This window comes from Vitis vinifera, chromosome 18 (assembly GCF_030704535.1).
Source record: "Vitis vinifera cultivar Pinot Noir 40024 chromosome 18, ASM3070453v1".
Classification (NCBI taxonomy): domain Eukaryota; kingdom Viridiplantae; phylum Streptophyta; class Magnoliopsida; order Vitales; family Vitaceae; genus Vitis; species Vitis vinifera.
In genome coordinates, this window is record NC_081822.1 from 3,418,823 (window position 1) to 3,562,202 (window position 143,380).

The 143,380-nt window shown below is 36.1% G+C and overlaps 8 protein-coding genes and 2 non-coding genes across 23 annotated transcripts; 6 read left to right on the top strand and 4 right to left on the bottom strand.

Moving 5' to 3' along the window:
• Nucleotides 1-2,291: 2,291 nt before the first annotated feature.
• LOC100242116 (O-fucosyltransferase 10) lies at nucleotides 2,292-11,884 on the top strand. The gene is made up of 10 exons (XM_002284363.4): nucleotides 2,292-2,993; nucleotides 4,239-4,329; nucleotides 4,508-4,575; nucleotides 5,342-5,430; nucleotides 6,273-6,470; nucleotides 6,719-6,923; nucleotides 7,040-7,207; nucleotides 9,659-9,826; nucleotides 10,857-11,047; nucleotides 11,391-11,884. The coding sequence occupies exons 1-10, from the start codon at nucleotides 2,628-2,630 to the stop codon at nucleotides 11,602-11,604; spliced, it is 1,758 nt and encodes a 585-aa protein (XP_002284399.1). The 5' UTR covers nucleotides 2,292-2,627; the 3' UTR covers nucleotides 11,605-11,884.
• An 812-nt stretch (nucleotides 11,885-12,696) lies between these two features.
• On the top strand, nucleotides 12,697-16,714 carry LOC100247249 (pentatricopeptide repeat-containing protein At4g08210). The gene is made up of 4 exons (XM_010665945.3): nucleotides 12,697-15,686; nucleotides 15,837-15,891; nucleotides 16,064-16,131; nucleotides 16,239-16,714. Exon 1 carries the CDS (start codon nucleotides 13,080-13,082, stop codon nucleotides 15,150-15,152), a length of 2,073 nt encoding a protein of 690 aa, XP_010664247.1. The 5' UTR covers nucleotides 12,697-13,079; the 3' UTR covers nucleotides 15,153-15,686; nucleotides 15,837-15,891; nucleotides 16,064-16,131; nucleotides 16,239-16,714.
• A 1,646-nt stretch (nucleotides 16,715-18,360) lies between these two features.
• On the bottom strand, nucleotides 18,361-18,556 carry LOC132253318 (small nucleolar RNA U3). Its single transcript, XR_009465193.1, has one exon. It is a non-coding gene; the product is annotated as a small nucleolar RNA U3 (small nucleolar RNA).
• A 1,148-nt stretch (nucleotides 18,557-19,704) lies between these two features.
• LOC132253317 (small nucleolar RNA U3) lies at nucleotides 19,705-19,916 on the bottom strand. Its single transcript, XR_009465192.1, has one exon. It is a non-coding gene; the product is annotated as a small nucleolar RNA U3 (small nucleolar RNA).
• A 3,100-nt stretch (nucleotides 19,917-23,016) lies between these two features.
• On the bottom strand, nucleotides 23,017-25,061 carry LOC100257501 (uncharacterized). Its single transcript, XM_002284358.5, has 2 exons — nucleotides 24,115-25,061; nucleotides 23,017-23,788 (listed from the first exon to the last, which is right to left on the bottom strand). The coding sequence occupies exons 1-2, from the start codon at nucleotides 24,947-24,949 to the stop codon at nucleotides 23,154-23,156; spliced, it is 1,470 nt and encodes a 489-aa protein (XP_002284394.3). The 5' UTR covers nucleotides 24,950-25,061; the 3' UTR covers nucleotides 23,017-23,153.
• Nucleotides 25,062-33,632: 8,571 nt separating this feature from the next.
• LOC100262634 (serine/threonine-protein kinase MPS1) lies at nucleotides 33,633-46,088 on the top strand. Of its 5 annotated transcripts, none has more exons than XM_010665948.3 (7): nucleotides 33,636-34,034; nucleotides 34,463-34,699; nucleotides 34,799-34,873; nucleotides 35,098-36,152; nucleotides 36,790-36,990; nucleotides 37,285-37,446; nucleotides 45,239-46,088. In XM_010665948.3, exons 1-7 carry the CDS (start codon nucleotides 33,836-33,838, stop codon nucleotides 45,815-45,817), a joined length of 2,508 nt encoding a protein of 835 aa, XP_010664250.1. In that variant the 5' UTR covers nucleotides 33,636-33,835; the 3' UTR covers nucleotides 45,818-46,088. The 5 variants fall into 5 exon arrangements, with proteins under 5 accessions (XP_019072104.1, XP_010664250.1, XP_010664251.1 ...); XM_010665949.3 differs by having other exon boundaries at nucleotides 35,167-36,152; XM_019216559.2 differs by having other exon boundaries at nucleotides 33,633-34,034; nucleotides 34,463-34,873; nucleotides 37,285-37,457.
• Nucleotides 46,089-46,539: 451 nt separating this feature from the next.
• Nucleotides 46,540-87,177, bottom strand: LOC100267791 (histone-lysine N-methyltransferase ASHR1). 7 transcript variants are annotated; one of them, XM_019216561.2, is made up of 14 exons: nucleotides 87,025-87,177; nucleotides 85,142-85,287; nucleotides 84,546-84,680; nucleotides 77,405-77,459; nucleotides 77,173-77,291; nucleotides 75,633-75,721; nucleotides 75,471-75,552; nucleotides 68,085-68,189; nucleotides 67,867-67,957; nucleotides 67,668-67,784; nucleotides 67,346-67,452; nucleotides 60,107-60,227; nucleotides 48,808-48,871; nucleotides 46,540-47,170 (listed from the first exon to the last, which is right to left on the bottom strand). In XM_019216561.2, exons 1-14 carry the CDS (start codon nucleotides 87,086-87,088, stop codon nucleotides 47,008-47,010), a joined length of 1,458 nt encoding a protein of 485 aa, XP_019072106.1. In that variant the 5' UTR covers nucleotides 87,089-87,177; the 3' UTR covers nucleotides 46,540-47,007. The 7 variants fall into 7 exon arrangements, with proteins under 7 accessions (XP_019072106.1, XP_059590962.1, XP_019072105.1 ...); XM_059734979.1 differs by having other exon boundaries at nucleotides 60,158-60,227; nucleotides 87,025-87,176; XM_019216560.2 differs by having other exon boundaries at nucleotides 86,989-87,176.
• A 1,507-nt stretch (nucleotides 87,178-88,684) lies between these two features.
• Nucleotides 88,685-101,490, top strand: LOC100248922 (biotin--protein ligase 1, chloroplastic). 4 transcript variants are annotated; one of them, XM_010665953.3, is made up of 10 exons: nucleotides 88,685-89,128; nucleotides 89,274-89,622; nucleotides 89,711-89,772; nucleotides 89,849-89,997; nucleotides 92,127-92,247; nucleotides 92,527-92,682; nucleotides 92,854-92,899; nucleotides 94,341-94,407; nucleotides 94,866-94,942; nucleotides 101,142-101,490. In XM_010665953.3, exons 1-10 carry the CDS (start codon nucleotides 89,005-89,007, stop codon nucleotides 101,182-101,184), a joined length of 1,194 nt encoding a protein of 397 aa, XP_010664255.1. In that variant the 5' UTR covers nucleotides 88,685-89,004; the 3' UTR covers nucleotides 101,185-101,490. The 4 variants fall into 4 exon arrangements, with proteins under 4 accessions (XP_010664255.1, XP_059590611.1, XP_059590612.1 ...); XM_059734628.1 differs by lacking the exon at nucleotides 101,142-101,490 and adding an exon at nucleotides 94,712-94,786 and having other exon boundaries at nucleotides 88,798-89,128; XM_002285798.5 differs by having other exon boundaries at nucleotides 89,019-89,128; nucleotides 89,261-89,622.
• A 9,411-nt stretch (nucleotides 101,491-110,901) lies between these two features.
• On the top strand, nucleotides 110,902-126,381 carry LOC100245477 (oxysterol-binding protein-related protein 1C). Its single transcript, XM_002284347.4, has 10 exons — nucleotides 110,902-112,053; nucleotides 112,320-112,676; nucleotides 117,274-117,373; nucleotides 119,066-119,514; nucleotides 119,755-119,910; nucleotides 122,366-122,533; nucleotides 122,607-122,747; nucleotides 124,802-125,032; nucleotides 125,248-125,361; nucleotides 126,031-126,381. Exons 1-10 carry the CDS (start codon nucleotides 111,544-111,546, stop codon nucleotides 126,196-126,198), a joined length of 2,394 nt encoding a protein of 797 aa, XP_002284383.1. The 5' UTR covers nucleotides 110,902-111,543; the 3' UTR covers nucleotides 126,199-126,381.
• A 6,851-nt stretch (nucleotides 126,382-133,232) lies between these two features.
• LOC100250604 (phosphatidylinositol 4-phosphate 5-kinase 1) lies at nucleotides 133,233-138,322 on the top strand. The gene is made up of 8 exons (XM_002284343.5): nucleotides 133,233-134,768; nucleotides 134,968-135,132; nucleotides 135,320-135,485; nucleotides 135,674-135,784; nucleotides 135,893-136,086; nucleotides 136,191-136,321; nucleotides 136,415-136,508; nucleotides 137,383-138,322. The coding sequence occupies exons 1-8, from the start codon at nucleotides 133,627-133,629 to the stop codon at nucleotides 137,690-137,692; spliced, it is 2,313 nt and encodes a 770-aa protein (XP_002284379.1). The 5' UTR covers nucleotides 133,233-133,626; the 3' UTR covers nucleotides 137,693-138,322.
• The last annotated feature ends 5,058 nt before the right edge of the window (nucleotides 138,323-143,380 follow it).

The following is a 143,380-nucleotide window of genomic DNA, read 5'->3' on the forward strand; positions in this document are numbered from 1 at the left end:
TACAATCGTCAACCTCAAAGTAGTTCCATGATTTCACCACATGGGGTATAAGATGAAGACAAAGCGAAGTTGTGAAGGGTATAAATGTCCAAAAGGAAAATTAAATGCTGGTCCACTGGGTGGGAATGATGTGGTCCAAATGTCTGAGTAGAAGCAACAAAACCAAAGGCTCTGCAACCGCTGCTTGCTTCTTCTTTATTACATGCACATATTTATGAGGGTCCCTCACTCTCTTTACTGACCTTCAGAATACTCCTTTATGGATACACCGGCTCCTCTCTGTTTTAGCGCACGCTGTCATTAATGGGCACGTCCAAATTATATTTTATCTTCTCTCAAATCATACTACCACGACATGATTTTAAAAACCCTACTTCAAATTCTACTCTTATTTGACCAAACTATAGATCCAAAAGGTCAGTTGGAGAAGTTCACCCACTCCTGTAACGGGATTACGGTTTTGATATCATTTTTCCAATTGTTGATGCCTTAGATGTAAGTAATACAATTAATACCAATTGTTTTAAAAAAATCGATCTTACGGTTAAAGTACTACCCTTTAGATTTTGATATTTCAAAACCTCAAAATTTAATTATTGAAAACAATCTTAAAGTTGTTGAAAGTCTCGTGAACTCATAATATTCTATCCAATAACTCAACCTTATTTTTGACCCACTTTCGATGGAAAGAGAAAATGATAATAAAAACTATGGTTTTCTCTCTTCCTATATAGTGGAATACAAAAGTTATGAAAACTCTAACATTTCCTAATTGGACTTAAGTGACTTGAACCAATATAAGCTTAAGTTACTTAATCTAACATAAAATAAGTCATAATTAATTAACAATTTACATCCAATCATATAGTATTGTCCATTTTGAGTCAAAATATGATATCGTGATTTTAAAATTCGTTTATAATATTAAAATAAATTCATACTTATATAATATCACAAAGCTTCTCCCTATCCCATATCATAATTGATGACATAGAAAAATTAATATTCCTGTTGCTAAGCTTTTTAATGTTTATTTATTTATAAGTTTTTTAAATGAACTATATTAAATTAAAATATCAATTCAAATATAAAACAACGATGGATAATTATATTTCAATAAATGTATTTAAAAAATAACATGAATCACTGTACAGAAACGAAAAACCAAGTTACAATATTATCAAAATTATTTGATTAATTATTTTATAAATATAAATTTATATTTTTTTAAACTCAAAAAAAGTCACCACACACATCTACTTGTTGATTGAGATGTATACTGAAAAATTTATGACTTAACATCAATTATTTAATTATCATTTTTTTTTATCAAAATAAATTTAATGATTATTTTTAATTTTTATCAACCCTCTAATAAAATAATTTTTTTTTGTAGATTTATTATATTAAAAATTAGTTTTGTAAATTTATTAGATTAAATAACTAAAATCATTGGATTTTATTTTGAAAGAAATTTATTCGCAATATAAATCAATTAAAAAAAGTTTTATTTAATATAATTATCATAAACTATATATTTTTATTTTATTAGATTAAACAATTAATAATAAAAAGTTTGATTTAAAAGAAATACAATATAGTATAGTTTTTTTAATAAAAAAATTGAGTGTTTAATTAAATTTAATACTTAATGACTTATATTGACTTTAATTTAAATCATATTTAAATTATTGAATTTAAACTTATCATTTAATTTTTACTTTAAATATTAAAATTGTTTGATAAAATTAACTTAAAATTTGTTATAAATCATCGTATTAACATATTTATCCACATAAATTATATCCGAAGAAAGTCAATTAATAATGGAAGTTGTAAAGTAACAAAAGATATCATGGAGGTAATTAAAACAAATAATGATAAATTATTTTTGTTTATTATTTAAAGTTATTTTTTATTTTAAGTCGTATTATTAATTTTTTTTATCAAATATACTTAATTTGTTTATTAAGTCATTTTAGATTAACTTAAATTATATAATTAATTTATTTTATTAAATATATTTAATTTATATAATGAATTAAATTAAATTAAATTATTAAGTCATTTAAAATCTATTTGATAGTGATTTTATAAAATATTTTTAATATTTTTAATTTTTTATTATTTAAATATTAAAAATACTAAAACGTTTTCTAAAATTGCACTCTTTAAGTTATCTTAAATGGTTAAACTAACCGCAAAGTTACCAACCATTTTCTTCCGTTACGAATGGGGTAGCTCTTTTTGTGAAATAAAAAAGACGATCGGAGAAGGTCAATACCTAACGAAATTACCTAATGAAATATTCGCACCGCCAAGCCGACTCTCACCACTCGGCGCTACAGTCCCTCCTCCTATCGTACTTGTCTCTGCAACTCTATCTCTCTCTCCTACTTTTTCTCTGAAGAAGGAAAAAGAAAAGGATAAAGAAGTAAAGAACAATTCCATGAAAACAAAAACAGAGATACTTACCTCATACACCCATAAAAATCAAAACCCAACTTTATCAGTTATCACTCTCCCACCGAAATATCTCTAACAAATTCTTCACTGTCTCTGTTTTCTTTCTCTAAGATCTTTCTTCACCTTCTCTCTTGCATGGCTTCAACCGTTCTACTTCAGCCATGAAATCCAAGAACCATCATCAGCCAACCCCCGTCTGCAATGGCAACACTAGCGAAAGCAGCTCACCGAGTCCGCCACCCTCGCCTCGCCGGCACTCTGCTGTGCCCCATTGCCGCCGGCTGCTCCGCTCCAAGACTTTTTCTCAGTCCCGCCGTGAGAGCTCCGTCGCCGGCATTATTATTCGGCGTGGTCTTCGGTACTTCCTGCTTCTGCCTCTGTTCTACATCTCTGGACTGCTCATGTGCGTGGGTCCCTTCTCTGGTCTTGTGTGGCAGGCTCCTCTCCCTGGTTCAGTCTACCGTAGCCACGAGATCTTTGAGAAGCTTTGGCACGAAATTGAATCCGATAATTCCTCAGCTATTGAGGTTGGGATAATGGGTTTCTTTCTTTTCCTTCTGGATCGTCATTTTCTTGTGTTTTTCTGTTAACTCGTGGGGATGGGGGGTGTGGTGGGGCGGAGAGAGAAACAAGATGAAAGTAAAATTCGGGACTCGAGAAAACCAAGGGAAAAGAAAACAAAAGGAAAAAGATCTTCACAAAGCATAGCTCAACGCTTGGGAAAAAAACATGGTTCAAAATGCTATTTTCAATTCTTGCCCTCTGTTTTCTCAGAAACCAAACAGATGGTTCATCTTCTAAGAAAAGTGTTCGTTCGTTTTTGCATATGGGGCTAGGGAGAGTTCAATGAATTGCATGTTTATGATCATAATGTTTGAATCTTGCTATCAGTTCCTAACGTGCAGCTCAATAAAAATACCTGTAGAAATGCCCTGCTAATTTACCGATTCTGTATTAAAATTAACATTTGCATACTTTTCCTAACCACGTCTGGTTTGGTAGCTTAGAGTCAGTGTGAAAAGGACTAGAACGCAAAGACTTGAAAACATCCACTTCACCGTATCCCGATAAAATACATTAATTATTTCATTTTCCCTGATAATTTATTTGTAATCAAATCAGGCACTCTGGGTTGTATTTGTTTTAATTGAAAACAACAGATATTGAAAAACGAAAGTTATGATGTTGTTGGATGAGGTTTATATTAGCATAACTGTGTCCTTATTAGAACATGTTATATCATTAAATGGAATATGCTTTTTTGCTCTTATGTTCGAAAAATCGCCCAAATAATATATTGTGTGTGGCTACAATTAGCCTATTTCCTAGAATGGTAAAGTCACAAAATAAAGGCAGGCAGGCTAGGAAGCCATTTTTTGTGGCACCAAGTGCTGGGTTTTTGGATCCATTACAGAACTTTCCACTGGTACCAGTGGGGAGCCTAAGGAATTTAGATTATACACTGAGAAGACAACATAAGAGGAAAAGTTCTGGTTGTTCTGATAGTTTGATTGATAACTAGACATAATTGACTCTAATCCCAAAGGGAGATTTTGTATTTGAGATACTTCTATCTAGCCAGGAAGATGGCGGTGGTAAAATTATCATGGATTTTTGAAAGTAAGGTTTGATACCAAAAAGAGAGAATTCTCTCTGATGGGGGTGTTTTGTTTCTTTGTACTCATTTTAGTTGTATGACATATTTTATTGATTGTGTATGATGTGTGATATCTCTATGATAGCTTGTGATGATAAGCTGTTTCTTGTTGCAGTTGTCTTCTGTATGGAGATACAATAGGAGGCTGAAAGAGCAGAAACCTTGTCCAAACACAAGCTATAGACACCATTTTGCTACAAAACGTGGTATATAACTAATTGTGACAGATATTGTAGTTTGATCACACAATTCTCCAAGTTTTCTTATATGAGATTATAGATTTGGGTTCTGGGAAGTGCTATTACACATCTTTTTATGTTAATGCACTAGAAGGAAAATAGCTTGGTCTTGTATGATGAATTGACATTTCCCACTGAATCTCAGAGTCGCCTGACCCTAGTGGCTACTTGATTGTTGAGGCTAATGGCGGCCTTAATCAACAGCGCTCATCGGTATGCATTTCTTTTAGGACTTGTAACAGCTTGTTCAAACTTGTTATTCTAATGCATCTGAGCATGATATGTTTGTTCATTTTTAGTCCATGTTTTCCTTAAAATGCTTCATCATCTCTGTTTTTATTCTTCCTCATTTTGAATCACCAGATCTGAATTTCTGGGAAGTGGTGCTATGTTGCTAAATAGCTATGCACACTGTTGCATTCTTATGAATAAGGGGAATCTTTCCAGAATGGCAGACTCTCAAAATGGCGTTGCAACATTTTCATACAGTTGATGAGACAGATTTTAAATGTCAATCAAACTTCCATCACTAGGGAACGTATGTCACTCATGGAGGCTTGTGGCCATCTAAGACCACAGATTAGACATTTGAATTATTCCTTAATTGTCAAAATCTTAAATATAAACAAAATACATTGACAGTAGAAAAAAGCAATACAGGAAATAATACAAATGATGGTTCATTAGTCCTATTAAAGTACTAAGAGCATCTCCATATAATCCCTTCCCTAAACTGTTTTGTGCAACTGTACTTGCAAATTTGTAACCTTAGTTATTTTTTTTTCTTTTTGCCTCACTATGTTTAAACTGAGAGATGATGGAAAAAAAATGAGGAATTTTATGACTATATGTGTTTTCTTTCTATTATCTGTATACTTCGAAACTAAACAGAGCAATAATGCCTGCCTGAATGATACCCACCTTTATTTTCAATACGTGAATATAGAACTTAATCTTAATGCTCAACAATTTTTTGCAGATCTGCAATGCAGTGGCTGTAGCTGGGCTTTTGAATGCAATACTAGTCATTCCTCACCTTGATTTTCACAGTGTTTGGGTGGATCCAAGGCAAGTTACTAAACTATTTTTCTCAGGTCCTAATTTTATTTCTCAACTCCAGTAGAAAGGTAATCTACTGATGACTAGTTTTAAGAGTCATGCTTATCTACAAAGGTATATTCAACATAAATAAATCATCTTCTTGCACTTAAGAAACTTTTAAACAGGTGAAGCCAGGAAATATCCTAGATTATCTCAAGAACTGTAGATGAGGGCTTATACAGTATGTTTCTAGTTTATATTTGTATTTTTATGAATGTTTTTGTTGTTTTTTCAATTGTTTATGATTGGGAAGATCCATCTGCAATGATAACGGTTACCCACTCATTTTGATTTATCAGAGACATGGCTGAACTTTCATAGTACATTTGCAGTTGTACTACATGATTTGAGAAGGCTATTATGAGAGGCTCAAAGCTGATTTGTACTACATGATCTCTTTTTTAGCTTATGTTTTTTATTTTATGGTTAAGGAGGACCAAATGCTGGTCCTGCTGCCAAATTTACAGAGCCAAATGTGATAACATTTGCATACTCGTGAATCAAAAAGTTTATATTCTCTCTGTCCTTGTTATTTGCCTAACCTGCCTTAAAGTTTGGCCTGAAATAGAACAAAATATTATTGTGTTTGGAGCTAAAGCAAGGGTGGTTGGTAGATGTGTAGTCCCAGATAAAATGGCCTAGCCTAGCACATCTATCCAAAAGATGCCAGAATGAACTGATGAAAGAAGTATTCATGGCAAGCATAATAAATTTGATTCCTTTATCTCCTTACTCTGTATGATTTTATTTTTAAGTATACCTGTGTACTTTTCGCTCTCTAACTTCAACTATATTCATTTGTTTTACAGTGAGTTTGGGGATATTTATGATGAGGACCATTTCATAACCACCCTCAAAGGGTTTGTAGAAGTGGTCCAGGAGCTACCGGAGGTAGTGATGGAAAGATATGATTACAACATTACTAATATACCAAACATTCGAATTGAAGCTTGGGCTCCTGTAAGTTATTACTTGGAAGAAGTTTATCCAGTCTTACGCAAGCAAGGGTACATACTGAATCACGGTTTCTTCACTTACTTTATAACCTATCTTGTTCTCAATTGAATGGATATTGTGGAATACTTATATTGCCATAACCAATGATGTCAACAAAACGAAAAAAATAAAAATAAAAATTGTTTATTAGTGACCAAGTAATCCCCTTTGTTTCAGTTGTTCATCCATGTTTCTATAGCTTAAAATTTGTTCAAGCCCTGCATTGGGCTGTTTCTGATTGGTTACTTAATTGATGCAGAGTTATTCGCATAGCCCCATTTGCTAATAGATTGGCAATGAATGTTCCTCCTCGTGTTCAATTCCTGAGATGCTTAGCCAACAACGTAGCATTGAGGTTCTCTTTTCCTGTTTCAACTCTTGCTAGGAAATTAGTTAAACGAATGATTGAGAAGAGCTCAAGAACTGGTGGAAAGTATGTTTCTGTCCACCTTCGTTTTGAGGAGGTATTAATGGTTGTTTTCAATTTTTGTTCTTGGCAAGCTCTTGATATTTCTAATATTTTTTTTATTATAGTTTTAATGAATGGAAATTTTTTTGAGCATCTCTCTTCAACTTGTAGGACATGGTGGCCTTCTCATGCTGTCTATATGATGGAGGAAAAGCTGAAAATTTTGAAATGGACTTAGTTCGAGAAAAAGGGTGGAGGGGAAAGTTTAGGCGTAAAGACCGTTTAATTCAACCTGGTCTCAATCGAATTAATGGAAAATGCCCTCTAACTCCTTTGGAGGTATCCTAAATATCTACCTCTCATTGATTTTATATCTTTAAAATCTCAATTTTGTAGTATTTTTATGAATATTTTAGTTCTTCCATTTAACTCTTCTTCCTCAGTTCAATGTAGTGCAGTTTCTTCCATTAAGCCATAGGCCATACTCTATCTCTTGTGCAGCCTCAACCCTAGTTCTTGCTAGCTTTCCCCTTATGGAGTGCCTTTAAAGGGGATTTAGTTCAAGTTTAAGGTGCTATGAGGGCAAGAGGGGCCTCAACAAATTTGGTTTAAGGCCCACCAGGAAAGAAATTATGGACTATCTTTTGCCAAAAGATATTGCCATAAATTGGCTAAATAGTGGAAAAGGATTCTGCAGCTGACACAAGCAGTTCAATAAGGCTTTATTGGGTTAATTTTTCATATTTATTTATAGTTTTTTTTCCTTTGGAATAAGCTCATGGTGTTGGTAGTTTTCCCTTGGATATTTTCCCTATTATGCAAGCCTATACCATGGGGCTATCTGCTTTTGGTTTCAATTCTTTTATTGTGCATTATTTGTCCAAAATGTTTGCATGTTAAAAACAAATGTGCTTGGGTTCCAAGCTTCCATCTTCCCAGACCCTCACTTTGTTTTCTTTTAATTCTTTTCATGTCCCAAGTACAACAGACTCAACTGAATTGGGTAGTAACCTGGGAATTTCAGTTATCTAGGTTTTGGATTGTGTTAAACTGTTAGTATTGCATTTATATTTGCGCCTTTTGTTTTGTTCCAATGGGAGATATTTCCTTGCAGAAGACCCTACCTCTGTAATTAAGCTAATGTTTGATTTTGGTAGTTTAGAGCTTTGTTTATTTAATTAATAACTATTGAAGAATTTGTTGTTTTTGATTTTGAGTTCAGTTATAAAGTTTCTTCTGTGTTGGGAACCTTGGATTGCTACATTCCCATGTCCTAGATCATAGGGAGCATGCAAATCTATCATAGGCTCTCTAAATCTATCACAGCGGATAATAGGTATTAAAAAACAATATGGATACCATAGAAAACATGGATCTAGAGAATAAATCCACATACCTTTGATCCGAATGTCCCCGGATCAATTCCAATCGATGTAGATAACTCCATAGTCATAATGGATCTCATAAACACCATGATATTATGCCCGATGACTCTTGCTTGTGTCTAGGCATTGAGATGGTGGAGATCTCAAGGGTGGAGGCTAGAGTTCTCTCTCTAGACTGGATGGGAAAATGACAAGACTTGGAAAACCTAACCCCTAAAGGGGTATTTATAGGTTTCTTATTGGGCTTAAGTGATTTAAGCCCACCATGGGTTTGGGTCACTTAATCTAGCCCCATAAGGTTGCTAATGGATTAATTAATCATACAAGGTCTTAATTAATCAATTAACCCAGTCTAGACATACCATTCACTTATTCTTGTGCAACTTTGCATAATTACCAAAATACCCTTATGCACAAAAGTGAACTAATAACTCATCTAACCCTCGTAAACCATGCCATCAAGGAATATGAGCGGGACCACTGGGACCCATAAGTGTACTGGTTCCCTCATAATCAAATTCTGAAATTGACTCAACATTCTACTATAGAGAGTCAACTGCACATTAGTACCCTATGTATATTACAACGAGACACCAAGTTCTCGAGTTCGTGACCTACTATCTACTGCATACAGATTCTTTATGAATTGATATCCGTAATTTAATAAGGTAGTACTATCATCTATCAAGATTATCTCTCCAATCCTTAAGTTACAAATTTCACTCATTATGTGATCAATTGACATACTCTAACTCCAAGAAGCATATGTCAAATTAAAATAAAGGAATTAGCGTGGCCATAGATTTCATAATCATATCTTTTGGATCACCTAAGGGAATACATTGTTTCAATCCTATGAGTTGAATGCTCAAATTAATGTCAATACACCAAAATGATAGTAAGGGGATAGTTAAGTCCAACTTTGTTACATCATGTCTTACTTTAAGGGGCTCAATCCCAACATTTTGAACCTAGTAGAAGTTGTTTCAGCCATTTTTTCTTGCATGAGGAGAAATACATGCATCAGAATTATCTTTTATCTTTTTAACTCAATATTGCTGTCACTTTTCCTGTCATCATGGCAATAAAGGCTTTTAGGAAATTGGTTTCTGTTTTGTAGATTGATGTAACTACCAATTATCATTACTTTAAAATCTCAAACTAAGTTGAAGATAAATAATAGAATTTGACAATTAAAATTATGCATTTCTATGGTGTAGTAAGAATGTGATGCACCTTAATAGTCAATATTTGTTTACTTTTCTGGATGCAATTGGTTTCTTTGGATGTTTTTGTTCCAATTATGTCATGTGACTGTTCATATATTTTTGGAGTCCTTGCACTTACTCATTTGTCAAGGCAAATGATAACTCTTTGTTGTATATGTTTTTTTCTGTCAGCATAGGTAGGAATGATGCTACGGGGTATGGGATTTGATAACAACACTTCAATTTATTTGGCCTCTGGGAAAATATACCAGGCGGAGCGACATTTGGATCCTCTACTAAAGATGTTTCCCCTTCTCTATACCAAGGAGTCCCTTGCAACCTCAGATGAGCTTGCACCTTTTAAGGTAAATACTGTTTCTGGCTCTCTTGGAAAATGTCTGTTAGTGCGTATGTTGGATGGAGTTGACTCCATGAGCTGCCAAAGCAACTCATGTGACAAGAAACTAATCGTCATGATTGTTATGCCATATCCCCATTATTTGGGTCAGAAATATTAGTCAGTTTACTGTTCGTGTTGATAAAGAGCCTTTGTTTAAGCATAAGCCTGAAATCTTATAAATTTTCTTATTAATGCATCCACACCCTTCTCAACTATATGGCTCCTTCCCCTCTTAGAGCCTTTAACTTGCACTCATCCCTCACCACAACGTTCTTCGTTAGATGCAGGAGTGAACTTTGTTAAGTTGGCAAATCGTTCCACTGAATGCTATCCACCCTGGGCTTGGTCAAACCAGAATTTCATCCATTGCTCACCTACCTTTTGAACCTGGACTGGACAACGTTGCCCATTTTTCAAATTAGAAGTTCTGAAGTGTCCCTGCCATTGTCTTCTTTTGGCCAGACCTGTTCTTGGACTGTCTGACTAGAAGAATAAGTTTCACAAATTTGCCAGAGATTTATATGTGGACTTGGGGCAATGGTTGTCAGGAGCAGATAACAAATCAACCTGAAATCTTGGATTTTTGTGGGAGTTAACCTGGCTATAATTTTGATTAATTTTCTTTGGCATATAACAGCTTAATCCTTAAGCAACACAGGCATTTTGAAATTAGTATTTTAACTATCTTATGGCTTTTTTAAAAAAATAAAAAATAAAAAATCTCTATTTCTTTAACCTTTCATTTTTACAGAATCAGTAGAGCAATAGCATGTTACTTTAATCAGGAAAAACATGGTTTTTTTGTTGAACCAGGTTGAGGCAAATCTGGTCAGGCTGGTCTGCTCAATCATGTTTCTATTGCAATTATTTGATTTTCCTAGTTACTCTTCTGAGTGAACAGGTCAAATAATTATCAGAAAACAAGCAGAATCAAATTAGACTAAAACATTTAATCTAATCCCTTGCTTTAACTCCTATGTCCCTTTGGTTAATAGGGCTATTCTTCAAGGTTGGCTGCATTGGACTACACAGTATGTCTGTTTAGTGAAGTTTTTGTGACAACTCAGGGTGGAAACTTCCCCCATTTCCTGATGGGTCACAGGAGATTCCTCTTTGGTGGACATGCTAAGACCATTCAACCTGACAAGCGGAAGCTCGTTATTCTGCTGCAGGACATGGATATTAGGTAGTTTCCTTTCTCTCTGTCTTCACTCTAAATTATCTGCCCACAGGCATGCATGATTGTGTCTGTTAGGACAATGCTATTTCTAGAATTGTTTTCGTCCAAATGATACATAAGACACCATGTCTTAACACTTCAACAGAACATCTTGAAAGCAAAACTAAAACTAAAGTCAGAGAACCTTGAATAGAAGTCCATACTTTTTCCTATATCCATGACAGTAAATAAAAAATAAGCACTTGTATCGGTGAAAGCCTCAAGGAAGTGTGAAAAGGTCCTCGTTACATGCTACGAAACTAAAGAAGTTTGATTCTAAAATCCCTACTTATGCTCTATCCTCCTGCAGTTGGAAAGCTTTCAAGAATGAGATGGAATCAATGCTTATCGAGAGTGATCGGAAGGGGATGAATGTACCCAGAATTAAAAAGTCCAGAAGAAAGTCTTCCATCTATACCTACCCTTTGCCAGAATGCAGGTGTCTCCTGGAATCACAAAACTCAACAATCAAATTTACTCATACTACCCACATGCTTGATGATGAGGCTGAATCCGTGGTATAAAGAACACACAGCATGCTTCAGCAGCTTTCTTCTGTGCAGAACCATAGACATTGTACTTTATCTGGCCTTGATCCCTCTTTGATTTTTCTTAAGCCCCTGTTAAGTGTGGAACCTGTGATGCAAAGGCAGGTAAGTCATTGCAGTTGTACAGGTGAGAGATGCGGGTTTCCAATTTTGGCCTAATGGGGAATTCTTGGGTTGCTGCCCTTGTGAAGGTTATGAAACTATTTTTCTACACCTACATATATGTATATATAAATGGTTTAAGTCATTAATCTAAGTATCTGCTAGAGAATGAACACATTCAAAAAAATACTTAATGTAATGTCATTTGCACTCTAACCTCTTTTAACAGGAAAATAAGATTAAAATAAAATAAATTCAAAAAATCAAATTCCAGTTTTCAAAATAATAAGGGCATGATTGCCATTGTACTTGAAATATATATATATATATATATTATAAATTTGTTCTTAAAACATGCTTTTAGAACAAATTTGAGGTATTTTTAGAGAGATTTAAATAATAATAAAAGGATGGAGAATATTTTTAAAAATGCTATATTATATATAAATATGCACCAATTGAATGGAGAATAAATCAAGAAAATTATTATTTTTTATTCGGAGCACCATACTGAGTATAACAAACCATAAGGTAGCCGTCTTAGGGCAGTAATATGAGTTAATCTTATCGAGGCCGTGCTCTTGAGAACATGCTCATATGGCCGTATTTACAAAAGCACGACTACATGACCATGCTCTCGATAACATGATTATATGACTCTGCTCTGGATAACATGACAAGACAATTTCAAAGAATATTCTTATATTAGGTACAGTTATCTTCTTAAGTAATCACCCAGTAGAGAATAAAAATCAAGTAATGTTTTAGAAACAACTAAGTTAAAATTCAGAGTGAGAATACTAAATGAAATTTTATTCCTTAAAATAATCAAAAAGTGCTTTTAAGAATTATCTTAAAAAATTATTTATTGTTTTCCAAATTTTAATTGATTTAGGTCATGGTTAAAAGAAGGTTTTCTCACTTGGAAGAATAAATTAATGTGGGTTTTTTACTTTTTCCTTCTTTTTTTTTTTTTTTTTTTTTTTTGAGGTTTAAAGAAATTTTATCAAATATTATTTTTACTTTTTTTATTTATTATTTCCGTTCATTTTCCCTCTCATTTAACTTTAAAATAAAGGAGGCATATAGATCAATAAAATTAAGCCGATTATGCTTATTGAAGGGACAAGGATGTTTTATTCAAGAGAAGTGAAGCTGAAGCTGAAGCTTTGCCTTGAAGGAGAAATACGAGAGCCAGTGCGGATTAGCAGACATTAAAATCTTGCGTTTCAGGCTTATGCAGTTGGTGTCTTTCCATCTCAAGGCTTCGAGTTTTGAAGCCTTGAAAATTGTCATGCCGTTGAAGGTCTTGTACAGATCGATTTACTAGCTCGCCTCCATGGGCAATCATGGACTTGCATCGAATAGTGAGTGTTATACGCCAGTGTGGCCGATTCCGAGCTTTTCGACATGGAAGATCACTTCATGCTCACATAATCAAACTCGGGGTTTTCAATGACGTGTTTTTTGCCAATAATTTGTTGGCCATGTACGTTGATATCTCTCTTTTGAAAGATGCTCGAAGACTGTTTGATGAAACGCTAGAAAGAAATGTTGCTACATGGACCACAATGATCTCTGCATATTCCAGTAGTGGGAGGCCCGATACTGCTCTCAAATTCTATGTGCAGATGTTAGAGTCCAAATCAGAGACACCAAATGGGTTCCTGTACTCTGCAGTTCTAAAAGCGTGTGGTCTCGTGGGTGATCTTGAATCGGGTAAATTGATCCATGGAAGAGTTTTTAGAGCTAATTTAGGGTTTGATACTGTTTTGATGAACACCCTTTTGGATATGTATGTGAAATGTGGGAGTTTGAGTAGTGCCCGGAAAGTTTTTGATGATATTTTGTGTCCTAGTTCAACTTCGTGGAATACTATGATTTCAGGGTATGGTAAAGAAGGTTTGATGGAGGAGGCTGTGAATTTATTTTATCAAATGCCAGAACCAGATACTGTGTCTTGGAATAGCATTATTGCTGGTTTTGGGTGTAAAGAAAGTTTGGGTGCTTTGAGATTTGTGTGTATGATGCACCGGAAAGGGCTTAAGTTGGATGGATTTACATTTTCTTGTGCTCTTAAGACCTGTGGTTGTTTCCAGTTGTTAGTTATGGTGAAACAGATTCATTGTTACGTCAATAAATCAGGTTTTGGATCCTGCTGTTTTACTGCATCTGCTCTGGTGGATTCATATTCCAACTGCAATGAATTGGATGAAGCAATAAAAATGTTTGATGAATATTCATGCTGCAGTGCCTCTATTCTTGATTGTTTGCCACTTTGGAATTCTATGCTTTCTGGGTATGTTGTTAATGAACAAAATAGCGCTGCTATCAATCTGGTCTCACAAATTCATAGCTTGGGTGCACATGTTGACTCATTCACTTTTGGCAGTGCTTTAAAGGTCTGTATCAACTTGCAGAACTTTAGACTTGGGCTCCAAGTCCAAGGATTGGCTGTCACTAGTGGGTATGAGTTAGACTATGTTGTTGGAAGCATTCTTATTGATCTCTATGCAAACGATGGGAAAATTAAAGATGCATTAAGATTGTTTTACAGGCTTCCAGAGAAAGATATTGTGGTTTGGTCCAGTTTAATCTCTTGGTGCACTAAGATGGGACTAAACTCATTGGTTTTTTCACTGTTCAGGGATATGGTTAATTTGGATATTGAAGTTGATCAGTTTATTATCTCAAGTGTTCTGAAGGCTTGTTCAAGCCTAGTAGGGCTTGGGAGTGGTAAACAGGTCCATTCCTTTTGTGTAAAGAGCGGGTATGAATCAGAGAGGATAACAGTAACATCTCTAATTGACCTGTATGCAAAATGTGGTGAAATTGAGGATGGATTAGCTTTGTTTTATTGTACTTCAGAAAGAGATACTGTGTGTTATACAGGGATCATTATGGGATGTGGGCAAAATGGGAGAGCAATGGAAGCAGTTGGGTTTTTCCAAGAGATGATAGAGTTGGGGCTAAAACCAAATGAAATAACTTTTCTAGGTGTTCTTTCTGCCTGTAGACATGCTGGTTTAGTGGAAGAAGCATGGACTATTTTTAAGTACATGAAAACTGAATATAAAATGGAACCCCACATAGAGCATTACTATTGCATAGTTGAGCTTCTGAGTCAAGCTGGATGTTTCAAAGAGGCTGAAGAATTGATTGCTGAAATGCCTTTTGAGCCTGATCAGACCATATGGAACTCCTTGCTTGGGGCCTGTGGAACTCACAAGAAGACTGAACTGGTTAATTTTATTGCTGAACGTCTTCTAACAACCTTACCTGAAGACCCGTCAATTCTCGTTACACTTTCGAATGTTTATGCTACTTTGGAAATGTGGGATGATTCAAGAAAAATGAGAGAAGTAATCAAGAAAGTGGGCATGAAAGAAGCTGGGAAAAGCTGGATTCAGATAAAAAGTTAAGAAATCCTTTCGTTGCATGGTACAATTGAAGATTCCATAAACTAAAGTTCAAATTACATAATTCAAGCAAACAGAGAGGAATGATAAAGGAAGTGGGCATGAAAGAAGCTGGGAAATGCTGGATTCAGATCAAAAGTTGAAAAATCTTTCTTCATTGCATTTCATGGCACAATTGGATATTGTATAAACTAAAGTTCAACAGTTGCATAGTGTCTTGAGACATGTAAGTAACTGTTGTACTTGTGAAGCTAAGGCTCCACACATTATAAGGGACTGGACCATCTAATTTCCATGCCTGAGATGCCAAAACATCATCATATATTTGGCAATCAGAGGGATCTCGAGAGGGATGTAGTCCTTGATGACAATGTTTGGAGCCATGTTGCTTTTACTTTATGGGGTTTCCAGAAAACTTCCTTTCTTTGGTTGAGCCTACTGCTCTATCTAATGCTGCGTTTGATTGCTGCCTCAAGGTTGAAGTTTGGATCCCAGCCAATATCACCAATCATCTTTTTTTTAAGAGACAGAAAAGAGGTGAAAGAAAAAAAGTGCCTTCCGACCCTACTCTTACTTTACCACTCAATGATTTCTTATATTTTTCTTCATTTTTCCCCTTCAGGGATGTACTTGAACCAATAATTTTCTGTCCTCTTTTGTTACATGTTATTCTCATTTATTTTGCAGGTCACTGATACTATTTCTACATTGTTTGCAAAGATGGATGCTTTTGATGGTCCAGGTTTGTGAAATTTCTTCAACCAGTTGGAACATCTTTGTGCCCAAACATGTTTTCCTGTAAAAACATTATGATTTTGGCTTGCTGACAATTATGGCTTTTGTTAATACAAAAACAACTTGAAGTTCCTTCATAGAACCTTGAATTACAACTGAGAAGCTCTCATATTTTCCAGAGGAATGAAAATTTACCTCATCAATAAGAAGAAGATAGAAAGCGCAGGCCACTGCATTGACAACTTAGGTATTCTACAGCTCCTCTTACGTAGAACCATTGGTAAACCCATTATTTTTGTGTAAAGTCAGAAATCTTATGATGATATAACTGACAAATATATACATAATATTCAGCACTGTACAGAGTTTATATGGACTTTTGGTGGGACAGAGATGGAGTCAACATCTGGTGCTATGGTAAATAGTTTGGTGCTGTCAAGTGTGAAATGCAGAAGTTTGAGTCTCAAGGATTGCTAAGCAGGGTGAAGGCTAGGACCATATCCAGCTCAGCTCAACCCTTCCAGGACCTTATATTGCCAGAACCTGCCCTGGTTAATAGTATTTTGATAAGGGGAGTAGAGGTTATTGGGTTTTCCTAAAGCATGATGAAATTGGGATTGAATCTGAGTGAAACAGCCTATCTAATTATTCTTTCTGCCTGAATTCATGCTGGTTGGTCAAAAAAGCATGGACCATGTTAAGTCCTTGAAAAATCAGCATGGGCCAAAACCTTGGCGAAAGTTGTTATTTAATGATGGTATTCTTGGTCGAAACTGAAAGTTCATAGAGAAAAATAAGATTTTAGACCACACAAATGTCTTAATGTTAAACTGATGAGGCATGTTATTAGACAATGGAAGAGAGTGATTGAGTAGTAATAAGACATGAAGCAAGGATATCAAACAACCAGTATCCTTATGAAAGCTATTTTACTTCTTGGCAATTGGTGAAAAGGTTTAGAGATAAGTAAGACCTTCATGTAGTAACTATTGTTTCATGATTAGACAACATTAGAGGGTGCTTAAAATAGTAATCTAGTGGCTTTTCATAAGGGAAAAAATGTTATCAGATTAATTGATTTCGATGAAGAACATAAATGATGATGCAGTAATTTATGTGATTAAGAACACTTAGGTGGTGTTTGTTTTTTTACTTAATTCTAAATAGAACCTTAATGTTTAATAGCGTTAATAATTAGGTTGTTTGTTTTTGTAGTATTTTATTTTTATTAAGTATTAAAAAGTAAAAAAAAAATCAATATATTATTTTTTCTATTTAGAAAAAACTATATATTTTGGTTTTTTTATTTAGTAATGGAAGAGAGTGATTGAATAGTAATAATCACTCTCTAATATTTTTTTTTTTATTTAGAAAATACAATCACTCTCTAATAAGACACAATTATCTTATTCTCTAATATTCGTTCGATCAAACTAGCTCGCATAGAAGTAAGCAAATCTCAATAGTAAGATGAAGTGAATGGAATTCAGCTTTTGTAAAACTAGAAAAGTAGAAAGAGAAACAAAGAAATACCGAAAATTGAAGTGTAAAGATACGCAAAAGTAAACTTTTTTATTGCCTTGTATTAATTACGTGAAGAAGGCTCAACCATGACAGGTAAAGATGATCTTTTTCTAATATTTTCTGAATTGATCATAGTCAAATTTGTTAAGGATTTTATAGAGGTCTCTGGTGTGTTGATTGATAATATTACCTAGTTCAGAAGCCCGATAATTTCAGGACTAAGTGTATTTAATATTCGGAAAACTAGGAAGAGAAATGAAGACATTAAAAGAGATGTTGAAATAATAATAGTTGAAGTATGAAGATATGTAAAAATTCCTTTTTCTCAAACAGGCAAAGCTGGCTGGGAACGATCCTCTGCCATTTTAAGATCCAAGGACCACCAAACTGTTCATTATTCTCTAATCACATGGTTATAATTCACCCAAACTGGGATGAGAAATGGAGAAATGATGACAATTGAAGTATGAAGAATGCAGAAGTATGTTTGCCTCAAGTGGAAAAAGGGAAGCATTGGGGGTCTGTCAGGTAACCATGTGACCATCCCATTCAGACAGAGCTGGCTGGGAACGATCCTCTACCATTGTAGTGACCCAAGGACCACCAAACTGTTCATTATACTCTAATCACATGGTTATAATTCATCCAAACTGGGAAGAGAAATGGAGAAATGATGACAATTGAAGTATGAAGAACGCAAAAGTATGTTTGCCTCAAGTGGAAAAAGGGAAGCATTGGGGTCTGTCAGATAACCATGTGACCATCCCATTCAGACAGAGCTGGCCGGGAACGATCCTCTACAGTTGTAGTGACCCCCAAGGACCACCGAACTGTTCATTATACTCTAATCACATGGTTATAATTCATCCAAACTGGGAAGAGAAATGGAGAAATGATGACAATTGAAGTATGAAGAACGCAAAAGTATGTTTGCCTCAAGTGGAAAAAGGGAGGTCTGTCAGACAACCATGTGACCATCCCATTCAGACACAGCTGGCCGGGAACGATCCTCAAGGACCACCGAACTGTTAATCACGCTCTGATCACATGGTCACAATTCATCCACCAGACGTAGGTTCCTGTCTCCTTAGAACTCAAGGATACAGAGGTACGAGCCTATAGAACAGATCCTGTTCAAGTAAGGTCGTGCTTTCTAACCGTAACTCAGTGTTCTAAAATACCTCTACTTTCTTTTGTACGCTCTCGATGTGGGATTGTATCTATTCAGAAGCTTGTGCAGACTACAGAAGTAAGCTAGATATAAAGATGTTTTCTTATGTTTTTTTCTGTCATTTTATATATTCAAAACCAGACCAGAATGTTCTGAAAAGTCTGGCATACTTTAATTAATGTGTGGGTGGATGACAGACTAGTTGCATGGGCTTCCTTATTTTCTAAAATATTGCAAGTGGTGTTATAAAGTCGGGATATTTAATTACAAGTTGATAGAGAGACTGGATCATCTAACACGATACCTGAGATGAAAAACTTTGACAATGCGAAGGATCTCGAGGGGTTAATTCTTGATGATAGTATTTGGAGCAGCGTTACATTTACTGAATAGGTTTGCCAGAACACTTCCTTTCCTTCGGTTGAAACTTGGAACCCAGCCAATACAACCAATCAATTTGAATTTCAGAGATGGAAAAGGTGAAAGACATTAGAGTCCCTTCCAAGTCTACCTTTACTACTCAAATGATTTCTTCTTTTATCTTGTAACCGGAAGAGGTACCAACAGAAGTGGTGCATGCATTAGAAGAAGATGAATTAAGGGTTAATGCTTCTGATGAAATTTTGCTGAATTCCAATACCGAAACAGGGATTGCAGCGTATCTAAGCATTCAGGAGGAGGGCTTTGATTTGAATGAGAGTTCCGGCAATTTCGGGTTCTTATGATGTTAAAGATCAGAATATTGCATCAGATAATGTGGAAGAAACTGCTTTCAATTCTACATTGTTGGATGCTGCAAATTCTGCTGATGAGGATGAAAAGGTCAGGGAGGATTTGACAATTTTGAGATTGAAAACACAGGATCTTGAGCCAGTTGAGCCACCATCCACTAATGAGTGAAGTGAATATTGCCGGTGATGATTGGAGTCCAAAAAGTGATGTTGCTGAGCTTGTGGAAGAGAAATTGAGTCAGATGGAGAGCAAGATGGGTCGTAAAAGGACGGAGAAGAAACATCCGGGACTAAGACATGGAATAGGGATGTCAGAAAACCGGTATCCTTTCGTAAGGAAGATGAACTACGAAAGCTATTTCGTTGCTTGGGCGAAGTTGCAAAGTGTTTTTGTAGTCTGTCAGACAACCGCCTGATCATCCCAACCAGGGAAAGCTTGTTGGGAACGATCCTCTGCCGTTGCATGATCCGTGGACCATCTAACTGCTAATCACGCTCTGATCAAACGGTCTTAGTTCATCCACCAGACTGAAGTTCCTGTCTCCTTTGAACTCAAGGATACAGAGGTACGAGCCTATAGAACAGATCCTGTTCAAGTAAGGTCGTGCCCTTTGACACTATCCAACGCATCAAAATAACCGTTCCATTTTTTGTGAAGTCCCGATGTGGGACGGTGTGATGCTTGTCAGCGTGGTATAATATATAAACGTGACCTCCACCTTTAAACAGGATCACTCCGAACCGAGGTTGGTTTATAAATGCAGTCTTTATGGCGTGTTTGATAATTATTTTTAATAATAATTTTCTATTTTTTAAAATAAAAAAAATTAGAAAACATATTTAATTATCAAAAGCTGTTTTTATTTTCATAAAACAGAAAAAAAAATGTTTTCATATAACATTTTTTTTAGTTATTTTCACTTATTTTTTAGAGCTAATTTAAAGAATAATTATACAAACATATATAAAGATTGAAAATAAAATTATGAATATAACAATTATTTTTAAAATATACTTAAAAATATTAAAAATAATTTTATATTTACTTTTATTTTATAAAATATTATAAAACAGTTTTTAAAAATTATTCTTTAAAATTATTTTTTTATAATTATTTTCAAAAATAGTTATGACATATATTAATTTGGTTTCCTAAACATGTGGGTGATGATATCAACAGCAATGAGAGCTGTTCTACCTGTTGATCTTCTGTTTTATAAGTATGGTAGTCAATACTTATGCCCGGTTAATATTCCATGTGTAGAACCAGATTTAAATTTACTGGCAAAATTTAAAATAATATAACTACAAAAGTAATATGACGAAGATATTTTATCAGACAAATAAAATAATAATATATTTCTCATTTTATTTTTTATTTTTTTAATTAATATTTTTATAACCTTATTATAATAAGCTAAAATTTAATATTTTGGAAAAGTTTCTTTTTACCATGCCTAATCCCAAAAGAATAAATAAATAAAAAATAGAAAATCTTTACAAATTTGAAAATATTTAGAAGTTTATCCATTTCCTGTGTAGTTCTCAAAATGCTCTCTTTAGCCTGTCATTCATTTGTTTAATATCCACCTAAGATTATAATTCTATGTTACAGAATTATCAAAGCTCTTCTTGCTTTTATTCATTAGTTGAAATACCAAATGGCCAAAGTCAAGATGCTGCCTTTTATAGGCCCAACCACCAAAGCCCGTTATAAAATGGGCTCCACTGTCAATCCAATGGAGCCTTTGATTCATGTTCTGAAGGCCAATAGTCAGATGTTATGGAGTTTAGCACTTTGAGCCTTCTATTCAATTTACTCGGAATTAATTGTTGCTAAAAAAATGGGTTCTACTTTCATAGTTTCCATCACAGTTAGACGAGAGAAATTTAAACTTCATTATCTAGGTTTCATTTCCTCTTCCTTTTCAGAGAAATACATAGTCCCGGCAACCATCCATGTTCCCAGCGAATTGACCCTGACCCTGACCCTGACCCAACAGAGTGCACAAACATGGGTGGGTCCAACCAACTCTACTCATTGTCCCTGTTAATTGCAGCGCAAGACCACACCCATGCTTCTGCCAGTTCGCTGCTCTCAAGCTACGTTGCTTTCTCCTGCATCCGCCATTTTCTTCCTCCATAGTCCACATTATCGACTGTGTATTGACCTTCTTTTTGAGCCCATGGTCCATGGCTCCACCCCCCTTTCCCTCCTTTCTATGGCTTCAAGTAAAGGTACTGCAGAAAAGCTATATAGTCAGATCAGATGAAACAAGTTGTTTTGGCCCCATTTATTTGGCGCCAAACTCAACTCCCTTCCCCAACCGACCGGGTCATGATTACATATGCACGTCTGTCCCCGCCATTTTTAACTCAGGTAAGCTACTAGGGTAAAAGAAATTGTTGCGTACTTGTCATGAAAGGGTTCAACATGCTTTTGACGAGATGAATTTTTAGAATGATTTCAGAATGTTTAAAATTAAATTTGGAATCCTGACTCAAATTATTGGGCAATCAGTATCAAGACCTAATTCTATGGAGGAGAGATTTCATCCTGACTCAAACCAGAATGCAGATTGCCCTGCAACATTGTGAAAAGTATTTCTTATTCAAATTAAAAACACTTACCAACCCACACGGGAAATGAATATGGACCGCATAAGCTTCTTGAAATGTGAGATATAAAGCCCATCCTGTAAGATAGGCTGAGAGCGTACAAGCCAATGGAACGGATTTGGAATGTCGAGGTATAAACATGGGCTGGGGAGTCATTATAGGGAAATGATGATGATGATTTATATTTATACATTTTACATGGTTAATGAAAGAACCGATATTACAACCAGCTGGTGAAGCACTTGGAGCATTAATGGGGGTATTGGAGGATGGGAACTTTATATATTTTATATTACACAGTCTCCTTGGTGCGTTAACGCCATGCTGCATTGCTTAACTTTTGTAAACGCATCAGAAAGCAGAAATGATAAGACAATGAGTACAAAATAAGAGTCAGACACATCGTAAAACAAGGATGTAAGTTTAATGCAACATACCCACACATCAACAACACGCGCGACTGTAAGTCCAGGCTACAGTACAAACAACATCAGAGAACAGTTGTTACCACACCCCGTATGGAAGGAATATACTGTTCTTCTCCCCGGTTCCCACTGCCCAGACCAGTCTCAGAATGCAGTATTGATCAGTTTAATCACTTCAGTAGAGACCGCCCACTCTGCCAAACCTGAACCAATCCCTGCTTTCCCTCTAAATCATCATGTCCTCATAACATTAGGATCCAAAACATGCTGCTAAGAACATATCTTGATTTCATTATCCGATTCTTTTGTCCATCAAAATTAATCCTAATATGTCCTTTTGGTCCGTTGAGTACAGGACAGAGTGGGTACAACAGTAGGTTATTTAACTGCCAGTCGGCATTCATAGCCATATATATATGCTCATCAACCTAACTAAATTGAGGTAAAGGCAGGCAGGGCAGGGACTGCCATGCCATGTCAGATTTTGCATGACAACGAGAGGAAGTATCCTAATCATTATTTTAGTTTGAGAGACAAATGTTGGATGCGGATGATATGACTAAATCCATTCAAATGATCGAGTTGATTTCTTTTTGTGGTTTAAACTAGGAACTTCGAGAAAGAAGAAATTCAGGCCAGGAGAATTCACGCGCCCCACGTTGCGAATGTGGCTATCGCCCTCCACAAAAGATTACACAATCAACAACAAAATCGAAGGTTTTCGTTTCTTGGTCAATGAAAATGTAAAGCTAACCAAACAAAAGCAAGAGTCTGATAGTTGGGTCAAGGGTCAAACCCACTAAGACTCTGTGTAGATAACAACAAAGCAAGGCAAAATAGCCTTAGGATTAGACACATATAGCTCATCCAAATTAGAGTAGACCCCACCAACCCCAGCCACTGAGTCAAACTCCTCCGTACAGACTCCTCCCTCCAACTGAGTTGCACTCTTCTTCACCCTCCCAGCTATCACTCGGCAAACCAGCATGGCCCTCTTCTCATTATCATCCGGCAACGACATTCTAGAACTGTCATGGGCTTTTCCGCTGGTGGCTGTGGTCAGAATCCCTTTTCCGGGAACCCCTCCGGCCACCTTGAAACCGTTCTTGATGATACTGCAGATACTGCAGCTTGGAATTGAGTTGCAGAGATTGGAGGAACCGTTGAGGCCGATGGAGCAGACGAAAGTGGTGCAGTGGAAGCGGAGGAGTTCATTGCCGTCTGCCACGCAGCGTGGGTGTTTCTTTTGGAGCTTGGTGGCTTTGGTTTTAATGGAGTCTCTGTATTCTTCGAATTTGGATATAGTTTTGGGGGTGTTGTGGACTTTGAGAATGCGGTCGATTTTGCAGACTGGCGCTTGTTTCTTTAGCCAGCTCGATTGGAATATGATTTCCACTATGTTCTTGCTTGTGTCTTCTGGGCCCAGTTCGGACACTGTGAATTTTGACAGACCAAGAACAATGAGTGTAGTAACTAGGAAAAGCTAATTGAAATTGGCAAGATAAAGGATTACCCATAAGATTACGTTCGGTCACTGAGTAAATAAAGCAAAAGAAATTAAAAAAAAATTACGAGTCCTGTTTTTTCATCATTGAGATTCCAGACCCTCCCTTCCATCGACTATAAATACAATGGTGGTCCTGTATTGTTTTCTTTTACTCTATTTATCAGCCACCAAACTAAGGGTAAATGAGTAAAGATTTCTTTGGTAAAAAAAAAAAAAACTCATCATTGCCTGAAACCTGGAAGTAGTTACTTACCGGCGTGTCTGACGGCCTGATGAAGCTCCAAATTTTCAGCTTTCATGAAGATTTCACCACAATCAGGACAAGAACAGATGGTGGTTCTCAATGAAGGGTCTCTAGTGATTCCAAGAACAGGGTCAACCACCATTCTGCACTCATAGCACCCAGATAGTCTCCTGAAAGGCATTCCTCTAAAGGACCCACCAACAGAAGAGTTAGAAGACGCAGAAATAGACAATGAGGAAGAAGTGGAAGAAACAACCCCATTGAGTTCACTTAGAGGAGCTTTCATGGATCTGCTGGAACCGTCATTGTTGGATGAAGCCATCGAAGGCCTTTTCTTGTGGTCTTCAGGGGAAGACATTTCAGGCCTGTGCATGACCTTTGTGTTGCTACACAGTGAACCAGAACACTTCATTTTCTTGCACTTTTTGCCGCTTCCCTCCACGGTTTGTTCTCGCCGTTGCTTCTGTTGTTGCCCTTCTTCTTGCTTTTGCTGCTGTGGCTGAGTCTGGAGATGTTTGCAGGTCAAAAGGCTTCTCACAACCGCCCAAGAAGGAGGTTTCTCTGATTTTTGGGGTACCTGGTCTTGCTTTGTACGGATTTCCTTAATGACTTCTCTCGGGTTTCTGGTTTTAGCCATTGGAGGAGAGATCTGAAAATGAGGTTTCAGCTCAAACAAACAAACAGGGAGTGTGGCTCTAAAGAGTTTTCGTTTCAGAATCCCATATGCGTTGCCACTTGAGAAAACCAAGAAGAAGAGGGAGGGGAGGGTTGCAGAGGAACTTCCTTGTGTTTGAAGTGATCTTGATTTGGAAATAGTGCGCTTCCCTGATTCATCTATACGCATATCCTAAAAAACTTCATATTTTACTCCCGATTTCTCAATGATGGCAATCTGACCGTTCAATTATGCATTGGGCCCCTGATCCACCATGTTTTAATATAGCAACGGACCGTTTTTATGGCCCGTTACATTGTATCCAAAGAAATGGGGTTTCTGGAAAAAGGCATACACAAGGGTCCAGGCTTCCTACATTAATGCAAATGAATAATGGATAGAAGAAGAAGGGACCGTGCTCTCTCGTGTGGACACGTGGGAAAATTATTACTCATCTACCTGTTCATATGATTCTTCATTTAAACAACCCACCGACTCACCCGAAACCCACCAGGGCGTTTCGGGTGACCCGATTATTTGGGGCGTTATCATCCCAAGGTGGATTTTTGGGGCTAAGTGATGTGCACCAACAACGAAGCACCACACTAATTACACCATAATGGTTCCCCTTATCGGGAAAAGCTGATCCATTGATTCCTTTTGCCTCAGAATCATGCCAGAGCATATGGGATGGAATAAAGCTCTCTACTTTAATTTTCAGATAAACTCACATCAAACCTATGCCACGATGCTGGGTTTTTCAAATTTCTGACGTCGTCGGGGGCAGGAACATTCGTGTGTGGTTTTTGCCGGTTTCCAAGTAAATCACAGCAAAAGGGGAGCTGATTCCAGTAACTGCTGTTAAAGCGTGATTAAGCATGGAATTCAAATACTAAAGATAACTAATTAAGTCATTGTTTCAATGTCTTAATTGGTAGAGTTCCGCAAAAACTTTTTCTCCCAGTCCAATCCGTACAAGTTACTCATTCACATCTTTATCCAAAAAGAGTTTTTAAATTCAAAACATCTTGTTGAGATATTAGGAATGTTTTCCGTACATCATTCTTTCCTTGTATCATTCCTTTCCAATCTTAGAATGGTAATTACCCTTTATATATACTCTGTACATGAATGAATGAAAGCATGAATGAAAAAAATTATCATTTATCAATTTGAAGACGTCTTACACCTTAAAAATATTTTATTCTGTCGTGGGTTTAAGTGTCAAATTTTATCTTATGTCTTAATATTCTGAAGTAAGTCATTGTAACTCTCGAGTTTATTGAATTTATTCTTCTTCGTGATATATAGATACACTGAGGGGGATAAAGAAAAAAGTCGTAAATAATAAATCATAGCTTGAATACTTCTCGGCTACGAGCCTAAAATGTTACTTTAATGGGTCAGTGCAGTCGGGTCAGTCAGGATTCGGAAAACTGGAACTCGACTTTAGTGCGAGGACGAGGACGACCTACCCCACTTGAATTTGGGCCTGTCCCGGCAATATGGGCCTTGAACCGCTCGCCAACGTAGTTTAGGGAGAGGCTAGAGTGGGTCACCCTTGGCCCGCTCCATGTGCAGTCCGTCTGTTAGCCAGCAGACCACCAGACCAAGGCGAACGGCCCAATGTCCAATCCAAAGACCCACAGTTGTTGGTTGTTGCATTGTGGGAAGACTAGCCCAGGATATCATGATTGTTACCATTTTTCTTTTCAAATGAGGAAGTCACGTTATAGTTGGAATTATAATTTACTGTTTGGGACTATGTTTTAAAACAGTTTTATGTTGTTTGGAACAAAAAAAAAACATAGGAAATGCAAGCAAAAACTCTTTTCTATTTTTTGTTTTTTAAGTATAAAAATAGAATATATTCATAAAACATATTTTAATTATTTTTTTTCTTAAGTATAGAAAATAATGTGTTTTTATATAATATCTTTTATTTATTTTCTATTGTTTTCCCTTATTGTCTTATGGTCATTTTAAGAAATAATTATATAAACATGTAAAATGATTAAAAAAATAAAATAATATATATATAAATTATTTTTAAAATTTATATAAAAATATTAAAAATATTTTAGGTTTTCAAACAGATTTTTATTCTATAAAAATCAAATAACAAATTTCAAAAATACAAAAATTATTTTGTAAAGTTGTTTTCAAAAATAATTACCAAATAAATCTTAAGTTTCTCTTTCAGTTTCGAAATTTAGAGCTTCAAGGAAAGTTTTGCCCATATCTCCACGAGGAAGCTTTATACACACCACCATTTTCATTACTATTGCTAACAGATATGGTATGCCATAAGAATAAAAAAATAGGATGGTTTTATTAAATGTTTTTTTTATAAAAAAAATTTGTAACATATAATCCTTCCATATTACATATATAATAATGAATTGAAATTGTTGGTATTTAATGTTTCTATTCCTCGATAATGTCTTATGTGAAATTTGAGATTAAAAAAATGTTACGATATATTCAAATTTATTGTTTGAGTATAACAATTAACCTATCACCATTCAATATTATATGTATTAAAATTTCAATTTTGTAATTTAAACATTAAGAATCTAAAAATAAAATAATTATATTGACATATTATCTTCGATTATAATAGTACCATGATTTTCATTAAATCATGCCTCATTTTTTCTATTACATTCATTTAAAAAAACTAATTAAACAATACTAAAGGAGTAAAAAAAAAATTACTTTTTTTTTAGGGATTTTCTTTGCTTTTAAGGAACGGTGATGTAGGATGAAAATTCCTTGAGCTTAAGGGTATGTGGGCTCGAAGTCACATGTGGAGCGGCACAATCAGAATTTGGATTAGACAAGTAAAATTTTGGAAGAAATGCAAATTATGAAAAGATGGCTCGAACATAACCTCCCGTGCTAATTGAGTTCTCATGCCATGTTAAACTACCAATTTTTTTAAAAGTTCAAACTTGTAAGATTTAAGTTTAATATGCATATTATGCTCCTTAACAAAATGTCTCAAAATAAATTATTAATTTTACTCAACTTGTCTCATGATTTGGCTAAATACACTTTACCTTCATTTCTTCCATTGATTAGAAGATATGAAAATTGCTCTCAAATTTATCAATCCAAACAAGAATCAATATACCTTGATGTTATTGACCATTTTTTTATTTTATTTAAAGAATTATCTTATCTCGATTTAAAAAGGCAAATACTTTTTTAGGAATAAATTGAGTTTTGCTACGATGTGATTCTTGAATTGTTTCAAAATTTGATTTCGTACATTTGATCCAAGATCCACTTGTCATATAAATCTTATTTTGTATTGATTCCATTTTTTTTTTCTACCTTCACTAAGTGAAAATAACAAATGAAAATGATAAAGAATGTTTTTAATGAAATTTCAAACTAACCGGGTAAGGTGTTTAGTAAAAAAGAATGAAATTAACCTTAAATAAATAACTATTTCAAAATTAAAATTTTTGGACTAATTTTATTAAATGAATTTCAAAACTTATAAGTAATATAAACTACTTCTAAAGTTAAAAAATAATAATAATAAATTATTTTTTATTAAATTCAATAGAAATATATAATTTCAAGTTAGCATTCAATCATTATAAACAACAAAATAAGAACAAAAAATGCATATAATAAAAAAAAACTACAATATTGGATTTGAAAAACAATTATGAATTTTCAAAATTTAAATAGAAAATCATGTGATATATTAGGAATTATAAATTATTATAACCTTCGGACAAGATAAATAGGTTTGTAATTAATATTTTATCATCTATTATTTATTTTCTATGATATATAATGTTAAAATTGTGTGAAAATCAACCCAAATTGATTAGGTTTGAATCAAAGGTAGGAATGCCAAAAACTAAAGTTAGATCAAATGATGAAAACATTGGTACTTCGATTTTACGAATATATAAGATATATAAAAGACATATTGATTGATATTTTGACACAAAATGTTGATGGATAAAAAAATGATCAAAACTCATGGAAATATAAGAAAAAAACCTTTATAAATGAAATTAAAAGTACAATAAACATTTTAAAGTTTTTTTTGTTAGCCCAAGGGTTCTCATAATCAAGTTTTGATGATAACAAATCATGATTTAGTTACTAATTTATTTGAATTATAAAGAATTCCAGGTATTAATTTGGAATTTCATCAAATGACCTAATTGATGCAAAATCAAGACTTTTGGAAGACCGTTAATCATAGGAAACATATGTAAGATGAATGCATGAGTGCACTTAGAATTTACATATCATTTCATGCATATTTGAAAAACTCGATTTATTATTTAAAGTTACAGTTTCATCAAAACCCAAGTTTTATCAAATGAACCTTAGACGAATCACTTCAAAATTGGCATATTAAATTACCTAAAGACCTTGCCTAAGTGTTAGAAGAGAAAATAACATAAAAATATAGGTTTTCCGGCAAAAAATGGTGAATCGGTCAAGGCATTGTCCAAACCGACTCAACCAGCTAGGGTACTGATGACCAATTCCCTTTTCTCAGGCGAGGTCCGGTCAAAATGAGCAAAAATACTATTTCTCTTCAAGTAGTCTTTCCTTCCCAGTCGAGGTATTTGTTTTCCCGGTCGAGGGTAACAGTCACCTACCAAGTATTAAATGTTCCAATGGCTAGTAAATCGATCAACCCCCAACTTGATTGGTTGAGTCTAATTTTTGGTTTTCTTGGCTCTCGAGGTTAGAAACCTATAAATAGAGAACTCCACTTTATTTATGAGAAAGAGAACACCTACATTTATTTGTCTACCCACTTGTTCTTACCTAAAAAACTCTCATTCTTTTCTTGGTGTATTAAATCTCAATTTGCATACTTTTTAGTGCACCTTTGTGATTCATCTTAGTTTTGAGTTATATTTGAGCCTTTGTTGAGCTAGGTTGAGAGATTCATACTTGTTAATTGTGTGTTAAAGCCTTCAAGTGAATTGAAACTTGAAAAGATTATATAAGAGCCCATTGGAGTTGGAATCAAAGTGTAAAGGTGATTAGAAGCCTGGTTGAAACTTCAACTTAGTGGAATCCTCACTCGATTATAAGCTTGAAGATAGTGGACGTAGGTAAGGAAGTGTTAAACCACTATGAAATCTAAGTTTGATTTCTCTAACCTTATCTCTTTATTTTTGCTTCTTTTGCGTTTAAATTTGTTGTGTTAAAAAAATAATAATTAAAAACCCAATTCCTCTCCCCCCCCCCCCTCTATTGGGTGTTTTTCTCTTTTAAGATTAACCTTTATTTTCTCAGTTTTGTTTAATAAATTAATATATGTATGATATGATTTGCGATATTAAATTTAATTATATTATGTTGGTCAATAAAAAATGTGAATTGTGTAAGTGTACACTCATTATGAAGTCATTAAATATCAATAATTTGTACATATTGCATTGTAATGACCCTTTAATTAAAAAATGATGATTGATGTTGTTCGATGGAATTGGTAGATGAAAGAATCTCATCTTGTTGTTAGAGACAATATTGGTACCAACCTATTAAGTCTCTATAATATTGATTAAAAATCCGAACATGTCATGCATAAATCTCTTAAATCCTGCCTACTGTCTTTATATGGATGAAAGACTTAAGGTTCACCCATGTACTTGTGTCAAATCCTCCTTGCATCTGATATGGAACATGGTATGACATCTGTGTAGAAAGAGAATAGTTCAACATACCATATTTTTCATTAGTTGAACTCGAGTTAATCGCATAATTTTAAAAAGGTTGTCCATGACCCATCACATAAGAGATGATGAACGTTAGTCTCATTTGATGAGTCACTAAATTGAGTCTCAATACTCATTGACTCAAAATTAGTTGAAAACAACTCTTCGTTAGATGGTGTCATAGTCCGTTCTTTTCCTTTTTACAACTTCCCAATGGCTTTTATGCCTTGATTAGCTTTTCTAGAGTCATGGTCTTCATCCTGTGTGTAGTGTGTGAAATCATCTTCACAAATAGATAGACTAATTGGATATTGACTTTGCTACCCAATATTTTATCTAACATTTTTCGTATTATCATCTCTATCATCAGTTCTACCTCTTAAACCATCGTAATAAAAAATAGGAGTACTAGTAGTGCTAGGTCTACTACTTTACCTAGTACTTATGGATTCAACCAAATGTTATAAATATCATTAGGACGTGACGACTTCCTATGCTTACTTCCCAAAAATGTTTCATGTTGTTATCGATCATTTTTATTGTTTTTGAGGCATAAACTATAGCTCAACAAGCATCCCGCTCATTGGGGTGCATATCTGTGGGATACATGCACACATCTTCATCATCATCATCGTCCTCGTTTATCACATGTGTATAATTGCTCCCCATTGTGCCACACAAGTGAGCACTAATCTCTTTAATATTTGTAGTTTTATTTGCTTTTGCTTTGATTTTTTGATGCAACATTTCTCATGTCTTTTCTTTCACTTCAAAAGACACTTTATGACACTTTTTGGTGTTGTTGTAATGGTCTACGTGGGTTAAATGAAACTTAAATCAAATGATGCCTTCACTTTTCATCAATAGTCTACAATAGTTACAAATTGTCCCATTTTTGTTCTCCTTGACCGATGAACAATGCTTCCAAGGTGGATCTCGCCTTGGCAAGCCACTCCCACTACCTCCACTTCCACTTCCACCGGCCATTATCTTCAACTTAAACCATGCATAACGTGAAATTGAAGTAATTTAAGTTCAATGCCCATTAATGATATAAAACACTAAAAATTAAATCATTAATTTTATTCACTTACTGCAAATGTATTAATTATGTGATTCAAATGTATAACTATTCTAAGTTAATTTACTTAAGTCCATTGAAAATATATTAATTAATTGAAGAAATGTACTAATTTAAATTAATTGATATACTGATTTAAAAGTGTGCTAAGTTAATTTATTCTCAATAGACTATTATGTGATTTAATTTAAAATCAACTTATTGCAAATCCACTAATGATGTGAATCAAATATATAACTATGCTAAGTTAATTTACTTAAATATATTGAAAATATATTAATTAATTACATTTGAATATCAAAATAAAATTAAATCATTAATTTAAAATTAACTTATTACAAATCTACTAATTATGTGAATCGAATATATAACTATGCTAAGTTAATTTACTTAAATCTATTGAAAATATACTAATTAATTACAAATTTACTAATCAATTACATTTGAATATCAAAATAAAATTAAATCATTAATTTAAAATTAACTTATTACAAATCTACTAATGATGTGAATCAAATATATAACTATGCTAAGTTAATTTAATTAAATCTATTGAAAATATATTAATCGGTTGCAAATCTACTAATTAATAACACTTGAATATCAAAATAAAATTAAATCATTAATTTAAAATTAACTTATTGCAAATCTACTAATTATATGAATCAAATATATAATTATCCTAAGTTAATTTGGTTAAATCTATTGAAAATATGCCAATTAATTGCAAATCTACTAATTAATTACAATTGAATATCAAAATAAAATTAAATCATTAATTTAAAATTATCTTATTGCAAATCTACTAATTATGTGAATTAAATATATAACTATGTTAAGTTAATTTACTTGCATCTATTAAAAATATACTAATTAATCACAAATCTACTAACTAATTACAATTGAATATCAAAATAAAATAAAATCATTAATTTAAAATTAAATTATTGCAAATCTATTAATTATGTGAATCAAAATATTAAATGTATAACTATACTAAGTTAATTTACTTACATCTATTGAAAATGTACTAATTTATTGAAAATTAACAATAAACTATTATTAAACTTAAACAAATAGCTTAAATTATATTGATTTGATAAATTAATTTTAATACAAAAATAATTAAAATTTAAAACAAACATACCTTGCAATAATTGAGCAACTTTGGTTTGGAGTTAATTCACAAACTTGACTTATAAATTCCAAAATTTATAAAATTTTGAGAATAATAACAAAAATATATATGAGCAATAGGAGATCAATACACTTTGGAATGAAATGTGGATGAAATGAATTGAGAATAAATTATTTATAGAAAAAAATTGGGCCAAAATAGGCGTTGGAAAGTGATTTTAATGTTGAAATCATTTATGGGTATTAGATCAAAATCTAGGTGAAATATAACCGTTAGATCATCTAGTAGTTGTTGGGATCACTTTCCAATCATTGGATCATCTCTCGGATTAAATTTGAGCCCTTGGATCACCCTTATGATCATTACATCATCTTTAAAGATGCGGACATGATTTGGGTTATTGGATTAAAGTGTACGTGATCTAGGGCATCATATCAAGTCAATAGTAGACCATTTCATATTTGCATACACAAGTGTGATCTAGACCATCTAATCAATGCAGGTGTGATATGGACTGTTAGATCATGCACAATGGGAGAAGATATTTATGTAAAAAAAATCAATGATTTATTGCTGATATATCATCGAAAAATCAATGATTTTTTATTGCCATAACAATTTATTACGTACGCCATCGATTTATCTCGTCAATATATCGACAATTTTTGATGATTTTTGCGATATTTTCATGCCTTGATATATTACACTTATATATTATTTCCATGCCCATCGATATGGGACATATTGGTGATATATAGCGATATTTTCCTCCTTAGATCCCGAGTCTTGGGCCTAAATTCCTAGAGTGGTCAGTCCACGAAGTATGTAAGAAGTGGGTTATCTTAGAGCCCAATTTCCAAATGAATATTTAAAGTTAAGTCTGGCCCATTCGGGGCCTTAATTTCAAGCCGAATCAAAAGGGGCAATAACAAAACAGTAACCGGGGCGTTAGCAGCAAAATATGGAGCGCACGTAGCATTTTTCTATTCAAAAGCGCCAACGAGCCTTTTCAAAATTCACTCTCTCGTGCTCTCCCTCCCACCCCAGTGGGCAACGCATGGCCAAGACCAAACCCTAGTCTCCGGAATTTGGATTGGTTCCGATTTTTATTTTTTCATTGTACGAAATGCCGTTGACGTCCGGCCATGGACGGGGAGGCTAACCTTCCGGCCCCATCTGCGTCTGCCAATAATCTCAGCCGTCCGATCCTGCCTGACTCCTATCAGAACCGTTCGATCACCTCGTCGTCATCGTCATCATCATCGTCATCATCGTTCTATTCATCTTCTCCGCCGGACTTTCTCCGGCATGTCCAGGCTGCCTTCAAGCGCCACCGTCCACTCGGTATCTCCCTCACTGGGTTTCGTTTCTATTCCTAGAGTGTGCTGTACCGTATCGGATGTAATTATAATAAAAAAAGCTAGGGTTTTGTTGGTCCTTTGGTATTTTCTCAAAATTTTCCGTCTTTGACGTTTTAACTACTTCTGTACAGATCTCTTTATTCTTGAGTGAAAGTAGAAAATATAATAACTCAAATTCATGTTCCCTTCAAATTTTGATATGTCAAGACTAATTTTTTTTGGTTGGACTAACCAGTCAAACTTGAGTTCCCTCAATTTTACTATTTTTGTTCTCTCCATTTCCATTTGCTCAGGCTTCCCTTCTCTTTCCTGGCCGCATATATGATTCGGGGATACTGGTTTTTTCAGTGGATTAACACCTCAATTTTGGGTTATTTTGACTTTTGTCATGTCTATTATGGTATTTTTCAGGTACAATGCAGTCTAATAGTATTATGCCAAGGCGTATATTGGTTCCCCGGCGAGAAACCTCAAAGATCACTGCATCAAATGTGGTTCCCACAATAGATGCCAAAAAATCTCAGGATGTGCGTCCTTCAATGCATCAGGGTAACACAGGGAAAGAGTTGGTTGTGGAGATAAGGAACAAGGTATCTGTTGTTGGGGAAACTGAAGAAGATGCACCAATTACTCCACCTTCAATTTCAGGCAGTATCACTAATGAAGATCTATATGATGTGCAACGAGTGCAATGCAAACCCGTTGCTGGATGCAAAAATACTGATGGGGTTTCATTTTCACATGTAGAATCTCAGCATGTTCCAGTTGTTGATGGTCAGAAGAAGGTCCAGTTTTTGTTGGGGAAAAATGCTAGCTCACAGGGTAATAAGTTGCTTTGTCTTTCCTCTGAATTGTTAGTTTAGAAATTATGTTACTGGTTTTGGTGCAAGTTTATATCACAGCGACACTGTGAAAAAAACACTCTGTTGTTCTAAAGATTGATAGTTTCATGAAATCACAAATATTGCAACTTATATGTGAGTTCTGCCACTATGTGATTGTCATTATGTTCTTCCATATACATTGCATTCTCTGTCCATATGCAGGGGCCGATGATCGAATGGCCACTGGAACAGACGACCTATCATCTCATATGAGTTCACTTGCATTGACAGAAATGGAATGGGATGTGAGCAATCAAGTAGAGGCACCAACTGATGTCAATCATGACTTGAAGCATGGGTATTTTCAGAACCTGGAATCAGATGTTACTTCGAGGTCTGATGGTGGGATTTCTTCTTTATTGGCAAAGAAACCTGTACTTGCTCAGGATCAGCTGCACCGATTCAGAAACTTCTTGCAGAGTGACATAAACCACCCCATGACTCAAGCTTCAGTGGCTGGATCATCATGTGCTACTACAATATCTGTTCATGCAACTTCTGCACCAGTGATCAATTCAACAACCTACTGCTCCTCTTCACATCAAGATATTAGTCCTCACCTGGCAGTAGAAACTCTGGGAGATGTTAATCTTAATTCTCAACCTATAAGTAAAGGAGATGTTATGCAGCCATCGCATCCTCCATCTAAGTCCACCAGTGGAGTCATAGTTGACCGCACAGCAATTGCAGCCCAAGCTTCATCTTCTTCCATAGATACCCAGTCGAAAGTTAAGGAATATGGCTTTAGTGAGCAACAAGACAGAGTGCCAAATGAAAGGGACATTCCAAAGAATCCTTCTCCTCTTGATGATAATTCAACTAAAGGAAAAGGATTCACTGGTGATGTTACTGATTTACAATCTCAGGTGCCCTTATCCAAAAGTTCATCATCAGATGTGAAATTGGAGACCTCTAAATCTGAAAAACAAGAAAAGGTTGTAAGTGGTAAAGGGTCATCAGTGCCTCGCAAAAAGAATTATGATCCTGACATGTTTTTGAAAGTTAATGGTAAGCTCTATCAAAGGCTTGGTAAGATAGGTAGTGGAGGAAGCAGTGAAGTCCACAAAGTTATATCATCAGATTGTTCTATCTATGCCCTTAAAAAAATCAGGCTTAAAGGTCGTGATTATGCTACTGCATATGGGTTCTGTCAAGAGATTCAATATTTAAACAAGTTGAAAGGGAAGAGCAACATCATACAACTTATTGACTATGAGGTACTCACCTCCAACCTAAAATCAATTATTTAGTAATATTTTATTCTTATTTCTTCTGATAGTTATTGGTTTTACATGTGTTTTTCGTGCTGCATTCATTTTTTTTGGGAACCAAATCATGCTAAATTGTCTGCGCCATAGTTAAGAAATTGAAATCACTTTGACTATCATAACATTGTAGCAACGTCTAGTTGGAAAACAAGGTGTGAATTCTATATGCTGTCAACCAGATTTGGATGGCTAGGCTTCCTACTAAATGTTAGCTTTCCAAATAAGTGGTCTATATCAGCTGATCAAGTGGCTTTAAAGACCTGAATCTACTCCAATTAGAGGATTTGATGGGCATGTGGTGCCTGTGGAATAGCCCAAGCAAACTGACCAACGAGAGGGGAATAGAACGACTATGCAGTAACTGAATAATGACCAGTTAGGCCAATTAAATTATCTGAGGATGGGCCTTAAATGATGCAATCATGGTTGTAGGGTCGCCAGGTTGCTGATTGGATTTAACCCACTTTGGTGACAGATAATTTGTCCTTCATTTATTCTAAATTTGTGCAGACATTTATCTAATTAATTAGTTAGAAAGAGGAAGAAATTTGTCCTTAATTTATGTAGAATTCACCTTTGTTCGTAGGTGACAGATAAGACATTGCTCCAAGAAGTCATGAATGGCTCCATGAGTAATAAAGATAGCAGAGTCAAGGATGATGGATGCATATACATGGTGCTTGAATATGGGGAAATTGATTTGGCTAACATGCTGTCCCAGAAATGGAAGGAAATGGATAGCTCTGATCGGACCATAGATGAGAATTGGCTTCGATTTTACTGGCAGGTACTCAAGCAAAACTTTACCTTGATCAGTTTTCGATATTTGTAGTGCTCTCTATTTTTGTTTTAGGTTCTTAATTTTGTTAAGGTTTCCTTCTAAAACATATGGTCTAACAGTTTAATAGTCATATTTGCATTTAACTGGTAGGATGAACAAAAGTTGTAAGGATTATGGGCTCCTCAATAACAATTTTTTTTTTTTTTTGCATAAATGTTAGTAGAAGGGTTTATTCAAAGTTAATCTTGATTAATCTGAACAAATAAAAATCAAAATGAATACTGTTGAAATGCTTGTCAGCAAATACTTCAAGCTGTCAATACCATACATGAAGAGCGTATAGTGCATTCAGACTTGAAGCCAGCGAATTTTCTTCTTGTCAAAGGTTCCTTGAAGCTGATCGATTTTGGAATTGCTAAAGCTATAATGAGTGATACAACCAACATTCAAAGGGATTCACAGGTTATTTTCACGTATGCCCATTGTTTTTCATTTCTTATTGTTGTTGTTTTCTTAATTATATATATATAAATGAACAAAAGTAGGATGGTTAGCATATTCCTCTACCAAGATATCTCATTGTGATTGTGCTTCATCAACTGCTCATATTGGGTGTGTGGGTGTGGATATTTGGGGAGGAAGAAATTTATTCATTTCGGGAAAATGCACAAATAATTGTGAAATTCTGAATTAATCTTATTCACGAAAATCAAGAGATACACCAAAATATATATCTAGCCTTCCCTATTATAGGAAATGATAATTTTTTATATATGCGGCAATTCAAATCAATTCAAATTAGCTAGTAACTAATTTACAAATTAACAAGAAGAGTTCTCAAAGGAGAAAAGTCCTAACTAATTACTTTCAGCATTCCCCCTGAAGCTAGTCAATAGAGTTTCTTTATTTTCAGCTTGCCTATAATTCCTTGAAACGTGGTATTAGCTAGCCCTTTAGTTTAAACATCTGCAAGTTGGCCACTTGTCCCAATATATGGAGTGCAAATAAGATTGTTATCAAATGTTGATCTACCTCCACATGCTTTATTCAGTTATGTTGTACCAGATTATAAGCGATGTTGATTGTAGGCTTATTACCTTAATAAAGTCTCATAGGGTGATAATTCACAAATTACATGAGTGCTCGCTCGAAATGTCAATTCGACACTTGATCTTGCAACCATTGGTTGCTCTAAGAAAAGTACAATACCCTGATGTTAATCTTTTATCTAAAACTAATCTGGCATAATCTGCATTCATGTAAGCTTCCTATCACAACTCATTGATAAAAAAATGTAAGCTTCTTATCACAACTTTGTACCTCGTTTGAACAACAATCCTTTATTGGAAATTCCTTAAGTTAATGTATGATTAGATAGAAAGCTTGAAGATGAGTCTTTGGGATTCTACATAAATTGATTAACATTGCTTACTACATATGTAATGTCTGGTCTAGATGTGCTAAGTAAATGAGTTTGCCCATTAGTTGTCAATATATGTCACAATCGACAATTCCCTTCCTCTAAAACCTTTCCTAATTTGTGGTTTGGTTCTATGGGGATGTCTACTGGCTTGCATCCAAGTTTCCTGGTTTCTTTGAGAAGATCAATCACATGTTTATGTTGTGAAACAAAGATACTCTCCTTGGAATGAGCCACTTCGATTCTCATGAAATAATTCAATCTGCCAAGCTCTTTAATCTCAAATTCTCTCGTTAAATACTGTCAAAGAGCCTTTTTTTCTCTAGGATCATTATCGGTAACAATGATTTCATCCATATATGCTAACAAAGTTGTCACTCTCTTTGAACCCCAACGCTTGATGAACAAAGTGTGATCACCCTAACTTTGTATATATTTCATTGCTAACGTTATTTTAGAAAATCTTTCAAACCATGCTCTTAGAGATTCTTTTAAGCCATATAAGGTTTTTTTTTTAATTTGTAGTTTAGTTCTAGTAAGACTTTTGCCAAAACCTAGAGGAATTTCTATATATATAAATATATGTATGTATCTTCTTCTAAGTCCCCATGCAAAAATGCCTTTTTTACATCAAATTGTTGGAAGCCTTAACCAAAATTTGCTACCAATGACAATAACACGCTCATGGTATTCATCTTAGCTACGGGAGCATAGGTTTCTTAATAATCAAACCCATAGGTTTATGTGTGGCACTGTGGCCTTTAGCTACCAACCTACCCTTATATTTTTCTAAAAACCCATCAACTTTGTACTTGACCATATATGCCTATTTACATCCAATTGGTTTCTTCCCCTTAGGTAGCTATACTATTTCACATGTTCTCTTTTTCTCCAAGGCTTCCATCTCAACCCTCATGGCTTGTCTTTAACTTTCATTGTTAAGTGCCTCAACAAGGTTTTATAGAATGGTTATAGTGTACAAATGAGTGATAAAACTTCTATAGGGTTGGGAGAAGTTATCAAATGATACAAATAATGACAATGGATGCTGAGTGCATCGTCTTATACCTTTCCTAATGGCAATGGGTAAATGAAGATCATTGTCAGCATTTGAAGTATTAGGAGAGATGGAGCTATTAACTAGCCTTGGTTCAAACTCAAGTAGGCATTGGTTCAATGGTGGTTGTTCTTCTCCTTGAGTAAACTTGCAATGATTTTGTAGTAATAGTTTCTAGACTAGTGTTAGCAGAAGGATCCAATTCGTTGATGGGTCTAATTTAGACTCATTTGGAATATTAGGGACAAAATTATTGGTGATAACCATGGTTTGAAATATCGGTAAACACGGATATATCGGTATTTGGATTTTATGAATATATAGGAAATATCGGTGGATATTTTGATAAAAATATCAGTGAGACGAAAATTATTTAAAATTCATGAAAACATTTAGAAAAACTTCAAAAAATGATAAAATAAGTAAAAATATACATATTAAAGTTATTAATTGACATAGATATGGTTAAGGAGGAAAATATCCGTAAGCAAGGATATATCGGTCTTAATATATAATTTATTATTCATTTTATCAAATTAATTTTAATTTTTAAAATATTATAACTTCATTAATTTTTTTTTATATTTTAGTATTTTTTTTTAGTAAATTTATATTTTTAATATTTTAAAATAAAGACATTCAAAATTAAAAGGATAAATATAAATAAATTTAAAAGTAAAGTGATAGTAATTTTTTAAAATAGGATTAGTGGGATAAATGATGATACATTTAGTATTAAAACTATAATTTATTCAATTCAAATGCATTCAATAATGTAAAATAAATGATGATGCACATATGATTTTTAATATTTATATTTTTTATATTTAATTATCATATAAATGATATAAAAAAGAGACTTATTAAGAAAATTATAATGTTAGTTTTTATTTTTTTATTAATCAATTAAATAAAATTTAAAATAAAATAATAAGAATTTTTTTTTTTAACAATGAACTTTAACATATTTAAATTGAATATATATATATATATATATTAACAAATGAGGTTTTGGTCCAGTAGTAGCCTGGTCCAATCCAAGCCTTTTGGCCTGGGTTTGAATCCTCTCAGCTGTATAACGACTAAAAAAAATTGTGAAAGGGTTGATCGTCTTCGCGTTGACCAGATGGGCTGTACCAAAAAATTAGGAAATATCCCGAAAAAAGGGCGAGAAACCTGTCGGCCGATTATCAATGATGGATATCGTGTCGGCTCTTGCCCATAAGCGAAATTTCAGTGAAATATAACCGATATTTCGCGACATTTCAAACCATTACGATAACAAGGGCCATGTTTGGATTTGAAGGGACACAATTCATGGGCAATATAGGAAGGTCAAGCCATGAGGATGAGGAATCTTTATCTTCCAAAGGTAATGCCTCCCCTTGAAGATAAGAACCTGAGAAATAAATTTCTTTTCTTGCAAAGGTTATATCCATAGATATATAAAACTTTTTAGAAGGAAAGTGATAGCATTTATTGTTTTTTTGTGTAGGTAAAAATTTGTCCTCACAATGACATATCTCAATGCCCTTAGATCTAACTTCTCAAAGTTATGTGCATGAATATGAACAAATGACACATACCCAAAAACTGTCGGACTCGATTTATAGAAGGTATGACTATTAGGAAGGAATTTTGCAAGCACTTCCATGGGACTTTTGAATCTTAAGACCCTAGATGAGACCTAGTTAATAAGACTTTGGTACTTGTTTTTGGAACAATAATGCCCAAGTAATACCAAGAAGAAGACCATTTTTCCTTTTAGTGATCTCATTTTGTTAGGGTGTATCAACACAGGATGACTCATGAATCATCCCTTTTTTTTGGAAGTGTGGTGACAAGACTTGATTGAAGTAGTCCCTTGCGTTATTAGTTTTAGCTCTTTTTATACGAATTGATTTTTAATCATAGAAAGAAAGATGGGAAATATATTGCTTATTTTAGATTTTTATTTTAACAAGAAAATCCATGTTATCCTTATATAGTCATCAATGAATGACAAACTATTTAGCACCAAAAACCTTTAGAACTCAAGATGGACCCCAAATATCACTATGCATAGAAGTAAATGGAGGAAGTTTTTGTATTACTCAAGGGAAAAGAAACGTGTTGATGCTCAACAAATTCACAAATGTTACAATGGAAACTATTTACATCAACTAATTTAAATAAAAAAGGAAACATAGTTTTGAGAATTCTATATGATATATGTCCAAGACGAAGGTGATGAAGTCAAATTTGCCTTTTATTGAAAGGTGTAGTTTTAGTTAAAAGACATAGAGAAGACTTTTTTTTTTTTGGGGGCTTAAACACCCATTGGTTTTTTCAAGCCCATCCTTTGCCTTAACACACTCAATCGTCATTCCTATAGGTTGGTCTTGAGACAATAATTTTGGAAAAAGCTTACACAACAATTTAAATATTTGGTTAATTTACTGATTGGCATTTAGGTACATGTAACACATCTTGTAAAATAATAGATTGAGTGCATCAGTAAAAGAAAACATTTTGTTATTGGGGCAAAAGTTTGTTGATCATATGGTCTATGGCTCTTGAGTTAATGATCGAAGAGTCAGTGAAGGACAAATCTAAGGCCCTTAAAGTATAAGAAACGAATGACTTACTTGTTTGTGCCAAAAAACATATACTCAATTGTTTATCAACAATACCCAAAATATTTCTCAGCCTATTTATATCTTCCTTGTTTAATTCTCCAAATTCTTTACTACTAGAACTAGGTTTTTCTTGAGGGCCACTTTCACAATTTGCCATATTTGCTTGACTTGTGTTGTCGCCATGCTTTATTTTCCCCATTCCGATTTAGGTTTTAAGGTTTTCCATGAAGTTTCCAATACTTCTCTTTGGTGTTTTGGGTCTTCTTGCAACAAGTACACCAAAGTTCTTTAGGTTAGGGTTCTTTGACCCACTAGAATGCCTAGTTTCTCTAACAAGATTTGGACTAAATTTGTTCTACTTTGTATCAACCATGGTGGAACCATCAATAAAAAACAGTTTAAGCATCACATCTCTTTGTCTTTCTTGAGCACAAATAATGGAGATGACTTCATCCATAGATGGAGGCTTCTCTCTTCCTATAACTTGGACTCATGCTTGATCAAACTCCACATTGAGCCTAACAAGAAATTCAAAAATCTGTTCTTTTTCTACCAATTTATGGGGCATTGTTGTATTTTCATTGCATTCCATTTGGATCTTTCGATAGTAGTCAATTTTCTATCACAAATTCTTCATGATATTGGCATATTCAATTACACATATGGTACCTTGTTTTGTGGTTGAAATCTTGACCTTGATTTAAAAAATTTAATCAACATTGCATACCTTTGAATAGGTTTGTTGGATGGCTTCCCAAATCTTCCTAACTATTGTAAAAAACATACATGTTTTACTAATTTCAAGGGTCATTGAAATCCATAACAAAGACATGATCATGGAATCCTTTTCATCCCAACTTTGAATTTTTGAATTTAAATGGCTCAATTTTTCCTTCACCTTTTATTAAGATTTGCACCAACTTAAGCCATTGAAGATAATTCTTCTCAACCAAGTAGTAAGGAGCTTGGAGGTTTTGCAGTTTCTCAGTTAGTTTGGGCTAGCATAAAAGATTTGGGATCCTTGGATTTCTTCTTCGCAATATGCGAGAGTGGCAGAAAGTGGGTCAACACGTGACAGGCGAATGACATGATTCTCGAGGAGTTAGATGACGACCATGTGATGATGCATCAAATAGATGCAAGGGTCCCTGGTGCCAGGGGAAGGAAGATAAGGAGGCTCGGGAAACGATTCATAATGATCGGTTTGTCTTGGTGGCACTTAGAATTTTGACTCAATAGAATTAGTGGTAAGAGTGCCCTTGAGGCTTGGCTTAAGTGGTAAAGGGATGAGGAGGCTCTGTGAAAGGTTTCAGGTTCAAGCCCTAATGGGAACAAAAAATTATCTATAAAAAAAAGAAAAAAATAATTAGTGGCAGGAGTATGGTTCAACATCTCTAACATAGTAGTAATGATGACTGCAGATAGAACTATAACCAGAAAGAAATTGACGATGAAAGCTAATGAATCAAAACATGGTCAAAAAAGCAAAAAACAAATAAGGACAAATAGCACTCAAAGTTTTCGCCAATCACATCGAGAATCGAGAGTTGGCTCTAACACCATGTGAAATTCTAAATTATTCTTATTTACATAAATCAAGAGATACATCAGAATATGTATATAGCCTTCCCTATTCTAAGAAAGGATAATTCATGATATACATGATAATTCAAATTAATTAAAATCTCTTAGTAACTAATTTTACATATGTACAAGAAGAGTCATAAAAGGAGAAAAGTCTTAACAAATTTACAGTTGTTCAAGAAGAGGCTTAAAAAGATAAAAATCCTTATTTATAGGACTCAAACTTGAACCATAACCCTATAAATTATCATGCTTTTAGACAAAAGCCAACTTTAATGTGTGATTTTAGTTTTTGGTAGATACAGGTCATATCAGGTCGATACATAATGGCATTAGTCTAAAATGATATTGATTGGGGTCAATTTAGTGAAGTTATACAAATTATCAGATCAAATACTTAATGTTGGACCTAAGAAGTTAGTGCCAGCCGTTGTTTCTTCTTCTATAAAGATAAGAGACTCAATCCCTAATTTGAATTAACAATGTTAAATGTTAAGATACTAGTGAGAATCTAGATTTGATAAAACTTAATGAAGCATGATTCTATATAATCCTTTGTTTTCTCTTTAAAATTATTTTATTTAATTTATTCAGAATTCTGGATATTTGTAAACAAACTCATGAGAATAAACATGTTGCAAGTCATTTACAAATTTATGACCATGTGATTGTCTTGATCAATCATATTTTGTTCTATCCATAAATGTTCACATTTTATCGAGTTGGAACTAGAAACTTTTAATTTTAAGGTAAAACTTAAGAAGAAGAATGAGAAGAAAGTATAAAAAGATAATATAGACTAGCTATAGGTTTGTCCAACTAGACTTCCACTTAACCTCTCATCTATTTAACCAAATTACAAATTTGTGTTGCACCTCAAGGCCCCACCAAGCCTCCACATGATCACTAAGAAGCCTTAGTCATCACCTTGCCTTGCTCAATAGGCACTGCAAGGTGCCAACCATGGGGCCTTCGTGCTGCATTGTCTGAGTCAGTGTTGACGCTACAATAACCCTAGGTCCTTGAGGCCTGGCTTAAGTGGTTGGGGGTCAGGACAGTTGTGAGAGATTCCATGTTTAAGTCCTAATGGGGACAAAAATTTACCTATTAGAATAGAATGTGAAACTTAAATGTTAGGTTAAAGTCAAGAAGGAGAAGAAAAAAGCACTGAGGTTAAGTTTGCCTAACTAGACTTAATTGTAACTCCTAATTTTTTTATGTTATTAACTAAGATTACAATAATGCCTTGATAATCAATAAACAAAATCACTCCTAATATAGCATAATAAATAACCCGTTGACAAATTGAATTTCTTATCATTTTTATTTGGCTAAAATTTAGAACCATACTCTAAATATATATACTTTCAACATTTTTTATTGATCACTTGAAAAACAAGAGAGGTGCTGGACCCTATGAAAAAGTAATTTATGTTCTCCTAACCAGTTTTCGAATTATGTACAAGGCATGTTTTGTATGCTTTTGCAAATCAATGGCCTTTTCTTTATGTCAGATAATTGGAGAGGAAACGCCATTTTTCACTATGCAGTGATGCTTTTGTAATCTTCTCACAGGTGGGTACACTGAGCTACATGTCTCCTGAAGCATTCATGTGCAATGAGAGTGATGCCAATGGAAACACTATAAAGTGTGGTCGGCCATCAGATATCTGGTCACTTGGTTGCATCCTTTACCAAATGGTGTATGGAAGAACCCCCTTTTCAGAATTCAAGACATTCTGGGCCAAGTTCAAAGTCATTACAGATCGTAACCATGAAATAAAGTATGAGCCAGTCTCAAACCCATGGCTTCTTGATATTATGAAGAAGTGTCTTGCATGGGACCGTAATGAGAGGTGGAGGATTCCTGAGCTACTTCAACACCCTTTTCTTGTTCCCCCAGTCCCAGTCCTAGCCCAGTTATCATCCTCTCAAGACCAAAGCTGTAAACTGCTTCAACTGATTACTGAAGCTTGTGCCAATGACCCGAAGGCTTTGATTTTATGTCGTCAACTTCAACAACTACTAAGGGACCCAGTCACGGTGCCAACATCTCAAGTACTAACATCACGAGACCAACAGTGTAAGTTGCTCTCCTATGTGTCAAAGCTTTGCTGTCAACTTCAGGAATATTTATCAGACCCCGATACGTAAATCACTAATTTTGAGGGTAAAAACATTGGAGAATACCTTTTTAAGGTCTGAAAAGCAGTTGTGATTCCCTGTGCCTATTCTCTTCCATTCCTTTTGTTGTAATAACTTGTAACGGTCAATGCTTGTCGTGTTTTATTTTTTTTTAAAGGGAAAAATACTATGCAGGAAAGCTTGGGGGGAGTTTGTGCCTTTCAGGTCACTGATTCTTTGTGGTTTCTGTTCAATTTTTAAAGAAAGATAATGACATTTATTTCATTGTCTTAGCCAAAAATAACATTTATGCATGTGCTACTCAAGCTGACTTTGTTTTCACAAGTGGGAGTCAGTGCATCCATCTGGAAAGATGGACCCTTCCATCTGTTTGGGAAAATGGAATTTGTTGCCTGCGATATTGCTTCGGTCCATGATATTTTAGAGTATCCATTAGCTCTTCTATACAATGTGACGGGAATGGAGATTCTACCACATTTTCAGTCAGGAATCAAGGCTGGTTGTATGGGACCAAACTAGTGAACCGCTCCAGTTTGGAGAACAGGTTTCCTGAGTGGAGCAGAGACAAGCAAGAAGTAATTAACTTGCCATACTTGCTAGATCCGTCCTAGAGCTCAAATGTCAATCGTGGTTGACTGGGTTCACCTGTTACTCTGCCCCTGTGCTGAGGCTTCTGTCTATTTCTTATGAGTTTCCAAATACTTTCCAAAGTAATCACTGACCGTAGGCAATTCAAATGCAACTTGTCAGTGATTTTTTTTTTCTTTTTTTCCATCCTTGATTTAGTACAAGTAGTAATACTCGTACAAGAAGATTACAGGATGTCACTACGGGAAAAAATATTCTGTACGCAGAACACAGGTTGAGGCCATATGAGCTAGGGCTGAAAATACCAGTTCTCTGCAACCATTTTTCATCCAACAATTGATGTTAGAAACGGATACAGGCATTCTTTAGACATTAGGTGAGGTAGGTCTTTGAGAGTAACATATTGAGAGGCCATTTACATTCTGAAATAAATTTCAGATATGAACTGCATGGTGTGCATGACAGATAATTGATATCGTTGTGATGAGCAAACAGCAACAGTATGCAGGCTACTTCTTGTCTTCTCCATGGTGTGGGTCATTGATGGAAAAAGGTACAGGACCATTGATAGCAGTTACTCATGTATAGATATGATTGGGAGGTGGATTTTTCTACTTGTCTTTAGATGATCGTTTGTGAGATGCTTCAGCACGTGCTTCCTCCAACTTGAACAGGAGCTCCTTCATAAAGGGTGTATTTGTACCATGAGTAATTTGCAGTATATCTGCTGCCTTAGTGAGCGATTTGACAGCATCCTCTGTTTCCCCAAGTAACCTATAAAAATTAAGACCATTAGCACCTCTTTAAAAAACTGAAAACAGGGGAAAATGCCACCTCTAAAGAAGAAAAGAGGGAGGGAACAAAATTTGAAGAGTACAGGTGAAGTCTCTACCATTGAACAAGACATCTCTGGACAAACAACCAAGAACTCAAGTATTCAAGGTTTCTCAAAGCAATATTCACAACTTTTCATACAACTTATAAAAACCTAAGAAACCTTACAGAACTCAAAATCCTAACCAGTAATGGTCCAAATTCAATCCCCGAAGCCATGAAATATACAAATCACATTTTGCAAAGCAGGAGAATTAAATATCAAATCTTATTTTTACTTTTTCTTTTTCATGAAGTGGTAGGACCAAACATAATATCATTGCTTCACAATAATCACCAATCAACTACTGTGGAATGCAAGTGGCTTCTAAATCTTGCTTGATCAGTGGAAAAATTCAGCTAAAATATAATGTCCTTTTCTTTTAAGAAGGATGCAAATACAGAACAAGTATCAATGACAAGATGCTCACTTGATGAATGAGAGGGAATATTAAGAGTTAAGTCTCCATTTTTACTATCAATGCATCAATACTTGACAATTCATGCAATTTTTTCGATGCATTCATTCCTGTCTTCTTCTACCAAGAACAGTGTAATGAATAGGGGGGAAAAAGGTTTTACATATGTTCATCCAATTAAACCTTTCCACCTTAAACAAAGATTAATTTTTTGTTTCCATATGCAGATTCAATACGAGTCAAGTACCTACAATAGAAACTTTGGGATTTGATACCAATTAGTGGTGTAAAAGCATTAAGCACCAATTTTTGTATGAAAACAGCTTCAATTTTTTGTTTATTAGACAAAAACAAATAAAAGAATCAACACAATAGAAAGGAGTCAAACAAAAACAAGGATCTTATGTGATTCAACTTATAACAAGGGTACATCCATGGCTTGGGATGATAATTTCTTAATAATGGAGAACACAATTCCAATGATAAAGGAGACAATAAAGAACATAGGATTCTTCTGAAGCACAGTCCACTGCTCAAATCAATTATCATCAACTTTTAACTCTCAAATTATAGGGCACAACACCAAAAGTCAGCTCTGGGCAAAATGAAAATCTCATGAGTGAGAACTATGTGTAAACAATCAGCCAACCAAAATCCTAGTTGGGTAAGCAATATTGACTTCTATTCCATGAGAAATTCTGAACAGAAAAATAAACACTATGAAAAAGAATGGTAATACACAAAAGTGCCTTGACCAATTTAACAGGTTAATTGAGCTACTCCTTTCCATTTCAACTGTAGAAAACCAAGACGGCCTAGAGGCTGTGAGCCTATAAAAAAGGAAAAGAGGGCCAAGGAGCTGTGTAATTTTCTGTTATACCTTTAAAGCTACATAATGCGATAAGTTCATGCAATTTCACATCCATGCCTATATGTATAAAAGATTCTGAGCCACTCTGAGGAATTTGTTCACTTGAAAAAGAAAAACAAAGGTAAGCATGCAGTGAGAAATGGAGTTAACTAAAGAATTTTGAGGGAAACAAAAGAATCAAGAAAAACAATAGAAGGAAACCTTCAGAAACAGGAGCCAGAAATAAGAATACAGGAATAGATTCTAACCATTCAAGTTTCCCGCACGTATAATATTGCAGCCCAAGCAAAGGGTGGAATCCTGGATAAACTCCTGCAGTGAAGAAAATTTATCAAATTCAGAATGCCAGCAGTAACAATATTTGGATTTTCAACCTCCAGATTTAAAACATGGCCTGCATAGTCCAAGAGCATATGAAGCATAACAGTAAAGTAATATGAAGGATTCAGATAAAGAATGCATTGTGATATAGAAATTGTATTTTTCATCAAACTAAATTCCTTCCTGTTTACAATCTTCTCAGCAGACTCTAGGAAAAGATTACCATACTCATGTTGTGTTGCATCAAGTGAATTGACCAAAACATACCCCTCTAATTGTTGGTGTCCCACTTCTGATAATAAGTAGCTAGGGTCAGATTTCTTCCGTTCATGTAACTGACCTTCCCCCTGCAAGTTTCCTTTTACTAATGCAACAAACTTTCCCTTGTTTCTTGAATTCTTGAATCTTCTCTCTTTTTTGGGCTTGATTTCCTGTTTTTTGGTTTGGTTGTTATGTTCAAACAGTGGGCTTATCTTACCTAAAACAATGTTCTGCTTCTTCATCAAAAAGATTTGAAGCAGCATATCTTTGAATCAGGACATGTTTTTGTTTTAGGGCTATGGTTGGTACGCAGGATAAGCAAACAGGATATACATATTTCAGATGTTAGAAGGTCTCAATCAATTCTTTGGGCTGATTCTCATCTATATGGGAAAGTTGACCAATATCCCTATAGTGTTGTACATTATGTAGTTTTTTTGTTTTATTCTAATTGTTAGATAGTGTACAGTTATTTCAGTTATTTACTTTTCCATTTTTTTTTCCTTATTGTATTGTGGATCCACTAGCATGTATATATATACCCAAGTCCAATGTGTATTATTAATAGTTTTTAATAACAAAAATTAGGGATTCTCCCTTTTCTCTCTTTTCACATGGTATCAGAGCCTAGGGAAAAAAAAAACCTAATTATTTCCGGTTTATCCGTGAATCAATTCTGGGAAACCTTTCAGTGACCGTGTTTCATTCCGGTCATCTTCTCCATCTCCTAAAGCTTTCCGGTCAACCATATCGCCGTCAGAAAACCCTTACCGCCGGCGACTCTTTTCGGCGAAGTCCTTTTCCGACACCGACCATACCATCAGGTGCGCAAGGAGGAGATCTTCAAGTTTTGTCAAAGCACCAGAGGGAGAATCTCAGTCACGCACCGGCCACGGGCGTTTCTCCTGCAGCCTGAACCTCATGCGCCGGCGCGTGAGGGCGCGTGGAGCACTTTCTGGCAACGCATTTCCACTTCCAACCTCGCCTGACGCCGTCTAGCCACTCTCCATCTGTGCTTGTGCCATCCGAGCCCTGCAAGTGCATTTTTTGAGGTTTTTGTCTCCGTTGACCCTCTAAACAGCCTTTCTGGCGACCTCCGGTGACTTCCTCTCCACCCCGAGCCCTGCACGTGTCTTAGGAAGTGTTCTTCTACCCTTCCAGTAGTGCCACATTTGTTTTTTCTTTACTATTTGGTCTCTCACAACCGCGGATCCTTGGTTTTTCTTCTTTCAGCCACGATCTGAAGTCGTATTAGGGCTCTCTTCGATCCAAACATATTTCGTTCTCCAGATAAGTAGATATGGCTATTAAAAGTTCCATTTTTTCCTCTGTTATATCTGGATCTCCTATGATTACTTCAGAGAAATTGGTTGGCAGTGAAAATTATTTGTCCTGGTCTGCCTTTGTGGAGCTTTGGTTTATGAGTCAAGGTTATGAGGATCACATTGTTACGCAGGAGGCGGATATCCTTGAGGTTGACAGAGTACAATGGAGGAAGATAGATGCACAGTTATGTAGTGTGTTATGGCAATCGGTTGATCCTAAGATTTTGCTTCATCTTCGGGCCTACAAAACATGCTTTAAATTTTGGAATCAGGCGAAAGGGCTATACACGAATGATATCCAACGTCTTTATAAGGTGGTTTCTTCTATTGTCAATGTCAGACAACAAGACATGGATTTATCTATTTATATTGGCCAGATTGCCTCTCTTAAAGAGGAATTCTTGACCGTGATGCCTCTTACTACTGATGTTGGGGATCAACGAACACAAATTGACAAGTTCTTCATGGTTCTTACGCTTATTGGCCTCCGTCCAGATTTTGAGACCGTCCGCAATCAGATTCTTGGTAGTTCCTCCGTTCCATCCTTGGATGATGTGTTTGCTCGCCTCCTCCGTATCTCCTCCACTCAGACTTTGCGATCTGATAACACTTCAGATTCTTCTGTGTTAGTTTCTCAAACTAGCTCTCGAGGAGGACGCAGTGGTAACCGAGGTAGAGGCCAACGTCCTCATTGCACCTATTGCAATAAGCTTGGTCACACTCGTGATCGGTGTTATCAGTTACATGGACGACCTCCCCGCACTGCCCACGTGGCCCAGTCATCTGATCCTCAGCCGCCTTAGCCTCCGAGCTACTCCACATCTCAGGGCATTTCCCTCACTAACAGTGAGTATGATGACTATCTCTGCTATCAGGCCACCAAGTCAGCTTTTGTTACTTCTGTTGCCCAGACTAGTAATGTTTCTGCTTGTCTTACCCACATATCTTTTCTTGGACCTTAAATTCTAGATTCTGGCGCTTCTGATTACATATCTGGTAATAAGGATTTTTTTTCTTCTATTACTACTACCTCTGCCTTACCTACTGTTACCTTAGCTAATGGTTCTTAAACTGTGGCTAAAGGCATTGGTTTGGCACATCCTTTCCCTTCTCTACCTTTCACTTCTGTCCTTTATACTCCTGAGTGTTCCTTTAATCTTATCTCCATCAGCAAAATCACTCGTATTCTTAACTGCTCTATTACTTTTTCTTATAAATTTGTGACCTTGCAGGACCGGAGTACGGGGAAGACGATTGGCATAGGATGTGAGTCTCAAGGCCTCTATCACCTCACCTCGCCTTCAACTCCTACAGTTTGCATTTCCACTGATGCTCCCCTCTTCATCCACAGTCGCCTGGGCCATCCTAGTCTATCCAAGTTCCAAAAAATGGTCCATCGTTTTTCATCTTTGTCGTCGCTTGCGTGTGAGTCCTGTCAGCTTGGGAAACATACTCGCGTCTCGTTCCCAAAGCGTTTGAATAATCGGGCAAAGTCTCATTTTGAACTTGTCCACATTGATGTTTGGGGTCCTTGTCGGACCGCATCTACTTTACGATTTCAGTATTTTGTTACTTTCATTGATGACTATTCTTGATGTACTTGGTTATTTTAAATGAAAAATCAAGCTGAGTTATTCTCTATTTTCCAGAAATTTTATGCTGAAATCCAAACCCAGTTCAATATTTCTATTCATGTGTTACGCAGTGACAATGCTGGAGAATATTTTTCTGCACCATTTACTTCATTTATGTCCCAACATGGGATCCTTCATCAGTCTTCTTGTGCTCATACTCCTCAACAAAATGAGGTAGCTGAACGTAAGAATCGACATCTTGTTGAGATAGCTCGTACTCTCCTTCTCCATAGTAATGTTCATTTTTGTTTTTGGGGGGACGTTGTTCTTACAGCATGTTATTCGATTGATCGTACGCCCTCATCTGTCTTACACAATCAGATTCCTCATTCCCTTCTTTTCTCTGACCAACCACTTTATTTCCTTCTTCCTCGTGTTTTTTGTTGTACTTGCTTTCTTCATATTCTCACTCTTGACATGACAAACTTTCTGCAAAAGTCACAAAATGCATCTTCTTGGGATACTTTAGACTTCAAAAGGGTTATCGTTGTTATTCCTTTGAGACTCATCGCTACTTTCTCTCTGCTGATGTCACCTTCTTTGAGGACTCACCATTCTTCTTAACCTCTAAGTCTCTTCCTGTTTCTGAAGTCTTACCCCTTCCCATTATCTCTTCACCTGATGCAGTGCCTTCTCGCCCACTTCAGGTTTATCATCGCCGTCATCGTGTCACTGTTCCTCCTTCTTTGGCCGAGGTACCTGCTGACTCACTTCCTATCCCTTCGGCTTCTCCTGCCTCAGCTTTGCCTCCTGCTGCTGACTTACCCATTGCTCTTCGGAAAGGTAATCGATCTACTCATAATCCTCATCCCATTTACAATTTTTTGAGTTACCATCGATTATCTTCACCCTATTCTGCATTTGTTTCCGCTATATCTTCTGTTTCTCTTCCCAAGAGCACCCCTGAGGCTCTTTCCCATCCAGGCTAGCGACAGGCAATGGTAGATGAAACGGCTGCTTTACACTCCAATGACACTTAGGATCTTGTTGTTTTACCCTCTGATAAATCTACAGTTGGTTGTCGTTGGGTCTACACAGTTAAGGTTGGCCCTAATGGTCAAGTTGATCGTCTTAAGGCCCACTTAGTTGCTAAAGGCTATACTTAGGTTTATGGTTCTGATTATGGTGACACTTTCTCTCCTGTTGCCAAGATAACTTTTGTTCGTCTATTGTTCTTCATGGCTGCTATGCGTTCTTGGCCTCTTTATCAGTTAGATATTAAAAATGTTTTCCTTCATGGGGATCTTGCTGAGGAAGTTTATATGGAGCAACCACCTGGTTTTGTTGCTCAAGGGGAGTCTGGTTTAGTGTGCAGGTTACGCCGTTCTCTATATGGCTTGAAACAATCTCCTCGAGCATGGTTTAGCCGTTTTAGTTCTGTTATTCAGGAGTTTGGCATGTTTCGCAATACAACAGACCATTCCGATTTCTATCATCATAACTCTTCGGGGCAGTGTATTTGTCTGGTAGTTTCTGTGGACGACATCGTTATTACAGGCAGTGATTAGAATGGTATTCAGAAACTAAAGCAACACCTTTTCACCCACTTTCAGACTAAAGACTTGGGGAAACTCAAGTATTTCTTAGGGATTGAGATAGCTCAATCCAGTTCCGGTGTAGTTCTTTCCCAAAGGAAGTATGCTTTAGACATCCTAGAAGAAACCGGTATGTTAGACTGTAAACCGGTAGACACTCCTATGGATCCAAATGTCAAACTTATACTAGGACAGGGGAAGCCTTTAGGAGATCCTAAGAGATATCGACGACTGGTAGGTAAACTGAACTACCTCACCATTACTCGTCCAGACATTTCTTTTCCTGTAAGTGTTATTAGTCAATTCCTACAGTCACCATGTGATAGCCATTGGGATGCTGTAATCCGCATTCTTCGATATATCAAAAGCACACCAGGCCAAGGTGTGTTGTACGAAAACAAAGGTCATACCCAGGTTGTTGGTTACACAGATGCAGATTGGACTGACTCACCCACAGATAGATGTTCCACTTCCGGGTATTGTGTTTTTATTGGAGGTAACCTAATATCCTGGAAGAGTAAGAAACAAGATGTAATGGTCAAATCTAGTGCTGAAGCCGAGTATCGTGCTATGACTCTGACAATATGTGAACTCATATGGTTGAAACATCTTCTTCGGGAGTTGAGATTTGGAAAAGATGAACAGATGAAGCTCATCTGTGACAACCAAACCGCTTTGCATATTGCATCCAATCCAGTCTTCCATGAAAGGACCAAACACATTGAAGTTGATTGTCATTTCATCAGAGAGAAGATCGTATCAAGATGTGTGGCGACTAGTTTTGTCAATTCAAATGATCAACTAGCATATATTTTTACTAAATCTCTCAGAGATCCTAGAATTAAATACATTTGTAACAAGTTTGGTGCATATAACATATATGCTCCAGTTTGAGGGGGAGTGTTAGATAGTGTACAGTTATTTCAATTATGTACTTTTTTTTTCCTTATTGTATTGTGGGTCCCACTAGCATGTATATATATACCCAAGTCTAATGTGTATTATTAATAGTTTTTAATAACAAAAATTAGGGATTCTCCATTTTCTCTCTTTTCACACTAATATTGACCCATAAGTTTCTGATTTAGAGGGTGTTTGGTTTTTTAACTTTTTGTTAAAAGCAATTTGCTTTTAGACTTTAAGTTGTTTGCTTTTCCACTTTTTCATGACTTAATATAAATTTTTAGCTTAATAGAAAAAACTAAAATATTTGGTTTTTTTTAAATAGAAAAAGTAACATATTGGTTTTTTTTTACTTTTTAATACTTAATATAAATAAAAAATTATAAAAACAAACAACCTAATACTTAACATTATTAAGTACTATTTAGTTTTAATTTCTATTTAGAATTAAGTAAAAAAAAACCAAACACCACCTTAGTTTAGGAATAGTTTCCAATTGCATTACTCTATATACTTATACATTATTATTCAATGAAAAAAATTATTTTCTTCATGGTATCAAAGATAGTTAGCTCTAGAAAATTTTTAGGAAAATTTCACCAGCCTTCACTATCAGAATTTTTTTCTTTCACTGGTCTTGATTGCTGAAACCCTTTGAAAGTCCATAAAAATTTCAGATCACTTGTTTCTCTCTTATTCAGTCGATAAGCCTTTGAAAATGGCAGAAGTTTCTGAAATCCCTTCACTCATTCCACATCAAAAAGCTATATCCCTCCCTAGTGATAATCAAAATTACCAAGTTTCCTTCAAGTTAAATGGTTGGAAGACTCGGAACTATCAAGAGCTGTCTCAATGTGCTCAAAACCTTCATCAAGGGGCGAGGGAAGCTTAATCATCTTGTTGATCTGCAGCTAAGTCTGATCATCCCAATTACAAAACTCGGGATGAGGAGGATTCGATGCGCATATCATGGTTATGAGGTTCTACGCAGCCAGAAATTTATTTATTCATTTTATATATAAATAAATAAATAAAAAACAGCTTATATTTTACTGTCCATTTCTCAGAAAATCTGGGAGGCTGTGGTGCAAAGATACTCGAAGGTTTGCAGGATGGCTCAACTGTATGAATTTAAGTGTAAGATTCAAGATAACAAATAGGGGACTGACTTTGTTACCAGTGCTTTAAAATGGCGTGTAGTCAGGATGCTAAGGAGTTGATAAAGGTAGACAATGAAAGGATTTTTTAGTACTTGGTTGGTCTGAATGTGGAGTTCGATTAAGTTAAAATGTAAGTGCTGTGTAAGGATTTTCTTCCCTCTTCAACTAAAGTCTTTGCCATTACAAGTGGAGAAGAAAGTTGGAGAGTGGTTATGCTGCAATAAAACCACTCAAGAGGTCTCTTTGTAGGCAACTTTGAAACAGAATGATAATACTCCTGCTGGCTTCAGGTTTCAAGGAAGAAAAACAAGTGAGAAGGATAACCATTGGTGCTACTTTTACAATTAATCAAGGCACACCAGAGTAACTTTCTGGAAAGTTCATAGGAAGTCTTCATTTTGTGAAAAAAGGAAGTGATAGAAAACGTGGTCTAAAACCTGCTCAAGAGCATCATGTGAATTATGGGGCGAATCCTCTACCAAAAATATCTACTTTTACAATAAACCAAGGCACACCAGAGTAACTTTCTGGAAAGTTCATAGGAAGTCTTCATTTTGTGAAAAAAGTAAGTGATGGAAAATGTGGTCTAAAATTTGCTCAAGAGCATCATGTGAATTCTGGGGGAAATCCTCTACCAAAAAAAAAAGTTCAGGTGAAAAGAACCAAGAAAGAGGATGAATGAGTAAACCGGAGATTGACAAACTCAAGAATCTGTTGGCACAGTTAGAAATTTGATGCCTCTTGTTTAAGTGAAGGCAACTAGTAAGTTTTCTTATGCTCTCAATGTTTCAAAGGACTGTTTTCCTCATTCTTGGGTCATTGACTTAGGAGCCATGGATCATATGACAAAATTTCCTAATATTTTCACTTCGCACATGCTACAATCCTTGTATAGGAAGAATTGTTGATGGAACCCTTGCTTGTCCCTTTAATCCAATCCTTTCCTTAGAATTTGTGTTTCATGCACCAGAAATTTCTATAAATTTTTTTATCTATTCATTGGATTCGTAAAGATTTAAATTGTTTAGTCACTTTTCCCAGCTCATTGTGTTTTTTAGGACCTTGCTACTGGGATGATGATTGGACATGCTAAGGAGAAGAGCTTTTTACCATGTTGAAATCAAGGATGGCATTGGTGTCTCTCCTTCTCCCTAACTTTTAGAAAAAATTTCACCTCAACAAAAAGAGATTTGGATGTGGCACTTTAGACTAGGACATCCTTCCTTGCCCTTGATGCAAAAAGCTTTCCCTTTATTGTCTAGAGAAATTCATTTCTCCAATCTTCATTGTGAGGTTTGCGAATATGCTAAACATCATTGTGTTCCCTTTCCAATTCATTTCTCCAACCTTCATTCCTTTTGCTTTGATTCATATCGATGTGTGGGGCCACCTAAGACTCATAATATCTCAGGTTCAAGGTAGTGTGTAACTTTCAATAATGATTGTACAAGGGCCAAATGGATTTATCTAGTGAGAAACAAGTATGATGTTGGTTTAATGGCAAAATCCAAACTGTTTGTTTAAATAATGGAGGGAAGTATTTTTTTTATAGGTAAAAATAGATATGTATAAATTAGTAAAAGAAAAAGGTACCCAAAGTACACAAGACGCATACAAGGAGCATCTCAAGCAAGGCCTCGAAATATAGAACACAAAAAACACCCTAACACTCAACAAGATCCCACCCACTCTACAAAATCAACTGAACAAGCAAAAGCCCTATCATTTCAAATAAATGTTACCAAATCATATTAGAGAGAGACAATTTTAACAGCCACTTATTTAATCAATAGATTGTCTTCATGGGTGGTTCTTGATTAGAAGTCCTTTCCCTTACTTTTTTGGGTTTGGTAGTCGATGGAACAAGCAAGAGCCCTATTATTTCAAATAAATGTTCCCAAATCTTATTGGGGAGAGACAATTTTAACAGCTACTCATTTAATCAATAGATTGTCTTCATGGGTGGTTCTTGATTATAAAAGTCCTGTTAGTCTTCTCTATCAATTCTTCCCTTTGTTGGGTTTGGTAATCTCCCTCTGAATTTCTTTGGTTGTGTTTCTTTTGTTCATATTCATAATCAAAATCAAACGAAACTTGCTCCTAAAACAATAAGTGGATTTCTTTGCTAATCACCACACCAAAAAGGTATAAATGTTATTATCCTTCTTCCAAAAGTTTTTTCTCACATGTGATGTAACTTTTATTAAGAATCAACCCTTCTTTGGCTAAGTTGATCTTTAGAGGGAGTCATGATATGATGATCCAACCAGAATTTTTTATTTTTTTATTTTTTGACTTTAACTTAGCCACATCTGAAAAAGGACCACCCACATTCATAGTTATAAATTATAATCACAAAATCAACCAGAATTCAAGTCTTTTTCTCCTGACCCTGACCATAAATTAATGTTGGACACCCTTCTAATCTAAAATATTCTACAACTAGTTTATCATCTAAGGGTGAGGAGAGAACCAATCATTGCCTCTCAAGATTTATTCAAGAAGGGAAAAGCTCAGCCAAATAAATTTACATGATCAAATCATTGCACCCAGAGCAAGTATGAAATTCCTCTTGAAAGGTTAATTCCTAGTACCTTTGAGGATCTTGGCCTACCTATTGCACTTAGTAAAGGTACTAATAAATGCACTAAAACATCCTATATCCAAAGTTAGATTAGTGGCAGAAGGATATATACAAATAGATGGAATAGATTATAAGGAGACCTTTGCTCTAGTTGCTAATGTGAATACTATTTGCTTCTTGTTGTCTTTGACTACTAATCTTGGTTGATCCTTGTCGTAATTTGATGTAAAAAATATGTTTCTACATGGTGATTTAAAGGAACAAGTTTACAAGAAGATACCTATCGGGTTTACATGAAGAAATCTCAAAATGTAACAAGGTTAACAAGCTTATAAAGGTTTTATATGAATTGAAGCAATCTCCAAGAATGTGGTTTGGAAGGTTCATCAAGTCAATGGTAAGAATGGGTTATTATCAAAGCCAAAGAGATCACACGCTTATTTAGGAAACATTCTTCTCCCAGCCCGGTATAAATTCTAATTGTATCTATAGATGATATTATTGTGACCAGAAATGATGTGGTGGAAATTTTAAGTATGAAAAAAGATCTTACCAAAAAGATCTTAAAAATGGAATTTTCATTTCCTTTAAAAAACATCTTTTTTTATCTCCTTAAAGAAACAGGAATGATGAGCTGAAAACCTTCAGATATTCCAATTAAATCAAATCATAGTTTGGGAGAACAGGAGAAGGTCAGTTTAGTGGATTGTGGTGTATATCAAAGATTAGTGGGAAAGTTGATCTACTTATCACATGGTTGACTAAATATAACCTACATAATCAACATTGTAATCAATTTATGCATATGCCAAAGACACATGAATTTTCCTATATTCATTGTTTATTAGTTTCCCAATACTATTCATTTCCTGTATTTATTTATTCAAGCATAAGGAATCAAGAAATTTTTTCTATCAGGGAAGAGAGTTATAATACCTATGTTCTCTTTAAAAGTAGAGAAAGAAAGTTTTATCTGAAAAGACCATTTCATCACATAGAAATAGTAAGTTTATGAAGGATGTTAGTTCAAGAAGTACAAAATCTTCCATACAAAATCTGATTAAATATGTGGTGTAGTTCAAAAAGGAAAATCTATCTGGGCATATCAAAATTGTTTAGGCAACACTAGCAACAAGTCATGAAGTATAAAATCTCTGATCAAAAATAAATAAATAAATAATCTAATGCTTAGCTCCATGCATCTATTATGTTTCCTTTTTGGGTGTGACTGTTTCATCCTATAGTGATTACTTAGAAAACCCTATGAGTATACCAATGATTTTGTTTCTTCTTTTCAACCATCTTTATGAGAAAACCTCATGATTGAATAAAACATATTATCAGTGGGTAACTAATAGGTGAGGATTTTTTAACATAGTATTTCCTAGAGCTGTTTATATTTGTGATTTATTTAAACACCATTGGGGTTAATGCAATACAAATTCATATAAACATTTGAAATTTCTAACAAACACTTTATGATGTTCCCACAAGCTTTGATTTGCGTAGACGACACTTTATTTTTACATTGTTATCTTATCACGAGGTAGTGGGATCCCATCGACCTCCAATTTACTCGATTCATAATTACTTATCTAAAGGTATTCCATTTAATGTCCCAAAGAATTCCTTAACCCTTCTTATTTTTTTACAACCATTACATTTTTAAGACATCCATTTTTTGGCAAACAAAAATGCACTGTAAAACCATATCTCTAAACAAAGACAAATACAAATACAAAACGGATGCTAACTGATAATAGCAATTAGTGGAAGAATGAACTAACTATTCTCAACCATAGCTTTCCAACAACCATATCATACCATATTTCAAAATAATTTCTGACTGAGGATTCAAGTTGCAAGAAGACATACTTTGATACACTGGAATGGTTAATTTGCAATATGTTAATGCTGCTCTCCAATCTTTCATCTCCATCAAAATCTGAAAGAGGTGAATGATTTCCTCCTATCAAACCATACACTAAACCCACTAGATAATGCTACAAGACCACTGCTAAATTTATCCTGAAATATTATGTTATCAAATGAAAATGCAATATTTCCATTTTGTTTTATATAGCATTTGAAAAATCAGGTGTTCATCCTTTGCTTCCAGAGCAACAAAGTAGCTAGTCAATCTAGAATGATCAAAAGTAATGATAAAAGGGTAAATGCTACATTGTTTTCCCTACAGAAGATACCATCATAAGGAACCGACACAACTTAAAGAATGGTGTAATGATTCCATTTGCAGATTACAGGTTTAGTTTAATGCTATTTTGCCCAAAACTGTAAAAAAATTTGGACGGCCAAAATTATGCAATTATAAGCAGTGTCTTAAAAGGTTATCAAGGCTTGCCTCAAGGCCAAGCTATGCATAGTAGCCTTGAGGCTATGGCCTCAGTACAATGTAACTGAGGCTTGAGCCTTGGACTATTGAGGCCTACAGCCTTGAGGCTTAAGCCTCAAATATTCAAAGAGTTTTAATGGGTTTGGGGCCTTTGTGGGCTTTCGCATATTTTATAAACAACTTATACCGTGTCGGGGAAGATAGCAGACTGAGGAAGGGGGGAGAAAGGGGTAAGGTTGTGCTTATCTCAGCGGGAACACGTGGCAAGGGCTGCCATCTCCCATCGTTGTCTCGTTTGAATTCAAATAAGACGGCAGATGGGCTGGACGGGATTGAAGAAGCGGGAGGAGATTGGGCTGGAGAAGATGAGGCCATCGCCGATGTGGGCTGTCGGGCCTATGAGAGGAAGGCCCAGTCACTGTCTAAGACTGGTCCTAAAGTTGCTATAATGGGTTGCAAGTATAAAGGCCCGTCGGGGTTGGGCCTAAGCCCAGAAGAAAATATCCCAATTGAGACAGTGGCGTCGTTACGCAGGGAAGAAGACCCATCTACAGACGGAAAGGGGAAAATAGTTCCTGTACTCCTTGAGGTTCAGTCGAGTAGTTCCGCGAAGAAGAAGGTGTTGTACGGTTCAAGGAAGCTATGGTCAACCTTCTTTCCCCCAAGCTCTGAGCACCGACAGGGAATCCGGTGTTGCAGCGAGCCCATTTTGTGCGGAAAGAACCAGGCTGACAACAAAGATGACCCAAAGGCAAAGGCTTCAGGGGCCAAATTTCAGGCGAAAAGAGGATTTAGTGCAAGTCCTCTCTTTTCTCGTCGATTTCCAAGGTTTCATAAGAAGAGTTTAGGGGAAGGGGCTTCGTCATTGAGAAATGAAGCGGATCTGAACAATTTTTCCTCCAACAAAGACATGGAAGGATTTTCGGGCCGAGTAGGGTCCGATCCTCGTGGCTCAGCAGTCATGGTTCTGCCTTCTACGCTAGAAACCAAAGGTAAAGGGCCTAGCTTTTTGGGGAATTGTGGATTGATGGTTGCGGAAAATCTGGAGGTAATCTCGTCATCACATTTTCAGTCTCCTCAGTCATATATACCTCCTTCTTGTGGTTTCACTTATTCCTTTCTGAGTCCTTCCATCCCCATTCTAAGTCCTTCTGCCCCCATGCTTCCTGGTTCAGCCTTTCAACCTTAGGTTCCTATGGAAAATCGAGTAAATTCTGAATTTTTTTTCAAAAAAGACAACGATGCTTATGAAGGTCAAACTTCTGTTGATATCCCTACTTTAGAAATGGAGGCAATCCAGCCTGCTTTTCCATACTAGATGTTCGAGAGTGTCAACCCTCTTTCGTCTAATCCAAGATCGCCTATTAAGGACTCCAGCATGGTTGCAGTTAACCAGGGAGTTACTACGGGCTCTCATTCGGGTGAGTTCCAAATAGAAGAACTGTCCCCTAGGAAAATGGCAAAAGTGCGTGAGGTTTTAAAGTCTCTGAATATTAAGGTATATTCCAGGAGGAAGAGCAGATGCTCCACAGGATTGTGAGACCAGTTGGATTTGGTTTGGAGATTAGGGTCAGTGAGTTTTACACATGAAGATAATCAGTTGGAATACTAGGGGTTTGGGTTCAAAGAAAAAGAGAAGGGTGGTTAAAGATTTTCTGAGAACGGAAAAGCCAGATGTAGTGATGATTCAGGAAACAGAAAAGGCGGAGTGTGATAGAAGGTTCATGGGTAGTGTTTGGACAGCCAGAAATAAGGATTGGGCAGCCCTTTCGACGAGTGAGGCTTCGGGTGGAATTTTGATCATCCGGGACTCTAAAAAATTGTGTGGGGAGGAGGTAGTATTAGGTTCCTTTTCGGTCTCAATCAAGTTCGCACTGGATGGATGCGACTCATTATGGCTATCTGCAGTTTATGGCCCAAACAACTCAGCTCTTAGGAAGGATTTTTGGGTGAAGCTTTCAGACATTTTTGGGTTTTCTTCTCCTCGTTGGTGTGTAGGTGGCGATTTTAATGTCATAAGGATTAACCCCAAGCATGAAGGATTTTGATGATTTCATAAGAGATTGCGACTTTATTGATTCACCTTTAAGGAGTGCACCATTCACTTGGTCAAACTTGCAAGAGCATCCCGTATGCAAGAGATTAGATCGATTCCTGTACTCAAATGAGTGGGAGCAAGTATTTCCTCAAAGTCTTCAAGAAGTTCTTCCAAGATGGACATCGGATCATTGGCCGATAGTCGTAGAAACCAATCCGTTCAAGTGGGCACCAACGCCGTTCAGGTTTGAGAATATGTGGTTGCAACATCCTAGTTTTAAGGAGAGTTTTGGAAGTTGGTGGAGAGAGTTTCAAGGAAATGGGTGGGAAGGGCACAAGTTCATGAGGAAATTACAGTTCGTTAAAGCCAAATTGAAAGAGTGGAATAAGGCTTCTTTTGGAGAGCTAAGTAAAAGGAAAAAAAATATCTTGTCTGACTTATGTCACAGACTTAGTCGTTCACTAAGCTCGTGCGGCGCTTAGGCAAGTCAAGACACTTGATCTTGCTAAGTCAGCCTTGCTCCCCCAATGCTTAGCTTGCTTGGCTAAGACACTTGCGACTCAAAAGCTTAAGAAGCTTAGTAGGCAACTCTTCAAAGAATGGAAGCTCTTATTAACTCAAGAAAGCCTTTACAAGTGCTTGGAAGCTCACTTGCTTGGTGCCTTGGCCAAATGAGACCCTCACCTATTTATAGGCACCAATGGAACTCTCTAGAACCTTGGAGGGTTCCTTACAACTCAAGTATATTCTAGAATGTCCTACATTATTCTAGGTACAAGCCTATGTACAAGGATATACAAGAGACTTCTGGAATTCTCTAGAAAGCTCCGGACTCCTCTCATGCCTTCCACCATAGTGTAGAATTGTGTGGATTCCTCCAGACTTCTCTAGAACCTTCCACACTCTTCCCACTCTAGGAGTCTCCAGAAACTTCCTGGCTCTATATAAGCCCATGGGGAGGCTCATTTGAATCAGTTTGTGACATTTAGCTAACTTTGATACCTTGGAGCAAGAAGGGGGCCTATCCCCTGAACTTTTAGTCCAGATAGCTTTAAGAAAAAAAGAGCTAGAGGAGTTGATTTTGAGGGAATAAATACAATGGAGACAAAAAGTTAGGGTGAAATGGGTAAAAGAAGGGGATTGTAACTCAAATTTTTTTCATAAAGTGGCCAATGACAGGCAAAATAGGAAATTTATCAAGGAGTTGGAGAATGAAAGTGGCCTAATGTTGAATAATTCAGAGAGCATCAAAGAGGAGATATTAAGGTATTTTGAAAAGCTCTACGCGAGTCCTTCTAGAGAACCTTGGAGAGTGGAAGGCTTAGATTGGTCCCCTATATCTGGTGAAAGTGCGTCTAGGTTGGAATCCCCCTTTACTGAAGAAGAGATTTCTAAGGCCATTTTTCAGTTGGATAGGGATAAGGCACCGGGGTCGGATGGCTTTACCATTGCAGTGTTTCAAGATTGTTGGGAAGTGATAAAGGAGGATCTAGTGAGAGTGTTTGCAGAGTTTCACAGGAGTGGAATTATCAATCAAAGCACTAACACTTCCTTTATCGTTCTGTTACCCAAAAAAAGCAAGTCAAAAAGAATTTCAGACTATAGACCTATTAGCTTGATCACTAGTCTTTACAAGATAATAGCCAAAGTGTTAGCAGGACGTCTAAGAGGGGTACTTCACGAAACCATCCATTCTACTCAAGGAGCTTTTGTTCAAGGGAGACAAATTTTGGATGCAGTTCTCATAGCCAATGAGAAAAGAAGATCAGGGGAGGAAGGAGTTGTCTTCAAAATTGACTTTGAAAAGGCCTATGACCACGTGAGTTGGGATTTTTTGGATCATGTGTTGGAGATGAAGGGGTTTAATCCTAGATGAAAGAAATAGATGAGAGGTTGTTTGTCATCGGTTTCTTTTGCAGTCCTAGTGATCGGTAATGCGAAAGAGTGGGTTAAGGCATCTAGAGGTTTAAGACAAGGCGACCCTTTATCCTCTTTTTTATTCACTATAGTGGCAGATGTATTGAGTAGGATGTTATTAAGAGCTGAGGAGAGAAACGTCTTTGAGGGTTTCAGGGTGGGTAGGAACCGAACAAGGGTATCCCATTTACAATTTGCAGATGATACCATTTTCTTTTCTAGTACTCGAGAAGAGGATATGATGACCCTTAAGAATGTTTTGCTAGTGTTTGGGCATATTTCTGGGTTGAAAGTTAATCTTGACAAAAGCAATATCTATGGCATTAATCTTGAACAGAATCATCTTTCTAGGTTGGTCGAGATGCTTGACTGCAAGGCTTCTAAATGGCCTATACTTTACCTATGTCTTCCTCTGGGAGGGAATCCTAAGGCGTGTGGTTTTTGGGATCCTGTGATTGAGAGGATATCAAAGATATTAGATGGGTGGCAAAAGGCGTATTTATCTTTTAGAGGCAGGATAACCCTCATTCAATCTTGTCTCACCCATATGCCATGCTTTCTCTCTTTGTTTAAGATTCCCGCCTCAGTGGCAACAAAAATTAAGAGATTGCAAAGAGATTTTTTATGGTCAGGCGTAGGGGAAGGCAAAAGAGATCATTTGGTTAGTTGGGACGTAGTGTGTAAGCTGAAGTCAAAAAGGGGATTGGGATTTGGAAAGATTTCTGTAAGGAATGTCGCTCTCTTAGGGAAATGGTTGTGGAGATATCCTAGGAGGGTTCAACTCTGTGACATTAAGTTTTTTTAAGCATTTATGGATCACACTCCAATGGCTGGGATGTCAACAATATAGTCAGATGGTCACATCGTTGTCCTTGGAAGGCCATTGCACAAGTCTTCCAAGAGTTTTCTAAGTTTACTCAGTTTGTGGTAGGGGGGATAGAATTCGGTTTTGGGAAGACTTGTGGTGGGGGGACCAACCTTTGGGGATCCAATATCCAAGACTACTTAGTGTAGTCACGGATAAAAATACTCTTATTTCTTCAATCCTTGGATCTACCCACCCATTCTCTTGGAATTTCAACTTTTGTCGAAATCTTTCCGATACTGAGATAGAAAATTTAGAAGGCCTTATGCAGTCTCTTGATCGTCTACACATATCACCTTTGGTTCCCGATATGAGATCCTGATCTTTATCTCCTTCAGGATTTTTCACAGTCAAATATTTTCTTTCTTGCCTTATCTCAATATTCTGATTCGCCTCCAGTTTTCCCTACTAAGTTCGTCTGGAATTCTCAAGTCCTCTTCAAAGTCAAGTCCTTTGTCTGGTTGGTGGCTCACAAGAAGGTTAATACTAATGACTTGCTACAATTGAGAAGACCCTACAAAGCACTTAGTCCCGACATTTGTAAGTTGTGCATGAAGCATGGAGAAACAGTAGATCACCTTTTTCTCCAGTTCTTTGATGATGGGGTTATGGCACAGATTATTTCAATTAGCAAAGACGGATTGGGTCCCCCCAAGGAGCATCTCTGACATGTTATCTACTAATTTTAATGGTTTTGGATCTTCTAAGAGAGGGATTGTTTTATGGCAAGACGCGTGCATCGCTTTAATGTGGGTGGTGTGGCAGGAAAGAAATGCAAGGTTTTTTTATGATAAAGTAAGGAATTCAGAGTATCTTTGGGATTCTATTCGTTTTCTAGCTTCTCTGTTGGCTTTTTGTTCTAAGGTTTTTAAGGGGATACCTCTTAACGTATTACAACTTGATTGGTTAGCGGTGTGTAATCCCAATGGGTTGGTCTAACTAGAGTGTTTGCTTGTTTTTTCTTTGTATTTTCTTATATTTGATTACTTGTAGTCTTGGTTTTCTTTGGTGGGAGGATTCCTCATCCTTCTCTTGTACTTCCTTTTTATCAATATATTCCTTTGTCGTTTCCTATCAAAAAAAAAGTATTCATTGGGTATTAATGGGTTTTAGGCTTTTAGACTTTTGGTATAGATTTTACAAGCTTTGTCTTTGTATCCAGGCCTTGGGTTAAACCTATTACAAAGTAAGGGTTTAGTTGACTTCCAATAACCATTTGGACAGAGAGGAAAAAGGAATATCGAGACAAAGAATTGAAGGAGTTGTTGGCTACTGCAGTGGCTAAGCTCATATATAATCATTATCTTATTATTGATAGATAAATGAAAAAACAATCATTACAACTGATGGATGAAGGAGAAGAATTGGTGGGCAGTAACAACTTTGGGACAATAATAGAACAATTGAATGTTATTATAATACCTTGGAGGATCCCTATAGTAATAATAATGGTAGTGTTGAAGATTATTTGATAAAATCATGAGAAAGAGTTAAATTTTAAAAGAAATAAGGAACTAAACTTAAAATATTAATAATGACAAACAATTTATTTTGTTATTAATTTTATTAATCAATTTTCACATGATTTTATTAGCATTTTCTGGGTTTTTTTTTTTTTTTTGAGAATTTCATTTTCTTTTTTGTTATTATTATTTACTTCAGGCTTATGCCTCTTTCCACTTCGAGGCTTACACCTTGCTTCATTTAGGAAAAAATCCACAAGACTACTTTCAATCTTTTAAAACATTGGTTATATATATATAACCTGTTTTTTTTTTTTTTTTTTCAATCAGAAACAAACAATTCATTACCATGAAACAAACCCACGCGAGATCTATTTTTCCCCTAAAAAGCATTCAAAAAATATATTACTCAAAGATGATGCGTTACCTTCAAAATAGCTTCACGGGTTCGCATCAAATTGATCGAAAAAGGATGAAACAATTTTGTTTGAAGCTTCTCAATCATCTTATAGATTGAAGTAGCTTCTACATAATCTAAATTCTGTCAAAGATCAATATCATTTTCTAGCAGGAAAATATACATTTTTTGTCGAATGAATGGAATTGATCAATGAGAAATTATTTACTTTAATCATTGCAATGGAAGGAAAAAAGCTTCCAAGAAAGAAATTACTGTAATCATATTGTCAGTAATCATAATATGGTATTGCGACTAATCATTGATAGTTCTCAGCATTAAAGAAGGATACGGGAAGATGAAGACATAGTAGCCTTATCTGACAGTGGTTTTAGTTCGCTTGCAAGCCTTTTTATCTCCTCTTTGTTCCTAACAAGACCACATTGTTGACATATAAAGCCTATGTCATCTGCATAGTGAAACCAAAGAAAAAGAAGAAGATTAAAATAGGCAGTAGAGACATCAGAATTGATGCAGGTAATATCACATACCAGAATCACGAAGCAAAAAACCATCACATCTATCATCCTTGCATCTGTACCCTTCCAGAATTGCACTTTCTTGGATATCATCATACTGGCCCTTTAAAATACAATCAAAAAACTTAAACAGCAGCAGAAATTCTGAGTGAACTTTCAATTTTTAAAAGAGGAAAAACACTACAGGATCAATAATGTAACATTGTCAAGAAATTTAACATAGTGAGTACCATTCTTCTACAGCGAGGACACGTGCAAGTGAAAAGGTATTGTTCTTTAAGAGCCTTTTGTCGGGTTATAGTGCTTCCAGCAGTTTCTATGTAGCTTATTAATACCTTAAAAATATAACCAAAAAAAAAACCATTTAGAATTGAAATGAAAAAGCCTAGTAAAATGGTATAACACCTTCCAATTTTCCAAAGCGCTTTTACTTCAAGGAGACTGGAGATGTTCAGACAACACTATGGTAATTTATGAGATCTTGAGTTATTTACAGGGGAAAATTTTTTTAAAAAAGAAAACATATCCTCTGACACCTGCAAAGCTAGACATGTAGAAAGCAATTAATGATAGATGTATATTTCCTTGCACTAGTTAAAAAAAGCATTTATCATCCTTGAATTACTTTTCTGAGGCAGCTCATCAGTAACCTTCAATTTTACTGGTTGGGCCACCCAATGAAACTTTCTGTATTGAGAGAGGCTTGATCAAGGAGGGAGCATATACCCTTCCTTGATATTATTATGGGTATGAAATCTCAACCAGCATTGCTTGATGAAGTCAAGATCAATTAAAACAGCAGTGCAGATTCTGAATAAAAATAACTTGATCTATGAATCTTTATGCCATGTGTAATGGATAGCCTCAAGCAGCGCAGAGAAGAGATTATTCAAACAGATGCAGTTAAAAGATGGTAAATGGGCAATGAGAATCACAAATAATCACAATGCAGATAACATGATAAAATGATCCAGGTCAGAACTAAGCTGTAGTGGAAGCATATTACAAAGGTGAAATATAGGTCAATTTGCTAGAGAGCAACCAATCTTGCTCCTTCTTCGCACAAAGAACAAGAAAAACAGAAGTCTTCACTGTCCTGAAGCTCTAAATGTGAATGGCTTAAGGGATGCTAATTTGGAGGACATAGAACTTTGTTATTCAGTTCAATTACAGGTATGACTCAGGTAATAGAAAGCAACTCGAGGTTACCAATACTTCAAATTGGAAAGAGAAAAAATCATGGCAATTGAGGGAGAATCTTCCAGGTTGGAGACCTCCAATGTTTAATGCATTTCATAGGGTGGAAAAGATCGAACAGGAAATCTAGAAGTAATACCAGATTGGTCACAAATTCTCCCAGTGAAAAGAAAAGAGAATATAATGGAGCAAGCTCTCACAAAAAGAAGAGGTGGCATACAGACTTGTCGTAAGAACCTTCAAGTCACCCATTATAGTAAAGTTCTCTGGCCTTAGTTTTCTCATCAAGCATGTATAACTTTAAATCCACCGCATAGAATTACAGCACTATTAGCAACTGCCACAAACATTGCAAATAATTTCAAAACAACTCAGGATTCCTTAATTACTAAGGCTTCATTTGGATCTTTAAAAGTACTAGAAAGAAAAAGGGAAAAAAAAAATCTTCAATTCTTTTGTCCAATTTGCCATGAAAAATGTAAAGGAAAATGAAACATAACAAGTGAAGAATTTCTGAACTCCTTTATTGATTATGAATCGGTACACACCATACACATATATATACACAAATGACTGAATAAGAAACAATCAATCTAGCTTAATTCTCTCCTAAAATTAGGAAACTAAATCATAAGGAAATATCCTAAATGATCTCTCCTTTTTTATTCCTAAATTAAAGTCCTAACTTTGGCATTATTTCAACACTCCCCCTCAAGCTGGAGAATATATATCATATAATCCCAGCTTGCAAGTTAAGTCTTCGAAGTTAGGCCTAGGTAAAGCTTTGGTGAGGATGTCTGCGGTTTGGTGCTTGGTAGGAACATAGTTTAATTTGACCGTCTCACTAGTCACCTTCTCTGTGATAAAGTGTCTGTCAATCTCAACATGCTTGGTCCTGTCATGATGCACGGGGTTCTTTGCTATGCTTATAGCTGCCTGATTATCACACATCATCAGAATTGGAGATGAACTCGTTTGTCCCAGTTCACTAAGAACCCTTTTTATCCAAATCCCTTCACAGATTCCCTGTGCAAGAGCTCTGTACTCAGCTTCTGCACTACTTCTGGCTACAACTGATTGCTTCTTACTCCTCCAGGTAACAAGATTTCCCCAGACAAAAGAACAATATCCGGAAGTGGACCGCCTGTCAATGATGTTTCCTGCCCAATCCGCATCTGAGTATACTTCAGTGTCACGGTTCTCTGTCTTTCTGAAGAATAGGCCTTTCCCTGGTGTCATTTTTAAATATCTAAGAATCCTGTAGACTGCTTCCATGTGTTCCTCAGTGGGGCTGTGCATGAATTGACTTACAGCACTCACTGCAAAGCCAATATCTGGCCGAGTGTGTGAGAGATAAATCAAGCGCCCGACAAGCCGCTGATATCTCCCCCTGTCTACCGGTGTACTTTCTTTCTCGATACCAAGTTTCTTCTGACTATCCATAGGAGTATCAATTGGTTTGCATCCAAGCATACCGGTCTCCTTAAGAAGATCGAGTATGTATTTTCTTTGAGAGACTACGATTCCTTTCCTTGATCTAGCCACTTCCATACCAAGGAAATATTTCAAATTTCCAAGGTCTTTAACTTCAAACTCTTCTGACAAATACTTCTTCAAATTCTGTAACTCCCCCATATCATTTCCAGATAGAATAATATCATCGACATAGACTATCAATATGGCCAATTTCCCGGCATGAGATTTCTTGACAAATAGAGTATGATCAGCCTGACCTTGTTTGTAGCCCAGCTTCAGGACTGCTTTTGTGAATCTATCAAACCAGGCTCGAGGAGATTGTTTAAGGCCGTACAATGATTTTTGGAGTTTGCAAACCTGATTCTTTGCCATACTTTCTTCGAAACCAGGTGGTATTTCCATGTAGACTTCCTCTTCTAGGTCCCCATTGAGAAACGCATTTTTTATGTCCAGTTGTTGCAAGCACCAATCTTGATTGACAGCCAATGAGAGAAGGATCCTGATAGTGTTCAGTTTTGCAACAGGAGCAAAAGTCTCCTGATAGTCTATCCCATAGGATTGTGTAAACCCTCTAGCTACCAAACGAGCCTTGAATCTTTCGACTGATCCATCTGCTTTGTATTTTATGGTGAAAATCCACTTGCACCCCACAGGCCTCTTCCCAACCGGCAAATCTGTGATAGTCCACGTCCCATTCTTCTCAAGTGCATCAATCTCATCTTGTACTGCCTTCTTCCATTCTGAAATTTTTAATGCCTCTTGTATTGTGTTGGGAACCTGAGTATCATCAAGAGAAGTAGCAAATGCTCTGTAAGATGGTGATAACCCTTCATACGTAACATAATTCCCAATTGGATGATCTGTACATCTCCTAACACCCTTCCTCAATGCAATTGGCAAAGTAGAATCATCAATGCTGGGAATTAACACCTCTCCAGCCCTATCCTCACCTATGTTCTCTTCAGGAAGACTTGAATTGGAGTCAATATATTGGCCACATGTTGACTGTGATCCGTGCTCTAATTCCTGTCTTTTCCTCCTCCTGATGTAAACTTGTAAGTTCTCATTAGCAAGTTGTGGGGCTATAGGTTGAATAGGCATGGGAGACTGGATGGTCACGGGAGAAGGAACATTTGTGTGCTGGGCTGGCTGAACTGATGGCGGCATGGGTGTGGACAACTCAGTGGGCGCGAATTGGGAAGGATTTGGTGACTCTGAGTGAAAAGAAGGTACACCATCAAGAAAAGACTCCCAAACTTGATGTTCATTCATGCTCTCCCCCTGAACATGAGATTTGGGATAGAAGAAGACATGTTCAAAGAAAGAGACGTCCATGGTGGTGTAAAATCTTTTGTTGGTTGGAGAATAGCATTTGTACCCTTTTTGAGTTGGAGAATACCCTAGAAAAATGCACTTATTTGCTCGAGGAGCAAATTTGCTACGATTTTGAGGATACACATGAACGAATGCCGTACAACCAAATACTTTGAGTGGTAAATCAGAAGAGGCGGCATGGGTGTGAGGAAACTGTTTTAAGAAAAGTTGACGTGGGGATTGAAAGGTAAGCACTCTGGATGGCATACGGTTAATCAAATAGGTAGCTGTGAGAATAGCTTCCCCCCAGAAATAGTTTGGAACATTAGAGGAAAACATAAGGCACCGGGCAACCTCCAAGAGATGTCTATTCTTGCGTTCGGCCACCCCATTTTGTTGTGGGGTGTCAACGCAAGAACTTATGTGGATAATGCCATGATTTTGAAGATAAGTACTGAGACTACTAGTAAAGTATTCCTTTGCATTATCTGACTTGAGGACTTGTATTTTGGAATTGAATTGATTTTGAACCATACGATTGAAGGTTTGAAAAATGTGCCCGACCTCTGACTTTTCTTTCATAAGGAAAACCCATGTTACCCGAGTATGATCATCAACGAATGTCACAAACCATCGAGTGCCAGAAATATTTTTTATCCGGGAGGGACCCCACACATCACTATGTACTAGAGAGAAAACAGTCGAAGGTTTGTATGGGATTTGAGGATATACTGTTCGAGTATGCTTTGCAAATTGACAAATTTCACAGTGATAAGATGCTGGATTTTTATTGATAAATAATCTGGGAAACAATTTTGCAAGGTAAACAAAGCTAGGATGACCAAGGCGATAGTGTAACATTATAATCTCACTATCTTTATTGACCTTAGAATTTGACACAGAATTGAAAGACTCTGACATACTCTGAGACTGTACGCAACTTGCTTGAGAGACTTGGTTGGAGAATTGGCCACATGAAAGGAGGTAGAGCCCGGAACACAGTTCAGCACTGCCAATCATCTTCCCCGATTTCAAGTCCTGAAAAACACACAAGTTTGGATAGAATTTAGTAACACATTGGAGATCATGAGCCAATTTGCTAATGGACAAAAGATTGCAATCCAAGTTTGGAACATGGAGAACAGAGTCAAGATATAAGTCTTTAGTAAGTTTTATAGAACCTGTCCCGGCAATTTTTGACTTTGAACCATCAGCAATATGGACGGATGAATGACCATTACTTGGCTTGTAATTTTGAAGAATGGCAGCATCTCCTGTCATGTGATCAGAAGCACCTGTGTCTACTATCCACGGCCTCATTCCTCCTCGATTAGCAGTGAAGGCTACACCGGTAGTACTGCCACTGCCAACTTGGCTTAATAATTTCTGTAGCATCTCCATCTGCTCTTTGTTGAATGGACTCGGCTCGGGAACAGAAGTGCTCTCAGAGTTGGCAGCCACGTGTGCTCTGCCATCTCTGTCAAACCGTGGCTTTGGTTTCCAATCAGCAGGTTTGCCATGAAGCTTCCAGCAAGTCTCCTTATAATGGCCTGGTTTCTTACAATAATCACACCAAGGCCTATCCCGTTTCTGACGATCTCCACCACTACTATTAAATGACCGAGCCGCAAGGGCAGAGGCATCCAATGTTGGGGCAGGTTGCTCTTTTGATCCCATCATCACTTTCTTTCTACTTTCTTCACGTCTAACCTCTGAAAAAGCCTCCCTGAGACTTGGCAGGGGTTTAATGCCCATGATTCGGCCTCTAACATCATCCAATTCCCTGTTTAGTCCTAGGAAGAACTTGAACAGTCTCTTTTGTTCCACAATTTGCCTGTATGTTGCTGCATCATCCGAACATTTCCATGAGTGAGTCTCAAATAAGTCAAGTTGCTGCCAATACCTTGTGAGTGTGTTGTAATACTGAGTAACTGACTGCTCTCCTTGGCGGAAGTCATGTAGAGCTGATTCAACCTGAAACAGTTCTGAAGTATTTTCAGAACTTGAGTAAGTTTCTTTGGCTGCATCCCATATGTCCTTTGCAGTCCCAAACAGCAAGAAATTTTCGCCTATGTCATTGTTCATGGAATTGATAAGCCATGACATGATCATGCTGTTTTCAACCTTCCACTTCCTGAAACCCGGTTCTGTAGTTTCTGGCATGACTGCTTCTCCAGTGAGGTACTCATCCTTTCCTTTACCGCAAATGAACAGCAACACAGATTGTGACCACTGTAAATAGTTATGGCCATTTAATTTGTGTCCTGTGATGAGAATAGGAGAGGAATCATTGCCACCAAGGTTTGGAATTTCAGATCTGCCCCCTGATTCTGGTGACGTGACGCTGGATACTTGTGATGATGCCATTCCGTATTTTGTCATGGACCGGAAAGGTAGAAGAACACTTTTCAAGGCACGTGCAGGGACTGGAGTTGAGAAAAAATAGCCGAAGGACGCCTGAAAATCTGATCAGAGGGCCCGCGGAAGCAAAAGAACCCCAAAAGAGGCACGTGCAGGGCTCGGATTGCACAAACAGGTAGGAAGGGTGGCTGGTCGGCGTCAGGCGAGCCTGGAGGAGGAAGCGCGTCGCCGGAAAGTGGCTCACGCGCCCTCACGCGCCGGCGCGTGAGATGCAGTCGACGGCCGGAAAAACGCGCGTGGGCGGCGCGTGGATGGGTTTCTGGTTCCGGTGCTTTGGGACAAATTGGAGATCTCCTCCAAGCGCTCCTTGCGGTGTAGAAAAAAACCGTCGCCGGAAAGTTCGCCGGAAAAGTTGCCGGCGGTGAGTGTTTTCTGACGACTATTCGACTGACTGGAAAGTGTTTTCTCCCTTGGCTCTGAGAACAGGGACTGATGGCCGGAATGAGAGAGAGAGAGAGATGATCGGATTAAGATATGGCCAGAAAGATTTGGCCGGAATGAGTGATGGCCTGAATAAGAGGTGGCCAGAAGGGATTAGGGTTTCAGAAAACTGGCTCTGATACCATGAAGAATTTCTGAACTCCTTTATTGATTATGAATCGGTACACACCATACACATATATATACACAAATGACTGAATAAGAAACAATCAATCTAGCTTAATTCTCTCCTAAAATTAGGAAACTAAATCATAAGGAAATATCCTAAATGATCTCTCCTTTTTTATTCCTAAATTAAAGTCCTAACTTTGGCATTATTTCAACAACAAGATTATAGGAAAAGTCCATAGAGCTCAAATTTATTTTTTATTTTCCTTAACTCTGTCTTTCCTTTCCTTTCCTTTTTCTTTTCCCTCCATCTTTGCCTCACACTTTCTATGATCCAAAGGGAACCTAAATAGTTTGATGACAATGTTGTTTTTCCCCTCCTCACATGCTTCCTTGTCCTTCCCACTCTATTGTAGATTACCTCAAAATTAATTGAGAGTTTAATATAATACCAAAATATACAAGCCAAAATAGAATTTCAGGCTCAAGTTAGGCCAAGTTTTCCCTTATCAATGAATGTTGTCAGGAGAAAAAGGTCTTGATGTGATTGTTAAAAAGATGAGCTTAGACTTGTTACCCTTAGGGTCATGGATGAATCTTGTTATATTTGTTGATATAATTAAGAAAGACCAACAACAGAAAAGAAAAACATATATTACCTCAGTACCTTTGGGAATATGTTGCACAGCACGGACCACTGCTAACCTTTCCTCAAATACCAAAACAGAGTTGGGCAAGCAGCTATGACACTGGAATCATTTAGCAGAGCCAACAGCAGAAGGATGAAAAATTGACACAAGTTAATCCACTAAAGCACTTACCTGTGGTTAATAATTGAAATGACAGGATATAGTCCAGTACCAAGCGGTCTTAGTTCACCATCACAAATGGTATGAGCATTGCATGCAAGCTGCAGGCAATTGAGAAGGATCATATTTCAGACAAAAATTCATCAGACATCAATCTCCCTTTGCAAAAGTATCAGATTTCAGGGGAAAAAATAAATAAATCATCAGGCATCAATCTTTCAAAACTGTGAGGACCATGCCCACATTTTGTTTAATACTACCAAATTATAGTATTTTTTTTTTTTTTTTGATAGATAAACCCACATAAAATATATTAGATAAAGGGTGCTTGAAAGGCGACCCGAAACATACAGGGAGTATACAAGAGTCACCTAAAAACAAGAAACAAAAGAGACAAGCACTTACCGACCCTCAACAAGAACCCAACCAGTCCACAAAGTTAATTAAAGATAAGGGACCTACAACTATACAAGATTTAGCCCAGGATAAGAGATTACAAGCAAAGGAATTTTTCAATCTTTGTATCAACAAAACCTCATTATCAAAAACTATCCTGTTTCTTTCCTTCCAAACCGTCCAAAATAAACAAAGAGGAGCTGCCCGCCAAACCTTTCTATGCTTCTTGTCCTTAAAGGAAGCAAACCAATCTAAAAGAGTGTCTCTAACCGTAAACGGAAGGACCCAATTAACACCAAACAAAGAAAACATGAAATCCCACAGAACCCTCGCCTTGGAACAATGAACAAGGATGTGATCTATCATCTCCTCTTCAGCACAACACAAGGAGCAAATTAATACCAAATTATAGTATTTGATTATCACATTTTAGCTTCTACCATAATATTAAAGAGAAGAAGCCAAATGAACAAATTATTAAATACAAAAGTTAATTCTTGCTTGTTGATGATAAAAAAAAGATTAAAAATGACAATAAAGTTGTTTGTAAAGAAGAGTTGCATTGATTTATTAATCAATTTCATATTATGAACTATTTAATAGTAATAGTCATAACAAAAAAAATAAATTAGCAAAGCAAAAAAAAAAGAATAAGTAATAAAAGAGTAATCATTTATATTGGGAATGGAAGTAAAAAAAAAAACCAAAAAATAATTCTCTTATCAGCTCTTGTAGCAAATCAAAGGTGCAAATAGGATTTCCATATTGCATCCACTCTCCATTCCCAGCCAACCAAGTATGTTCAAGAATCCATCAAGTTTCCATAGAACTGAGATAATCCCTTATATTTTTCAAAAATGCTTGAATAACCCTCAAGTTTCCAACATGATAGTGCAGCCACTAGTTTGCTATCAAGTTGCTTTAAACACCGTACAATTTTGCAATCCAAAGCTTAGGAGGGGATGCTTTACGTAAAATAATTGCAAGCCAGGATTGCAGATTGATAATGGAAAATGAGAGGTACGCTCAACATGTACACCAAACTACAAGGAACAGCAGTTAAACTTTTAAGGTAGACCGAATACTCCAGTAAAACCACAAAGAATGGCTATGATATTATAGGTAATATTAACCCAAAATCACTTGTGGGAAAGACCTTAGAAAAGTTTTCTGCAATTTCTTTTACGTTAATATCAGGCCACTGAAGTATCAGGTTGACAAGGTTAGCCATTTGTGCATAGAGCACCAATTGCTTCTCATCAATGTCAGTTATGTCTATATGAAAAGAGGTCAAGTCAAATCAAACAGTTAACATATGAAAGCACAGCAATTGGAAACAGCAACATATCAAGCAAATCAAATCCAGAGACCACGATAAAAAAGGATACGGGACACCAAAGCCTCCACCAAGTTGTAGTTGTCTCTAGCAGTAGTTGGCATGATCTGGCAGTAAAACAAAATGATAAATAGAAACTTAATAAACATTAGCTTTATAGTTGAAGAACTTATAGCAAAAAATTTTTACAGAGCCAATTGAAACCAGTAACTTGCGCTTAGCAAGAAATAAAACAGTATTCTCTGTCTATCTACCCTGACAAGAAAGACAAACAATGTAGCATAGCTACAAAGACATATTCATAGCTATTACAAAAGTAGAATAAATAAATAAATAAAAAGAATTTATAAGCCCAAAGAATGAAAATCCAAATGCAATTTTCACCTTCCAAAACAACCTCAAGAACTCTAATAATGGACTGAGTCCTCCTTGTAGAGTGCCATTAAGTTCAGCCTAGCACCCCATCTTCCATCGACTAGGATTAAGCTTTTGTTTTTGCTAACCAAGGCATGAATTTTATCATAGTAACTCAAAGAAAAGATGGTGATGACGGATAATGTTGAGAGTGAGGATAAAAAATTCTCTTCACAAGCTCTCAATCTTAGAATCCCTTTCCATGGAGGAGAGAGAAAGACCTAGAGAGAGAGTGAGTGAAGGAGACGGTGAAGAGAGCTGGTTCGAAGGCGCGAATGGGGACTCAGAGGGGTACCTCAAGGTAGGGGGTCGGAAGAGGAGGTTTGGGGTTGAGTCAAAAATCTTTGAGATCGAGGTAAAGAAGAAGAAGGGTAGGACATCTATTTTCATCACGGAAAGCAAAGGAGGCGTCTCTTCTTGGATTAAGCTGGGGCCGGCAAGCTTGGGGCCGCTCATTGAAGGCCTGGGTTTCTGCTCAAAGGACATGAGGACTGGCCATTGGGAGAAACGCTGGCAAGAGAATGGGAGATTTTTCTCTTTAGAGCGCGGCGAAAACAAAGGGGGATGTTTCCTTAAGCTGGGGGTTTTAGATCGGGAAAAAAAGAGATTCAATATCTTTGTTCCCAGGGGCAGAGGAGCAAAAGGGGGATGGTCTCTCTTGGTGGAGGCGCTGCGTGAGATAGAGTCTATCTCAGGCCGGCAAGTGAGACAGCAGGATAAGGAAATTTTTCGGTCACCTTTGAGGGGAAAGTCCTTTGCGGAGGTGGTAAAGCAGAACCACAGCATCGGAGAAGAGGTGGCGAGGGTGCGTGTGGACAACAGTGCATTATGTGTGAACTTGGAGAAGCTAGCCCACTGTCTTGTCGGGTGCTGGAACTCAACGAGAGGAGGGGGGGAAGATTTAAGAAGTTGGGGGACCCAAATGTCAAAATTATGGGGACTAAAGGGCAACTTAGGCTTGGCCAAATTGGAAGATGGCAAGGCATTGTTGGAATTTGGGCTGTTATCAGAAGCTGAGAAAGCCCTAGATATGGCGGAAATTTCGGTTGGAGGCTTCGTCATTCGTCTGGAGAAATGGAGCCCAAGGTCGGGATGCTTAATGGAGGAAGATAAAGTAAGAGAGGCATGGGTAAGGATAGTGGGTCTTCCCATCTCTCTATGGAATCGGGACATCTTGAGCAAGGTAGGAGAGGCATGTGGGGGTTTTTTGGGCATGGATGTTAAAACAGAGAGGATGGAGGAGCTTCAGTGGGCAAGAATCCGGGTAAGGAGGATCGAGGAGAAGAATCCTAATATGGTGGAAATATGGGTGGGAAAGATGTGTTACTCCCTAACCCTGTGGTGGGAGACCAGGCCGACGCTGAGCGTGTCGCCGACGGGAGGGAAAGGGAAATCGGTTGTAACAGAGGGTGAGGTAGAGGGTGAGGCCCATTCACGCGAGGGCAAGCGCGTGAAGGAGGCCAAAGGGGGTTCGTGGCCCGAGGTGCAGTTGCAGTCGGCGGATGGGACGGAAAGACTGACCTCCGGGTCGGGGCGCCCCATGGAGTGCTCTCGTGGGCCTTATGGGCTGCAGTTAAAGCCCCAGGGAACAAAGAGTGTGCAGAGTGGACAGGTTGGGCTGGGCTCTCTGATGAGGCCTTGTGGGTCTGAGGGCTTTATTCAGTCCTCCTCCTCTGTGGCCTCTCTTGGGCCAAAGGAAAATAGATGGATCGAGGCTTGGAGGCCCTCGGTGGAGGCGGGACTGGTAGCTGAAAAGGAGCCCAGTGACCATCTTGCTGAGGCCCAGAGATGCGGCCCAAGCCACGCGGGAAGCCCACTCTCCGATATGTCCCTGGTTTGGGTGAAGGATGGGATGCGATGGCTGGGTGAGGCAGAGCTCCCCCCCTTAGAGCGATCGAAGACTGACCTTGCCCTGGTGGAGGAAGCGTCGAGGTATGTTATGGTCCAGTCCGAGTGCTTGACCCCTGTGTTTCCCTCTTCCTCTCTTTCTTTTTTCGGTCGGACTCCAGTGGGGGAGTATTGCGACCTTTCTGGACACGAGAGAAGCGTGACGAGGATGAGAATCCGCTTCAAATGCTCATGGGCATGGAGCCACCTGTGAGTGAGCCTGTCGAATGCTGGGACTTGGTGGAGGTCGGCAAGGACAGAATTGATGTTACTGGAAAAGGGTTGGACTCCGATCAAATAGTGCCAATGGGTAATAAGGCAGGAGGGGAGCTAAGCTGGGAGAAGAGTGATTTGGCCAAGTTTAGTAAATTTTTGGGGTTTTCAACAGAAGGTCTAGAAAAGGACATTATGGAATTCTTGGTGAAAATTCGTAAAAGAAGGGAAAGTGTCCACAGCAAAACCTTTCTGGAGAAATCCAAATTTGAGAGAGAATTGAAGAGATTGGAGTGTTCCATCAACTATGAAAAAGGGAAAAAGCAAAATGGTGAAATGCAAGTAAGGGGGTGCCAAATTACGGAAGTAAATGAAGCTAAGAATCATTAGCTGGAATGTTCGTGGAGCCAATGATAGCTCCAAAAAAAGGGTTATTAAGGCAGTCATAAGAAGTCAGAGGGTGGACCTGTTTTGTATTCAGGAGACCAAATTTCAAACTTTGTCGGAGGGTTTGGTTAGAAGTTTGGGTTCTGGAAGGTGGTCTAATTGGGTGGCTTTAGACGCCTTGGGCTCTGCGGGAGGGATTCTGGTGTGTTGGGACAAAAGGTCTTTGGAGGTGATGGAGACGGAGGTAGGAAGGTTCTCAGTCTCCTGTAGGTTTAGGAATGTGGAAGATGGGATGTCCTGGATCTTTACAGGGGTGTATGGGCCCTTCTCCAAAGAGGATAGAGATTGTCTGTGGGATGAGCTAGGGGCGATCAGAGGCCTGTGGGAAGACCCCTGGTGCTTAGGGGGGGACTTCAATGTCATATTATCCCAGCGGGAAAGGAGCAGACAGGGAAGGGTGTCCGGTGCCATGAGAAGTTTTGCCCAAACAGTTGACGATTTAGAACTCATTGATCTCCCAATGCAAGGGGGTATTGCCACTTGGAATGGGGGAAGGAACAATCAATCCTGGGCTAGACTAGATAGGTTTTTGGTGACTCAACAGTGGCTTGATATGTTTTGTGGGGTAGCCCAATGCAGAATGCATAGACCCACTTCCGATCATTTTCCTATCTTGCTGATGGGTGGGGGGATAAGGAGAGGACCCACTCCGTTTAGATTCGAGAATATGTGGCTGAAAGTGGACGGGTTCATTGATCTTCTCCGGGGATGGTGGCAAGGGATTGAGGTGAGAGGAAGGGCCAGTTTCAGATTGGCCTATAAGATGAAGGTTTTGAAGCACAACATTAAAGTTTGGAATAGGGAGGTGTTTGGAAGGCTGGAAGTCAACAAAAATTCTGCCCTCCAGCAGTTGGAGTATTGGGATGGAGTGGAGAGTGAAAGGACCTTGACTTTAGCTGAAGCTGAGCAGAAAAAACAAGCCAAGGATGCCTTCCATCATTGGGTGCTGTTGGAAGAGGTTCATTGGAGGCAGAAATCTAGGGAGCTGTGGCTTAAGGAAGGGGATAGGAATACGGGTTACTTCCATCGTATGGCAAATGCCCACCGTAGGAATAACTCCATGGACAGGATTATGATTAATGGGGAGCTGTTGACTGAGGATCAAGAGGTGAGGGACGGGATAGTGAATGAATTCCAGAAATTACTCTCAGAAGAGCAGGGGTGGAGAGCGGATATTGAGGGGCTGCAGTTTAATCAACTTAGTTCTAGGGAGGCTGATGGTCTGGAGGTGCCTTTCTCTGTGGAGGAAATCCATTCTGCTTTGATGGAGATGGGGGGTGACAAAGCTCCTGGCCCGGATGGCTTTTCAGTGGCCTTTTGGCAAGAGTGTTGGGATTTTGTGAAGGAGGAGGTGGTGGAAATGTTTAAGGAGTTCTTTGAGCATGGGTCCTTTGCTAAGTCTCTCAATACTACTTTTTTAGTCCTTATTCCTAAGAAAGGAGGGGCTGAAGATTTGAGGGACTTCAGGCCAATCAGCTTGCTTGGGGGCTTGTATAAACTCTTAGCCAAAGTCCTAGCCAATAGGCTAAAGAAAGTGCTGGATAGGGTGGTTTCTGTTGACCAAAATGCCTTTGTGAGAGGGAGACAGATTTTGGATGCTTCTTTAGTAGCTAATGAGGTGATAGATTATTGGAAGAAAAGTAAAGAGAAAGGGTTAATTTGCAAGTTGGACATTGAAAAAGCCTATGATAGCATCAACTGGAAGTTTCTTATGAAGGTTCTTCGGAAGATGGGCTTTGGGTCTCGCTGGAGGGATTGGATGTGGTGGTGTATTTCTACTGCCAAATTCTCCATATTAATCAATGGGGTTCCAGCCGGGTTCTTTTCGAACTCCAAGGGGTTGAGGCAAGGAGACCCCCTCTCTCCTTACCTCTTTGTCTTGGGTATGGAAGTGCTTAGCACTCTTATAAGACGGGCTTGTGAGGGTGGCTTCATTTCAGGCTGTAGACTGAGGGGGAGAGGAGGGGATGAGCTGGCTGTCTCTCATTTGCTTTTCGCTGACGACACTCTCATCTTTTGCGAAGCTAGAAGAGAGCAACTTGCCAATCTTAGCTGGATATTGGCGTGGTTTGAGGCGGCCTCTGGCCTCAGAATTAACCTAGCTAAGAGTGTCCTAATTCCGGTGGGGGAAGTGGATGAGCTGGAGGAGTTGGCGGCTGAGCTAGGATGCAGATGGGGGGCTTTACCCACTGTTTACTTGGGGCTGCCCCTTGGAGCCCACCATAAAACCTCTTCTTCTTGGGATGGGGTGGAAGAGAGAATGAGAAGAAGATTAGCCCAGTGAAAAAGGCAGTATATTTCGAAGGGGGGAAGAATTACTCTCATCAAGAGTACTTTGGCCAGCATACCCATCTACCTTCTTTCCCTTATTCGCATTCCTAAGGCTGTGGCAAAGAGGTTTGAAAGAATTCAAAGAGACTTCTTGTGGGGGGGAGGATGCTTGGAAGGGAAAGTTCACTTGATTAATTGGAAGGTGGTCTGCAGCCCTAAGGAGGAGGGTGGCTTAGGCATCCGAAAGATAGACTTGTTGAACAAAGCCTTGTTGGGAAAATGGGTTTGGAGATATGCCTATGAGAAGGATAACCTTTGGAAAACTGTGATAGGGGTGAAATACGGTCAAGAGGGAGGTGGGTGGAAGACAAAGGAAGTGTGTGGGCCTTTTGGGGTGGGGTTGTGGAAGGACATCATGAAGGAGGTGGATTGGTGCTGGGAGAACATTGAGTTTAAGGTTGGGAAGGGGAACAGAGTTTTGTTCTGGACGGATAAGTGGTGTGGCAACGAGGCGCTTGCTCAATCTTATCCGCAGTTGTTTACCTTGGCGGGTCAAAAGAATGCCAAAATTTGTGAAGTGTGGGACTCTAGCATGGGTCAAGGAGGTTGGAATCTCAGGTTGGCTAGAGACCTCAATGACTGGGAGATGGAGCAGATAGGAGATATGCTGAATCTGTTGAAGGACTTCAGGACTTCTCTTGATGAGGACTCTGTGAGATGGAAGTGGGAAGGCAATGGAGTTTATGGGGCTAAGGGGGCCTACAAAACTTTGAGCGGCTCTTCAGCCGGGGTTTTCCCGTATAGGCGCATTTGGATGGATAAGGTTCCAACAAAAGTGTCTTTTTTTGCTTGGGAAGCCTCGTGGGGGAAGATCCTTACTTTGGATAAGCTTCAGAGAAGGGGGTGGCAGCTCCCAAACCGGTGCTTCTTATGCGGCTATGAAGAGGAAAGTGCGAATCACATCCTCTTACATTGTACAGTGACTAAAACTATTTGGGAGATTACCCTTGCCATTTTTGGAGTTCAATGGGTGTTCCCAGAGTCAGTTATAGAGGTGTTACTTAGTTGGAGGGGTTCTTTTGTGGGGAAAAAAAGAAAGAAGATATGGAATTCCATTCCGGTGTGCATATTTTGGACGGTTTGGAAGGAAAGGAATAGGCTAGCTTTCAGGGGAGGGTTCTTAGATATTCAGAAATTCAAGAATTTTTTTGTATGTAATCTGTGGAGTTGGGCTAGGGTGTACAATGGTGAGGAAACATACTCTCTTTTAGGCTTTTTGGAGTGGCTTGGAACCACTTGAGGGTGGGTGAGGATGGGTGGGGTTTTCCCCCTTTTTTTGTTTTTTCTAGCCTTGTGTAGGGCTGTTCAGTATACTCCCTGTATACGTGTGGCTTTTAGCCTTTTCTAATATATTTGGTTGTTTATCTATCAAAAAAAAAAAGTTAGGGGTGCTAAAATTTAGCTCCTGATAATTTGTGTCACGTTAATATGTAAAATGGTAGGCAAGCTACAATTATGATTATACTTAACTCAAAGTGAAGATAACTTGTTAACCCAATCCACTTTTAAGTTTTTGCAAGCATTTCTTAAGGGGGAAAGAATCATTTTGATCCGTCCTTAAACAAAAAAGAGAACACTAGTCCAAGTCCTGGAATGAATTAAATAGACAGAGAATTAGATCATCCATGCCAGTGTTGTAGACAAAAAAAAAATGAAGTTCAAATAAAAAACATGAAATCAACTTGTAAGTCTTTAATCATCTCTAAGTTGTTTTTTGAGGTGATAATATCACCCAGATCAATTTTATCTTCAGTCAGCAAAGCATTTCCAATCCACTGCAGCAGGTGAAAAAAACTTGGTCGATAAATTTAATCAGAAAAAAAGGTAAAGCAATAAATTAGAATACATACTAAAAGGATGAAAACTCCATGATTAGGACCAGGGGATAATAAATTATTCACCTTCTCACTTTGCAATTTTCTCCGCATGTAGAGCTTTACCATCAGGCGTATAGAAGGTGTAAGAGATTTTTGCCTTTCCTTCTCAAGCCTTGACAATGCATTGCATTCAAGACGGTGCAACTTCCAGTCTGACTTCTGAAAACAATAAGCACATGCAATCAATATGTACAGAGGACAACAGTACCTAGTCCCTTCTGTTAATATTTTTCAAATGCTAACCTCAAAATTTCTTTCACCAGGAGATTACATAGCCAGACAGTTAAATATGTCGATTTATTAACTTGCTTATGTATAACTGTTTCCATCAGAACAGTACAACAAGCTTTAATGACCATCTAGGCAATTTTGGCATATAAGATCTCTCTATCAGAATTTTAAAGAGAAGATCCAACACAATTTAGGCATCCCATGCAATGACTGTGATGAATAAAAGAACACTAACAGATAACCTGTGCATTATGTAGTAATACATTGGGAACTAGAGACAGATGAAGCCAAAGCGAACTTGGGGTCAAACCATCTGAGTTGCATGAAAATATTGAAATTGAAGCAATGACTATTGAACTTGATGAAGAATGATGTATCCTGTTATGCACCTGGCATGTGCTCCCACAGTACCACACAACATGACAAGCCGAGCACTTTTTAAGATTGCTTGATCTGAAACATCCCTCACATCTTGAGTGAACTGCAGAGTTGTTTGGCACAGAGACATAAGGCTCTTGGCTTATGATCACCTCTCCTGCAAGTGCAACATAGAATCTACATAGTATTATGCACCCACATGTATGCCCACATACACACAAATAATGGGTTTTATATAATGCAACTTGGAGTAATAAGATCTCAATTCTGATGCATTGCCAGACCACCAAAATTCCGAAGCTACTGATTGTTTGATGCCAATTTGTAATGCTTTTTATTAGGTTTAGCTGAACATCTGTTTTATCCTTTTAGTAGAAGTTGATTCAAATTGACATTAACACTCCTCCATAGATTATCTATCATGCCAAGTTTCAAGTGACTAGCATGGTAACAATTTGTACAATGAACATTCCCAAAATTATTAGCAACGTTCTCATATCCAATTCTTTTATCAAGTATTTGCAGCCAACAATTGCCTGGTGTAAACCACTGGTTCACAAATTATTTTTCACATCACAACAACTCCAATCAATTTGTAAGGCAGAATGGAAGCACGAAGAGGTCCTTCTCTTTCAAAATGGCCTATCAAAGAGGCATAAGACACTCTATATCCCAACTCTTCCTTGAATATCTTTCCAAACCCAGTCTAAACCTATAATGCCACTGAAAGACCATCAGTTTAAGAAAATCAGAAATACCTTCAACATTATGTCTTTAACAATTTTTACAACTATCCTCATACAGTTTGATACTCTAGAGCGGTACTCAAAGTTCATACGCCATAGAGATCAATTTCATGTTAGGCTTGGACTTCTCTACATGGATCTCAGACAGGAGGAGGAAGAGTAAAGAAATAAAATGTTGGGAATATCGTCAATGCGACATTCAAATATTATATCAAACAGGAGGCCAAAGCTTTTTAATAAAATTTGCAGTACAGAAAAATCAAAATACTGTTCCAACATGAGTATCACAAATATTTGCAGTGCACATGATCTGTTTGCCGACCAACAAAAGAAAACAAAAGGAAAGGTAGCCTTAAACCTAAAGCTCTTGATTTAGTGAAAAAGAAAAAAGAAAACTATAAAGGGGAGGAAAAAAAAAAATTCCCTTTCTTGTTTTTCTCTTTTCCCACTATTTCTTGATTTTCGGTTGTTTTGTTCTCAAGAAACTAGAACGCATAGTTGAGTTCATTTGGGCAAAACCAAATAAAAATAAAAAAACTAAAAATAAAAAGGAGAGATTAAAAAATCAAAAGTGCCTGTTTTCCCCTTTTTTTTTTTTTTTTTTGTTTCCTTCTCTTTTTCCTGGAAGCACATCAAAATCAAAAAACTGTTCAAACATGAGTATTATAAATATTTGCAGTGCACATGATCTGTTTGCCGACCAACAAAAGAAAACAAAAGGAAAGGTAGCCTTAAACCTAGAGCTCTTGATTAAGTGAAAAAGAGAAAACTAAAAGGGAGAAGAGAAAAAAAATGCTTTCCTTTCTTGTTTGTTTCTTTCCCCACTATTTCTTGATTTTCAGCTGTTTGGTCTTCAATGAACCAATTATTCAAGATACCTTTCTGCATCTTGTCTTTTCCAACAGTTTCATAACTTTCCGTTGTTTGATCTTCAAGAAAATATGCTTAATTGAAAAATAATGATAATAATAAAATTTCCCCCAGTTTCTTGATTTTAATTTCCCGTTCCTTTCCTTTCCTTTCACTTTCCTCCCGTGAACCGATTGTCCAACAAGCATTGACATTAGGATCTTCAAAGATAAACAAACAGAAATGTGAATTGAAATTGAGACCTGGAGAGAAATCTTTGATCGATAAGAGACATCGACCTTTCTCTGGGGTGGTGGAAACGGTTAAACCATTAGCTGAGAGATCAGCTTGCAAATCCTCCATCGTAGAGAAGAGTCGCCCTTCCGCTAGTAACCTCTACTGTAATTTGGCAACCTCGGTGTACAGGGTTTTAACTTTTAACTCCTAACGTTCCAAATCCAGCCCACCGCCTCATTTAAAAATAAAAATAACAATAATAATTTTCTTAAAAAATAGAAACTCTAAAAGTAACGCTCTCGTTGATATGTTGTGATCGTTTTTATTTTATTATATTTTTTATAAATTGTTTTTTTCTATAAATAAAAAAAAAAAACTAATCCAGTGAATTATAATAATATATTGATGATATCGTCATTCTTGTCGCCAATTTTTTATTGACACATGACATATATTAATTAGATGCCAATAAATATTTATTTAATGTAATTACAATAATATTTATTGCACATAGTTTATTATTATTCACTTTTAAATAAGAATAAATTTGAGGTAAAAATTATAATAAAAATAGAAAAAATAAAATGAATTATCAATAATTTAAATTAATTTATTTTTACTTTTAAAAAATCTCATATTGCACATTGAAATAATTTTTTATTTTCATTAAAAAAAAATATTTGAGATTTTTTTTTTTGTTAAATAATAAAAGCTTATCCGATTTTTAAAAAATTTTATATTGGTTGTTATTATTTAAAATAATTTTTAAAAACAAAGTAAAATGAAAAAATGTTATTATGATTTTTTTATGAGAGATAATAAATTTCAAATTAGGTAATATTTTATATTGAATTTATCAATAAGTTTAATAAAATTTTAAAACTAATTATATATATATAACGACTATAAAAAACAATAAACATAATTAAATATTTAAATTGTTTAATAAATTTAATAATTTTTAAAAATAATTTGAAAATTTAAAAACATATTAATTATTTGACTTTCCATATTATAACTTGTAGTTAGATCAAGAAATAACCCTTAGATTTAACACGACAATGCATGTTTCGCGAATATTAATTATTTTCATTATTTTATTCATTGTTCTATTTATTTAATTGAATATTATTGGCTACTGTTACTTGTTATTGAATAACTAATAAATTATTTAAAATGAAAAAAAAACTTATAAATTAAATAAAATAATTTAAATATTATACTTATAATTGTGTGTTAAATGTATATACATAAACACAAATTTGACTCATTTATACTTTAAAAAAAATCAGATTTCAATAATAGACATAATTAAAGCTTTAAATTATTTAATAAATCTAAATTTTTTTAAGAATAATTTAAAATTTTAAAAACATATTAATCAATTATAGATTAAATAAAATAATTTAAATGTTATATTTATAATTAAGTATTAAATGTGTATATCGTAAGGACAAATTTGACTCATTTGTATCTTTAAAAAATCAAATTTTATTTGTTTTTATATGCATTTAAAATAAAATAGTATTAATAATTATTAATTTTAAATAATTATTTTTTATTTTTAAGAAAATAAATTAATTATGTTTTTATAAGATGGGGAATGAGATGCGCACTCTCAATTCCCATTCCTGCTTAGGAAAAACGCCTATAATAAGGGATAAAATCACTTTAATCATGTATAAGATGGGGAATGAGATGCGCACTCTCAATTCCCATTCCTGCTTAGGAAAAACGCCTATAATAAGGGATAAAATCACTTTAATCATGATTACTCGGACGGGTTCTCATTCAAATCAATCGCCACGGATTTCTATAGATCAGATCTCACTTTGCTGTTGTCGTCGTCACAGGCGCCTCAAAGGCCGTTGATGCTGCAAAAAAGGAGGTCCCACCACTTTTTAATTACATCCGACAGCTTTAAAGGCGTCGGTGACCGAAAATCGTACGCTACTGCTGTCACGATAACCACTTACATTGTTTTTCCCCGAAGACGCGCCGGTGCATCCAGTTCAGAAGTGTAGAAGTACTCCTTCGGGCTTATGCCCTTCACGAGTTTCCTTCGCTGTCTTTCTCCACAGAATCCTCTCTCCTTTCCCTCCCTTCGCAAACTCCTTCATCCACCGAAGAAGCCTTGCAGTCTATCTCTACCGCTTGCCGCATCAGGTTTGAGTTTATTTCCCTTGTATTTTTTAAAAACTTCTGTTTGTTTGGCTGCTTAGAGAATGCCGAAATGAAAGGGAATTAGCAGTTTTCAGCGTTTCAATTACCATCTCAACTAAACTGGCTCTAATACAGCTATTTGGTTCAGTTTTTCAATGTTTGCTCACCGACCAAGCGGAGTGTAAGAGAAAATTGGGAAGGAAGTTTGAGTTCGGTCTTTTGTGCTCCTTAGCAATGGATTCACAATCAACCAGCCTTCTGGTGTTATGTGGAAAATCGTCTGCTGAGATTGAATTTGCTAAATCTCTGAAGGCCAAAAACACTCTCAAACTCCCCGATAACGGTGAAGTGTCGATTCTTTTGCACCCGGAGATCGAAAAACCTGAAGAAGAGCCTTTTCAGATGGATTTGTTTATGAGTTCTCTGTCAACGAATACTTTTGGTAGGTTCCTTATTTGGTCTCCGCAGTTGCCTTCGACCCACGACGTTGTTTCTCAGTAAGCATTGGAATGTCTAAATTCTGTTTATCTCTCCATTGAGTTTTATTTATTTGTTTATATCTATTTCTGTTTTTGTTTTTGGCAGAAATTTTTGTGAGCTGCCCATTGGTACCGTATGTGTTGCTGATGTTCAACTCAAAGGACGAGGTCCAAAACGTTGTCATAGTTGTTAGAATGTTGCTTTCATTTGGAATATAATTGGTGTGATATTGGCATATTGCAGGTCGGTCTAAGAATAAGTGGGAATCTCCAAGGGGCTGCCTTCTGTTTTCTTTTACATTACAAATGGAGGATGGTCGGACAGTGCCCCTTTTACAATATGTTGTTTCTCTCGCTATTACAGAAGCAATAAAGAGCATATGCGACTCAAAGGTAAGTAGGTTTGTTTGAATATGTTGTTTTGTTTTCAAGTATGGGGAAAAGAGTTTAAACTGTCTGGTTTTTTTTATATGGCTTTGAGTTGAAATTTCTTCTTTAAGGTCATTAAGACTTAAGAGAAGTACGTAGGTTCTATTCTCAGCATCATGATTGAGATCAATTCAACACATGGAAAAAATAGGTATATGAGAAAAAACTCATCAGTGGTTATGCCCCATGGTATTGGGTATTGCATGTTCTTCCGAGACAGAATCATGTGAAATTCAACCAAGCAGGAGTTTGGTAGCCATTGATCCAAGCAACTAAGCAATCAAATCATCTGGAGGGAAATTGACAAGCACAACAGAATACAGAGAAATGGGAGCAATTGGTCAAACTTCAGAACCCTAGTTGAAGGGGCCTTATGTTGACTTTATAAGAAGCAATGAAGGATACGAGGTATGTCATATGTATTGAGATCAAAGCAATTTCAGGCTTAGGAAATAATGTGGCTAAAAGTGAGCTTCTTGAAGTTGGAGAATTCCTATATTCAGGAGATGGTGGCTAAATTAGAACGTGAATTGACCTCTCTTCTTATAGCTTATTTGGGTTTCTAAGGAACTCGAATGAGTCATATTTTTTGAAGAGGAAAACGCACACTTCTCATAAGCTAACCTAGAAAATCTTGCTAGAGTTTTTTCTTACCATGTTGGTTGTTAGGAAGTTGGAACAAATCCAAAGGATATTCTATGAGAGGGACATGGGAAAAAAATTAAAATGGAGATCAGGCTAATGTTTGTTATGGACTGTAGAGAGTGGACTTTTTGTTCAGCTGATGTCATTAATGAATAGGGCTCTCTTAGAAAAATTGTTTTGGAAAATTGGGGAGAAACCCAAGAGATAGTGATAGACTGCAATAATGAAAAAAGATGCTGTTTCTGGACGGAATGATCAATGAGTGAACTTTCTACTCATTGGCATCGAAGAGCACTTTCACAAGATAATCCCTATTTCAGTACTGGAATCTGTCATCCAGTCATCCAGGAATTCTGTGCTATTGCTATGATGATTTGCTTCTTAATTATTTTCTTTAGATTTAATTCCATGTCATGTGTTGAGAGAGTAAACAACATCAGAGTAGGGAATAACCTGTTGGTTTGGGGGAAATTTATGAGACTGGGAGCTGTGTTTAGTAGAACATCTTTTATGACGCATTAGATCACTAGGAAATTTTAAGTTTTGTTTTTATTGTTACCATGTCCCTACTAAAGTGGCTTTTCATTTTGTTTGGTTGGCATCGTTGGAGAAGATTTCTCATTTTATGAACTCCTCAGCAGTAACTCTTTCTAACTGTGTAAAAATTATAAAACTGACTATAGTATCTAAATCATTTATTTATTCATTGCCCTCATGCCTTAAAGGAGATGTGGTTTGGTATGGTTGGCATGGAGTTAAACCTGACTAAACCAAGAGTTTTATTAAAGAAGCTAGAGAAATCTGTAAATTATTTAAAACATTATAAAAAGATTTTGAGTATTTTCTTTCGAGAGTCTAGAACTATGGCCAAATGGGCTCAAAAGTACTAAACATGACCTTCCATGACAAAGCTTGGGTTTGGAAACATCAGAAAAAATTTTAAGTTTACAATTCAAAGAATATGTATGATAATTAGATGCTAGTAAATTTTCTTAACTTTCAAGATTTCTGCTTTGGGTACTCTGAGTGACTGCATTTACTACTTAAAAGTATATGCATAGTGCTGGTGTTGGTTAACTAGTTGACAGTTTGACATTCCGTTGTAGCATACTATCCATCAATATCAAGGATTCAAGGTTTTAAGTTTCTCAATTGAAGTCATTTGAGTTCTTGAAAATTCAAAGTTTATCTCTGAATGTTTTCTATAATAATTTGTAGAGGATCAGGATTTTGTTTTTATTTCAGTGAGGACCATCTAAAGCTAGAACCTAAACCCTTGATTGAGGTTATCATATTTTTGCATTGTGGAAAAGTTTAGGCTTTTTATCTGTCATCTTTAGCTACTTAGTACACATTATTCATGATGGTCTTATTGTAATTGTGAGCCAATGCTTGATGTTGAGGTCTAATCATTGAAGTGCTCATTTTGGGAACTTAATCAATTTCAGGGATTACCACATCTTGATGTTAAAATAAAGTGGCCAAATGATCTGTACTTAAATGGTCTTAAAGTTGGAGGCATTTTATGCACCTCAACATATAAATCACGGAAGTTCAATGTCAGCGCTGGTAAATTGACTCATTCATCATCTGATGCCGTGTGGATATTTTTCATTTGACTATGCTACCATATACCTTTTTTTTAATCAGATATGCTGCCATACACCTGATTGATAGGTTGTTTTCACTCCGTGGCCCTGTCCTTTTCTACCAAATATATTATTTTCAACTGCCATTGCTTGCTTGCTAGCTCATGAACTGGTTTTATATCATTAATATTGAAAGACTGCACTTAAATTTATTTGAGGATTGAACCATTCAGATACAAATTCATGCCATGTTATGCAGGTATAGGCTTGAATGTTGATAATGAGAAACCGACAACATGCTTGAATGCAGTACTACGAGAATTATCTTCTGTTGCTTACCAATTTAGAAGAGAAGATATCGTTGCAGCTTTCTTCAATAAATTTGAGACTTTTTTTAGTCTTTTCATAAATCAAGGTGAATAATACCCAATAAACTACCTACATTATAAAGAAACATACCAATTTTTGGAGCAACAATCACATGCTTTATTCATTGTGGACATTATTTTGTGTTCCATAAACTACATGTAATATAAAGAATAATGTCATTTTTTTTAAAATATTTTTTTGTGCTGCCATCATGCAGGATTTCAAACTCTTGAAGAACTATACTGTAAGACATGGCTACATAGGTAAAACATAGTTATGTTACACAGTGCCTGATGATAGTTTTCTGTGGTTTCACACTCACAGCATATTTTTCTGTACAAATGAAAACATATGATCATTTTGACCTTAAAACTTCCTTAATCACTCCCTCCCTCCTTGGTCCTCCCATCCCATCCCAACATGTTGTGTGCAGCTGGCTTAAACTTTTGATATCATTCTCTTGGTTTACTTGGGATACCTGATAATTCTAAGTTGTGCTACAACCTATTGATCATTCATATTCTTGTTTCCTGTATTATTTTGTTACAAACATTAGGTATAGATCACAGGCTTTTTGTCTTTCAATCCATGAAGTTTCTAAAACTGTAAGCATACCATTAAGGTTTGAAAATAGATGATTACGTTGGTTTCTTGTGCAGCATAAGATAGTTGGGTTACTAGCAATCGTCATAGTACACATGTAAACTTTTGTGGCATCTAAGGAATAGTCCAGATTTTTTTTTCTTTTTGAAAGTTAAAAAAGTTTGTTCATCATAGCAAAAATGCTAGAGATAGGATCATAGGAAGTTCAGCAAGGACTTTTAACGTAGTCAGAACTGCATCCCAATCTTATGAGTTTGCAGGCATAGTTGCCTCTTTTAAGAGTAAGGGGATGGATTGCTTACTGTTCAACTTATTTTATTTTTTGTGGTGAATCCACATCATTGTTGAGTACAAGAACTGAATCTCCTGGCATTCTCTCTCATCCCTTCTTTTATTGGTGCTTCCTCTGTCTTTTCACAGATGTCTTTAACTGTTCAGGAAAGAGTTAAGCTTTAGTTTTAGTTTTGTTGCCTCTGGAGCTCTTTTTATGCTTCCTATATATATGGGCAGTGCCTCTTTTTGGTTGGATGCTTTTTTTTTCTTTTTTTTTTTCCTTTTTGATAGGTAAATTTTTGGCTCCATTGGGACTTGAACCTAGAACCTCCCACAAACCCTCCCCCCTCCCCATCCCTTTTACCACTTGAGCCAGGCCTTAAGCTCTTTGGTTGGATGCTTTTTAATCAACTATTAAATTTCCTAGAAAATAAATAAATAAATAAAAACCGTAGCCATCTTATTGTCTTCATTTTAGATGCTCTCATTTTATGGATGTGTTACTTCTTTGCTACTCATCATTGGTACCATGATTGCTGCAGAATTAATATGGTTGTAAGTGTCTTTCTACTTTTAAAAGACTAGCATGCCATAAAAAAAAAATTCTCCTGGCAAATTTCTTTCTGTTATTGAATGATACACCCATGTTTATGTTCATGTGCAAATAGTGATGCCATATGTTGTAGACAGTCTGTCAAGACTAGCTCTCTTGTAGCCATGATTCATTGTGTACCATATGCGGTGCACTCATCATCTTGGTACAGACATATTCTTCATAATGCTACATTGGTTACAGAGTCCTGACTTTGTTCTGCTATATGCATGCAGTGGGCAGAGAGTTATCGTACAAGAAAATATTGAGGGCCAAATGGTGGAAAATGTAGTAACAATTCAGGTAGAAATACATCCTAATCACTTACATAAATATACATACAAATAAAAACAAAGTTGGGTATATTTTTCGGTTCTATATAATTGGATTGTTTTATATATATATTAGTGTCTCTTTTGTTCAGGTGGCTTAGGGCAGGGGGTAAATTTTCATTCTTCTATTCTTTAAAACTTGCCTGCATTATTTCAGGATTTACAATTTATCATTAGAGGACTTGTTACTGCATTCCTCGGGTATATCTATAGAAAGAATGGTAGAATGATTTCCTATATGAAAAGAAATGACCAGTTGACCACTGACCTGACAGAAAATCATGTTATACAATTTCCAAGTGGTATCTGGTACCAACTTATGCACAATGTCATTTCACCATCATACCTAAGTAAGCAGAAATATCTGTGTATTGCTGGTGCAAGAACTTGATTTAATTGGGTTCCAGTAATTCGTTCTTTTAATTGTAGGGTCTGGCATCCTCGGGATACTTGTTAGCTATTGGTGATGATGGTCAAATGTGTGAGCTTCATCCTGATGGAAATAGGTATGGTAATTGAATGTTATTTTATCCATGAATATATGTTTTCTATACAGATAATAATGATTTTTTTTATTCTTTTCAACTAAGATAGAGAAAATGTGGAAACTGTACTTGGTAATTATCTGGTGTCTAAACATGTTATGCAGTCAATTGTGAGTTCCAATGGTAAACCATAAGAGGCTACTCAAAATGACTTATGACACAAGTCCAAGTGCTTATTGAAATTGCACTCTTTGTTACTGTTGGAAGATAAAATCTTCTCCTTATTTCTTTGAAAAATTAGTACAAATATATATATATATATATAACTTTCAAACTTGTACGATAAATGAAAATAGAATAAGACAACTAACCTGTTCCTAAAGTTCTTCCAACAAATCCTGTAAATTACAACTTCCCTAATTTACATAGTCAACTAATCTAAATATGCAGAAAATATACACAAAATCAGGAATAAATCAAATAAACTCCATAAAATCAGGAATAATTATTGGATTCCAACACTCCCTCTCAAGTTGATTCAAAGATATCGTCCATTCCCATCTTGCTAACCATGGAGTTGAATGTAGGATTTTGAACTCCCTTTGTGAAAACATCAGCTAGTTGTAGTTTGGATGCAATAAACAGAGTGCAAATCAGTCCACTATCAATCTTTTCTTTAATGAAATATCTATCAATCTCAACATGTTTAGTTTTGTTATGTTGTACTAGGTTGTGAGCAATGCTAACTGCAGCCTTGTTATCACAATACAGTCTCATGGGATTCTCAAGATTAACTTGTAGTTCCCTCAATAAACCCTTTAGCCACATGAGTTCACAAATGCCAAGGGCCATGGTTTGAAACTCTGCTTCAACACTAGATCGAACAACTACATGTTTCTTTTTGCTTCTCCAAGTAACGAAATTGTCATCTACTAAAGTACAGTACCCTAAAGTAGATCTCTCATCAATAGTAGAACCTGCTCAATTTGCATCTGTGTAAGCCTCAACTCTAAGGTAATTGTTATTTGAGAACAATAAACCTTTTCCTATAGTTGACTTTAGGTACCTCAAAATTCTCAAGACTCTATCCATATGACATTATAAGGGAGAGTGCATAAACTGACTTACCATGCTAATAGCATATGCTATATCTGGCCTTGTATGGGATAAATAAATTAATCTCCCAACAAGTCTTTGATATCTCCCTTTGTCAACTGGTATTCCTTCAGTCATGAAGTCTAATTGATGATTTTGATTGATAGGTGTACCTACAGGTTTGCATCATAGCATCCCGGTTTCATTTAGCAAATTAAGGATATACTTCCTTTGAGTAACATAAATTCCTCTTTTTGATCTTGCCACCTCAATGCCAAGAAAATATCTTAGATTTCCAAGATCTTTGATGTCGAATTCTTTTGCCAACTTAAGATTTTGCATCTCTTCGACATCATCTCTAGTGACAATTATGTCATCTACGCAAACAATAAGTGCAGTAATCTTTTTTTCAGGTGATTGCTTGATGAAAAGGGTATGATTTCCTTGGCTTTGGTGATAACCAAATTTGAGCAGAAACTTAGCATATCTCTCAAATCATGCCCGAGAAGATTGCTTCAAACCATACAATGATTTCTTCAATCTACAATCCTTTTCACTGCTGAATTTTCCTTCAAAACCAAGAGGCAAATCCATAAATACTTCTTCCAAATTCCCATGCAAAAAAACATTTTTTACATCAAATTTTTGTAAAGGCCAATCAAGATTTGCTGTTAAGGATAAAAGAACTCTAACGAAATTCATCTTTGCCACAAGTGCAAAAGTTTCTTGGTAGTCAATTCCATAGGCTTGTGTGTATCCCTTTGCTACTAATTTAGCTTTATACCACTCAATCAAACCATTAGGTTTGTATTTTATAGTAAACACCACTTGTATCCCACTGATTTTTTTCTTTGAGCAAATCAATAATATCCCATGTTTCATTTTTAGACAAGGCTTTCATCTCCTCATTTATAGCCTCCTTCCACCTAGGATCACTTAGAGCCTCTTTTACATTTTTAGGAACTGAATCTGAGGAGAAATGAGTGGTAGAGGCCTTATATTGGTGGCAAATTCTGTTGATACGATAGAAAGTTTGACAAAGGATGTTTAGTGGAACTTCTATCACCTTTGCAAATAACTATAGGAATATCAAGATCAGTGTCAAAACCATGATTGAGAAGAGAGGGATTAGAAGGATTAGATGTACCTAATTTTGGAGTTGATGACTGGTCATGTGTAAGAGAGATTGATTCTTACTCTTGCATTGGTAACCTTGGCCTCCTAGAGTAAACCATCAAGTCTGAATCAACATTTTCTGCTACTGCTGGTTTTAAGATGTCGGTTTTTTTTCCTATTGTTGGTTGCGTGATGTCTTCCTCCTCTACATCACCATATTCAGTAGCATTTTCTGCTATTGTTGGTTTTATGATGTCGGTTTCTTTTCATGTTGTTGGTTGTATGTTGTTTTCCTCCTTTACATTACCATGTTCAGTAGCATAACTCCAAATGGGTAAAGGAAGCATCCAAGATTGATCTTCTTGCAATATTTTCTCCCCCTGAAGATTACATATCTGGTAATAGGGTTGGTTTTCAAAAAAACTTGCATCTATGGAGACAAATTTCCTTTGTGTAGGTGGATGCTAGCATTTGTACCTTTTTTGTGTGGGGGAATAACCCAAAAAAATACACTTAATGGCTTTGGGATCAAGCATGAATCTATTTTTGTTTGGGATATGGACAAATATAGCACAACCAAAGACTTTGGGTGGAAGAAAGCCAAGATGTAGGTGTTGTTTTAGGCTGTCTATTGAAGTCTTGGAGTTTAGGCTTTTTGTGGGCTGTTGTAAGCACCACATCTCCCCAAAAAAACTTAGGAACGTTTGTAGCAAACATTAGGGCTCTAGCTACCTCCAACAAATGTTTATTCTTTCTTTCAGCTACCCTATTTTGTTGAGGAATGCCTACTCAAGAGGTTTGATGAATAATCCCATTCTCCAAGAAATAATTTCCAAGAGTTTGGTTTAAATACTCCCCTCCTTTATCCGACCTCACAACTTGCAATTTTGCATTAAATTGGGTTCAGATCATTTGATGGAACTATTTAAGAGTGAGGATAATATCGGATTTTTCTTTTAGGAGAGATCCATGTGGTTTGAGTACAATCATCACTAAAACTTATGAACCATTTTGCTCTTGAACAATAAGGAACTTGTAAAGGACCCCAAACATCAGTGTGGATGAGAGAAAAAAGAAATTCACTCCTTTTACTACTCAAAAGTATAAGAAATATGGTGGTTTTTTGATAACTCACAAACTTCGCATTGGAATTTAGAAGGATCCAGGTTGACACACAATTTAGGGTACAAAGTTTTCAAAGAGAAAAAACTTGGATGCCCTAATCTTTCATGCATTGACCAGAGTTCTTCTTCTTTTTCTACATTTCCTTTTATTTGATGAGCTTGAATCTTTCCTGGCTCCTTAGTAACCAAGTAATTGAGACCCTTTCTCTTTTTAGCACTACCAATTACCTTTCTCATAGTTGGGTCTTGAAACACACAATGAGTGAAAAAGAAAGTTATAAAGCAATTTTGAGATTTTGTTAATTTATTGATGGACAATAAGTTACAAGACATATTTGGGACATGCAAAACAGATGAAAGAGTGATATTGAGAGTGATTGAAACATTGCCTTTACCACTAATAGGAGTCAAAGATCCATTAGCAACCTATATTTTTTGGTTACTAAAACATGAAATGTAGGATAGAAAAACATTACTCTTTGGTCATGTGATTAGTTGCCCCTAAATCAATAATCTAAATGTTAGAATGAAGAATACTAGAAGTTCTAAGGGCTATTTTAAAAGTACCTAATTGTGCAAAAACACAATAAGTGGAGGAAGAGGAAACCTCGGATTTTCCCATAATCTTATACGAGAGATTTAGTTGTTCTTTTGTGAAAGGGAGACTGTTTGAGGTTGATGTCGAACCTAGCATCTTTGTTGTTTCTAAATTGTGTATTACCCTTGTGGCTGTCCTTAGCCCTTGATCATGGCTTTCCATGCAATTTCCAACACGTCTCTCTAGTGTGTCTTGGCTTATTACAATGATGCCAATAAATAAGGGTTGATGGCAATAGAAGGTTGTGAATATGATAGGCAAGTCTTGGCAATGAAAGCCAAGAAGAAGTAAAAAAACTACCATAAACCTTTTTCCAGCTCTGATACCATGTTGGAAAATAAAATCTTCTTCTTATTTTTTTGAAAATTTAGTACAAATATATATATATATATATATATATATATATATAACTTTCAAACTTGTACAATAAATGGAAATAGAATAAGACGATTGACCTATTCCTAAAATTCTTCCTACAAATCCTCTAAATTACAACCTTCCTAATTTACGTAGTCAACTAATCTAAATATGCAGAAAATATACACAAAAATTAGGAAGAAATCAAATAAACTCCATGAAATCAAGAATAATTATTGGATTCCAACAGTTACCTGTTTGAGTTATATTGTTTTTTAGATCTCTCCTTATCTCCAGAATCCAAATTTTTCATTTTCACCTTTAATCACATCAATCAATAGTCTATAATCAAATAATGGACATAAAGAAACCTCATGTCTAGTGCTAGCCCGCTAGGCTGCTAGTTCCCTCTCCTTGAATGATGTGTATCTCTGAACTATTTATGTTTTTGCAAACTTTATCTTATGCTGCTACTTTTTTTTTGTTTCTTTTGAATTATAAAGTTTCTTGCCTCTGGAAACTGCATCTTGTTTTTACTGAGTCAATGATATTCTTTTTATCTCAAAAACTTATGTAAAAGATTATTATGATAATCTTGACATGACGCTGAGCTGGTTTATGCATTAAACTGTTGATATGTTAATCTCTCTCTTTCTCAAAACGTTAGAGATATGATCTTGTACTAATTGATATGATCATCAACCAAGCTGACTTGCTGTGCCTGTCTTAATGCAGTTATATCTGGAACAATAACATTAATCCATTCTACTGTTAGATTGGCCTTTTTAACTAATCTGTGATTCACGGCTTCATACACATCCATTTATTTAATAAAAAAATTTAGTTTAGATAAGAAAAAGAAAAAAGACCAGTTATGTTGGTGGCCTGGGTTGCATTACATCATTTTGAGAATAATAAGATAAACAGAGATGCGGTGCTCTCTGGGATTCTCATTTCCCTGACAGATCCCTGAGCTGCTGGAAGTATCTCAAGATAATAGTCAGTTTGGTCTTTTTGTGCATATGACTGTCATAGGACTTGCAAATAATTTGAAAAAGTTGTTTGATAGTTCCATTCATAGAGACACTGAAATTTGGTGCTTTATGCATTCAACAACTTCAATACAGGGTTTCTGATTTTCCTCCTATATTGCCCCTTTATTTGAATTTTTACCTCTTCTCTCATTATGGACAGCTGTGATATGAGTTGGCATGGTTGAAAAGACACCACCCGGGGACTATATTCTCTTGAAACCTTGTTTTAATCACAAAGAATTACAAAAACTTGTTCTGCTTCAGAGCTTCTGTCGTGTTCCATCTTGCACAGTGCATCAAAATTATCCAGTTAATATCCTCATTTTCCTAAGGTCATCATACTGGGTTTGAATTCTTCTGCTTGTACTATCATCTTACTCATCGTTCTGGGATCTCATTTTGGGTTGTTGGACTTTGTGGCATTCCAGTTATGACTAGTGAGCTAGACTGTCCTTTTTGCTAGTTTTGGATGCCACATTGCAATGTGATTATCATGTTTATTAAACATAATGTTGGGTGATATGAATACTATTTGGGTTTTGGTCTTTCTTTTAACGCTTTTTCTTGCAAAAGAGCTTCAATTGTGTATATACACCAGACCTGCAGAAACCTTTTCTTTTTCCTATAAATGATAAAGATTGTGAGAAACATATCTCCTTCTGCATTTAAAGCCAAGGATGGTCATTAAACAGCCTATTAAGCATGCTTTTGTTGGTTTTCTTGAAAATTTTCTGAATTTTATGTTTTGCAATGCGATATCTTCTTAAGATAAGTTGCTGAAATTGTTTCCAGTGGTTTGCATTTGGATGCCGTGGTTGCAAAAATACATTATTGTAGTAACCTAACCATGATCTCAATATACAGTAATTGTAATAGTATTTTTCATGTGGCTACAGCTTCGACTTCTTCAAAGGACTGATCAGGAGGAAACTAGAGTGAGGAAGATTCCTTGTCACTTTCTATTGGAGATAACAATCATGCTGCACCATGTGCACTACTGAGGGTGTTTTGTTATCTTTATTTTTTTCTGTGTGTTCTTATATGTGGTCAATGTATTCCAACATATTGCTTTGTTTTGGATTTTTTTTTTTTTCCTGAGAAATGAGATATCGGTCAAACTTGCATCAATTCGTCCTTTAGTTAAGTAGGTTGGATTTCATTAATCTGCTGTACAACTATCTCGTACATATGTGAGCCAAAAAATGGAATATTCCCAGTGATATATATCCATATTTGATAATCTAATACAGCATGGGTGATGATATTGGTAATAAATAATCAGTTGCGGGGAGTTTTGGTCTCTTGTTTGCCAGCTATAAAATGATTTGAATAAGTGGTTGTATGATGGATTTGGTGCAATGGCATGTAGCAACACAGGGTTGGACTTCAAGTAGGGTAGTGAAAGCAGTTGTTTTATGGTGAGTGTGGTTGTGTTAGCTGTGATCAAATGGACCCCATTATGACCCCAAGTGTTGTATATCCTAGTCTGAGGGGCTGTCAATGTGATGCAAGTAGGACATTGTTGCTTTTATCACTGTTGATTGGTTGAAACATGCAGGATAAAGATTCCTTTTCCAAGGAGCCTACGATCATTAAGGGTGTCGGGGCACTAGCGCGACTCACCCCTGATACACTGGGTATACCTTATGATTGTGGGGTAAGGGTAACTGCCGTTTCTCTCTCTCTCCCCCTCTCTATCTCTCTCTTGAGGCTTCCTTTGTGAATACAAGGACCAACTGATATATTATTGGTGTGGCCCCAACCCAATTTGTCCGTGAGCCAGACATTGTCTCTATCACAATGTGGAATTATGTTGAGGTTGAGCCATCCTCGAAAGGCTGCAAAAGGTAAGTGACTTAGCTTTTTAAGTTCCGTTTCTTTGTCATCCATGTGAACCCAGGACATACCCTCTCTCTCTCTCTCTCTCTTCCATGTATCCATTATGTAAAAGTTGCGAGTTTTGTCTAACGTAGGCTTTGTCCTGCTTTGGTTGGATGAGGCTTAGTCCACACATTTGGCCAATAGATACTTTATATATTGATGATACACAAATATGATCAACGTTTAGCTTCTGTGGTCAGGGTATAAGCCATTTGGTCATCATCACAGCCAGATGTGATGAATCATGGAGATAATAACACCATGCTAATTCCTGTCGTTTCTTATAATTACCACCAAAAAAAGAAATACATAAAAGGGGAAATATTACCCACTTCCAAAGCATACTAAAAGCTACTGCCTTTTTGAATTCATTCTGATGGTTTTAGTGTGGGATTTTATTTTTCAATCAGAAAATTGGAGGTGGATTGAGGGAGCCAGGTCGCTACATCCTCTACAAGTCCTTCGAGAAAGTGGATTTTCTGGATTGTGCGGTCCATTGCCGCCTACTGAGTACTGACATCTGGCCTTTTACCCAAACTTTATTTTATTTTATTTTAAAATCCTTAATTGTTTTTCCCTCCGTTCTTACCAAACTTCTAAAGTTTGAGACTCGTGGGGAAGTTAAAAATAAAAATTAATAAAATATTTCACAGACTCCTCTATTTTTTTTTTCTCATTTCTTTTTTAAATAAATAAAAATTTTCAAAATATATAAGATTTTTAATGATCTCATAATATTTATCATATATTATATATTTACTCTTTTTTTATTTCATTTTTATTTTTTGGTAAGAAGACATTATAGAGGTAGAAGTTTTTTTAAAAATGAATTAATTAAATAAAAATAAATTATTTTAATTTTTTTTATTCATTTAAAAGTCACATATTAATATTTGATCTTTTCTATTAAATCAAAAAATAAATATTACCCAAAAGTTGAATCAATGAAACTAGACGACGGGTTGGACTAGCTTTTAACATTAAAAATATTTTAGGTTTTTTTATTTTTCTTTTTGAGTGATAAGATATAAAATAAAAAAAGGGGACTGTGGCGGTGGGGAAGAGGAAATTCAAATTCAAATAATTAACACATGCATCAATCATGGACCTTCGAAGAATTTAACGGGAATAAGAGGAAGAAGACTAGTCAAGCACTCTTTAGCATAATCACATGGTACGCACGCATGGTGGACCAAAGAGAGTAAATCACGTATTTAGATAAGGTAACATTAGTCAAAGATTGGCCAAGACCAAAAGAGTACGGCGAGGGGGTTTTCATTATTGGGATTTAGATGTTCGGGACTTAAAAAAATAAAAATAAAGTGGTTTTAAAAAAATATTTACTAAAATATAATACTTTTTGTAACTATTTTTAAATTTATAATATTTAAAAAAAATTAATTTCTCAATTCTCTTTTGAAATTATGAAATTATTATAATTATTATGATTTTTATAATTTCAATTAAATTTAAAAAAAAAAAATTTTAAATGTGCAGATGTTGAATGACTCACAAGAGTAAAGTGAAATCTAATAGTAGGCCTCTCATCGACTCCCTTCGTTTTCATTTGTACCACCCTCTGAAAAAATCAAAATTCTTTTACCTGTATACATTTAAAATGATGACTTTTCATCATTTTGGTATTGATTTGAATGTCGGTGATATGATAATTTTTCCCAATGAATTGGGCTTGGAACGACTTTCTTTCTTGTAGTATAATTGGCTTTCTAGAAATGGTCAACAATCGCGGGTAATACTACCTAGTCATGACTCATGAGTGGATGGATGGGTTGAGACTTGTTCATCTAGATTTTAAAAGGCTTATTTTGGGTACGACCTCGCATTATTCCTTGAATCATTTTGAAGAAAGGTATTATTCCCCTTCTCATCAAATTTACCAAACTACCATCTAATTTTATTCTTACTGAATGATTTGTTACTTCAATCCCACTAGCCAGCCTAGCCCTATGAAAAATATCTTCATCACTGCTGTAGAGATTGACATTGCCGCTGTCCATCCACTCGCAGGGAAGGTCAACATCCGATCCAAGTGGGATCGCTGCCACGTGTAAAGAAGAATTGGACGGTAGGGATCTGAGAGTTGATGCTGATCACCCACACACTATTTGCACGCGCTCACAAGTCACAACACGTTGCTACAACTTGTATGCCTAGCTGTGTTGAGCCGTTCACGAGCAGTGTGAGTGACCACGGCGTTCTATCCACGTCAGGATTGGTACACTTTGACTGGGGCTCGGTCAACACTGTAAAAGAGAGGGGCGCTTCCGTGATCCTCTGCATCCTGGTACACGTTAACGAGCAGTATTGTCTCCGAGCGCCAATGAAAGTGACCGCTCGTACCGCAAGGATAATATTAATTCGGTGCAGCGTATTTGGTGCTATATTGAGAGGCGATGAACTTTCTTTGTAATGGTTATTTAAAATAGTTTTTTTTTTTAATAAAAAACAAAGTTTTAACTAAAACATGTTTTAAAAAAATCTTGATACAAAGTAGTTTTTTTTTCCCATAATTTGTAATTAATGTTATTTTTAGAGTGAGTTTTAGGTATTTTATAATATGTTTGATTGTGTGATTTAAAAATGGTTTTTTATTTTTAAAAATATAAATTTGGTTTTAATAATTTTTTATACTGTTTGATCGTTATTTTTTATAAATAAATTTTCAAAATAAAATAAAATAAAAATAAAAATTTTAAAAATAAACAAAAATTATTTTCCCCGCTTTTTTAAAACAAAAAAAAAACATTAATCTTTTTAGTCATATTTTCTTACCTTGTTTTTAACCGTCGAACTCTTAATTTAAAGTGTTTTAAATAGTAATTGAAGATATAAGTATTATTTTAAAATTTTATATTAAATATAAGTATGTAATATTTTTCATAAAAAATAAGTTTTTTTTTATATGTGAGTTCTAAAAATAATTGAGCAATGTTTTTAAAAACCCTTTTTTGACAAATATTTTTTAAAACTTTCCCAAACATAGCCCAAAATTTTCTTTTAAAACTATAATAAGAATTAATAAGAGCTTGCCAACTTATTTACTTGATCACTATTTAAATTTTAAAAAAAATGTTGTAAAACAAAGTGAAGGAAGAATATAAAAGCAAAAAAAAAAAAAAAAATAGAATGCATAAAGAGAAAATTGAATTGATTTTCATTAGGGGTCTCCCCCTTTTATAGGGAGCTATGCAGAGATAAACATTATTATGGATGATCAATATAAGTTCCCAAAATGCTACAAATTCTCGCATTTTATAACACCCCTTTTGGATAATAATAAAAATATGATAACTATGTCATTGAAAACCCTAGTAAAACCTAGTACGACATAACATGACTACCATTATATGTTTGACTAATCTCCAATATATTGTCATTCCATCATAGGCATATCATGTTTGAAATCGAACTTTATGAATATCTTAAAAACATTCTGCATTTATATACCCAATCAATTGTGATTTTGATATTTTTGAATAATATAAACCCATATTAAATGTTCCACGAATGTATTGCAATATATGTTTAATCCCATTTAAATGCCTTTTAGTTGTGACATAATTGTATTTTACTCAAACGATTATATCACATGTGTTTGGATTGCTTTAATCCGTATAAAGAATTGATTGTTTTTTTTTATTTTATAATATACTAAAAATGTTTTTTGCAAATTATTAATTTGGCTTGGATTTGATTTTTTTATTTTTTTTTTAAACTATAGCCAAAAACTATAGTTAAGTGTAGTCTTAAACTTAGGGTTAATTTTAATCATCTTCCTTTGAGTTTTGACTAAATACATCTTACCATCGTAAGTTTTGAAATTTCATAAAATAAAAAATAAAAAATACCTCTATTGTTTTAAGTAAAAGACGATGATAGATTAGGTTTATGGTGAAATTTAAAATTTATGGGGACTAAATGTATTTAACCAAAACCTCTTAAGTAGAAAATGAAATTAACCATTTAATTTATTTAATAAAAAAATTAAAATAATAAGCTTAATATAAAAGCTAAAAAGGTCTTCTTTTTATTTTTTTATTTTTTTTTATTTTTATAAAATGTTATTTTGTTTTACATAAAAACTCTATATAATACCAATATTATTGTTTGAAAAATATATTTTTTATTTTGTACTTCATTTAAGTTAAAATATAATAGGCATTTAATAAACCAAATTAAAACTTAAAGTGATTTAATAACTTAATTCAAATCATTAAATAAATTAAGTATGTTCGGTAAAATAACTCAACAGTATAATTTAAAGTCAAAAATAACTTTAAGTAATAAGTAAAAATAATTAACTTATTTTTAACTTCACATCTTCATTTTACATTTTTATCTATCCTAAAACTTAAATAATACTTTTTAAGTTAACAACTTAAGTATAATTTAACTTCAAATCAAGTTAAATGGTTAAGTTATTAATATATTGATGATAAGATATGATAAATTATATTTCTTATTATATATAATAATCTAAGTCGAAATTCGTATTGCATGAGTCATAAAATTACACTTTTTTTTTTTATTTTGTCAAATTTCTATATTACTCATTGTTTACTATAATCATTCAAAAATATAAAAGATATAATAAAATAATACTAATATATGTATTATTTAATATAATTATATATATATATATATATATATATATATATATATATATATATATATACAAATTATTTTTTATATTCAACAATATAATATAATATTTTTATTCACGATCTTTAAACATGTTAACCATAAATGTGTTTTCATTTTTATTTTCTTTTTTGCTTTTCACAAACTAAATATAAATATGATATGATATAACACATCGAATATAATACATTAATATATCATTACATTAGATATGATATTTAAGGATATCATACCTTATTGAAAATAATATTTTACAAACTAGTTTGTTCTTTGATTTTTTATTTAAAAATTGTGTGATCCTCATCTCCATGCATACACTGCACTTATTCTCATTTATCGACTTTTGGTTTCAAAACTACTTAATGAATTAAGTTGTCTTTCAAGTTTTTTTTTTTTTTTTTTAAGTTATTGACTTAAAACTAATATTTATTTTGTATTTTAAATATTCAAGTTATTTAGTAAAATTGACATTTTTTCTTGTTAATTTTAACTAATATTCATATTTTCATTAATCTTAGGTAATTTATTTATTTATTAAATATTCAAATTTTGACTAATACTTAAAGTTGTTTTTAACTTCAAGTTGTAATATTTAATAAAACTTAATATTCATTATATAATGATTTAAATCAACTTTACGATTAAATTGTTTTTAAATGAGTGTTTGGTAAACTGATTTAATAATTTAAATTGACTTAATAATTTAATTTAAGTTATTGAGTAAATTAAATGTGTTTGATAAAATAACTTAATGATAATGACTAAAAGTCAAAATTGACTTTAAGTAATAAATAAAAACAATTAACTTATTCTTAAATCTGTATCTTCATTTCACATTTTTACCCCCATTTGTCATACTTATTTCCGCAATCTCATTTGTTACTTCATGACATCCACTATTACTCAATATTTTTTGTCTTAATTATAATTTATGAGGATAAATATGTTAATTTGATAATCTGGAATGAGTTTTAAATTGATTTTATCAAACAATTTTAATATTTAAAGTAAAAAGTTTTAAGTCAACAATTTAAGTATAATTTTAACTTCAAGTTGTTATTATAAGGTTTTACCAAACATAAACAAACTTAATAATTTAAAGTGACTTAATAACTTAATTTAAGTCATCAAGTAAATTAAGTATGGTAAAATAACTTAATGGTATGACTTAAAGTAAAAAATAACTTTAATTAATAAATAAAAATAATCAACTTATTTTTAAATTAACGTCTTCATTTTACTTTTTTATCCTCGCTTGTTTTAATTACCTCTATGATTTCTTTTGCTATTATATGACTTCCTTTACTACTCAACCTCCTTTGTCTTAATTATAATTCGTGAGGATAATTATATTAATTTGATAGTTTAAAATAAATTTAAGTTAATTTTATCAAACAATCTTAATACTTAAAGTAAAAATGAAGTAATAAGTTTTAAGTCATTAACTTAAGTATAATTTAACTTAAAGTCCACTTAAATTATTAAGTAATAAATATTAAATTTTTCCAAACAATTTTAATGCTTAAAGTAAGAACTAAATAATAAATATTAAATCAACAACGTAAGCATAATTTAACTTAAAGTACGATTAAGTCATTAAGTAATAAGTATTAAGTTTTATCAAACAATTTTAAGTTATTAACTTAAAACTTAATTTAAATTATCAATGACACATTTATGCAAAAGTTAATTTGAAAGTGAGAAAGGAAGTAAATTGGCATTGGCAAGTTAATAAGACAAAAAACAAAAAAAATAAACTACAAATTATATAAGAATTTTGATTTTAAATTTTCAAATTATAATTTCACTTTTAATCAATGAACCATTTAAAATTTGCAATGAAATGTTAAACCTATTAAATATACAAATGGATATTTATTTTACTTTTTATATTGTGATTTGTCTTAATTACCTCAACAATTTTTTTTATTACTGTAAAAATGATTAATTTCAATAGTAAAAAACATATTTATAATTTTTATCAATTTTAATAATTTAGAAAATACAATAAGCAAAAAGTTCAAAGTATTTTCAAATAATCCCTCAAAAAAAAAAAAATTCATTTAAATTTTTTTAAGGGTTTGAAGGAAATATACGATAGATTATTATTATTTATTTTTGATATTTTGAATTTATTTTTTTTCGCAACTAAAGTTAAATGACACAAGGGGCCTTTACAATGCAAATGTGTCTGTACGAATCCCTCACTTTTCTCCACATGCCCTGAAAAAAATAAAAGGCAAATCTGCTGAGTTGTCGAATCTAATTTGCCAGTCCTACGTCACCTGAAAATAACAAAACTCTAGAATACAGCTCAAGGACAGAGACGGTGTGGAGGACGACCATCCTTAAACGACCGTGTGGTAGCTTAGTGGGAGACACAAGATTCATTTGCCCTAACAAATAGCAGACACGTGGTCCTCCCTGATCCTGCCAGCTCGCCGGTTCATCATTTCCTAAACACCGTTTAACTACCAACCGTTCCGTTTTGGTCCCCAAGAGGCAACCCACCCGGTAATGCAAATGGAGTCCCAGACACTACCGAGAAAGTACACGCCATCCAGTGCGCGCGTACTTTCTAGTTTCTACTCAGTACGCCTACGGCAACAACCAACCATACAAATAATCCGTTGCAGTTCTCTCCCGCGCGTACTGCGGCATCTCGTGGTCGTACTTCTATGCCAAATGTCATCACTAACTATATGATTTTTCTCAGAAAAAAACTTGAAATGTTTTTATATTGTTATTTTCTTGAATGATTATTTTTCATTCCCCGCTACTTCCCAAAAAAATCAAACATGACATTAGCATAAAATTAGGTATACCTAGAACCCGTTTAGTAATGCTTATAGTAGAAGTGCTTTTATTAGAATGATTTAAAAAAATAATTTTAATAGTATTTTCGATAATATATTCTATAAGTATGAAAACATTTTTAATATTAATAAATTATTAAAAAATTATAATAAACCAAATATTTTTATTACAAAAATATATAAATATTATTAAAAAAACTTAAAAATTTATTTTTATAATTATGAAAATAAAAACAGTGTAGAATACACGAAAAAAAAATGAAATTCATGTTATTGTGATAAACTTATAATAATTTATAAAATCTCAAAATTATTTTATGATAATTAGTTATCGGTTTTTTTTTTTTGTGAGAAATTTTCATAAAAATTTGAAGATAGTGAAAAGGAAATAAGGGTAGTGGGGAACACTATGAGTATTTTATGAAAATTTAAAATTTGTTGAAGTGTTAAAAAAATTCCTCCCAATTGCTTTTCTTAAAAATATTTTAAGCATTTTTCTAAATTTTTTAAAATATTGTCAAACATTTATTTATATATATATATATATATATACCTTTAAGCATTTTGAGGAGTAGCAACGTTTTTAAAAAGCAGTGCCTAATAAGCTTTTAAGGAAAAAAAAAACCTTCAAAATTTGGTATATTGTGATTGGATTTGACTTCAAAATCAGGGTTGGTTTGATGCATCCATCACCATGCCATAGAAGGTTAAAGTCCCATTTTCCTTTCCATCTATCTTTTCTGTTACCTGTTAATTTAATAAGCATTAACAAATACAATTAGACCAATAAAATCAATCCGTTTAAAAAATAAAATACTAATTTAATGTATGCCACATTTAATAGCCTCACGTTCCATATTTCAGCATATTATTTATCCAAAGCTATAGTTTTTATTTTTTGATTTTTCTATTTTACTTCAATCCAAATCCGTACTTGGCTGCCCAAATGTGTCAAAAAATGATCCATATAAAATTGACAACATTATTTTATTAACATGTCTAATAATAATGATGAATTTGTTGATTTGATCTTAAATACGGTTAATCTGCCAATGATTGTATAGAGGATGATGGCATGATGGTAGAAGGAAATATCGAGAATATTCTATATTTGTACCATCGGATAGTCTTTGGGTGGACGCATCGCATTATCGTATTATGGGGTAATGGGGCATGGAATTTAACATATGGATCACATTAAGTTGTCATATAAATACAATTAAAGTGAATCTGCCGACCAACGCATATATCAAAGGTAAGGGATGTTAAACTTTAATAAAGTAATATTTTGTTTCCGGTCTCTGAGAGATGAAAGGGGAGGCCGCCTCCACTGACAGAAGCCTTTTGTTGAAACTGGGAACGTGAAGGCCATGAGCATGACCAGATCGGGGAGAAATAACACTAAATCAGCACTACGGTTCACCACGTGTCAAGATCAGGGACATCCAGGTGTCGGATTCCGAGTGAGCGGGCAGGGTCCATTGTGTCAAATCTCCTGCGTCTCTCCCACACACAACCAAACCGAGGAAGTAGAGAAAAGCGAGGAACCCCCAACCGCCTCATATTTAAACATGCAATAGAGGAGTTGTTGCGTCGCTTGACCATACTACACTGCCACTTCATCACTGGATTCCTCTTCATTTCTTTTGGTTTTCTTGGCCGGTTTGCCAAGCCAAACCCGTGTTTCGCCGGCCTTCTCGGAAACCTCCTCGCCCTTTCCAAAATTTCCTTCTCTTTCTATTTGTCCAATCGGATAAATATGAATAAAATATAATCTATTTGAATCCTATTCGTTTTTATTTTTATTTTTTATTTTTGTTATTTTTGAAAATTCAAAATAGAAATCTCTGCCAGTTATCACGGCGAACAGCCACTGGCTACGGTCACCACCGACTGTTGTATTCAAATGATGTGATCGCAGCTTAGTAGTTGATATCATATGCATCCCTTTTGCTGCATCACCACCGTGTCCGACCCAAATTCGGGGAAACCCTCGCATTCATTGCCGGAATTTCATATGTCACCTCTACCTCCGGCCGTCGGTGGTGGAGGCGTTAGATCTGATTCTGGAAATCGCAGCAACAATCTAAACCACAATCACGGCAATAACATCACCGATCATGGTCGTCTGACGGAGTCAATGTCGCGACCGCCGTCGATTTGTGGCGATCAGCGGGAGGTGAAGATCAACGATATCGTTGGAAATGGAATATCGGGGATTCTTTACAAGTGGGTGAATTATGGCAAGGGATGGCGTCCTCGGTGGTTTGTTCTTCAAGATGGAGTTCTATCTTATTATAAAATCCACGGTCCCGATAAAATCATTGTCAATCAAGAAACAGAGAAAGGATCGAAAGTCATAGGCGAAGAATCGCTCCGGCGAATCAACCGGCACAGGAACGGCAATTCTCAACTCCGGCGCAATCCTGTCGGTGAAGTCCATCTCAAGGTCTATTTCAAGTTTTTGTTCTAATTTCTTTTGCATTTCCCTTTTTTGATTCATTACATGGTCTTCATCATCGATATAGTCCTTTTATGTTTGCATGTCGCTTCACATGATTATTTTTCGTGCTTGAATCATGATCTCATTCAATTTTTTCTTGGCGCATTTTCTACTTTGATCCCGCGCAAGAATGGATTAAATCAATGAAACAGAAAATTTGATTTCTGATTTACTTTCTGTTTGCATTTTCATTTGGATTGGTTTTTATGCAGGTTTCTTCTGTCCGTGAAAGTAAATCCGATGACAAGAGGTTTTCAATTTTTACGGGCACAAAGCGGATGCATCTGAGAGCTGAAACACGCGAAGATAGAGCAGCGTGGATGGATGCATTGCAAGCTGTGAAGGACATGTTCCCAAGGATGTCCAACAGTGAGCTAATGGCTCCTCTAGATAATGTTACTGTATCAACAGAAAAGTTGAGGCAGAGGCTCTTGGAAGAGGGAGTAAGTGAGGCAGCGATCCAGGACAGTGAGCAGATCATGAGGAGCGAGTTTGCGGCTTTGCAGAACCAGATCGTGCTGCTCAAGCAAAAGCAGTTGCTCCTCATTGACACACTTCGACATTTAGAGGTACATCTTACGATTGTTAGAAAAAATATTGCCAATGGATTACAGAATTCTTCAATTTCTTCTGCACTGCAAAATCCGTTTCTCCCCAAACCACCCTAGTACATTAAGCTGGGGTATGTGCTTGCTCTGCTGCTCCTTTATTTATTTATATTTATATTTATTTTTAGTTTTTAACAATCTAAATTTATTTATTTAAATGAATAAAGTTGTAATGTCATTACTTCTCTGCCATTCTTCTTGTACAACCATTGATGGGAGTGGCTTGTCAAGCATTTGTATATCCTCTTTTAAAGTACAATATAGTTATTATGAGTATTTTTAGTGTAATAATGATTATTATGAAAAATTGAATGAATAGTAGTAAGTATTATTTGATACATGGATTTCTGAGTCTGTATGAAGTCCTTTTGGATTGATGTAAGTTCTTTTGCTTCTTTATTCTTTTGTTTTTATTTAGGGAATCATGACCATGTGAAGCAGTAGATCATATGTCAAAATAAGATGTTCAATTAGTTGCAGTAAGGTCTGCATGTTTGAAGCATCCTAACCAGGCTTTACGTGCTGGGAATCCACTTGAAACCTGCTAAACTTCTTTTTTGCTTGCATTTCATAGTTCTGGAGAATAAATTCGATTATTTCAATTCCAGTTTTTACTGGGGATGATAATCTAGGAACTTTCTATAAGCCTCATCAGTGTAGTTTTTCAGGAAGGTCAATGCAAATCCCATATCTTTCTGGTGTACTGATGAAATTTAGGAAAAAGAATTCCATTTCTGAAGAGTCCTTTCATACTTTCTCTCATGAAATTCATAAAGGGTGTCATATATGCCCTGAAGGCCCCGATTGGGGTGGGTGAAGATTTGGCATATTCCAGGTTTGATTCAATGTACCAAAAAGAAAAAACATTTACCTAAAAGGCAAGGTCTGCATGTGTGTATGTTCACATCTTTGTACTGAGTTAAGCTTTTTGTGTTTTCTTGTAGTCTTCAATGGTACCCAACATTTTAATTTAATCATGCTGTTTGATGCGTATACTCTAGCATCACCCCTTTGGTGATTTAGGGTTTTTCATTAGTCAGTTGTGAATTGTTGTCAATGAAACAGTTGTAAATTCCCATTCCCCCCTCCCCCTTAACAGTTATAAACCAAATGTATATTATGTAATGTTTACATATTTGTTAATATTCAAATGTAATACCATTGTTAAATGCGAAAAACAACCTGAACATGTTCTACTTTACATGACTTCAAAAACAGAGATTTTATTAATGGCTTGAAGTTGTCATCCTGAGCATTACATGGGCCAGAATTTGACTTGGTCACAGAGGATATCACAGACTCTGAGTTTATACCATCTCTATTTCAAAAATGGATCTGGATCCCAACATTAAAATTGATGAAGGCACACTACTAACTGATGTGTTCCAGATACTCTTTTTTACTTTGTATCCACATTGCTGTTCATTTATCATTCTAAATTCCTGTTGGTACCCTTAAGATGTTTAGGACCATGACTGCCTAGAGTTAGTCTTCACTTATACCCTTCATCAGTGTTTATCAACCAAGAACTAATGAGTAGCATAATATTGGTCGCTAAGGAAACTTTTAAACATTTCTATTCCTACTAGCATAGGATTTACTATGGGATGGGCTTCATCTGGCTGGAGTGAGATTAATCACGATTAAATGATTCTGTATCATGTAGGTTGACCATGTACCACTTTTACCACACAAATTTCCTTTGTCCTACATCATCGAGAATTTAGATGGTCCAAGCATCTTTTATTTGTATCTGTGGGACAAAATAAAGGATTGAAAATTTTGTCAATCTTAGTGACCGTTTTCATCATTCATCATAACCTTATAAAAATGGAAATAGTTCTCAAATGTTCATTCACTTTGTGCAATTTGTTAGAAATTGAAACCCCACATGTATCTTTTCAGTAAATGAAACTTGATGTTATAGGTTTGTTAGAGTGTATGATATATATAGTGAGCTGCCCAAATCTTACAAGCTTAAGCTTTTAGGAAAATGTTCAACATGGTATCATAGACTTGTTATGTTGATTTCCTCAATTTATTAAGCTTAAAAAAAGGCTACTTTATTTGTCCACGTGTAAGCCCAAAGGGAAGACTACATGTGAGAGAGGGTGTTAGAGTGCATGATATACACTGTGGAACCAAATTCTACAAGCTCAAGTTTTTAGGAAAATTGGTTATTCACCATAGGCCTTATTGTGTTGCATGTCTTTTGTGTATTCTGCTCTAAATTGGGGCAAAAATAATGGATAATGGATGGTTATCAGCCAAGCATTATTTTATTTTATTTTTATAATCCATTTTTATGTTGTTTTTCTTATTGCACTCTGTACTTTATTTTTTTGTTTTTGTTTCTCTCTTTCTTTCTCTCTCTGTGTGTGTATGCATGTTTCCATTTTTGGGGAGGGATGGAAAGGGCTTGTTGTTAATGTAATACACACATTTTTTCCCCTGCAGCGTGTTTCCTTTTTTTTGGCCCTTTTTTTGTTTACATACATTTCTATGCGGGTTTATGACGGTGCCTTATGCCCATCTCTCTCTCTCTCCATTTTGTTATGTTGGGATAAGTCTAGATGGAAAAGCTGATAGTGTTAGGTTATGAGCTACTTCGATCAAACGTTCCTTCCGAAGTTCAAACCATAGATTAACATCCTAACCATGAAGGCATCTAGTGGATGAAATGAGCTTTTCTTAGTATAGTTATGGGATCATAGAATTTAGTCAATTTCTTACTACTGAAATCACAAATAGCAGTTGGTGTTTGGTTAAGATTCTGACACCTTAACTGACTTTTGGGAATTTTCACGTCTATGAATTAATTTGTTAGAGAATGGATAGTAAATGTCATTTGTTATACCTTTGACACAGACTATTCTCTAATTGAATCATAGACTATCTAGTGAACATAGTTTCAGATATTTAAGTCAAATGCAATAATTTAGTGGTGTCTCAATTTCTTAAAATCCTTGTTGGATGTGGTGGTGATGGTGGTGGTGATGGTGATCATGATGGGTTGGTGATGATAGGAGCAGCATGTAGCAATTGATCGTGGAGGCTTCCAGTTATAGCATTCATGGTGGGTGGTTGGTGCAGTGGTGGCAACCACAGCACTTATGTTAGTCTAGGGGATGGGGAAGTAACTAGTGGTATTGATGGTGATAGTAGTGGTCTGTGGACAGTGTCTCTAATGCTGGTAGCAGTGTGAGCATTAGTCATTCTGACGGCAATGATGTTGTGATTGGGTTGGTTGCAATGCTAGAGGTGGGTGCCGTGACCATGGCAATGGTGGTAGTGTCAGTGGCAACAATGATAGAGACTATGGCGTTGGTGATGTGGCAGCATCCTGGCGATGATGTTATCAGCAATGGCAATGATGGAATTATTGGTGGCAATTTTGCTGCCTTCATCAAGAGTCAGACGCTTGATCCTAGTGTGAGTTTTGTTTTATTTTTGTTATAATTTTTTCTACTATTAAGTTTCAGAGGTCATTTCTCACAAGGCATGATACACCCAACGGTGAGAAAATTCCTAGGTTGGCTAGTTATGGATACCTGAGAGGCTGTAGGAACTCATTTTTAACAAAAACATTGTCTTTTTTCAACAAAAAATGTGTTGTGCATGCCATAATGCATTTTATTACGAGCAACAAACATCTCAACTAAACTGTGCATGTATCACTAGCACTTGTCTTCAAAAGCATGACTAAAATACCAAGAAATATTTTCCCAACAAACCTGGTTGGAGGGACAACAACTAACTTAATTTGGGCCATGCTCATTTCTCTGCTAATGAAACAGCCCAATGTTGGATTAAAAATACTGATATGAGGCATTATAGGACCTAACTTTACCTGCTTTCAAATCATGGGAACTAAGAGTAGCTAGTTAAAGCTTTTACATTGTTAAACACCATGCCTGATCTACTATGCTAGTTTCCATGCATTGTCTGTATGCTACGTTTCCACTTATCAGTTCTATTAGTTGGATTGTTGGGTTGGTATGGTGTAGGTTGTCAGGGTTTGGTTTACTTCTGCATTCATGTGTGCTTTCCCATGACATACCTAAGCAAGATTGTGGATAACTTTCTCCATTGTGGATGAAGGAACTTTCCATAACTATCCATTTATTCTTGCATTTGAGGTCAAAGAAAAGTTACTTGGATATTCTTTTATGCGAAGATTCAAGTTTTGGGTTAAATCTATTTTTGGCATGATGTACCTGGGCAGGATTGATAATATAATCATTTCCTCCACTGTGGACAAATGAAGTTTCCATAATTTGCTGTTAATACTTACTATTGAGATTGAAAAAAGTTATTTGAGTTATTTTATGGCTTCATTCTGTTTGAGGTTTTGAGTATAAGGAATTTTTATTTACATCCTTGAGTTCCTGACGTGTAACCTTTATTAGTATACATCCTGTCCATCTGAAGGTATTTTCCAAATATAAACGGTCATGTCATTACATTGAAAAGTTGAATCTCTGTTTAATATATTCTTATATCTGATTATCTGTCCTTTGTTTTGCTAATAAACTGCTGCTTTATGTTGTATGTGTAGACAGAAAAAGTTGATCTGGAGAATACACTAGTTGATGAGAGTCAAAGACAGCTGAAAGAGCAAGGTGCTTCATCTAGATTGAGGCAAGACAAATATAGTGGTATGTTGTGAGAAATTATCGTTTTAAATTAACTAGCAGCTGTTAGTTTCAGGGCCAATATGATTTATAACGCTACAAACTGTAACAAGATCTGACAGAGTTAAACTTTGGTTTAGTCTTTAGTTTATATGTTGAGTACAAACTCTTTTCATATTATTTAAATTGAAATTTGAAGTTTGTTCATTTGTTGGCATTACTTTTTCTATCTTGATAGAAAGTGATCTAGAGATTTTTGGGCTCTTTGAGAGGATAATCATGCTTATAATGCTTTATTTATTTATTCTATTTCTAGCTTTTAATTTTATCTATTGCATACATGTATTTGCATGATGTTTTTAATAAAATTTATTTGGCTACAATAACTTTCCATCCCCACTTTATTATGCAATCCCATTTCTGTCTTTTAGTGCTCGGAGTCATAAATTGCATACTTTCTTGTCTCATTTTTTGGAAGGGCCATTCTTTTTTAGTATCCCAGTCAAATTACCTTAATCAATTTTGGTTTTATTTTTATAGTTTGACTTACCACTTTGGATTTGCTCAATTGAATACATCATAAGAGGTATACATCCTAAGAAGTTGGACTCCTAGTTTCAATAGGCCTTTTAATGATTGGGAGATGGAAGAAGTGGGAAGATTACTTTGTTGCTTGGATGGGAAGATGGTCAGGATGGCTGAGGAGGATAGGGTGCGATGGGTGGAATCAAAGGATGGGGTGTTTTCGGTAAAATCCTTGTATAGGGCCTTGTAGCCGGTGTCTCTTGCTTCATTCCCTGCGAAGATTATTTGGATTTCTCGTGCATAGCCCAAGATAAGTTTCTTTGCGTGGGAGGCTTCGTGGGGAAGAGTTTTAACCTTGGACCACTTGCAAAAGAGGGGTTGGGCTTTGGCAAATAGGTGCTTTCTGTGCCAAAAGAGTGGGGAGTCGATTGACCACCTCTTCCTTCATTGTGAAAGAACAAGGGAGGTGTGAACGTTGCTCCTCGCTTTTTTTGGAGTTTCTTGGGTCTTTCCGCTTTCGGTAAAGGAAACCCTGTTAGGTTGGAGAGGCTCTTTTGTGGGCAAGAAGAGGAAGGTGGTGTGGCAATTGGGACCTTTATGCTTGTTTTGGGTTATTTGGAAGGCTAGGAATTCAATTGCTTTTAAGGACGGTGTGTTGTCCATTCAAAAGCTGAAAATTTCTTTTGTGTATTTACTTTGGTCGAAAACCAAATTGTGGATAAAAGATGGTCCTTCGACCTTAATAGAATTTATAGAATGAGTGTGTATGCGTTAAGGGAGAGGGTTTTTTGTGCTTTCCTTGAGTTTTGGGTCCTTTTGTAAGCAGGTGAGTTGATCTATACTGTAACTCTGTGAGTCGCTTCTTTAGCGCCTATTTGCTATACATGTTGTGCTTATTGATAAGAAGAAAAAAGAATCTAAGATGTAATCAGAACTGTATATGATTCTTTATGGCATGGGACCTAAGGGTACTCTTTGACAATGTGTGTGCTACATAAATAGAACAAGACTACGAAGAATATAGTGTAGATAATATCTAAACACAGAGGGAATTTAGAAATATATAAACTGGTGTTTACTTTATTGTTTGAAACACTTGGCAGGCCATAAAGAGTTGATGCTGTTCTTTTGTGAGTTCTTTTTCGTCATCAATTAGTTCTCTATTCAGAAATGTTTTTGTTCTTTTTCCAGAAGGAAGTGGTAGTGAATCTGAAGATGACAATGAAAGAGTTGATGCTGCAGAGGAAGAAACAGATGATGATGATAATACTTTCTTTGATACTCGGGATTTTCTTTCATCAAGTTCTTTTAAAAGTACTGGGTCTGATTTTCGGATATCATCCTTCTCTTCTGATGATGATGATTTTTATGCTGTTGAATCTGAGGACGGTACTGATCCTTCCATCATATCTGTTGGCAAAAACTATCCTCATGTTAAGCGGCGCAATAAATTGCCTGATCCAGTTGAAAAAGAGAAGGGGGTTAGTCTCTGGTCAATGATTAAGGATAATATTGGGAAGGACCTAACAAAAGTTTGTCTTCCTGTTTACTTTAATGAGCCTCTCTCTTCTCTGCAAAAATGTTTTGAAGATCTGGAATATTCATATCTTCTTGATCGGGCTCATGAATGGGGAAAAATGGTGAGTTTGGATAAGAACTTGGTAGTCTTTTTCTGTGGTGTCATTGATTGGTAAGCATGCCTTTGTAGAACTTGTGCGTTTTATTTATATCATACTGTATGTGGATGATGACATACTACAAAGCATTTTAATTTATATTGCAGTTTTAGAGCCAGTCTAATCATAAGTTTATTTGGTTGAGTTAGTCCTTTTTCAGTTTGACTTGCTTAACCCCTAATTCTTCTGAATTGAACCTCTCAGGGAAATAGTCTAATGAGGATTTTGAATGTAGCTGCATTTGCTGTTTCTGGATACGCTTCTACCGAAGGAAGAACATGCAAACCATTTAATCCATTACTAGGGGAGACCTATGAGGCTGATTATCCAGATAAAGGCCTCCGTTTTTTCTCAGAGAAGGTATGTTAAACATTTCTTTCTTTGTCATCTGTTGCATACTTCTCTTGACATTGTGCCTTTCTGTTTGTCCCTAGTAGGTTAACATGGTAATTTAATTTTACCAGTTAGTTTAACTTAATTGATAGCTGGTTCTTTCTGTCAACATCCTCACAAATAATTTAAATTTTTCGGCCACATGACCCCAAACAAACTAAATAGAAGGCAACATTCATGTGCCTGACTTTAAATAGTTGGGATTTAAATGCTTTTTTCGTAAATATGATTTATGTATTTTTCTAAAAAAATAATAATAATCATGCAGACTACATTGCAAAGTTTGAGCAACATAACTGCATGGTAACAACTTCTAAAACAAAGCCCTCGGATTTTCACCAAATTAATTATACTTATATTGTATTTCTTAGTCTGATATTACTCTATAAGAAATTGAGAAAGGGAAAAACTAAATATGCATGTAAATTTTTTTAGATTAAATGAGATTTGAAAAGGCTAATAAGAGGAAAACTTTGGTGTCCTTTGGATACATTCCCTATTTTTTTATTTTTGAAAATAGAAAATATTAGTACTTCCTATATAAAATTTAGAAACTCTAAAAAAAGTATGGTAAAATTTTTTAGATTAAATGAGATTTGAAAAGGCTAATAAGAGGAAAACTTCGTTGTCCTTTGGAGTTTGGATACATTTCCTATTTTTATTTTTGAAAATGGAAAATATTAGTACTTCCTATATAAAATTTAGAAACTCTAAAAAAGTATGGTAAAAAATTTTAGATTAAATGAGATTTGAAAAGGCTAATAAGAGGAAAACTTCGTTGTCCTTTGGAGTTTGGATACATTTCCTATTTTTTTATTTTTGAAAATGGAAAATATTAGTACTTCCCATATAAAATTTAGAAGCTCTAAAAAAGTATGGATTTACCTTATGTTTTAAAAAATTACTTCTAAAATTTGAGGTAGTAAAATTTTTGTAAACAGTTTTTTAAAAGCATTATCTTTTAAAGATAAGTCTCTAAGAGTTTCGACATTTTAAATAGGATTTACTTCTATTTCTTGCATTTAAAAATAGAAAACAAAAATTTCGTCAAACAAGACCTTCATGTTTTTAGGTGTTACTTTCTTCAAAATAGACCATTGATGGGATGTCTAAACCTCAAACAACCTTATTTTTTATGACCACAAAATAATTGGAATGAGAAGTAAAAAAGATGAGCTCTTAGAAGTTCATCTTTCTTTGATGATGTAGCCATAACTCATTACCCACTTATGGATTATGAAATAACAGTGGTAGAATCACATTCAATTTGACAAAGATGCCAGAACTGAGATAATGTTGTTGTCCTGACGACATCCCATTAAGTTTTCATCCCACATAAGGGTACTAGATTTAAATCACAAGTTGTGAGCAAGATTGCATCTTTTCCAATTTTCAAATTCTATATTTATGCAGTTCATTTTTTTGTATCAAATTTCATAAATTTCTCCCTTTTAAAAAAATTATTGTTATTTAAATTTTGGTTGAATGCATAATATTAAAAACATATGTTTTTTCTCTCATTTTTTTAAGAAGAAAATTGAGTATCTTTATTCGAATTTATATTGCTCAATTCAAAAAATAGAGTGGAAATTAGGTGGATATGAATTTATTGAAAACAAATTTATAGTTAAAAATTGGAACTAATTGTTGCAAAAGTTTTTCGAGTCCATGGGTGGCAATAATATTTGGAAATCATTGTGGTAAGACAAGGGAGCTATGGACTCTATTGCTATCATTTTTTGGACTGGTGTGGGTGTTCCCGACTTCAGTGAGAAATCTTTTTCTGAAATGGAAAGTTTAAGGGACTAGGGAAGAAGAGGAAAGCAGTTTGAAGATTGACGCCTATTTGTCTTTTTTGGTGTATTTGGGGAGAGCGAAACCAAAGAACGTTTCAAGAGGAAGAGTTGTTAGGCCAAAGCTTGGGGAACCTCCTTTTCCATTCACTTCTAGAGTGGTCTCATCAGTTTTTGGATTTAGATTTTCCCTCTTTTTTGAATTTTTTGGGTGATTGGCATGGTGGCTAGCTTTATTTCTCTCTAGTTTCTTTCTTTCTTTTTGTAGCCTAGGTTTGACTCTTTTTGTATACTGCCTGTATATGTAGCCCCCCCTGTTTTGGGGTCTTCTTAATTCAATTTGCCTTTGTGTATAAAAAAAAAAAATATTTGAAAAAGAAGTATATATAAATAAGTTGTGAAGCATGGTTATGTGCTGAAAGCATGAAAATCTTCATGTTACATTCTTCGTGATTAAATTTTGAGTGGCTTCTCTAGTTTCATTTCCATTAAGATATTGCCTTGTTGGTCATTTCAAACAAGTGCATCTATAACATCAGCATTTTATTAAATTCTTTGGCATTCCAGATTAACTTCTTCAGTAGTAATTATCAAATAACCAAGGTTGTCAATTGTTTTTGTTGAGTCAGGTTAGTCATCACCCTATGATTGTTGCATGTCACTGTGAGGGTACGGGATGGAAATTTTGGGCAGATAGCAATTTAAAGAGCAAATTTTGGGGTCGGTCTATTCAGCTTGATCCCATTGGCGCTTTGACTTTGGAATTTGATGATGGAGAAACTTTTCAATGGAGTAAGGTATGGAGCAAATGATTGGAAAGTGTTTATTCTCTTTTAGATTCCAATTTAAAATTGGACTTTCTTCTATCAGGTAACAACATCAATATACAATCTTATATTGGGAAAGTTGTACTGTGATCACTATGGTACAATGCGCATACAGGGAAATCGTGAGTATTCATGTAAGCTGAAATTCAAGGAGCAGTCAATCATAGACCGGAATCCTCACCAGGTGCGCTCTCTCTCTCTGTCTCATGTGCATGCATACACCCGCTCTCCCTTGCCTTCTCTCATGCACACATTCACAGATTTACTGCTAAAACACAAAAATTACTTGCTACACGCTGTTACCTGAGTCTCTTTACTATTCTGTTACTATACAAATAAAATTAGGCACAAGCACACAAATGCACACAGATATTCATGCTAATACACCAAATAAATACATAAATAAATATAAATATATATATACTTGCTACATGTTATTTCCTGAGCCTCTTTATGATACTGTTAGGATGATCCTTCAATTCCTTCTTTTCTTACTGAAGTATGTGAGTCTAAATTATGGCTTGCCAGATCATGGTTTAAATTTTTTTTGATAGCATGTTGATATCTTTATCAATCATGATTTAGGAGAGTTATTAGATATTTCAGCATCATGTGAATGATATTCTACTTTGGATATTTTCTGCATGTCTAAAAGTTGCATATTTGCCTTTGTGAATCTCATTTTGAGTGTCGATATTGTACATATGTTGTAGACTGCATATGTTATATCTATACAAACATTCACTACATCTGCATTGCTATCTGATTTAAAATTCTGCAATTAACAAAAGAAAACGCATGGATATTTGGAACGTGACATGGCACTATTCTTATCTTCTGAGGAAAACATATGCAAATATTAAGTAAAAAATAATAATAGAGATTTGAATTTTGCTGCATAGATGAGTACATTTAAATCTTCTATGTTGAGGTTTGAAATTTAGTTTGTGTCATGCACCAAATGAAAATTGCACTTAGCATTGTTGTTAAATGGTTGTGTAACTGAATATTACACTGTTGTTTTTATTGGTTTGCAATTTAAGAATGGCAATAATTAAAAAATGGATGGTTGGGTTGAGTTATCACCCTTGCACATTTATCACTTCAAGATGAGGCATTTCTGTGAGTGAAAGAAAAAGGAAGATAGTTCCTTGTAATTTTGGGTTAAAAAAAAAACTATGTGAAGATTCTGGACAAAGATAATGTCTACATGCTCTCTGGAGTTTTTGGACAACAGGATTTAGTTTCTGTAGGTATTAGTTTACTATGTGAAGTGTCTAGTTTTTCTCAACACTGGTTATTTAGCCATTTGGCTCCTCAAGAGTCATGGTAACAGTCACAATTTGAAACAACTCCATTTGAATATCAATGTATAATTTTCTATTAACTCTTTTTTACTACTTCTATATCTTAAGAATTGTGTGTTTCTCTTAGTGGTGGGTATACTGCCACAGTAATAGGGCAAGTTCATATTTTTATTGTGCAACCTGCTTGGGTTCTCACACAATCATGGCTAGTCAGAATTTTATTATTGTATCATGCATTGTTTACAATTTCTTGTATAGCATTGGTAATTCATCACGATGGGAACAGTCAATATCCAACTATTAAAATAAAATAATGGCATATCATGAAATGTTAAAACTGATCCTAGATGGTGGGTTTACTTTTAAGTGCCACGTGATAGATGATGGGACCATTCATTTTTATGAGACTTTTGACCATAGTATTTACATGCTTGTATAATAGTTTGTGTGTGATTCTAATGGAGACTTATTGTTTGCAATCATTGCAAATAGGGAAGCCTCAATTTCTCCTCTTTGAACTTTTAAATGGTGAAGGTTTTAGTATTGCTGGAAGTATCAGGGGTAGAGATTGAGTTTATTGAACCTGTTTGGAAATTTGTTCCTCAACTAAATACTCTTTAGTAAAAGCTAATCAATTTATTTCATTTTATTTATTTATTTATTTTTATGAGATGGGTAAGGAGTTTGCTTTTTAGAGTGTGTGTGATGAACTGTCATGCTTATGGGTGAACCTGCTGACACTCTAGTTCATTTTCTTGCTTTCATTTTCAATACACCAGGAATATGCCCATAAGCGATAGGGATTTTTTCCCCTTTCGTAGGTCAGAAGTGTAAAGATCTCCCCTTCTACTTAAATGCTAGATGCACAAAGACTACGTGATTCAAATACACACCAGCATTTTCTATTAATAATAGCTTTATTATTTTGCAGGTGCAAGGTATAGTTCAGGATAGGCATGGGAAAACAGTGGCAACACTATTTGGAAAGTGGGATGAGAGCATGCATTATGTGATTGGAGACTGTTCTGGCAAGGGGAAAGGAAATGATACTTTATCAGAATCTCATTTGCTATGGAAGCAGTGCAGGCCTCCCAAGTTCCCCACTAGATATAACTTAACACGCTTTGCTATCACACTGAATGAGCTCACTCCTGGATTGAAGGTGATTGTGAATATGTGTTTGCAAATTGAGAACATGGTCTTTTACAGTACACTTCATTAAAATTTGGAATACGAATCTATTCTTTAAAATGGAGTACTTACACAATCACATTTGTGCTTGCTTAACAAGTCATTCTAAATCTTTTAACAATTTTAAGGTACCTTCAAGATGTTGAAAGTCTTTAGTGTCGTGATTTTAGGTTTGTCATTTTGCAGGAAAAGTTGCCTCCTACAGATTCAAGGCTCAGACCCGATCAAAGGTGCCTTGAAAACGGGGAATATGAAAAGGCAAATTCAGAGAAGTTGCGGCTTGAGCAGCGACAGCGCCAGGTAAATCATAGGTTATCTTGCCTCCATGTTGTTAAATGCAAATGTTGTCATGTACCCCCAAGTGAGTGAAGCTATTTTTTGGAGTTTAGCCATATAGAGCTGAGCTGTATTTGAGCTTGGGGCTTCCTTAATGTTTCAAGATCATATGTATTCTCATTTTTAGTCCCACTTAACCTAGAGATAGGATTGAATAACATAAATCTTACACATATAAGGATTCTATTGGGACAATAAGTCAGTGGATGGTTTGTACTAGTAAATGCTTCAAGTTAGAGTGGCATCAGAAATAAGAATGAAAACAAAGCTTACTCCCTTTCCCCTAGCCTTGCCCGCCCACATAGTTCTTTCCCCAGCATCTCCAATGCACAGCAAAATTAGGCTACTATTGCCAAAAGATGTTTTTGTTTTAAAATAGAGTTTGGTTTCTTCTTTTGCTTTTTAACCCGTTTTAGTCTTATTCTTTCATGGGGTGGGGTCAACTTCCCCCCTCCCTGGGCACATGTTGGCTCCACAGGTGACAAAAACAATTCAATGCACAACATACCTTTGATAAATCATTGCTTACGAAATTAATAGTGGCATAACATTTTGTTGATTTTCTGTTTGTAATCTGCCTTAAAAGTTGATTTTGTTAGTGGTGTAAAAGAAACTCTTTTAATGGAAATGCAGTCCCGGAAGATGCAAGAAAGGGGTTGGAAGCCAAGGTGGTTTGTAAAGGATAAAGGCAGCGATACCTATCGCTATGTTGGTGGGTATTGGGAGGCAAGAGAAAAGGGGAACTGGGATTCATGTCCTGATATCTTTGGCCAAATCTCCACTGACCAAATATCGGATTAAGGTTCGGGTCATCTGTTCCGGTTTTCAATTCTTTCTGTTGCAAATTTTTTTCTATTATCCTAAATGTTGGATAGGCGGCTGGTGATTGCTGGTGCTAGCAGTTGAGGATCCCCAATACATGCATGTAAGTAAATTAGACGCAGTGTTAGTAGGCAATAAAAGAAATTCCTTTTTCCCCTTCAATTTCTATCTTATCTAATGCTGAGATGAGATGATTCATCCTAGTCTTTAAGAAGGGTCCCAGTTTGAGCCTGCCCACCTTTGTCATGGCCTAGAGGCAAATCTACGGAAAACTTTGGTATGCTTTGATGACCAATAAATTGCTAGATTTATGGGGGATGTGGTTGATTAGCACCAAACTCTGGATGATTGATCATATCTCCAATTACTCTTCAAATGAGACTAATAGTGTTCAATTCAATTTTTAAAAAACCTTTAGATGCCGTTGTGATTCGTTCTGGATGTTATGAGGTTAACAAGAGTACTTTATCCTTTTAAAATTTACAGATGAACAATATTTAATAGTGTTTAAATGTTTTCACTTATAATGTTTGTCAGTTGTCACGGGACTTGCTAAATATCGGAGTAGCGACCAAAGATATTAATTAGTCACGAGACACATTCAATTTCAATTGGTCCGTTGGTTGTTTCAGATGCCATTCTTCTTGCCCATGGTAACTGCTCGGCTGTTGGATGGATTTTTGACAAGAGTAAGACCTTCTAAAAAATAATAATCCCTAAATTATCCTAAAAAATAATTTCCAATCTATTGTAGTCTTGGCTAGGTATGAGAGAAAAAAATGTTTTTTTATTATACAAAAGAAATTATCTTTTAAAAAAAGTGAGAAATGATGATTTTGTGAAAAAAAAAAACAAGAAATTATAAAAAGTGGAAATTCGTCCCTTGAAGGTACAATTTTTTTTTTTTTAAATGTAAAAACTGAAATCATAATAGTCTCTTCACGAGAGATGATTTTCACCAGAAAAACAAAAAAACAAAACCAAAAAATGAGAAATAGTTTATTGAAGAGCCGAGTTTCTGAGAAATTTTCTCCAAAAAAAAAAGGAAAATAAATAGTCTTTTAAAGTGGTGATTTTCTTAAAAAAAAAAAAAAATTTCAAATATCCTTTTTTTTATTCTGTTTAAATAATATACTTATATAATAATATAATTATATATATATATTATAAATTTAATTAATTTAATTTACTAAATTTAATATATAAAAATAATTATAATTATTAAGATATTTATCAATAATAATATTTATAAAGTATAAATTATGTTTAACATTCCATATTTAAAATTTTTATGTTAAATTAGATATTGAATTAAAAAATATTTTTTTCTTAACTTCCAATTTTTTTATTTAAATTAATTCAATTAATTATATTTAATAAAATCAATTTAATTTGATATTGTTTTTTATTTATAAGATAAATAATATTTATCTATTATTATTTTTCTTTTATTTTAGAATTAAAAAAAATATTATCAATTTTATGTGAAAAATGGGTTTATACAAAGCAAATTTATTATTAATTTATTAAATAATTACATAATTTTTGAAAGTTTCCTTTTTTTTTTTGAAAATTTCTCACTTTTTTGACATTCTCACTTTTTGTTTTGGTTTTTTATTTTTGTGAAAATCGTCCGTTGAAGAGAGGATTTCTCGCATTTTTGCTTCTTCAAGAGATGATTTTAAGCAAATGATTTTTTTGTATCATTTTTTTTAAAAGAAAATAAATCGCCTTTTCAAAAACTTATTTTTTAAAAAAATATTTTTCTCCTTTGCTATCTGTCCAAAATTATTATTTGAAACTACCATAATCTTGTAAAAAATCCCTATTAGAGAGAGAGAGACGTATATCCGAAATAGATGGTATATTTACTATATAAATTTCAATTTTAGTGTAAGGACTGCAAGGACCAAAAAGTAACACACATAATTCATCATCTGATCCAAAATGAACTAGGGAAGGAAAAAAATGGAATTCGAAGAATGGGGCTCGTTCAGTTAGGAGTATGGGAGTGGAGATAACAAAAAAAACTACAAAATGCGAGGCAGTCGGGATGGAGGTTGAGTTCGGTAGTTATGATGTGACGGATTAGGGTGCTGACCAAACGAATTGGATGCACTATCATCACTCCATCCCTCACCTCACCTCACCTGGAGGCTGGAATTGATGGTTGATATGCAACGTTATCTTTCCCTTGCCTTTTCCTATTATCCTATAAATATATTAATACTAATAATGATACAGGCCCAAAAGAGTCAAAGACCCACCTGTTTTAGAGCCATTTCGCTACTAGATAGTCCTGCGCAAATCATGGATAGGTTCCCTTTTGTGGTTGCCAAAGCTTACCCAATATCTCTTGGTTATAAGCTGACGCATTGGTGATTCTATTCTGACAGCCGAAGATATATATAAAAGTTATCATCCCTGTTGCTTAGCATTGTGATGGACGGATGTGTGACATGCCCTCGAATCCCCTCAATCTCTCACGCCGATTAAAACTGTGTAAGATCTTTAACCGTCCAATCAATCTTGACCGTTCAATCACGCCTTCTTGGAAAAGGACCCACCTCCCCTAACCAACAAACCAACAAGGCAACAACTAGGCACCGCACGACAAATTAGTAAATTACCATAGAGATACGCCAGATTATTTATTTATTAAAAATAACAAGAGAAATTGGGGTGATGCTGGCATCAGTATATTCGATCAAGTTTGAGCTGTAAACGAGGCAATTCTTGATCCGTCATCTCAGCGGGATCATCTCCCCCTTTTGTTCCTGTTTGAGCTGTTTATTTTATTTTCTCTTCTTTTTCTTGCAAAGCAAGACGTGAGCCTTCCCTCTCTTGGCCTGACCACTAGGTCACTCTTTTGACCCTGCATACCAATAGTAAAATCCTGTGGCGCTTTGAGAATGTTTTGAGAAAACAAAAACCCAAAAGAAAAAAACGAAAGTTGTGCATGATTCGCACGGTGAAAAGTCATCTCCTCTGTTCTCTTGGATATACCCTTGAATTCAAAAGTGCTTCCACTTCGACTAAAGGTTTGAATGCCCACGGTTGTCTTTTGAAGCAGGAGAAGTCTGGTGTAATTCGAATGTGATTGATAAAGAGGCCCGTAATAGCGTATGAACTTTGAACCCTTAACCTTGGGCCCAAGTATAGTTTGGGCAATAAACTACTTACTTACCAAGACCCAGCCCATGTCTGATGACTCCGTTTTTTCTCTCTCTCTTTATTTAGCTTTTTATAATCCCCATGTATGACCCTGTGACTTGATGTACAACTCAAAGGTTTCTGAAACTAAAGCTGAACTCCCACCTGTTTCTGCAATCGCCGTAGCCTTACCTTCTTAACCTTGCCTAACTGTAACTCTCTTTACAGCCCCTGATTTAAATGTCTTCTCCCTCTTTAGTACTTCGAATACAAAGTCGTCTTCCCATTATTTATTTCCTCGCTTCCAAAACATCCAAGGCGTTAATAACATTCATTCATGTAAAGTAGTAACAATAAAGTTCATCTGGTTTTCAAAGAGTTACATGTACTATTAACTGTTCCACAAATTTTGAAGGGTATGAAATTTACAAGGCGTTAGAGCAAATTCTTTTGGAAAAATATTCTAATTTTGAATCATAATTTGCTTAGAAGATGCATAGGCGGAAGAGGCACCAGACCTACAAAACCTCGGTGGTCTCACAGAAAGTAGAAGAATCGAATGGGTGATGGTATGATTTGTCATTTTCACAAGTATTCCGTGTTCTTACTTAAAAAGAAAATAAAAAATAAAAACAAAGAAGCGGAGAGAGAGCACATGCGTGGTGGGGCTTGATGAGAGCGCATGAAACGCACCGAGGACTTCCGCCTCACTCGCTTTCAGTCTTCACATCCCTCTCCAGCCCCCTTCTCTTTTCTTTTTGTTTTTTTCTACTTTTTGGCTTCTCTAATTTGCACCCCATCCCACCCCCTTTTCAGGTGGTAATTTACCCCATTGATATCCATCGACACCCTTCATGCTTTGGAGTCTCCTCATTGTTTCTAATTCCTTGTCTCTCTCTCCCCCCCTTTCCTTAGAATTAATTTAACCAGAGCAGCAGTTGCATCTCCCTCTATATGACTAATTTCGCTGCGGCAGAAATGATTTTTTTCCTTCCTTTTTTTTAATTCTAAAAATAAAACATAGAAAAGAGAAAGAAGCCTGGTGAAGGGATGAAACGGAGGAGGACGCTGTGGGGAATGGCAGTAAGGAGTAAGCGGTGACCACCCTCCCCCACACCACCACTGCAGATCCGTGTAGGAGATTGCAACAGCCCCACCACTCTCCACTCAACCATTTCACCACCAACCTCCATCCCCACACTTGCTCTCCTCTCACCACCACTATTCTCCTCTACGTGTGTTCGATGCTCCATTCCCCATCACCATTAACCACCATCCCCACCATCACTATCCACCATTTTCAAACTCAAATCATTCTCGCCCCCCAATTCCCACTCCTCTATCTGTTCTTCCATTTCTCTCAATATCATCCTTTCCATTTCCAACCAAAACACAAGTGGATGCATACATATACCATAGTATTAGTATTCCATAATCCTCATTCTCCCTGTTCCCCTACCATTTCCTTCCACTCATCCATCTCGTTCCCACCCAAACTGATGATGGCCCGCCCATCTCTGAATTGATCGCTGCGAGCTGATGACGAAACGCCCACCTCTGACTTCTGTCCCCGGCGGAAGGCAGTGCCGAAATGGGGTTGTACGGCTGCCACGTGGACGCCGATAGTTACAATGTCCGTTAAACCGGCGAGGAGGAGAGAGGTGGCGTCGCGTCGCGTCGCACCGCACCGCACGTCTGACCGTTGAAAAGCGACGTCTCCAATGGGTCCCACAGACAGCTAAAACTTGATTCTAGGTGGTCCCCACTCGCGTGCCAGGTCAGGCTGCCCCGGTCCAACTGTTTAAAGCGACTGTTTGGCTCGCCCCTTTTTCCCCATTGCCCATATTCCAAACCAATCACACACTAAACAAATCAAAGGAATAACAAGAGGTTTTTCAAACCCTTTTTTAAAAATTCCACCAAATATCCTCCTCCCATTATTAACAAACCCGTGGAACGATATAATTGGTCCTGATTTAATTTAATTATCTTAATCAACTACTAAGCAAATAACTAATTCCCCTAGTTTTGAACCAAATATTCTAATGCCCCGTCATATCTGCTTCTTGTATTCTAAGTATTCTAAATATGGTTTCCTAGCTATCGTGATTATATCAATGCCATCACCTTAAGTCCAAGGTCAATAAAATCGGAATGAAGATTATGATAAACACAGCCCATATTCTATGCTCGTATTGAAACCCACGAACTCCCAACCTTACCCATCATTACATCCAACCAATCAATTACTCTTCATGATATCATTTCGTTAAGCCAAAAGAAAGAAAATCTAACTCATCAATTTTATTTTTTTATTTTTGACATAAGATTTGAAGTTTGTTGAGAAAGCAAAATGATGGGGGTGGTGGGCGTTGATTAAGAGGTAGTTGAGAGTATTCATCCGGTCTCGCACTGTGTCGGGTGAGCATTAACGAGCTGACCGTATTAATACGATGGGTCATGGTTGGTTCGTTCAGAATTTATGATCCAAAAATTCAAAGACGAGTCCATGAAACCGAAATCCCATGTGAACAGCTTGGCCCTCGAGAAACGTTTTGGAGATATTCAATGGGATTCGTTGCAGGTAATCAAAAAAATAACACGAAGCAAAACCATTTCAATGGGTTTCATAACGTGGTCTCCAGATTCCTGACTTGATCCCGACCTCCATTTCTTTATGACCCAAAGAGAATTGGAAGTATATGAAACGGTAAACACTTGTCATTATAAATTAGAAATGAAAATGATGTTTACTAAGATTTGAACTGGCCTCATTCTTATACCTAGAAATTTTAGCACAAATTTTGGAAGGCCAATAGGGCGGGGGAGGGGGGGGGGGCCCACTTGGAAGTGGGCCACACCACAGCTTTCCGATTCATCATGCACCACCATTTCCAAAGCAGGAATAAAGATAAATTTGACATTGGGTAGGTGACTGGTGCAAAATTTTTGCCAAATCCTTGGCTTTGTTGTTATCATCAACTTATAGTAATATTTTTTTGGTGGATTTGAGAGGCAATGACAATATTCGGATTCCCGTTTTACCAATTTGGGACATCTTTCAGCAATAAGCATGGATTGGGGTCTTATTAAATGAGAAATTTACCTACCAAAAATAATTTAGTTGCAGCACAATGCTAAAGATGCCTTTGAGGTCTCAATCAAACAGATGTTTGAAGCAATCATACTAGGCTTCACCACAAGGAAGACGTACCAAAAATATAATCCATTAACTTTGCATTATTCTAATTCTAATCCAATTCAATAAACACACTTTCCATACCTACTGTACTCTGCAAATAATAAGCAACGTGTTTAAAAACTATACGTGCTTTGACTTGTATTTTTTGATTTACCTTTTTTTTTTTTTTTTTTTTTTTTTTAATATTTGCTTGTAACAAGAAAATAATTTTATTATGGATCATATAGAAAATCAGGAAAGAAATTAATAAAAGAAAAAGAAAGGAAGTTAGTTGAAGATTTTTTTCCTTATTTTTTTTATTAAAAACTATGACATATTAGATCTACTGCTCTTTTTTGCTGAGAGATTGATAGAGGAAGCCCAGCATGGGCCTTGGAGTTACAACGTTATATAATGTTCAAAACATTGGACAGGTCACCGGACGGGGACCACCTGCGGCTACGCATAGACGTAATGGCAGTTTTGTAGATAAAGAATATGATAATGGCAAAATGCGGTGTCAAAATGACGTAGCCATACCCCGGAGTGCCTAGGTGATTCCGTCACGTCACGATGAAACCTGAGAGGGAGGGTACAGTTGGACAGGGGAGGAATTTTTAGTGAAAGAGGAGGGTATATTCGTCAAAAGGGAATAAAAAAGCTCAAGCGTTGGTATATTACTTGTATTGTAGCAACGTTCCCTAGGCAAAGCCGGCTCATAAAACACACTCTTCTCTCTTATTTAACTTTTTCAGTTTTATTTTTTTCTTTTTAATTTTTCTCTCTCTCTCTACATTTACTTTCTCTCTCTCTCTACATTTACTTTCTCTCTCTATCCTCTTCTGTGTTACTGTTTGTTTTGTAGGATTCCCACCTATTTTCCCAAGACAAGCACTAAAGAGAGGAGGAGTGAGAAAGATTGGGAAAATAGGCGCAGATAGAGATAGCGAACGAGAGTCTCAGAGAGGAATCTGGAGAGAGAAAACGCCGGAAATGCTGCAGGGGCTGCAGAATCCGGCGAGTTCATATCTAGAGTGAAGGGAAGGAGAGGGAGTTTGAGAGGCCACAGGAAAATGCGAGAAACACTATTGTGCGACGAAAACGACTCTGTTTGCAGCACCAAGAAGAAGAAATCGGAGGAGGAGAAGGTAGATAGAGAGACGGAAGTGGTGTTGGTTCCGCCGCCGGCCATCGTTGTCGGCAGGAGCCGATCCCAAGCCGGAACGAGGAGAGTGACGCCGACCACCACTACAGGAGAGGCGACCACAAGCGCCACTGAAGTGGTGGAGAAAGTTCTCCAGAACGGCGATCTCTACACTGGGAGCTTCGCTGGAAACGTCCCTCACGGATCGGGGAAGTACTTGTGGACCGACGGGTGCATGTACGAGGGCGAGTGGAAGAGGGGAAAGGCCTCTGGAAAAGGCAAGTTCTCGTGGCCATCGGGAGCCACCTTCGAAGGCGAATTCAAGTCTGGTCGTATGGAAGGGATCGGCACCTTTATCGGATCCGACGGCGATACGTACCGTGGATCCTGGAGTGCGGATCGCAAGCACGGGTACGGGCAGAAAAGCTACGCCAACGGGGATTTCTACGAAGGGTCGTGGAGAAGGAACTTCCAAGAAGGGCATGGCCGCTACGTGTGGAGGAACGGGAATGAGTACATCGGGGAATGGAAGAACGGAGTGATCTCAGGAAGAGGGGTCCTGATTTGGGCCAACGGAAACCGCTACGACGGGCAATGGGAAAACGGGGTTCCAAAAGGAAACGGGGTATTTACGTGGCCTGATGGGAGCTGCTATGTAGGTAGTTGGAGCAAGGACATGAAACAGCAGCGCCTCAATGGCACCTTCTATCCTGGAATAGGGAAAGAGCAAAATGTGAGTCAGAAAATAAGCTCAATGGACCAAAATTTGATGGTGGCCACTCGAAAAAGGTCGTCGGTGGACGGGGCTAGGGGGAGCTTGGCGGAGAAGAGTTTTCCAAGGATTTGTATATGGGAATCTGATGGGGAGGCTGGGGATATTACTTGTGATATAATCGATAATGTGGAGGCATCCATGTTTTACCGGGACGGAACGGGCCTGGATTGTGATGGGATTAGGCAGTTTAGGCGGAGTCCTTGTTGTTTTAGCGGAGAGATTAAGAAACCGGGGCAGACAATATCCAAAGGCCATAAGAATTACGATTTGATGCTTAATCTGCAACTGGGTATCAGGTAAATTGTCAAATGGGTAGTGGTTTGGTTTATTTGAATAATATTTAGATCATTGCTTCTGTGTGATTGGTTTTGAATGCCCTCTGTTTGCTTGCCCTAAAAGAATGATAAGATGGAGGAATTTTCATCTTTAATCTAATCTTTCTTTAGGATCAACTCGGTGTGCTGGTTTTGTGATTTGGTGTTTGGATATATGTAGGTATTCTGTTGGAAAGCATATTTCGATCTTGCGTGATCTTAAGCCAACTGATTTTGATCCCAGAGAGAAGTTTTGGACTAGGTTTCCAACTGAAGGTTCTAAGCTTACTCCACCCCATCAGTCGGTGGAGTTCAGGTGGAAAGATTATTGTCCGATGGTGTTCAGGTATTGAAATTTTATCTTAGAACTTTATGAATGCTAGATTGTGCATTTCTATGGGCAATTTATTTTTTCTCCTGAAACGATCGGATGGGCATGTTTTTCTTGATGTTGCTTGCATTGTTTACTTTTTGGTAGATCCTCTTTTATGATTTTCTTATTCTGTGGTGATAATTGGGTTGTTTGGCATTAGGCATTTGAGGGAGCTGTTCCAAGTGGATACTGCTGATTATATGCTAGCTATATGTGGAAATGATGCTCTTAGGGAGCTTTCTTCCCCGGGGAAGAGTGGAAGCTTCTTTTACCTCACCCAGGACGATAGATTTATGATAAAGACTGTAAAGAAATCAGAAGTCAAGGTTAGTTGCTCACCTTGCTGACTTTTGTAATGTCATATTTGAAAATATAAATAACCAAACATTGCATGGTGTTGCAATGGATGATTGTTTGTTTCATACCTTCATGCTCGAATTTCTTAATTGCACAAAGCGTTCAAACTGTTGGTCACTTAGATTGCCATTTTGAAGTTCAGTTGTTTTGTGTTCAGGTGCTTATTAGGATGCTTCCAAGTTACTACCAGCATGTCTGTCGCTATGAAAATTCCCTTGTGACAAAATTCTTTGGAGTGCATTGTGTTAAACCGGTGGGCGGGCAAAAGGTATCTGTTTGGATGATTGGAATTTAAATTGTTTCCATTCAAGTGATGTATTTTTAAATAGAGGAATGTTATTAGCATCTAATTATATGCTATATGATTGACAACCAGACTCGTTTCATTGTGATGGGCAATTTGTTTTGTTCGGAGTACCGAATCCATAGACGATTTGATCTCAAAGGTTCGTCCCATGGCCGCACAACAGATAAATCTGAAGGCGAGATTGATGAAACTACCACCCTTAAGGATCTTGACCTCAATTTCGTGTTTCGTCTCCAACGGAATTGGTTCCAGGAACTTATGAGGTGAGTTTAAAATGCAGTCTTTTTTTTTTTTTGTATATTTTTAACTCGTTGTTCCCTACACTAGCGCCTGCCATTACTTATGGTATGCTTGAATTTGTGCTCAGACAAATTGATCGAGATTGTGAATTCTTGGAAGCTGAAAGAATAATGGATTACAGTCTTTTAGTTGGTCTTCATTTCCGTGATGACAACACATGTGACAAAATGGGGCTATCGCCATTTTTCTTGCGCTCTGGTAATTTGATCATATTCTCCTTCCATTGCAACTGTCTCATGTTATATGAACCGTGTGGCACAGAAAATGATGGATTGAATTTGTCCTTTTCAGGTAAAAGAGACTCGTATCAAAATGAAAAGTTCATGCGGGGCTGTCGCTTCCTGCAGGCAGAGCTACAGGACATGGATCGGATTCTTGCTGGCCGGTATGTTCTCTGAATGTTTTCTTGTTCTTTCTAGTTTGAGCTAAACCCCAAATGTTGGGCTGGTTTTGGATAACTAGGCCAATCACGTCAGTGTGGAGAAATTCTTCTCCCAGCTTTCCTTAAATGTTAATAGTCTCTAGTTTCATTCATTGCTACCACCTATGAATGTCTCTTGCACATACAACCGTAAGAACATCTAGTAGTGGAGCTTTAATTTTTGAACTAAGAAATCAAGAAGGATGTGATTGGTTTTTTCCATTGAATGTGATCTTTATCGGTGGAATGATTGATAGTGGCTTGTGTAGTCTTCACAATATCGTGGGGGCATTCTTTGGACAACTGTTGTTTGTGGGGCATATGCTTGGTATGGTCTTACTAAAGTCCTAGATAAGAACATGGCTTCCCTGGGTAATTATTGCCCCTGTATTCATCACTTACTGGGTTTGAGGATGAATTCCATGGATGGCCTGGACTGTCAAGTGCCACTTTTTACTAATCATGGTGAAATTTTTTTACTTGAAAGCTGACTGCAAGTTCATTTTTTATCTTGCACAGTAGAGAAGAGATCGCTACAAGCAACTGTGTTTGCTCTGATGTATTTTTTTTCAAGTGATTTTTCACCTTAGGTTAAAAATGATGGTTTAGGAAACAAATTATATAGGGATATGAACTGAAAGGGGGTATGATAATGATAATGCAGGGGCAGCAGTTTGATGATTAGGTTATTAGCCTGTCCACCTGCTGTGAAGGGCTGGTGTTTAAAACTATCTTTGCTCATTTGTTGTTCTTATTATTATAATTTATTGTTTTGATAGGCTGGAACCTTTGGTTATTGTCTATTTGGATGAGGTTTTAACATTTTCTTCTCTATCAGGAAACCATTGATCAGGCTAGGAGCTAACATGCCTGCACGAGCAGAACGAATGGCCAGAAGGAGTGATTTTGATCAATACACCCCAGGCGGAGGTAGCAGCTTGACCCCTTCTCGCAGTGGAGAAGTCTATGAAGTAGTGCTTTATTTTGGGATCATTGATATTTTACAAGACTATGATATAAGCAAGAAGCTAGAGCATGCCTACAAATCCTTGCAAGCTGACCCTTCCTCAATCTCAGCTGTTGATCCAAAACTCTACTCAAAGAGGTTCCGAGATTTCACAAGGAGGATCTTTATAGAAGATAGGTAAATGTGAAACAAGGAGGCGTCAAAAATTGAAATTCAGAGCTTGGAATTGAGAGATATTTGCCAATTGAATCTGGGGTCCCACTCCTCGGGGGCAAACTGTTGGGGGACTTGTGCAGCTCCCAGCAAGCAGAAACAAACGGTTTGTGGGCTCAGCATGACCTATCGATCGAGGCATCTGAAAACAAGGTTGACTACAGCACGGATTAATTTAATGATTGGATTAGAGCAATTGCAGAAGAGATGGCTGAATTTTGAGGATCAGCCATGGTGTTGTGGAGTGGGAGAAGTACTTGTACATTCAAGGGGGAAGGGAAAATTGGATTCTGTTTTCCTTTTTTCTTTTTTGTTGTTTTTTTTTCTCTGAAATTTTTGTGGTAACCAAGAATGTGAAGATTGAAAGATAGGTATAGGGAACGGAGAAAATGTTCCCCCGAGAGAAGATTCAAAAAAAAAAAAAAAGGGAATGGGGAGGGAGGCACTGGAATAATAAGTGTACAGCTTATAGAAAGGGATATGGACAAATTTTATGGAATTTCATGATATTTTGTTAATGTTGTGGGGATTTGAAGGAATGGAAAATGTTTTATTGTTAAGGGAGAGAGGACCCCATTGGGATCTCTCCCCCCCTCTCTCTCTCTCTCTCGCTTTCACGTTGTAAGTGTTATATGAATGGGGGTCTCTCTCTACTGACTGGCCATGGGAGCATAGGGGGGAAAATGGGGTCAGTGCTTTTCTTTTGCAGTGAAAGAGGAGGCATTGGGCAGGTAGAGTTAACACATCAAAAGCAGAGAAAGCAACGAGAAAGATGCGCTGGCTGGTGTTGCTTGTTTCTGCTCGCCCGCCCTTTCTTTTACTTCTTTTTAAACTCTCCCCCTCCCTCTCCCTCCTGTATCTTTGTTTCTTTTATACATATATATATATATATATTTCAAAAATTCTTTCCTTTACCTTTTTCAATTTTCAATTTTCCTTTTGGGGACATCCCTCATGGTGACAAAGACCATTGACCGAAATCGTGTCCCTCCATCATGCCAACGCTGTGGGGGATATACTGTCCACGTGGCAGACGTGGCTACAACTGGCATTCCAAATTAATAAGGGGATGGTTTTGTCATTGTGGATACTCGGCATTTCCTCTCATTGGGACTCGTGCGAGGGTAGCACTGCAGAGGTCAAAGTCTGTGACAGTAGTTCCCCAGCGGGGTCCAAACCCCTCTCCTCTCCAGTTTCTCTTTTTGACCTTGCACCCTTTTGGGGCCTTCTTGCGTCTATCTGGTCTCACTCAAAAGCAAGGGTCCGAGTGATTTTGATTGCTCCGTGCTTGCACGTGGCACACGCACTTGCCTTCTTTCCATTCATTGCAGGATTCCTCTCAAGTCTTGTTCTCAACGGTTGTATTTTTTCATGCTTTCAGAGACGAGTTCTCTTCAATTTTATTTCCCAGTAGTTAATGAAAATTTAAGAATTTCACTTTGGTTTTTTTTTTTTTTTTCTAATGTTTTAATCACCAAATTTCTTGAGTTTTCTAGACTGCACTTGGCAGAAAGTTCTGTTCAAATAAGTTTTCTTAAAACAACTAAGTAATTAAATGATGAAACAGTTTGACCTTGTAATATGAAAATAGGAGAAGACGGCCTACTGGTCAAAAAAACCCCTCCACGATAGTGGGATCCATGTCTGAGCAATACGTTTGTGATGGAGTCAAAACGATGCAATATTGTAGGCTGAATGTGATTAGGTTTTTTATTATTTTACCTGTAGCATATTTATATTATCTAGGGATAAGATTTTGGGGTTCCAAGAATCAGTCAGTCCCTCCGGGATTTGAGAGAAGTATGGTGACCCTCTCAACCCAATACACTTATTTATCCCTATGCCCTTTGTTTAACTCTCTTCCTTTTTTTTATTTAACCCAACAAGGGTTTTCCAACCATCACAAAATAAAAAATGCTTCCCAATTGATTGACCAAATATGAATCCACTTTGCTCTGGGCACAGTGGTACTGATATAGAAAGGAGGTTGGTTCTTACTTCTTGCAAAGCAAGCTCCTAAGGAAGGTGGTGCTCCCTAAAATTAGCAACCATAATGATTTTGGACAGAGCCACAGCGGAATTGGTATTTTTGGTGAATAATTTGAGGGTACATTATAACTTTATGGGGGGATTTTTTGTTTTAAGAAACAAGTAAAGAGCTTCCAAACAGTACATGAGATCTCCCTTTCTCTGCCTTGAGGACATAGCCCTTGTAAGTGCTGGGCAATCGATGAAATCCTTTCTAAATATGCTTTGCTCTGTCCATGCGGGCGTAATCATTATAACTTCCCCAACCCCAATTCCCCATCAGCCACAAAACAATCATCTAAACTTGCTCCTTCCATAATGTAACTGCATTCATGCTCTCTCTTTCTCTTTTTCTTTTTCCTTTTTGGTTCCATGTGTTTAGTAATTTGTGATTTGGATACGTATCTTTCAGAAGATAAATCTTTGATTTTCCTGCGATATGGGTCACCCGTCACCCAAAAAAAAAAGATATTTTTGTAATAATCTCAAGTGTCGTACAAGTGATCCTCTTTAAGAAGAGGATTGAGGTGGAATCACTCTGATCCACAGTAAAACAAATGCTTGTGATTAAACATGACTACTCGTTGGTAAAACAAACTTACTTTTGCTGGAGGGACATCGCACTCATCATTCCAACCCATTTAATCATGTGATGTTTGGTGCAACTTTTATTCATATTTATGTTTAAAATAAAATAAAAGAATTTAAATGTACATATTTTCCTTTGATTAAAAAAAAACATATGCTTCAAGTAAAATTTGTAATAATTTAATCCTTGAACGCAAACCCATTATTAACCCAGAGGCCACAAACCCAAACCCAATAAGATAGTGAATATCCCTTGGAAGTTGAAACCCATGTTTTCTACTGTTTCAGTACTTTTGGAAATCAAAGCAACCAGCACAGTTCAGCTGAACTGAGTTGGGTTTTCCTTCCCTTTAAAAGAACCAAGCATCCAAGCTTGAAACTATTTCCTCCTCTTTTCGTTTGAACTTCCTATCTTCTGGGTAACCAAACAAATTAAAGAAAGGGAAGGGATTGCACGAATCTCAAAAAGGAGAAGCAAGGCTAGGAGGATGAGGGTGGGAGTAGTGGAGTTGCGGCCTGTGGGGAGGACTGAGCAATAGCAATAGAGGGTGGCAAATGGGGATATTGATAGGTGGCAGTTGCATGCATAAAAAGCATAAAAAACCTTATTTACCGAATGGTACGGAGAGATATCATCTGATTTTGAGTCTACGGGGTCCAGTCCGTGTTCATGGGCTTATGCTAGGACTCAGGACCATTAAAAGTAAAGTTACCAAAGCCTTCACAAATTTGTACTCTCTGTCTACGTTAAACGAGACACACTCGCCGTCTATTGTCTGACACCTATTTATTTCTGGCACTTCCGTAAATTCTCCAACTTCCAAGCCCACTTTCACTTCTACTCCAAACCATTTTCAAATCGTTACTCTGTCCTTCGTTCCACTCTCCAGTCTCAGTCCCACCGGCAGCACAACAAGGTTTCAATGAAGCTAATTCCATATCTAGCGGATATTGTGATAATTATTTTACTCAAATCCAATGGATTATATTCTTAATTTAAAGTGAAAGGACGGATTGGATTTAGGAGAATACGATAAATTGGACGCACCCAAAACGAGGTTTCTCTCCACATACGTCTGATCCACTCAAAACCCCCGACATCAAGCACCATCGCCTTCACTTTGCTTGTCCTCTGTCGATCCAAACAAAATGGGAAATGATCATGTTCCTGGTGAAAATCCATATCTCTTTGAAATTCAATTTCAAAATCGCCAATGCGTACGTATCCTATTTCACCCTAGAGTCTAGCTTGTAGATAAACGCCAACAAATATTCAATCCCTCGTGTTATCAGCATTGGTGGTAGTACATATGAATACCATAATTAAAAAATCCCACACCACCAAAGTCCTGGTACATAAAAGACTAAAACTAGTGTGAGCAGAGATCCATCAGCGTAGCTGAATTTACGGCCAGAGGGTAGGTGCACTTTTGGAAAGTGGTTCTAGAAGTCATTAAGCAACACAAAGTGCAAAATTATTGGTCACCCTTAACGTAATAAATATAGGCGAAGATATACATGTGGTTTGACAAAGACAGTCAAACGCAGACAGGCTCCATCTAGGGTCACCTTGGTGGTTAAATTAGGGGACACAAGCTTTGGAAATTTCTGCAATTCTTGCGATTCTTAGCTGTGCCCTGTCCACTTGCTCCTATCGCTGCTGCTGCAAGCCAAGTGTGCGAGAGAGGCAACGGTGATTTGCGTGCGACCCAGGGTTGTTACATGACTACGTGCCCCTCGTGCATGTACAACTATTCAGACACGCACGCTTATTCCTCAACGTGCATGCATCTCTCTCCTCCTTCGAAAATACCTTCCTTCATGCTTGGTCAACCACCTACACTTCATCTTCTCCTTCATTTCACTTTTATCATGCCAAACACTGAACCTGATCACCGCTCCACGTTTGGACCTTCCAACTGTCCATTGGGCTCAACAAGGCCCGTTTAGGTTATTAATGATTACAATTACAAATGGGTTCTGTTGACTGTTTTCTTAATTTCCAAGTCATTTCGGAAAACGGAATGAATAGAACCGAATGGGGATGGTGACGGTCGGATAAGGGGACAATGAGTTACCAAACATGTGAATTACACAAGGAATGTTCACACTGTGCGCAGCTTCAAACACGTTACCAAACACCCCGCCACCGATCAGAGCTGAGCATTGGGGGCCCAATCAATAGTTAAATGGGTGCGGCCATGTGTCGGGCAGAGCCCGCATGATACCCAGCATGAGTCTGTTGGGAAGGGGACAGCTCCTCCCCAATAATTATATTCTTTTACGGTTGCAATTATTGTTCACCTACTTAAATTCTAATCTAGATTATACCTGATAAGGCCATTCCTAACCCTAATTATGGTGTCTTAAGAATCCTCAAACACTGGTGCATTATATTATTCCGTTTGTATAATGAAGTGGGATAGGTTTGTTTGGACGCATTTGTGGGTGCCAAAATGTGGGGTTTGCTTGCCTCAGTTGCCTGGTTCAACATGGGATATTTTTAACCGTTACAATTTAGATATTTTTATAAAGAGGCCTAATGTTCTGCACAATCCGCATGTCACTAATTGTTATGTAGTGCTGATGTAAATAATCTGTCAAAAATAAACGTAGAAAGAAAGTAAAATTGCCTTTCAAAAATAATGATTCCATCCGTGGACTGACGACACTATTTCATTGAACCAAGCAGTAAGCACGACCCGTTGGTCAATATGAAATAAACGTGAACAACAAAGCGAGACCAACCCCACAAGCAATGTTTGTCAACAGCATTATTCTCTACAAGCACATCGTGCCTATCACTCTGTTCTTGGTTTTCATTTTCCTAGGCATAGTGCCAATCAAATAATTCGGTTTTAATCTCTATTTTCACGTTTATGGTGGCCGCCCGAGAATTGAGACCACCCTTCATTTTATACCCTTTTTAGTACAGTTAAAAAAGAATAAGAAAAAGAAAAATGGTGTAGGGGACAGAGCATGTTCAATATGTTCATCACCATCTCTACGGAAAGAAAAAATATGAAATTGTTTTTCATTC

What these genes read in the sequence shown, in the direction of transcription:
- LOC100242116 (XM_002284363.4), top strand. Translation starts at nt 2,628, where the DNA reads ATGAAATCCAAGAACCATCATCAGCCAACCCCCGTCTGCAATGGCAAC. An exon ending in TTAATCAACAGCGCTCATCG is followed by an intron (nt 4,576 to 5,341) that starts GTATGCATTTCT and finishes AATTTTTTGCAG; the next exon opens with ATCTGCAATGCAGTGGCTGT. An exon ending in CCAGTCTTACGCAAGCAAGG is followed by an intron (nt 6,471 to 6,718) that starts GTACATACTGAA and finishes TAATTGATGCAG; the next exon opens with AGTTATTCGCATAGCCCCAT.
- LOC100247249 (XM_010665945.3), top strand. Translation starts at nt 13,080, where the DNA reads ATGGACTTGCATCGAATAGTGAGTGTTATACGCCAGTGTGGCCGATTC.
- LOC100257501 (XM_002284358.5), bottom strand. Translation starts at nt 24,949, where the DNA reads ATGCGTATAGATGAATCAGGGAAGCGCACTATTTCCAAATCAAGATCA. An exon ending in TCAGGCCGTCAGACACGCCG is followed by an intron (nt 23,789 to 24,114) that starts GTAAGTAACTAC and finishes CAAAATTCACAG; the next exon opens with TGTCCGAACTGGGCCCAGAA.
- LOC100262634 (XM_010665947.3), top strand. Translation starts at nt 33,836, where the DNA reads ATGGACGGGGAGGCTAACCTTCCGGCCCCATCTGCGTCTGCCAATAAT. An exon ending in CAAGCGCCACCGTCCACTCG is followed by an intron (nt 34,035 to 34,462) that starts GTATCTCCCTCA and finishes GGTATTTTTCAG; the next exon opens with GTACAATGCAGTCTAATAGT. An exon ending in GGCTTCGATTTTACTGGCAG is followed by an intron (nt 36,991 to 37,284) that starts GTACTCAAGCAA and finishes AATGCTTGTCAG; the next exon opens with CAAATACTTCAAGCTGTCAA.
- LOC100267791 (XM_019216560.2), bottom strand. Translation starts at nt 87,088, where the DNA reads ATGGAGGATTTGCAAGCTGATCTCTCAGCTAATGGTTTAACCGTTTCC. An exon ending in ACTGTGGGAGCACATGCCAG is followed by an intron (nt 84,681 to 85,141) that starts GTGCATAACAGG and finishes TATTGTTTTCAG; the next exon opens with AAGTCAGACTGGAAGTTGCA. An exon ending in CCCGTGAAGCTATTTTGAAG is followed by an intron (nt 60,228 to 67,345) that starts GTAACGCATCAT and finishes CACCTCTTTCAG; the next exon opens with ATTTTGATGGAGATGAAAGA.
- LOC100248922 (XM_010665953.3), top strand. Translation starts at nt 89,005, where the DNA reads ATGCCCTTCACGAGTTTCCTTCGCTGTCTTTCTCCACAGAATCCTCTC. An exon ending in TGTTCAACTCAAAGGACGAG is followed by an intron (nt 89,773 to 89,848) that starts GTCCAAAACGTT and finishes GGCATATTGCAG; the next exon opens with GTCGGTCTAAGAATAAGTGG. An exon ending in CTTCATCCTGATGGAAATAG is followed by an intron (nt 94,943 to 101,141) that starts GTATGGTAATTG and finishes ATGTGGCTACAG; the next exon opens with CTTCGACTTCTTCAAAGGAC.
- LOC100245477 (XM_002284347.4), top strand. Translation starts at nt 111,544, where the DNA reads ATGCATCCCTTTTGCTGCATCACCACCGTGTCCGACCCAAATTCGGGG. An exon ending in CTCATGAATGGGGAAAAATG is followed by an intron (nt 119,515 to 119,754) that starts GTGAGTTTGGAT and finishes TGAACCTCTCAG; the next exon opens with GGAAATAGTCTAATGAGGAT. An exon ending in AGCTCACTCCTGGATTGAAG is followed by an intron (nt 125,033 to 125,247) that starts GTGATTGTGAAT and finishes GTCATTTTGCAG; the next exon opens with GAAAAGTTGCCTCCTACAGA.
- LOC100250604 (XM_002284343.5), top strand. Translation starts at nt 133,627, where the DNA reads ATGCGAGAAACACTATTGTGCGACGAAAACGACTCTGTTTGCAGCACC. An exon ending in TATTGTCCGATGGTGTTCAG is followed by an intron (nt 135,133 to 135,319) that starts GTATTGAAATTT and finishes GTTTGGCATTAG; the next exon opens with GCATTTGAGGGAGCTGTTCC. An exon ending in GCCATTTTTCTTGCGCTCTG is followed by an intron (nt 136,322 to 136,414) that starts GTAATTTGATCA and finishes TGTCCTTTTCAG; the next exon opens with GTAAAAGAGACTCGTATCAA.